Consider the following 114,114-nt stretch of genomic DNA (forward strand, 5'->3'; position numbering starts at 1 on the left):
TGCCCCCCAGCAAGTCCCAGGGAAGGGAGTGAACACCATTTTGGAAGTCCTTCTCTAGATTTTGAGAAAACAGTGCTCTTTTCTCACCTCCTCCCTCCCAAAATACAATCTTTTTACCTGAATTTCTACTGGAATGATTTGCCTCTGGTTTCAGCAGGTTCCTCCTGCTGGCTCCTCCACAGCTTCCCTGGAATGAGCCCTGCCACTCTGATTTATGGCCACAGCGCAGAAGGCATGGGGAGGTCTTCCCTTTGGGTGAAAAACTGGAAAATTTAAAACCCCAGTCCCCCATTGCATGCCCCTACAGAGGCCCCCCATGGTTTGTAATGAGTGGTAAACAGAGTTAACACAGAGCATTGCTGTGCCAGGGAGCAGGGCAGGAGCACTGGCTGTGAGCCAGGGCTGTAATTGCCCCCCGTCGCAGCTCTCCCGGCCCTCACACCAGGAAGCTCATCACAGCCTAGCGAGGGCCCTCAGCCCCATCATGCTGCACCTCCACCTTGGAACCCGCTCAGGAACCCGCTCCCTGATTGCAGCCTGCACACTCAGAATCCCTCACAGCCAGGGCCAGCAGTTGCATGGAGTCTCCCAGTGTGCCGGCTGGTGGCAGACAGTGACAGGAGCATCCCCGCTGGGCAGCAGTCGCAGCAGAGGCGCAGTTTGTGGGAGCCATGGCAAACCTCCCTGCTGGCACAGGCAAAGACGGGGGTGCTGCTGGAGGCTGCCGTGCTGGCCCCTCCCTGCAGTGCCAGGTTTGGGCTCCCACCACCAGTCCCAAGGCCAGAAAGAGTTGGAGAACTTCTTTTAGCAATGACCCAAAGTGGGTATTTCTTTGCATTCAGATCTCTGCTGCTCTCCTTGCCCTTCACAGCCCATCACACATTGCCCTGTGGAACAAGCCCATCCTAGATGAGCAGCATGGCTCTCCCAGGATGTTTTCACTTCTCTCCTGTGCCACGGCTGGGATTTCCAGCCTTCGGGAAATGCTATTACAGAGCCTGAGCTGGCTTCCCCACTCTAGGCACCATTCTTCAGCATCAAGTGCCCAACTCTTCCAGGGCTGGAAACCCATCACATCAAAGCTAGAACATGGTAGAAGACACTACCTCCTGCATCCTCACCAGCTGCTCCCTGGGCAGGGCTGCCAGAACGACTCCACAGTTCAGCTGGCAGGTTGGATGCTCTATGGAGCCAGACAGGACTTCTCTACGAGGCCATGCTCTGCTGCTGCAGGTGACCAGCAGTGGGTGACCAGCAACAGGTGAGCCAGTGCTATGTCAAAAAACAAAAGCAGAAGCTGAACAACAGGAGATTTTTAAGATGATGGCTTAAAATTCTAATTCCATTAGAGATTGTTATACTTGAAGGGTCTGAGCAATCAGTGGCAGGGTGCCTTTTAGCCCCTCCACTGCTGACCCATTCAATCACCAGGCACAAAAAACTCCCAATAGGCTTTTGCTGCTGGATGCTTTCTCATGTCAGTCAAGCTGCACTACACAAGTGCTCCTGGTGACCAATCTCCAAAGCTGGAATCAACAAGAAACCAGTAAACCCCTCTCTGTCATCCTTTTTTTCAGGTCTGCTTAGGCCTTTTATATTAAAATAAACACAAGGCATCACAAAGGGCTAAGACTCACTGTTGTTCTTTAATAAACAGTACAGCTGGGTATAAGAGGCACACAGACTAGTTCAGTTCTCTTGGGAGTTACACAAAATGTGGCACAGAAGAGCAGAAGACAAGGAGCTGGGAAGGCTAGAGGGAGCAGGGGTGGTTTGGGCAGTAACACCCACACCCCACCCATCACACAGCTGCGTACTTGTCACACGGAGCCAGAAGGTGTCCCACTCCCACAATGCTGAAGGCTGATGCCCCATAACAGGGTTGCAAAGATGACATCCCCATTCTCAAACCCTCCTGCCCCATATCATGCTGTCAAAGTTGTGTCTCACCCCACCCCCAGCTCCTCCATCCCTTACTGCCAGTTGCAAGGGAGGACCTCACCTGACCCAGCTGATGGAGAGAGCCATGGGCCAGGACACACACCACGACACTGCAGGGCTGCAGAGGCAGAACACAGTCCCATGGGGAGGACAAGGAACATGGGGATGTTCACTGCCTGTTTCACACCTATTAGCTTGCCTCCCAAACACAGCTGGAGGGCTCTTTGCGCCCATGTCTACCATCAGGCCTCATGGCAGGGAGCTAGAGATCCATCTCACAGGGCACCCCATCATCCCCTCCATGGCATGGGCCTAGAAGACCTGTTACATTGAGCAGAGAGCCTTCTCGTGCCCCAGAGTGAAGGACATCTGAGAATAGGAGGAATGTATCTCCAGAACAGGACCGTGTCAGACCTCAACACCAGGCTCCTCCTGTCCTGAAGAAGAAGCAACAAAAGAGGTGCTGCCTGTAACTGAATAATTGCTCCATGTCCTTGCTCTGGAGCTAGTGGTGGCTAGAAGCGTGGTTCTGCTTGTTCCACAGCGACTTCCCTATAAAGATGAACTCTTCCTCAAAGCACTCACATTCAACCCCCTCGCCAGAGCCCTCAGGTGCTGCCTCTCAGCAATTCTCTGGGATTTCTTCTAGCAGATGCTCTCTCCTCAGTCCTATGAGGGTGAGGAACTCTGCAGATGGGTACTGTGAGCAGCTGGGAAGTGCTCCAGATTCTGACAGCATCAGCAGAAAGATTCCAGCTATGCTTCCTCTGGCCAAGAGCCAGAATTTCTGGAAGTTGTTGCTATGGCACGATTGCAACCTTCATTTTTATTTTAAGACATCTTTTCCTTGGATTTACTTTATTTTCCTTAACATAAACAAGTAAACAGACACTGCTGCTGCTGCTGCTGCATTTCAGATGGCTCTAAGGTTAAGCCAACTGGCCAAATCAACACAAAGCCTTTCAGCTGGCAGCCCAGCCCTGCCAAATGTAGTCTCATCTTTGGATTAATGTGACACCACTGCCTGAAGTGTCCCTAGGAAACCTACTGGGTTGTGGCCAACCTGACAGGGGGAAAAGCCAGGGATCCCATCCAGATCAGAGGCAAGGCAGAAGAAAGCACTGGGATTAACCATCTGGTAGTAATGTGTTGGTGAAGGGAGAGAGGGAAAACTCTGCTGCCACAGCTGAACCAGGTACAGCAGTGCAGGAGGACTGAGGAGTGTCAGACCTGGCAGGTAAAGCACAGCAAACAGGGTTTCAGGCAAATAAGCCCAAGAGGCCTATGCCAGCTGTCACCTAACTAGGGTGGGTGCAAGAGGAGGGAAGATGAGCAAGCTGAAAACCAGAGTAGGTACATGGGTGGTGGTGCTCCCTAAGGAACTCGAGGCAGGGTGGCACCTGTGCTGTGGCACTGCCAGGCCTTGCTGCAGGGATACACCCTGCCAGCCCTTAGCAAAGGCAGAGACACGCTCGTGTTGAAGCAGGGTGAAATCACGGGAGAGCCCCGCAGCACGTGTGAGCGTGGAGACAGCCATGGGCTGGTGCACACAGGGAGACAGAGGTGGGAGGAGGCAGAGAGTGTGGCATGAGTGCTCCCGGTGCTCGGGACTGCTGCATGGTCACGGACAGGGATGGCTGGCAGGATCTAGTCCCCTTCTGGAAGGGTCTCCCAGCCACGTTGCATGGCTTTCACCACAGCATTGTAGAGTTTGCTCCAAGCTTCCTGCACCTCTGGGCTGAAGGCAGCACCAAGGCATTTTTCCAGCATGTACAGCAAGGACTCGCCGACAGTCTGCAAACCAAACAGGGTGATGTCAAGCTCAGCACCAGAGGATGATATGCAGTCTCTTGTCCCCCTTCGTCACCTTTTTTGACTTCTGCCAATGCAGGGCACCTGCTCCTCTTCCACCAGCAGTACCAGGCCCCTCCAGTCCCTGGCTGGTCAGAGGGGGCCCGGAACCAGCCCACGTCATCCCCTTCCCCTGCCCTATGCTGGCCCTCACCATGGATGAGTGGGGAGTGGAAGTGAGAGAGCAAAAGCTGACACTGCACATGTAACACTGGGGGAAAGGTACACATCCAATTTCTGTGGCTCCCAGGTGCAGGTAGCTGGCCCTATCCCTTGGCACAGCAGTGGAGCAGCAGAGCTGAGCAAGGCCCTGATGTCAGGAGAGTGGGTCAGACCCCACACTGCCTCAAGCCTCTCAGGCTTCTCCACTGGGCACTGCTCCTCACAGAGCAGCCCCATGCAGGAGCACCCCCACACTGCAGGGCTGGTGGGGATCACTACCCCGAACAAAAGGACCCTGCTCCCTCTGAAGTGAACAAAAGCCAGCAATATCGGGAATGATATTCCATGATAACTGTGATAACTGTGTGTTGGTTAGAAAGCTTTTCTTGAACCTGCTGCATTCCTGTCCATGCTTGATGGCAGGAGAGGAGTAATCAAGGGTTTAATATGGAAGATGCTCAGGTTTTATTGCCATCGAGGAAGCAGGGGCTGAGGTGCAGTAACCCCATCCCAGTGCAGACACAGAGAGGTGAATGCTCCCTTTTCCAGGTGGGGTGAGGTGTGCCCAGAGCATTAGATGCAAAGGATCCAGGGCAAAGGCTGAGCCTGCAACCCTGTGGCACGGAAGAGACTGCAGTGTCCTAAACCATTGTCCTCTTCAAACAGTGGAAATGCCTTGCTCCCATCTGTCCTTTCTGCCTGGGCTTACTGGGCAAGCGCAGAAAACAAGGGGAGCTCAAGGGTTCCCCTCATTGGTGCAGTGTCACTACATTGGTATCAGCACCTTGGACAGGCTGCCCTGAGCCACTAGCTTTCTCTCCAGACAGCTGGACCCAGAAGAAGGATGGGGACAGCTGAGGGTTGCAGGCAGGGGTGAAAACACAGCCATAGCGGGACAAGAGAGGACACCTCACCGAGAAAGACTCAACCTTCACACCAACTGCCTGGTGCTTCTTGCCAAGGTTGCACAGATACTCTTCCAGGCAGGACAAGTTCTCCAGGTGGCTCACAGCAGCATCAATCACCAGCATCACCTAGTGCAGGAGCAGAAAGGCAGAATGGCATTAACAGAAAGGTTCTGCTTCCCTTCCAGAGGAAACAAAGTGTCTGACCCTCTACTTCACCCTTGTCAGCCTGACCCCCTCCCAGCCTAGATGCCCTCTGAGCTTTCCCTTGCTCTACTGTGATGTGTGTGTTGTATCAGTGAGGCTGGCAGCAGCACACACCACAACCTTCCAACCAGAGTTGCATAGCAAGCAGCACTGCCGACCACCCTGTCCCAGAGGGGATAAACAGCCCTACAGCAGAGCAGTTGCAGGTTAAGACCTAATGCTGATGCAATCATTACAGCTCCTAGGACCGCAGGACAATTGCATGGGAACCCCAGAAGTTGCTAGGACTAGAGTTTCCAGTTAGAACTTGCCAAAATGGTGCAATTGTGAATAAGGCAACTCCAATTCTAAGATCAGCCAAGGTATTTTGAAGAGATGGGGTGGAAACTACAGCCAGATCTCTTGACGTGGTCTGGTAAAACACATACCATAATCTCCCAGGAGCATTAACAGCCACATGGAAACAGGACAGAAAAGATTTAATGAAGGATGAAGGGAACAGACACACCAGATTAGAAGAAGAGATTAAAGCCAGGGCATGGTTACCTTAGCAAAGCCAAGAGGTGATAGATTTGTGCTCTATAATTTCAACAGGCAATTTATCTCCAACAAGAGCAAAGACCTATTTCAGCTCAAGGCAATAATCTTAACTTTGCCAATAAAGAGAGGCTGGAAAATAACAAAAAGCTTGCAGCTATCAGAGGAGCTCAGTCCTGAAACAGCCTCTGCACAAGGAATAAAGACAGGCAAGCAAAGCACCGAACTGGTTTAAAGATGGAACCAGGCAGTTTGTGAAGGCATCTGCAAGCCAAGGCTGAGCTCTGCCCCAGCGTGACTGCACTTCAGGGTTCAGCAAAGGGTCTCTGCTGACCAGGTGTACTTCTATGCATGCCTGAGCCTCTCCTCACCATTGCTCCTTTCTCTGCTTTGGGGGGAGGTGAGTGTGTACTGCAGCACTCCCTCAGAGACTCTCTCACCAACAGCCTCTCCATAGCAGTGGGTCCAGGGTAGCCTGGCCCACTGCCCAGCTCTGTGCCACCTCCTGGTCAGCGAAGCAGAGGGCTTCAGTCATCATCTGGACAGAGGTGAGCTCTCTGGTAGGCACCTCCATGGTAGGGGAAGGACTCTTTCAGCTTTCACAGGAAGCAATCCACTCTCAGATGAGGGCATGGAAATCAGCATGGTGCCTCTTAGCCACCATAATCTGCATTCTCGTCCCTTCCCTGCTGTTGTAGGACACTTTGTCCTGGCCTTCTGCTAGCATGAGCAATGCCTGCAGTTACCATCTCAGAAGGAGACTTCCCATGCATTCCCTGGTCAGACACACCACAGTCCCAAATCATTGCCTAAGGGTTTCTTCCTCCATGAAGGCTGTGCTCCAGCCATGCCACAGCCCATCTCTCACCTTCCTGATATGATCCAAGAACTCAGGGGCAGAGAGGCACTCCTGAGGGCTGGCAAACTGCTTGCAGTTGTACTGGAAAAGGGGCAGCAGGTCAGGATCCAAGTCAAACAACCTGCAACAAGAAAGAATGCCCCATTTTCTCATTTCCTCAGGTTTACCTGAAGTCCCGTTCACCCCATCAGCAGCACACCCACAGCCCACTTCTGCCTCCCTTCCCACCTACTGATCCCTCCCCCCCTGTAAAAGATACAAAAGTTATGAAAAATTTTAGTTTGGGGCAATCCAGATTACCTATAGACAAAAACCTTTCTTTTTCTCTAGCCCATAGCCCCAGCTCTTGGATACATATTCATGGCACCTGAGAACTAGTCTCAGCCCTCTGGAGTTCCTCACAGCCTGGCCCTTCTCCCCAAAGTCTTGGTTGTTGTGTCAACTCCTCCCATTCCCACTTTTTGAACCCCAAAGGTGCCAAATCAGGGAAGGCCTCCAAGCTCCAGCAGCCATCTGGACAAAGGGGGGCATGTAAAAGCTCAGCTGATGCCCCACTCGACACCATCACCAGCTCCTATCTCCTCTCTCCCCGCCCCCTGCCCCTGTATGCCAGGCACATATGGGACTCAGTAGCAGCCACCCAGGTAGGTATAACAGGCCATCAGTAATTCAGGCAAGACGGTCTCTCTTCTTCTCATCCTGCATATTAAAACACTGCATCCCTCTCCCCCCACATTGTTGTCACTGCCCTGGTAGATCTGGATCCCACTCACTCCAGAAGCTGCTCATCAACTCTCCAACTGTCCTTTTCAAGCGACTTTTCATTGATTTTTCCTTTTTTCTCTTCACATAATTGGTACATTAATCTGCTTAGGAGAGGCAAGAAGCTGGGTATCAGCCATTGCACCCGGCACACCATTTCCTCTGCCCTGCGACTGAATCTTCCCTGTCGGCCAGGTCTGTGTCTGGGGCTGCACAGCACTTCCCTGATCAGGGAACTACCGAGCGGCCCCTTCCACACTCTCCCCAAAGCCAAGCGGACACACAGCCCTTCGAAGAGCAGAAGTCGCGGTGACAAGGCAGGGGATGGGTGGGCAGAAACGCACAAAACCTGCCCGCCGCTTTTCTCTCACTCTCCGTCTCCTTGTGGCAAAGTTCTCACTCGCGAAGGGTGGGAAAGGTAGGGCAGCAGCGAGGAGCGGAGCCCAGCCCTGCCCCACGCCGCTGCCCCACGGCACCTGCGGCTCGGCGGCGGAGGGGCTTCGGCTCCCCGCGGACCCCAGCCACGGGAAGGGAGAGAGGCCGGGGGAGGGGAGCCGGCCACGCGCCTTCGCCGAGCACAGGGAAGCGTTTCTCTCCAAGAAGCGGAGCCCGCCCGTCCATCCCTCCCGCACGGGTCGGGGCGGGCGGGCAGGAGGCCGGGACCGGGGTGCCGGTGGCCGCATCGCGCCGCTCACCTGGTGAAGAGGACGAGGCCGTGCTGCACCGGGCTGCCGCTCACCCGCTGCCAGCTCTCCCGGATCAGCGCTCGCTGCCCGCCCGACAGCGGCATCCCGCTCTCCATGGCGGGGGCCCTGCCCCTCGCCGCCCGAGGCGAGGCGAGGCGCTGGTGCCGCGGCTCCGCGGGCTCAGGGGCCGGCGAGCTGTGGCCGCCCGCCCCTCGCTCCGCCGGGGGGGTGCCGGCGCTGCCCCCGCGCCCCCCGGGGGTCCCGCCCCCGCCGTGGCCGCACCCGCGCTCCGCCCGCCGGCACCGCCGAGCCCCGTGGACACTCTGCCCCACCGCGGCTGCCCCGGCCGGGGAAGGAAGAGCTCACCGAGTATTTCCCACTCGGGAGAAGGAAGGAAGGAAGGATGGAAGGAAGAAAAAAGAAATTTAGAATGCCCAAAGTTCCCTATCCCGGGGCCGCGGGGCAGAGCAGAAAGTTCAGCTGGTTCACGGTTGACATTTCCTGTCGTCCTGATTTTACGATTGAAGCAACAGGGCAGAGCCCTGCCAGCGAGGAGACCACCGGGACCCGGCCACCTTCGCTCACCATCAGCACAGCTCCCTCTGAGTGTAACTTTGCTTGGGAGGGCCTCAGCGATGCTCCACAGCATCCTCTTGCTCTTGGCCACTTCCACTGAGACTCTGGATGCCACGCAGCCACCTGCTACCTCCACAGGAAGATGCAGCCTAGACACTGCAAGGTACGTGTCTAATTTAAGGCTAATTATGCCAGCTGAACCAGGCAAAGTTGTTAATAGCAGATGAGAAGACATGTCATCTTTGTCAAATGTGTTCAGGATGCACAGATTCTCTTTATCTTTACTGTTCAGACACTTCTTAATCTGGCGCCAGGATTTATTCAGCACAGAGGAGAAACAAAGCAAGAAAAGGCAAATGAGGTCTCAAGCAGCACAAGGGAAGTCAGGAAAGTTAAGGTTTCCAGAAGGATGAGAGCAATACAAAAGTGCAAATATTACTGAACCATCACAGTCTGCACCAAAATAACAATTGTTTGGATCTTATTACAAGTTCTGCTTCTGTACATCAGACTTATTTCTGGTAATCAGGAGAAATGACAGCAGCCTCCAACCCATCCCAGGAGTGCATTGACTCAATGTAGGCAGAAAGGAGACTCTTCTGAAAACATTCCCTGGGAGGAGACAAGTTCAAAGGCACAATGTTATGTTCTCAGCCCCAGCTTGTCTCCCAGGGGCCTTTCTCCTACAGAGCTGGAGTGACAGCACTGACTGCAGTGACAGCAGGAAGCCACCCGAGACGGCTCTGCAAGTGCCAGAATAAATTACCTGTTCTCTCAGGATTTTGAGACCTTGCATTCCCAGCACAAACCAGATAAGATGCTGCATAGGAAAAGCTCCACATGCAGTAAAGGAAGCTGAAGAACCCTGTTCTGAAGTTGGGTGCTTGAAGGAAGAGTGCAAGAAACTCAAAAAAAAAAAAAAAAAAAGGAACTGTCAGATGGGACTAAGGAGTCAAATAAAACAGCATCTTAACTGTGTGGTTTCAAAGGGCATTTTCACACTGATGATAAGTCACTGCGATGATAACCGCTGAAGCTGCAAGGAGCCTGAAAGGGCAGCTGGGAGAGCAGCGGGAAATACAGGGTTAATCCGAACAGGGCGGAGAAGACCAGCCCTGCAGAGCCAACGCAAACATTAACCTTTAGCTATCTTACGGCTGATCGAGCGAACCAGCAACAAGCAAGAAGTGTCATCATATGTCATCTGTGCAAGGTACTCTGACATTTCAGCCGATTGTCACAACCACACAGACGTGGAGCTTCACCAGAGCCTGGCTGGACAGTTCAGCCTGGCCCTGCTAACAATAAAGGGTACAACAGATAGGCAGTGGAGTGCTGCCAGGGCACTGGAAAGGAGCATGGAGAGTCATCCCAGGCCACGGGATACTGAGGAGCAGAGTTGAAGCACATATGTACAGTCAGAGCAGCAACCAAGGCTGATTATTTGCCTAGCAACATTTTCAATATATTCAGAGCTGGCTGATAGTGGAGGAAGAGAAAATCAACAAAAGCAAGTTGTAGTTAACAGAGATCAGTTCCTGAAGATTTGTTGGGATGTGGAACACCTTTTCTCCTGTCCACATAGGGCACCATATCAGCTACTCTATCCCAGGGTAACAAGAAAGTACAGGTTTAGCCATTGTTCCTGATGTAAAGGGTGTCTCAGACAATAGCAGTGAAGCCATGATGGCAAAAGAAAATGGTGGCTCTTGTCCAAAATGTTCCCCCCTGCACCTTCTCTCAGCAATGAGAGTGCTGAGCCTGATATGCCTTCCTTCCATGGAAAATATGGGTGGCCTCAGCTGATGAAAGGGGCAATGGTCTGGCCAAATTCCCACCCACCTCTTGGTACCCAAACCCCAAATAGATATGACACACAGCAGAGTCCAAGAACTCTTCCCTGCCCTCCAGCAACAGCTCTTTCTGGGCAGGATACATTCAGGAGCAGTTTCCCTATCTTCCCTGATCATCTGAGCAGTGAATCCATCCCTTTGCTGCCTTCTGGCATGGATGCATCTCCACTCTCTTAAATAAACCCAGCATTTTTCCCCCTGTGGCAGCACAGGTCTTCCTGCACAGGAAGAAGGATCTGCAAGGAGGGACTTGAGATGGCATACAGGGAGAGCTCAGGGATAAGAAACATCCAAACCACCAACCAAATGAATTAAAAGACCGAGGGTTTGGGAGAGACGGTGCTCTTGCCTGTGTGCAAAGCAGCTTCTCTCTTGCAGCTACAAGGCTGTCAAGAGTTCCTCCTGCTGTCACAGCACTGAGGTGCTGAGAGCACAAGTCAAGTCCAGAGAGGATTTAAGCACAAGGAAGCAAACAAGAAAACCTCTCTTCTTGTTCCAAATGTTTTGTGAGCCCTCAAGCACAAGAATCTCAGCAAGAGGTTGAGAACTGCAGATGTTTCCATGGTCTGAGGGTTTTCTGTGATGGTTCCCAGCTCCCTTGGCTCCACGTACCTAACCTGGCAGTTCAGCTCTTTTCTGAGCTGCTCTTGGATTTCTGCAAGACCGTCCCTGGAACTCTCATGAGTGAAGAACAAATAGGTCAGCAGCACAGACTGCTCCAAAATCATTGGTAGACCACTTGAAGAAAGGGGAGGGAGGTTTTCGGAGAAATTCGCTGACATGCAAAGAGGATAAGAATGCTCTTTTGTGCTTTGGGAGAACACAAATTTATAATCTTTTTAGTTTGCAGTGGGTTTCATTATTGTAATCTACAGCTGCTTCATGTTACAGCACCAACACTCAACTTCCCTTGCCAAGTGTCAGCTTTACTTGTTCAGTGCCTCAGTTTACCCACATGGAAAGAAAGTTGCCCAGTCTCGTGAAACAGTGTGGCAGAAGTAGGAACAAGCTTGCAAATGCCAGTCCCCAGCCCAGTACTCCGGGTTCACAGCACCTGGAGAACAATCCTCCCTCCCCAGGGAGGCCCTATCTGCCCGGCCCAGGGGTGACTGCTTTGCACATGCTGCTGTGGCACTGTCAATTTTCATCCCAGCTGCTGCACTAACAATCCCGTATCTCCCTTTGAAGTCCTGCTCATTTCCAATTCTACATCTGTGAGTCTTCATGAATAATGACTCTGATCTATCTGCCTCAGGCTCCCTGCTCACTTAGGATACAGACTCCTGGGCTTGGCTAATCCCCTTTGTTTCCCCTTGTCCCCAGTCTCAAACCCAGAGATTATGACAGGTTCTCTTTTTCCCAGATTCTCATCACCATCCTCAGGTGGGAGCAGAAATCATGCAACGTTTCCCAAAGTCTTCTCAAGCTACCCCCCTTAGGCCATGGTGCGGCACAGCTCAGTAGCAAAGGAAGTCACGAAATATGGTTGCATAACAAGAATCAAAAGCGATACAGGAGATAATAATCTTGTCCATAAAATGATTAAGATGAGCTGCAGAGCTTGCTTGCTGCCACCATGACTGTGGAGAGAGCAGGGCAGCACTACCACCCTCACTGGTGCGGATCTAGGCTAAAGGGAGAGGGATAGGCAGTGGGACAAGGAGCAGAGCGAGGATTCAACAGCAGATTAAAATGAAAACTTTTTTTGAATTCAGTTTGCTAGACATCCCCAGGTTTACCTTGAATATCCTGTGGCCAGCTAGGGAATATCTGTACAGGCAGGTGAAAACAGTCCTGGGATGATCGGACATGAAGTGGTGAGAAAGGTCAAAGGGGATTACACTGAGCTGTCGGACCAGGTCTGGTACTTGTAGATGCTTAGACCTTACCCTAGATGTTATTCACCTTGAGCTCCCTAGCACAATGATAACCCAACACCACCAGGCTGATCTTCCAAGAAGCAACCTCTGCCTTTTGTAAATCACTCTACCAAAGTGAGTTCAAAGAGTTCAAGACCATGTCAGTCTCGACACACAAGCTGAATTTGGTCATAAGACCATAACAGCTCTGGAGGTATGCGCACCCCAAGCTGGTGGAATGCAAGCAAAAAGCTCTCCAGCCTCATTAGCTCAACATGGTGCTCTAGCTAATATGCCTGGCAACTTGGCAAGCATTGTGTTAGCACAGTTACTGGGCTTCTGTCCTATATAGGGATGGTGCATATGGTTTTGGATCTCCTTCCGATTGTCCTTATGCATCTGGACTGGCTCATCCTTCAGCTGCTGAAACACCATGGCAAAAGCTTGTAAAAGGATGCTTTATTCATTGTGGAGTCTCCTCTGTAGCTTCCCCCTGGACTTGTTTCAGAAGCACTGCTGGTCTCTCAAGTGCTCATTGATCGTCTTTTCTCTGATCTCCACACTCTGTTCTCCTCCTTGCAATTTAAACTGACGCTATTGATTAGGCCATCTCTTACAAACATTTGACCTACAGTATTTGTCTCCAGGAATAGCATTTTTTATATGACCTATTAAAACAAAGATTTTGTATTTTACTGCACCCATTCCTTCATGTCAGGGCTGTTCCAGCATTCCCATATCTCAGCTTTGCACTCAGCCATCTCAAAGCAAACCCCATGTATTTTTCCTTCTATGTGTGGGACACTTCTGGCTTGAGACCTTTTCCTCCTCACCTATCTAAGCCATTCCAGTTTTGGGGCTTTGTCAAAAATAATTCTCCAGTACAATGAGGAAATTTTCACCTACAAACTGCACTGCTGGACTCACCACTAAACCATGTCCCCAGGTGTCACATCTATGTGGTTTTGGTACACTTTAATGTATGGTAGTTCCACCACTTCCCTGGGCAGGCTGTTCCAATGCCTGGCCACACTCTGAGTGAAGAAATTTTTCCTTATATTCAAACTAAACCTGGCCTGTACAACTTGAGGCCATTTCCTCTCATCCTGTCCCTTATTACCTGAGAGAAGAGGCCAACCCCCACCTGGCTACAGCCTCCTTTCAGGTAGTTGTAGAGAGAGATAAGGTCCTCCGAGCCTCTTTTTCTTCAGGCTAAACAACCCCAGCTCCCTCAGCTGCTCCTCATGAGATTTGTGCTCCAGACCCTTCACCAGCTCTGTTGCCCTTCTCTGGACACACTCCAGTACCTCAATGTCTTTCTTGACGTGAGGGACCCCAAAACTGAACACAGGATTTGAGGTGTTGCCTCACCAGTGCTGAGAAGGGGACAATCATTGCCTTGGTCCTGCTGGCCACACTGTTTCTGATACAAGCCAAGAATGTACGATCTTACGCATGTTCACATTCTCTTCTTAACTGATTCTCCCCACTTCTCAGCTACTTGCATTCTCCACCTAGTAACTGAACAGTTATTGTCCCTAAAGCACTGCAAGGCACCAGCACACTGCCAGGGTGTGACTCAGCTGATCCAACACTGATGCTTTCATAAGGACACATAATCTAAACTCCCATTCTGATCAATGGAGAAACCCAGGTACTTCAAGACCACCTCATCCTAAAATATATGGAGAAAAAAATAGGTCAGGTGAATGAAGACTTAAGACTACCTTTTGTCAGCTTCATGACAACAAGATGACGGGCTTTGGATGCAATATAGAGATAAAGCAATGACACAAGAATGATAAAAACGGAAAAGCAATTTACAACTATTATAATGCTTGCTAGACTTACACCCTTTCTCTAAAGCACAGACTTTCTATTTCCAGAGTACGCTTTACATGGGCCAGAGTTACAGTTAGCAGTGGTGTATTAGAAAACAACTCCAAGGTGTTCAGCCACAATCCTAGGACATAAACCAGGCAGCAGTGGTGGGTGTAGTGAAGACGAAATCCCTATGATTTCAGCATACGGGCCTGGGGAGACTGATGGAAGACATGGTGCAGTTTGGGAAACCTTATGGGTAAACCGAAAAAAATGAGAAGGGAGTCATGGGAGATTGAGGGCCAAAGGAAGCAACTTGCATTGGCAGATTCTATTTGGTTAGAAAATAGAAGATTAAGAGGCATCTTGAAGACAGAGCACAAAATCTGTGTTAAAACACCAGGTTGTAAAAAAGCCTCATTCTTGTTGAGAAACAGATAACGGGCTGATGGCTGGAATCTAGAAGCCTACAAATCCGGAAGGTTCAAATCAAGTGGAAATTGGAAGCAGTCACCCATGTTCACCCACGTGAGATCACTTACCTGCAGAAAGAAGCCATTCTTCCTTTAGAGGGCAGTGAGAAGTAAAATTTTACTTCAGATATTATCAGATATTATCAGCATTTTACGAACAACACTTCCTTCTTTTTTGGTCATTTCCCTACATTCTAGCACAGCTTCTGTATCAGCAGTCCTCCCTTCCAGAACAATAGCCCTGATCAGACAACATCCAAAGACCAGCTTGCACTGTGTGAAACAATACAAGAAGTCAATAGGCTTTTCAGTAACCATTTAATAGCCTATTGTATCACCCTGTACAGGCCACAGTCCAGTTCCTAGCTGTGCTGGCTGTACTTCAGTAGCCCTCGGAACATGTCCAAACAGACTGGCTGGCTCTCCTCCAGCACTCATCTGGGCATCAATGCATAGTCCCAGATAAGGTGGCTGTATTTTTGTTTTTCCCATCTAGTTCCACCCCAAGCAACTCCTTATTACACTGTACTCAAAAGCATACCCCAGCCCCTCACTGCAGCCTTGTACAAAGCCAGAATCTGATTTTCAGTGTTTCAGTTTTATTACAGATTCTCGCATTTAGTTCACAGCAAGGGCCTCATTTGTACAAAACTGTGCACCAGTCTGGTGTTATGGACACCATGGCCTGAACACGACTTACAGAAAAATGTTGGGTTCCTGTATGAAGTGCTTGACCTGTCAGATGAAGTGTTTATAGGTAACCCGTCAGAAGCTTGATGAAAATACCCATTAAACAGACCTATTATACCTATTGACAATTTACCACATCTTTAATAGGGAGAAATAAACCTGCTTCAACAGACAGTACTTATTCTTGTCCAAATGTACCAGTTTCACTTTCTATTGTGCTTACCAACACATTGCTTGGATTGCAGTAAAATCTGATCTCCTAGAATTGCAGTCCAGCAACACTTGTGTGCTAAAAGCTGATGTACATCATCACTATCCTAGAATAAATTCTCCAATGGGTCCATTTAAAGTTCATGTTGTTACTTCAAGCATGTATGTGAGGAAGAGATGAAAGGGGGAAAAAAACCCACCCCAAGACCTAGACAAAAAGAGATTGCTTTAAAGAAGAGATATTTATTACAAAATTAAGTTCCAAATTCTACCTCATTTTCCATTATCACCTGTACAAAACACATTTATAGCTCAAGGGAACATTCTGCCATCTACACCATACGGTACAGTAATTGCACTGCAGTTAGAAGAATTCAGTTCATGGACAGATGCACGCATGCACCCACCGGCTGCATTAGTAAGAAAGGTCAGGATATAGGACAGAAGTACAGAAGAACCCCTCTCACTGTTTCTCCAAACTCTTGCTTAGCCAGGGGCAAGTTCTTCAAGGATGGCTCTAAACAGTGCCTCTTGTAAAACACAGTAAGCTCACTTGGCAAAGTTTTAGGGTCAATTACAAATTCAGCAGGAGTGGTATCTATGGTAATATGTCACCACTTCAGATATTACTCATGATAACCACAGCCCTTGACATTCAAGTAAAGAGCATAAAAAAGTTTAAAAAGTGAAGCAACTTGCAACCAACAACACAACCAAGATCTTAGTACTTCAAAGACAGAGAATTTTCAGTCCTGACTGCTTGCAGCCCACAGCCCCACCCCAAAGCGAGTATGCTACAGAGGTGGTGTTCTTATCCTCAGCCTTCCTTTCCCAGCAGGGAAGAGCCTTATGTTGTTCTAACAGTCCACACATTTTTGATTTCATGACACACTTGCCCATGTGTGGGGTTATGGGGTCACTTGCTGTAAAGGAGGAAAAAAGCAACCTTACCTACATTCCTCAGCCGGCAGAGACACAGGGCACTGCTAAGGAGGTTTTCACGCTGCCAGCAGGATCCTGAGAGGAGGAAACAGTGCTTGTGCACAGAGTGCCAACCCAGAGGGTCACTCAGTCACAGCATGGAAGGGAAGCTGCTCAGCACAGCAATGGAGAATTTCAGGTAAATGCCTTGTGTTTCCATGCTAACAGTTGGTTGGCTCTCAAGCCCCTTAAAAACAATTCTCTGAGGGATTCAGGAGGGATGGGAGGCAACTATCAAGTAACACATGTTTACCTTTCCATAAGAAGGTTCTGGTTTTGCTCTCAGTACATGTGACAGGTATTCATCCACTCAAGCTACTACAAGATGTCCTGTCCTACCCCTTCTTCCGGCACCTGTACGAAATGGATGCATAGCCCAAAAATTGGGGAAAGAAAAGACATGTCCTGTACTTGGGCATACTTCAAGAACCAGAAGGAAGGAGGAAGACATAAAAAAGTATATCCTATCAATGCCCTTTGTGCATCAATCAGCCTTTCCTATCAAGATGCAAAAAGAAAACCCTATACAGACTAGAGAGCGGTGGTGGCTCCCAGGGCTGCAAACAATGACAGCAAACAGTGATGACACAAAGTCCTCCACCTGGACCAAGAGCAACCTTGGCACAGAAATCTCCATTCAAATCCTCCTCAGAGTCACATCTGTGTCTCATAGCATGAGTAGTCCAGTTCCTGGAAATAGACCAGTCCCTGCTGCTGGAATAGATGTGTGTGTATCAATGTCCTGAAGCGACTGTTAACAGAAACCTTTTAAGATGGATGGATTGCTTAGGATAAAGCTAGATGAGCCTAAAGGCCCTCTATCTATCCTTCAGAGACTCAAGAGTTGAAAATAGAGTTTACACACAAAAAGAATTTGAAGCTGGGAATGTGGCAGCCTGCAGCTTTTTGTGATTTGAATCCATGGATACAGTTTGATGAAATACATTGTCAGTGATAAAAGGAGCCCTGTCAAGCAAGGTTCAAAGAGAGCAGCTGCTCCAGAGAACAGCACCTTTTGGCTTTAGAAAGCACTGTCAGCTATTTTCCACACGACTGGAGAGGACAACTAATGAGCAGCTCTCAAAACGAACCTGCACTCATTCCATAAGCCCAACCGGAAAAACTGAACCGAGGCAGCCCAAATTCCATCCTGAAAGTGAAGAGTGCCTTGCACCCACTGCCTCATGTCTGTACCACTCAGAGATTTCAAGACAGAGTCAGGAAGGGAATCCAAATTATTGTATTTTATTGACCTTACAAAATATCAGTTACTATTATGTTTCAACAATGGCCTGACAGGTTTTGTTTTAAGAAGCAAATACTGAAGGTCAGATTCTAACTAGAATAATTTTTCAGTATTTCTCTCCTGAAAGAAGACAGAGCTGCATCAATTTACACTTACTTGAAAACTCAGCCCTTGGAATCCAGAAGGTGCAGAGGAAATGTCTGCTTTTAGTCTTCAATGTAGACCTTTCAATCCTTTTAACTCCAATCAAAAATAAAAATTCTGCTGGAAGTTGCTCCCCCTTGTGGAACAGCTAGATTTTTTTTTCACTGTATGCCTCCACCCCCTTACCGGCACACAAGACCTAAGAAATAGATTAGTCTCAATGCCAGTCAAATGCTCCCAAGAGAATTTCTGAAGTGACAGACCTAAAGAAAAATAAACCTTTTGTCTGTATTGAAACAGAAGCTGGACTTGTGCATAGGAAGGTGGGATGGGAGCATGACATTTGCTGCCTTCAGCACTCAGCTGCCAATCCACATCCAAAAGATTATTAATAATAAAGGATGGAGGGACCCTAGCCAAGGAACAGACTAGTTCATCTTCCTCAGGCAGCTCCTACAAAACTGACCCCTTCATAATAACTGAAAAAAAACAAAGTTACTAACACAATTTTTGCATTCCCAAGGTTTAATCTGATGAATAAAGAGTGTTAGAAACTGTAATTCCAAAACACTCACAAGTTTCCTAGATTTTTTTTGTTATTAATGCTAAGGGGATGTGCTGGAAAGAACTCTGCACTTTAAATCATGGCTTTTGCCAGCTCTTCTGGCAAATCCTCCCCATGACAATGGACTACCTTAGGAAAAGCTTGTATTGAGGACAGCAATGTATTATAAAGTCAATAATCTCACCAAGAGTAGAAGATGCTGGATCACATTGCTACAAGGCAGCACTGCACTATCTGCCTTCCACATTACTAACAGTTAATTTGCTGCTGCTGTCAGATCTGGCAGATTCTGAAGAAGTTTGCAGCCTTCCCCCACATCCTTCTTGCCCATGTATCACCTCTGTGAACTCCTGGCATGCAGGTAGAAGCACTTCCTGCAATAACAGGTGGAAAAGAATCATCAAACCCAGCAGCTAATTATTGCAATGACTTCCCACCATGTATAAGCAGCAGGTGATCAACTCAAAACCTTCAGAACCAAAAGCACAGGTCCATCCCATCTGAGCTAGTACCTATAGGAGTCATCTTCTGGAGAGATGTGACATACCAAGCCAGAGCCTTACAAAAGCAAGCAGCTGCCTTACTGAACAATGCTATGGATCTCTACCAAAGAAGAATGAAAGCAAGTCTGACTGGAGTCTAGTCACGTCCCTCCCCCCACCCCGCACAACTATGCTAATGCAGCCCTTCTGTGTGGTAGGAAATGTACTGGAATCCAAGATTTGGTAAGAGAAATAAATGCACAGTCCATGTTTAAAGGCAGACACACCCACCTGCTGCTCTTCCTCTACCTGTAATTTTGATGCAAGGCTGTGAAGCAAAGCAAGAACTCTGAAATAGAAGGCATGAGTTCATTGAAACATACACAGAAGAGTTTTTCAAGTATTACTTCTTGAGATAGGAACGCAGCTGGGATCTAAGTGTCATTCACGTTGGATGCTACAAGGTAGCAACTTGAACTTCGACAACAAACTGACACTGGATAAAGAACAGGAAATAGAAAAAAAGGGACATCAATAAAAATAGACCTAACACAGGACGAAGGCACCTGATAAATCAAATTCTTCTTTCTTTGAAGGGGTGGATTCAACATCCAATGGCTCCTGACACTTCACAAAGAATTTTTGCCTGGCCTCACATTTCCTTGTCATTTGATGTTCAGCAGTCTACAGAAGGAACTTGTTCAATATGGGAATACACTGAGCAGATACTTTGGCACCAGCAGCCAGTTTTGCAGATGCCACATTGATTGAGGTGAAGCTTTCCCTTAAAAGCACAGGCACTGGCACTGAAATAGCTGGGAACAAAAGCTGAATGACAGCTGTCTGTAAGATTTCCAAGCTATCATTACAGTCTCTAGTACACCACCATGCTGGTCTCCACCGCGTACTGGGGCTGAAAATAAATCACCCACCATTTCCACTGTAATTTCTTTGGCAGCTTCAGACAGAACTGGAAAGAAGCTACAAAGAGCTGAACTGGAGCAGTCTGGCTCTGGAAACAGGCCTGCTAGGTGAGTTGTTTAAATGATTAAAGGTGACCAGAAAGCAAGGCAGTATACAGGGATAAACAATTTCCATCTCTGCAGAGGGCCTGTGAGACAGGCAAGGCACGATGGCTCAGGAGATTTCAAACAGACCCTTTCAGTCAAATTTTTTAAAAATTCAGGGTCAGAACAAAAAAACCTACAGACAGCCAAGGCAGGTAGAATGAAGGTCCCCAGATACAGTAAAAAAAAAAACTTCACCATAAGAAAAGTTGTTAATCATGATAAAAGTCCTATAGTGCTTCAAACTGTAGTAGTGCTTAGATTACAAGAAGGAAGACACACAAACTAATGGAGTGTACATGCAACCGCAGACAGCCTCCAACTTGTACTGGTCTGGCTGCTGGAATGCCACTGCTGTTTGACTGACATATACTGCTTCAAAGAATTAGCATTTAGGCAACCAGTTGTCCATTAATATAACCTAAGGATTCAGGACATGAATCTTTTAATTTAAGGGGACCTTCTCATCTTCTGCATCTTCCAATGCAGGCAGTGCAAACAAATGCCAAAGCTACAGGGTTACTATACCCCGAGTTCTCCAGAGAGGGCATTTTATAGTCACACGTCTTCAAAGCACCAGAATGAGCCTGACATGCAGTAGACCTCCTGTTTCTGATCCGCTGCTCCCAGGCTTCCTTTGCTCTAGAACTCCCAGGAGTCCATCCACCGGAGCCCTGCCATGGGACTGCTAGGGTCAGAGGCCATGGGTCCTATCATCCCATAGGACAGCGGATGGAAGAGGTAGAAGCTGTGGAAAGAGACCAAATGCCCATCAAACACAGCACAGTTTTCTGTCTCAAGAAGTTCGCAGCCTATGGGACCTTTCTCCTTGGGCTGCTCTAAGCTCTACTGGGGACCTTCTAATCTCTGCTGAACCCAATATACACAGTTTTATCACATGTGGTATTTTCTCTTAGAACCTAATAAAACTTACAACAATGAAAAATTTGCCTGTATTTGAGGAATATATCACCATCACGGGGATTAGAACCACAAACCACTGAAGGGTGGGTTTGCAGGAGCATAGAGTGTTCACACTGTGTGCTGTGACAAAAGAAAGATTCCCTGCAATGGCAAGATGTTCTTTAATGCATTACCGGGACACAGATCTAATCTAATCAAATGAATCTAATCAAATTTGAGGGTTTGGGATTGGGCTTGAGGGTGTCTGACAAATTCAGCAGAGAAGAGAAAAGGAAACAAAGGCTAAGGATAATTAACAGGCAGCAAAGTTTCTATTGAGATGGCAACCGTCACACATTCCATTCATGCAAAGTTCAGCTTTCAGCACTCACCTGTACAGGATGAGCAGAACCAGTGCCAGGAACCCACCTCCATATACCTTTCTAGTGCTGGGTGACAGGAACCCAGCGCAGAACTTCAGTAGTGCATCCCAGGTGATTCCTAGGAGAAGGAAGAGGTAGAATTCAGAAGAACAGAGCTGCTATGTTCAGAGACTAGGCTGATGAAACTCTGTTAACACCAGAGGACCATGTCAATTTTTAAATTCATTTACCTTGGTAACCTTCAAAACCATAGAGATTGTTTTGTATTAGCAAAGGTTCTTTTTTCCTACCTTTCCATTTGAATAAATGCAAAAGAGATCTGGGCCCCCGATGCTAATGAAGTTGGTATAAAATCACAGGAAAAACTACCAAAGCCAAATTATAAACAGACATGACAGAAAAGTGGGGGCAGCAAACAAAGCGGGAAGTAATTTATACACAAGAATCTATAAGAACAGTGAAATAGCAGAGAGTAGGAATCCCATCTCTAAATTTAAATGCCCTAAGCACTAGACATGACTGCCTCTTCAGGGTGATAACAAAAAAACCCAACCAAACAAAAACAAACAAACAAACAAAACCACCAAAAACAAACAAACAAGAATTGGCACTGCAGCTGCTTTGTGAAAAACATTTTGAGTAAGTCAATGCTTTCAAGCACCTTGTATGAGCAAACATAAAGCCTATAAAAACAATAAACATTTTAGTCAGAAAAACATTCAATTTAACAGAATATCACCTTTCCCCCCTACCTTGTCTTCTCCAAGACTCTAGTATTTACCTGTCAACATGCTGGAAAAAAGCATGGCAGGAAAGTAGTGGTGGAAGTAGAGAACTCGTCCCATCATAAAAAAAGGGAGGTAATGAAGGAGCCAGCCCAGTGTGATCTGCCCTCCACCACGTAGCACAACTCGGGACAGTTCTGGAACACAAATAAACAGACTTCAGCAGAGAAAAACTCAGCTACAGTTCCTATTTGCAAACCTTAACACACTAAGTAAACTCAACAGGAATGATCTTTGCAGGAAGTCACGTATTGGTCTGGAATTGCTTCAAGCCTCTGCAACTTCCTATCTGCATTCTTTATAAATATACAAGCACTCTTCAGGAGGACAGTTATCAGAAAAGATACACAAAGAGATATACCTAAGCCTCAAGGCATGGCAGGAGGTTAACCACCCTCTATGTTAAGACCAAACACGCAGTTTCTCAGAATGTGCATCAGACTAATCAGGTGATTCTGGTTTCTGATTGTTTTCATTGTCTCTGCAACAAGAGCCATCCAGATGATCACTTTGTCAGCCCTTCCTGGAAAGAAGTGGTGCCTAGTTTTCAGAGCCTGGTGAAAGGACTAAGAGCTCTGGTGTCTGTATACAGCTTAGCCAATAGCTTATTTTATAATTGAGAAGTTTCCCATCACATTTTAGAATTGACTTCCCACAAGGAGATCTACAAAATGAAGCAACCACTGATGTAAACTGGAATGGTCAGAGTATGACTAACTAGGGCTTGTGAAAAGCTCCATAACCTTGGCAATGGACATAACACAGGATCATTTTATCTCTTGCATTTGTCATTTTCTTTGCATAAATATCAGAAAATATTTATTGTCATAAAACACTGTGCATACTACAGAGTACAGGGCACATGCAAAGCTTGAGAGCAGGACATTGATTAATTGGCCTGTACCCCTTGCGGCCAATATAAGTAGCTGTGCACTGCTTTTGTAGAAGATCTGTGGTGTTCACTATTAAACTACAGATATGAAGTTCCCACTCTTTTCCCTGTGGATACTGCTTGATAATCCAAACTCAGTGGTTTCCAACCCTTGACACAAGAAGTCCTCCCATCCACACACTTTTAAGGTGCCTGCAAAAGGCATTCATGAAAAGGAAGACTGACCTCACCTTTGAGTTCAGACGTCAGTTGGACACCTCTCTTCAGAGCCACTGCAGTGCAAAGTGTTATCAGAAGATATAATCCAATAGTGACCAGATTTAGCCACCAAATCACCTACACAAGAGAAAAAGAAAGATTTGGGACTTTATGCTGGACATGTACATGTGACATGCAAACATTAAGAGTACATTAAGAGAGATAGTCCAAAAGGAGAAGGAAAAGAAACACTGTCACTGGGAGAAGCAAGACTAAGCTAAAATTTGCTTGACATTGGCTTGGAACCTCCCACTCCAACTTACCGGGTTTCCAAGCAAATAAACCCGATAATCTGTCTCATTGACACCAGAAAAACGCAGCCCCTGAGGAAAGAGATCAGAAGGGAGAAAAACAGATACTCATCAGTCCAGTTTGTATTTTGCACAGTGTTTAAGGTGAGACAAATTCCCATCCATGCATCTCAGGTGCTACAAAAGAAAGCTGACAGCATCTTCAATGCAACTACAAGGTGGTGTGCTTCAAAAGGCACTGCAAAAGCACTTGAAAATAGAAAGGACAATGGATTGATCAATATACCTGGTAGTTGATGGGCCAGTGCCAAGGTTTGGATGTAACTTCATTGTCCTTTGGTTTGAGACCGCTGTTTCCCTGCAGATAAGTCAACATAAAATTTAAATAAGCAGGCAGTTATGCTGCGATGTCTGGCCAGAAATGTCCATGTACACAAACATACATCAATACTCCTCCTGAGTGAAAGTTCTTTTTTGACCTACATAAACACATCATCTTCCACAATGGTCACAATTAGGACTGTGAATGTTTTAATACTACTGTGCAAGTGAAAATGGTTTTTGGGTAGCATAAGGGGCAGTATTCTCTTATTTCTCTTCTCCAGCTTTTCTGTCACTGAGGATACATGTTGCATAAGCAAAACCTTTTTTTCATTAAGAGACTAGTGTGACAGGTTTTCCTCCACTATGAAAGAAAAGCCTCAAAGATTACTCCCATGGAAACTCATGCAGGTGCTTCCTTACCTGAGACAGGATTATCACTAATTGACATGGAAACACTTTACAAGTACTAACAATAATGTGCTTGACTACTTTTTTTCTCTTTAAAATCTGAGAAGAGCTTCACAAACAGTAGCAGAGAAAACCCTAGACTCCCTTCTCAAAATAGTAACTTCTTATTCTTCAGATGAAGAATTGAGGAGCTGGAAGCAGAAGAGCTGTGGCCAAGTGTACAAAGAACAATCATGGAAAAGGACTGCAAGAGCAGTCCACCTTGCAAATATTAAATCTGCTCTCTTTAAATATATATATATATTCAGAGATAAAAAGTAAACCAGAAATCACAGCTCCTTGATGAACTTGAAAAATATCAGAAGTTTTCCATTTTCAATATAAACACTTATTGTGCTTCTAAATTCTGTTTAAAAATTCTGTTTAGCTGATTTTTCTGATTTTGACCACAGTAATATCCTCCTGCCTCACAAATACTAATTTTACTTTAAAGCATTACAGGAAGGTAGGGAAAACATTAGTAGCTAGATCACACCAACAGCAGATCCAGGCATTAAGCCTAAGGCTTCCAAAGTTTGACTTGGAAAATTTAGCTCCAAGACCATCCTTTTTTCTAAGCATAAATTCAAGTAGGTTGCTTGGGCATGTAAATTCTGCCCTAGCTTGCAGCCATCACCCAGATCTCTCAGAAAGTGCTACTTTTTTTTTTTTTGAATGCAAGAGAGAAGAGGAAGAAAATTATAATTTAGAATCAATGATATCCTACCCGGATCATAACCATGTGGGATTCTAGCAGAATTTCTGCAAAAGAAGGCTTCAAAACATCCAGGCTGATATTGGGCACTTCAAAAAAAGAGAGAAAAATAGATTAGAAGTTTGTATGGTTTACTTTTATTTGCCCTTTTCATAATAAACTAAACTCTCTCCTCCTACAACAAATCTGCTTCCAGAACCTCTTTTAATTCTCTATGCAATTTATTCATATTCTAAACACAGTGGCTTGCAGTCAAAAGTATCCCCCAGTGAATTTTACAATTGTTGTACTCCTAAATTTCCTCCTTTACTTCCAGGAGCAATACAAAATAGATAAAAGTCCATGAAATAAATAGATTTGTATTTCTGGCAGAAATTAGAGACATACTCTTCATAGTCTGCTGTGTTTCTGTAAATGAGCCATAAGTATGGGAATGTAAAATACATTACAACAGAAGAGGAAATTATACCAAGTCAACAGCCCAGGATTTCTCTCCTTTGGTTGCTTTCACAGGAGGAAGAACAGGAAGAAGTAAATGTTTTAATAACTTGGAACTCAGCCCAAGTCACCTGAAATTCATGGGATGAAAATTGTGTTAAATAACCCAGGCCAGTTGAGCCTGTGAAACATATGTAACTCCTGGATGAGGCTGCAAGGCCCACCTGTGTAGTGGTTTGGTCCAAAATACTCATTACGGTTTACCTTCTGTGAGATAAGAATTAGGAGAAAAGCACAGCAGGCACAAAACTTGAAAGAATATAAAGAAGTTTATTAACAGACCTAAAAGAAGTAAGAGAGGAAAAAAAAATCATACCACACCTTCAGAACACTTCTCCTCCCACCACCTTTCTCCCTTCTCCCACTGACAATTGTAAAAAAACAACCCTTGAGATGTTCAGTCTGTTTACCACTTCCATAATAACCTTGTTCAGTCCATTTAGGAAGAGGAGTCTCTCTTGTCCATGCTATGAAAGCATTATCACAACGAGACAGCTGCCTGGGCTGGTTCTCTGCTCGCATGTGAGTCCCTTCCCCTGACTTGCAGCTTTTCCCACAACTGCTTTCGAGGGTCTACTCTTGAATTACTCCCATGGAAACTCATGCAGGTGCTTCCTTACCTGAGACAGGATTATCACTAATTGACATGGAAACACTTTACAAGTACTAAATTTAAATTTAAAAAAACAATTTTAAGGTTGAGCCCTTCAGAAACAAAAGTTCTCTTCACCCATCTCTGGGAGCATTTCATCTCTAAGAACAGAGGCACTCCTCCTTCCCTGGGAGCAAAGGGTCCTCCTCATCTTCATCTCTAGGACTATCTCTGGGAGCATCTCTAGGAACAGAGGTCTTGCCCTTTCCATGTAGAGTAAGAGTCCTCATCGCTTCCATCTCTCCCTGTTCAAACTTCTCATCAAATTACAGCTGCTTCAGCATCTGCCTATCTCAGCGCAGGTGCTTTTGCTCACAAGTACAGGTTGAACGCTCCACCCCCCATGCCTTCATGAAATTATAACGGGTACTCTGATGCATCATAGCTTTACAACAGAATTTCAGCTTTAAGCATCTCCTCTTTCTCCTCCCTCAGGTTTTCAGCTCTTCACAGCACTAAAAGGGTTAATCTCACCCAGGCCTTGCAGCTGGAATGTCGATTATCACTGTTGGTCACATGATCCTTTGCCAGTCTTGGCTGCACTGGAGAGGGGGAGCCGAGCTGCTCTGGCTGCCCACAGCAGGGCTGGGGGGGGGTTCTGCAGGTGGAACAGGGTCCATCGACTCCAGGATGGCCGTGGCCTGGCCCAGCCTGGCCCGAGCAGGGCCTGGGCTGGGCCCGCTGGCCCCCGCACGGGGCCCGTAGCCACCTGTCCCAGTGCCGGAAACGAGAGAGAGCTCTGCCCGGAGTTCGTCTATTCTTAAGTGTGGATCACAGAGGCAGTCAGAAGCAGTCAGAATTTAAGTGGCTTAAAAAATTGTCCATATTCAAACTGGCCAGCTGATAGGTTCTGCCAGGTCATAGAGGAGATGTAAGCACCCCTTTGCAAGAACATCACTTCTGGGACTATGCTTTGCTAACCCATGACAACCTGTCATTACAAGCAAACTTAGATCTCTGTCACACACAATTCATTTCTTGATGGTACTGCAAAGTCATTATTTAGCACACCCCCAGTAAGAGAAAGAAAAAAATACACCAGAACAGAGTGGATCCTAGCTTTTTAAAAAAATCTTTGGAATATATATGACATACTCATATCAATGACAACAATTCCCAATTAAACAATATTAGAAATAACAGCCTGTACTGGAGTGCTTTTGTAATACATTCAAATCTGAAAATCCTTTAAAAAGTCTTTATACTTCCACTACACTTCAAGCATTATCACCAGCTTCCAGTACAATCAGCGAAATAGAAAAGGGCTCTCCATCCCTGCACAGGCTCAAGTTGAGCGAGTTTGTACTTAAGCTGGGAAATTCACAGACAGTTCAAATGCAGAATGCCAGTTACTGCTATCTGATACCTCATCCCTTCCTTTAACAGCAAGCCAAGACGCACCCTCAAAGGAAAAGGAAATAAATTACTTACATTTAGGGTTAATATGATCTTCAAAGTTCCAGAGGGAATTGGGTGTCTCCTTCAGGTATGGTGTGCAGGTGACTTCCACTTGTTCCCAGCCCCTGAGGATCAGCAGAACAGTTCACCACCACCCCACAGAACACTCAAAACTTCCATTTCATGTCTAATTTTTCCCCATTTGGCTTTATACTTCTCTGTAACACTTCAGCAGTTGCATTCTTACATGCTATGAGAACCATGTAGAAACCAAAATAGATCTGCAAGGCAGTTGACATCAAAATCCCACAGAACAGTTGAACCACATTTCTCACTTTCTCACCTAAAAAACCCTAGGTCCATATATAAACAGTGGGATTTTTGAAAATTATGCACCTTGCCAACTAGAAACTACTTCCAATTCAACCCTTATAGTCCCTCCAAAGAAAATCACCATCATCAATTTAAGTAAACCCGTACCTACAACAACTGTATTACAGAAACCAAACAATTACCTTAGAAGATACCAATAACTGTTCTTTAGTCTGTCACCCTATGTCTAGTAGGTCACATCAAAGACTTTGGGAGAAAGTGCATCAAATCTGGCAGTAATATGACAGATTAATAAGGAATTTTCTATCAACCACCACTTAGCAAATTTCACTAATTAAGTAATCCATTAAATAATTACTATTAAATTCTCTGAAGGACACTGATTATTACCTTTTAAATATAAAAAATATAAAAATCCGATATACTCTAACCATCCTTATTTGCAGTTAACAAGCATTTTTTCCCCTCAGCTCTTACTATCATCAGTATTTTGTGGCAATAACTTCCATTCACATAGTAAGTTGTTAGGGGGGAAAAAAAACCCCAATTCACAACCTTTTTTGAATGCTCTTGATGTAAACTGTTTTTTTTTTTTTTTTAACTGAACACATTATTTACCCATGAGCCCAGTTTTATGGTGACGTCTAAGTGGCATTTGCACTCCTGGCCATGCAGGTGCCAGAGATACCTGCCTGCTCTCACTACGATCCAGCATCCACAGGATTCCTTAGAATGTGGTTTTACCCCAACACAGTGAAGGGAAACCTAGAGCAGCAGAAAGGGAGGCAGCTCTCAAAACAGCAGCAACATGACATGACTGCACAGCCTGTGCTTCAGGATCCATGTCAGCATCCCACACAGTGCAGCTTTACAGACAGGGCAGCTTCCTGGGCATGAGCCTGGATGTCTCTGCATATACCTCATTTTAATGATGAAGATATATAATTCAAGGACAAACAAAACCCCAACCCCTGCTAATAGCAGCTTGTAACCACTGCCTTGCTTCAGATGATGCATGCAAAAATGGCAGAAGGTCTCTAATCACAAGGTAAATTAATACCAATAGAAGGCAATTTTGAAGATTATGAACTGGGGTATGAACTGCCCCAGTTTCCAGTGATATTTGCAAACCCCAAGTAAAAAATGGGAATTAAAGAACATGTCTGTCATCCTGACCTGGCCTTACCAGAGGACAAGATCTATGTCCATGCCACTCTTGGATCTCTCAGTAAGGGATAATATTTTTCAGAGCCATATACCTTCACTGTAACAGACTGCATAATCCTAACCCAGATCTTCCCCTCTGGGCATATTTTCAGCACTTCCTAGCTACATTTTTATTCTTTTAGAGAAATAGAGGAAATGAGGTTATTGCTTAGTCTAAAAGTACCATTGAGTAAAGGAACATGTCAGCTCAAGGCCTTGCATCCCCTTGGATGGGGTTTACAAACTATTTACCATTTTGGCAGAGTCTTTCCAGAAGAGCCCAATATACACCCTGTGGCCACATGGGTTAGCCGGACCTGACTCCGCAGGACTTTGATGAGCTTCCCAGTCTTTCTGCCTACCACTTCAATCCGCCAGAAGTCATTGGAGTCTCCTGTTCCATTCTGTCATGCAAACATACCATTGGAGAAAAAAAAATTACAAAAATAGGAAAAAGAAATGAAAGAATGCCCAAACTAGAAGACATACAGAACTGAAGCACTGCAAACAGGAAATTCTGAAACTCTACTGGGGGCAAAGCTAAACAAAGTAGCCCAGACCACCCTCACTCACAGTTCAGAGGAGAGATTCCCCATCAGGAAGACATCATTCTAGACATAAGCAACCACTCAAAAATATATCTCTATCTTTCCAATCTTAATTTTGTTTGCTTTCAATTCATTCTTGACTGTAGCTCAGAGCTACAGCATAAACAGGGGTAACTTGGCTGCTTCACAAAAGGGGTTTAGGCAACAGATCTTTGTGTTTAGGAATTCAGCCCTCAAAGCAGATTTAATCTTCGTGATTCAAAATTCTGTCATCATTCTGTCAAAAAAACACTTGTCGATGTGACAAGGCCAAATATATAAAATAATACTTGTCAGAGCAACTTCAAGGTTGCTCAGTTTGTCATTTCTGGAGCTGAATGCTGCCAAAGCTAGACTGACAGTAAAAGTTTAAATTTTTTTTTAATCTGTGTTCACATTAAATAGACCTTAAATATGAGATAACTACATCATATAATCATACTACACCTGGTTTTTCCTTCAGGATGGCAGATGTCCATCTATCAACCTGGCTAACAAACTAAAAAAAGCAACAATAAATTGCCTTGGCATTATATGAACTCTCCCAAAAAGAAGCAGCTTTTGTTTTATCTTGCCTTCACTTACTATTCCGTAGCCAGTGACTTGAAAATGCTTCCTTGTCAGGGGAGCCTCATGCTGGTGACTGTGCAGATTTCTAGAAGTTCTGAAATGAAATTAAAAGTCAAACCTTTGAACCTTGTCAATTTGTGATAAGAACATTGGTTTGAGCCACTCAGAGATCTGCCAGTACTCTAACCACTGAATTGCAGCTGAGGGCACAGCACGATGCAGCCTTAACAGGATGGGGGACATGAAGTGAAACTGTCAATTCCCAGCATGTGACTCTGAGCTTATGCCACACTGGGCAGTGACAGAAAAGGATGACAGCATGAATAAATCCAACCCTCAAACTACAATCTACCACCTCTAAAAGGAAAAGAGGTTTGTTTCGTTTTGCTCTGTTATTTTGTTTTTTTTTTAAATTAACAGTAAAAGTGTGACAAACAGACCAGTCTTGTAAGAAGAAAAGCAAGATCCTGACCTTTTGTGATTATCAGTTTTGCTTTTGAGGGGAAAGATTGTGCCATTTAGGGGGAAATCAGTGGCCACCATTTAGCACCAGCACAGTGCAAAGAGCCTCCTACCGTGGCAGGGTCTGCCAACTGCGGCAACCAGAGAAACGTGGCCATGGCCCGCCAGTCCTTGCCAAAGCCGCTGGCAGTGCCCAGCGCGCTGCCGGCGCCCGGCCGCATCCGCACGGACGTCTCTGTCCCGCGGGCTGCGCCACAGCCCGGCCCCGCCGGATCCTGCCACAGTGCCGCCGAGTCACTCCTGTGCTGGAGACCTCATCGGGACTCAACCCATTTTGCCTAATCAAGATTTTATCATCCTCATTACCGTATATTTGATAGTAAACTCCCAAATTAAAAATTTTTTTTAAATAGTCTTATAATCATTTTGGAAACCTAAGCAATGATTTGTGCATATGTCATACTGAATACAGCACAACATGATTTCCAGACTCACAAGTTTAGAGGTTCTGTTAAGAAATCAAAGCTGTGAAAGCACAGAGCATTTTGGCATAGTGACGTTAGACTAGACAAAGACCAAATATCAAGTCATTAGGGTTTCCCTGCTTCCTCTTAAGGTATTGCCTGCAGAGAGGGAAGTGTCCAGCTTCCATTTTCATCCAAAGTGCTATGATCTCAGTGCTCTCGAGAATTTCAGTGGGTGGGTACTACCTATGAATATAGGAATAGGATACTTGCAGTACACTGACAAAAAAAACCATACTCTATTTGCCTAGCAAATTCAGCATGGAGACAGGGAACAGAATGAGGGTTTTGAAATTGTTTCTCTGGAAGAGTTACCCTGATTATCACACCTCACACACCTGAACAAATCTCTGTGCTGCTTAGGTAGGTATTTCTAATAAATTGTGTGGTTATCTTGAAAGTTTCTCATTTAATACACACTTTTCAAAACATTAACCATAAAAGAAAAACTCTACAAACCTCACACTGGAAATTCAGATATACAGATACCTCTGTCACACAGCCTGATTGTGCTCATCTAACCATAATCTCCAGCAGGACAAGTCTCCCACCAGTTCTATTCAATCACACAATCTCTTTGAATCCCAGAAATCATCCTTACTCTTTATGTTCCAGACGAATAATATCTCCATGCCTCACAAACTCCACAGGGCTTGAGGGGTCAGACAGATCTGCTGAAGGAAGATGAACTGATCATATCAATGCACTTACAAACTTACCAGGGTCTTAGAAAGTTTCTTGCTGATACTCATGCCTCAAGCAGATAATAAAGCAAAAATAAAGTGTTGTGTTGACTCTAAGCCTGGTGTAAAACTTTGTTCTAGACTCTAACCGTGGGAGCTACTCCAAAGAATGTGAATTATAAATGACTCTTGCAACACTGATTATAATTTTTCTTAGATATCTATGTTATTTACATTTTTTGCTGTTTAGACAATTCTTGTTAATTTTTATAAACACATGTGGCAGGTAAAAAAAGGAAACTGCCAGACCAAGCATGCCTCAGCTACACACACTACATAATCTAAATCAACAGCTTTCCATACAAACCACAGATCATCACATTCAGTACTCTTATCTTGTCCCAAGCAATCATCCACAAAAATCTATCAAACAAGATGCACCAGACTGTAACAGAACCCAACTTCCCCAAGACTCTTAGCCACAATAACAGACTGCAAAAAATATTAACTCAGATCACACTAATTTCCTCTCTGCTGTTATTTGCAGCCCTACACAGCTGAAAAATTGTCAATGCAACCTTCAGCTAAGAAAAGCTTATTTACTTCAGCTGTACAATCTGGAGAAGAACCAAAAACACAGCAGACACACACAATGTAAATCAAGATGGAGACAGCTTCCCCTTGTTCTTCCTCTTCTCCCTCTCATACCCATGAAGGATACTCTGCCCTGGAAAGAACTCAGAATATTTATGTGAAAAACAGAAGCAGCAGTTATAAAAGGCACTTTACTGGTATTTGTTACCTGTATCTGAATCATGTTTCTTTATAATCCACAGGTTATTCAAATCTTTATGTAAGTAGGCAGTGACCTGAAATGACAGGATTAATTATTTTACCTAACAAGAAAAAAGTTGTTGATAGCAGTCACACATTCACCAACAAATCAAAGCCCCAAATGCACCAACAACACAGAAATCCTGGGATTACTTTTCTGACAGTGGCCCCTAGGAAACGAGTTATCTGCTTAACCCAGATGACACCTCTCAGCCAGCATATAGCCATCCTCAGAAGCACTACACTTCATGGCAGTTCACATGCACCATGGGGAACAGTCTCCAAACACAGTCTGACCTCCTCTCACCCTATTTCAGAGGCTCCTTCTACAACAACAGGATATCCAGACCAGAACTCTTGAATAATCACTGACCACTCTCTGAACCAGGAGATGGAAGCAGCACTGGTTTTACAGACAGTAGAGATTTGACAACAGGATTCAGGGATCACCCGTTACAGCCACGCATGCTACACAGCTAACCCTTGCCAGCCTGCTCAGCCTCACACAGAGTAACTACATCTACTGCTCCCATGGACATGGGAGACCATCTTATTCCAGGGTGCTGCTCCCCAGAGCATGTGGAACTGTACTTCCTTCACCCACCCTACTCTTACAGAACAGCAAGCCATGCTCTGTGCGACGCTAGCCCAGTGCCACACCTGTGCCTCCCACTCAGGTGGGAGCAGACGGCCCAGTGGGTGCGTGAGAGGCAGAACACAGAGGAGCGTCTGAGGGTGGGGAAAAAGGGAGAGCTGGAGATAGAACCTCATACCTTGAGGTCAAGCCATCAGGAGAGGAGGGAAAAGTGGAAGCAGAGAAATCACTTTTTCCTCCCTAAACCTCCTCTAAGTCCTAAATTCCCTTCTCCAGAGCCCTGAAACTACCCTAGAACCCTACTGTTGTCCTACCATCAGGGCAGGGAGCACAGGGGGAAAATCGCCATCCCTTCCCACTTTCCACAGGGAACTCCCATTAGTGTCCTCTCCAAATCGCCTTTCCCTGCTTTTAGTGTCATAAAGCATGATCTGTACTCAAATTTTGCCTGTGATTAAGCCAGTTTGGCATGACATCTCCATATACTGTCATGAACATTACTGTCATGCTAGAGTATTAGAAATTCTGATTGTGACAAGCAGCAGGAAAAAAAGATTGAGACAAAGTTTTCACTTCTGAAAACTTCCTTCTCACCACAGAGACAGCAGGGAGTTAAAAAGCAAACACTTGTGTTTCTCTGGTAACTTTCTTTCAAGGACCTCAGAACAATTTTTAGACACTAATAATCAAGCTGCAGAATACATCTTGGTAAAAGCGCAGAAGCGGCAAAGATTTGTGAAGCTTGATGATGATGGACAAAAATAAGTAATCCACTCAATGTTTGTACTTCTTAATTAGAGATAGTTACATGATTTCTGATTTCTACTTTCACTTATTGCTTAATCATTTAATGAGAAGCCCTTAGTTCAGATGGTTTCCATATGGCTACATTAGCTTACAAATGTACAGTATCTAATTTAATGAGCAAAGCATTACAAATTCTTCGGTGACAGATGAAAGAAAGCAGCAAGGCACAAAGGAGAGGAATTCACGTGAGGTCACAGAGGCCAGTGGCTGGAGTAAAAACAATACACAGCAGTCCTATTCCCTTGCTTTTCATCTACAGCCAGAAGACCTGCAAGATAATGTACTTGCTTTAAACACAGTTTTACAGCCTTCCTTGAGGTAACTTTCATTATGGAAGACTATTCTGAAGTCCTCTTGCACTCCATTTATGGACAGTGGTCTTGCTATTATAGCAAAGCCTTGTTACTGTAGGTCACCCCTCTGGTGTAACATGGTAGGATCACTTCAAGCCTCCTTTTTAGTCGGAGTTCCAAGCCAAGTGCACAACTGTGGCACTGAGAGGGTAACAGATGCTGAGTAAACACATAGCTCCCATCACATCACCCCTAATGCTAAATGCAAAGGGAGTCAGTCAGTGATTGTAGTCACAGGCCATACTACCACAGCACACCAACCTGCTGCTGGCGAGCCCCAATGCCTTCCGGGTACAGGTGCCAGTGGGAGTGAAGGTATCCCCCTGCCATCCGAAGGTTCTTCATTGTGACCACAGACCCATAAGCCAAATCTGCATGAGAAAGGAGGAGGAAAAAAGACATAAGGCAACTCTCCTGTATCTCCCCCAGCTAGTCTACAGTTCTCGATTAGGCATGCATTCTCCATTGTTTTGATGCAAGTTTGTTTCCTGTTTGGCAAGTTACTCCACAGGGCTCATTGCAAGCTTATCTCCCATCCCTAACCCGGATTCAGTGAAACAGTTATGTAACACTTGGCTGAAACACTTAAAACTCTCCCACTGAGTTTTAACAGAAACAGAAGTGCTAAGGCACTCTTTGGTATGTAATTTCATAATGAGAGTTTTGAGATAGCTTTCCCTAAGAGTATACAGTCAAATTAAAACACTGCTGACCCCTACAGCAATACAAGAGGGAAGGGAGGCAAGCTCAGCTACCAGATAGCAGAGCTGATACCCTGGCTTAAGACATCTTCCCTCCCAGCACATGTGGGAGAACTCAAGCCTTGGAAGACCTGATGCTGTTCCAGTGGCAGCTCTGGAGCAGGGAACAGCCAGAAAAAAGCTCAATTAATACCAAAGCTAAACCATATTAAAGGCTCAGTAGTCCCTAGCCAACCTGAGGACTAGGGAACAACCACAGAGCCTTCTTTTCTCTAAATTCAGATCCATTCTGAATACAACACAGCGGGACCAGTGGCACACTGTATTACACAAGTTGATAGTTTCCATTTACACATATTTTGGAAACAAAACCCACATCTGAACACCTACAAATCTAAGGTGAGCAGGACAATAATTTTTTTGTTGTCTCAAGCAATATAGAACCAAAGAATAACAAAATGCATGCACACAAGTCAAATCTCTCAAAATGGCACCTTTCCCTCCAGATGGAATATGATGAAACAGCTAGTGACCATGCACTGAACACAGTGGCATTTTCAGCCTTTTTCCTTCTCTCAGTACATAAAGCTGCACAGAGGAACAGCACGGATCTGACCTCGACCACGGAAGGCATAATCCACACTGCCCTGCACTGAGTCATGGGAGACACCATTTCTATTTAAGCTCTCATGTACACTCACAACATTCAGAGCGCTTTATTCACTCGGACACTCACGCTCTGGAATGGAGACATTATGAAGATTGTTCCCAATCAGCTGGGACTGAAATGCTGAACTGAAGAAACCATCTCCAGGACCGCTACAAGAGAGAGCAAAGAATGTCACAATTCGAAGTCTCACTGAACATGCATACAAACCTCTGCCATGCATTACCAAGTAGTTTTTACAGAAGAAAAATGATAAAACCAGACTGGGCATCAGAAGAAGAGTGGGTGCAGTTCCCTTAGAGGCACACTTCTCTAACGTATATAATCACAGCAGATAGACACAGTCTTGCAGGAAATTGTCCAGAGCTACAAGGGCTTGAGGTCACAAAAATGTACGTGCTGGCACTGCACAAAGCACCAGAACTGTCTTTGGAAGTGTTCTTACAACAAATAAATTGACCTGCTGTCAGGACAGATATAACAAAGCCTTTCTCTGTGGCTCCTGTAGTCTTATTTCTGCTAAGAGGTTAGTGGTAAGACCACTCGACTTTAACTGGAAAATAACATTTACTTTTCTATTCTTTTTCTACAGTGAAATGCTTATTCACCTCATTTTTTAATGCTGGCATATGGAAAACATTATTTGGCCATTTTACTAGCTCTTTCCTTGTAAAAGCATCCCTTGGTTGGAGGCATTCAGAAAAGAGCCCTCCCTTCAGGCACACTCAGACTTTTTTAATCACTGCCATTTTTCAGGAATGCAATGACTTTAATTACAAAAAGACAAAGAATGGAGTTGAGACATTTTCAGGTCCCAGAAAGAAAGGAGGAAAAAAAAATGAGATGGAAAGTTTTGTTAGGTTACTTGCTTGGCATTTCAGTAAGTCTCAAACTCTAATTTCACTGCCAGCTTGGCCAGAGAGTTGGGGAAGGGAATTAAACAAACACACAGCTTGTGGCTGTGCTTCTGACACTGAAAGTGGAGTACTATATAACCAAAAGCATTTAATTCAAAGCAAAGACAATTAATTCTTCTTCTGGAGAAAACATTGTGAAATACCTTCTATTTAACACTGCAAAATGAACAGCAAACATAGCCATGTAGAGGGCAAGCGGGAGCACGATGAGGCAGAGTACACGAGCCAGTAAATGCTTCCCAAACACGACCTGTAACAAACACAGCCTGGATCAAACAGTGCAGCTGCAGGAACAACTTCACTCCTTATTTCACAAGACTCTGAGCAGCAGTCCTATGGCTGGAGCTTGCTGTGCAAGAAAGCTTACCAGGCTGCAGAATTACCTCAGAAAGGCCCAGAGACAGGTAAAAACTGAGGCAGACCTTGCTGTGTATCTCCAAAAGCTGGAGCTATGGTACCTTGAAATTTTAGGGTCATGGGAAAAAGGACAAAAACAGGCAATAGAACAGTTTAGCATTCTGAAGTGCTGAGCATCCCCATCTTTGGCAAAGGAGGTTGGGCAGCTCCCATTGAAAACACTTCGAGATCAAGGACCTTAACTTGTTTATCAGTAGTACATATCTTGACCCAAAATCCTAGCAAAGAAATGGCTTCCAAAATAGTAACTACCAAAGCTGAGCAAGACAGCAAATGAAAATTTGCTTCCCCAGTAAGTCTATGCAAATGTGAATGTAATCAGGACTTCTTGGGGACCTAGATCTGTTTCACTCACAGAAATCACCTTGCTTAGCAAGAATGCTCTCACACTGCAACTTCTAGCCAGAAGCTACAGAAAAGTCAGCAGCAAAACCTGTTCTTCAGCTGTCTCAACAGGAAAGCAAAATATTTTATTTCAACCAATTGAAAACATGGTTTGCAAACAGATGCCCAAGAAGCTATTACATTTTCACATCCTACTGACACTGCTGGTAGTAGAGTAAATAATGTAAAATAGAGAGTGGATAATTAATAGCTGTGGAAGAAGAAAAAATATTAAATAGCAAAAACTGCATGCTAAATGCCCACACTAACTTCAAAGTGGATGAAAGCAGATGCACTTGCTATTCTCCATATTTTTTTAACATGATACCTATCATATCATTAAGCTCATAATCATCACAATCATTAAACTAATCATTCTCCATCCCTTAGTACCAGAATCAATTAATTCAGAAGTAATGGAAAAAGCTGAACACACTGCAAAATGCGCTGAAGGTAACAAAGGAAAGAGCTGTTCAGCTCAAGTATTTCAGCAGAACACTTAATAACCACTGGACACTTGGAACAATGCTGATTGGTGGTACGTAACCAAATATAGGCAGTGGAGAGGCACATGAACTAACCTCCAGTTCCCTACTTAAAAAGGCCTCAATATGCTTCAATTTTCATGACAAGGTTTTCTTTAACTAAAGATTTCAATGCAAAGTCAAAAAAAAAGAAACTGCATGTGAAAGACAGCAGTGAGCAAACCAGAACAGTGGACCAACACAAGCTGAGAATTCCAGAAATCAAGTTAGTCCCCAAAAAATTGCATGTAAATAATCATAAGTAGCTTCCTAACAAATGCAGAGATAAGTTATTCAGGCTTTCAGGAGATTAATCCTCACCTTTTTTTTTTCCCTCTCCTCAAGCACCAAGGTTGCCAAATAGCTATTCAGAAAGCAACTACCTTCTGGAGTAAATTTCTTTACATATTCTAACACTCAAGGGTTTGTTGCCTTTGCTGCCAGCAGCACAAATGAAATCACTGTGCAGCCGTCTGCTGGCAGAAAACTTAGACATGATGGATCTGTTCTATTTCAAATGCAATTAACTGACTTTGCTCAAGAAGTGTTTCTCTGGAGTTGGAACATTGAATCTTTGCAGTCTGTATTGATTCATATTAATCAAAGAAAACAAATCACACAGCAGGAATACATAAAGTCCCCCCATGCCTCCACTGTTTATAAGACAAATGAAACAAAAACAGTAAGTGAAAGAAACAGAATTTTCAAGATTCAGAAGAGGCTGAGACAAGAGGAGAGCTGAACAGCTTTTAAAAGATGTGACTGAAGAATTTGTCTTCCTGCCGGCTGCAAGACAGAAAATGGTACATCAAGGTATTTCTCCAAATAGCAGATTTCATAGTCCACAAACATAAAATGCAACATATTAGACCAGGACACTCAAACCCACTACCAAATTTTTTAGGGCTTAGAAGAACTAAATGTGTGTGAATTCAAGGCTATGGCTGCCTTCTTCTTCTGGACTGGCTATGGATACTGCAAGTTGTAGAGCATTTCTATGGCTCATGATGCTCTGCATGTGCCTGCTATGCAGCCCATGCCCCCTTACTCTCATGAAGCAGAGCCTGAGCTCACGCTGCTCATGCAAACTAAGTGCTGCAAGACATGCCTGTCTGCCAGGCAGCACATACTCCTTGGAAGGTCATGTAACAGTGTTGGACAACATCTTGCTTTGGGCCACTGCAAAGCCATTCCCAATGAGCATTTTTAGCTTAGACTAAAAATTCATCCACCTGGAATGGTAACAGTTTCTCTCAGGAAAAAGTAACAATCTTTCTGCTGTGCTGGTATACATTATGTCCTGCTAATATAAGTGTGTTTGGTTTTTTCCAGAAGTCTGGCAATAGTTTCTTCATTATAACCTTAATCTCTGTTTTTCATCACCCATATCAGATGCCCCTCTTTGCTGCAGACAGAGTATCTCTGTTAGGGTTGTCAAAGACTAGGAGAATTACAAAGCAAACAAAATAAAGAAACCCTTAAAGTAAAGAAAAGTCTTTGAAACTCACCAGTGACAGGCTCAGGTTCCCCAGCAAGTCCCATAGGTCATAGATTGTGTTCAAGCCAACCAAAAGGACTACAAAAAGGCCAACAAATTTTACTCCCATTGCTCCAGCAAGGTTCACACCAGTCAGACTCAGCCAGAACCACCAGGAGGCAGAAAATGGCCTGTAGGACCAGTAGAGCAAGTCAGTAAATAAAATGATGGCTACATGAATGGGCAGCCTGCGGTCACAAAAATAAATAACAAATCAGTTACCCCACAAAATTCCAGTCCATCTTCTCAGGAGCTCATAAGGAGTGGAAAAACAAGTTTTTCATTTAGTTTAGAATCATGCAAGGATACTGGTTTCAGATACAGGCTTGTGAAGCCTTGATACAGGCTTCAGGTACACTTAAGGGGTAACCATAGATCTCCCATTCAAGGATGGAAACACAGACACCAGGTATAAGCTGAAATAGTAGTGTGAAAAAAGTCTGACTAGATGGAAGTTCGGAGAACAGAAACAAGAATTTTGCTCCATAAAGTGCAAACTTACTTCTCTCAGAAATTTAAGAACATGGGGAAGAACAAGAGACAAAGAGCAGCCTCCCCTACTAAAGCAAGAAAGCCTTAGTGGAAAATATCTATCCAAAACACAAACAAAAGCAGCAGCAAAAGGCAAACAAATTATAAACTGACATAAAACTGAACCACAGAAGAGATATGAGAAAAAATGACAGCAGAATTTAAAACCCTTTTCCTACTGATTCCTAATGTCTTGACACTTATTTTGACTAGACAAAATCCCCATGACCTGCTAAGCAACACAATACCTATAGAGTTGGCTTTTAATTTGCAGAATATCAACTACTTTGACAACAGGATTAGTTCTAAGATACGAACAATAAATTCAGGTCAAGGCACACAGAGCTGATCAAGCACTGCCCCGTAATTCAGTGCTTGCACTCCCTGGGGAATGTGACGTAGATAAGGATGGCCTTGGATAACAGTACATGATGCTGCAGGCTGCATTTCAGCCACATGAACTGTAGACACAATAAGATTGATATGATCAGTTCTTGAATGTTTAATGAAATAAAAAACTGCTCACATATAACACAGAATTTTGAGGTTTTATGTCTTTGAATTTGGAATGCATTTCAAGGAAACTACTCTCTGCAGCCCAGCCACAAAGAAGCCTTTTGACATATCCCAATACCTATAAATCACCACCCTCTCTGGATGGGTCTACAGCAAAAATCCTTAGCAACTTGACTACTTTATTCAGGATCATCCTGGCTGTATTTCCCTCTAAGTTTTTGTAGCAATTTCTCCAAATCAAGCAAATTACACTATTTACCTCAGATGGCAGGATTTTTATAGGTGCTTACAGCCACAGATAAGTTGTGTTTCTCCAGCCTGGAAACAAAGTAACTGGTTCAAGATAACAATAATTTTGCCATTAAGAACCAAGGCCTTGAATATGCTACAACCATCCTTCATTCCTCCTTCTCTGACCCATCATGTCCTTTATTAACTTTTTCCCCTGGGAAGTTTTAAAAAGCTTTAACCTTCTTGTTCCAGATTTGTGGTTCCATAAACTGCGTAAACTATTTCTGCTGACATTTCCTTTCATGCTAAAGTAATCTATTTAATACTCTCTCGGTGTACCCCAGTCACAATACTTTCTCCCTAACTACACAAACCCTCACAGGAAAAATTTCTCTACCCTACCAACAGTCATTTTCACCTTCAAATTTCCTGAAATAATCTCATTTCAGCCATTCACACATCACCAATGGCAGACATTACTTCAACTGTGTGCAAGTTGAATACCTATAGTTTAACAAAATTATCATCTGTATCTTACCTGTCTGCACAGTTGTTACATTTCACCATACTCAGAACAGCTCCCATGAGAAAGAACATTAGAATGGGATCCAGCAGAATATATTGGGACAAAGTAATACAGCCTGTATCTGCAAAGAGACACACAGCAATGTCAAAAAGACTTGCAGTTCTGAAGTGAATCTAAGATTGTGGGAATTCAGTTTCCTCAATGTAGTCAAGACAAGAAGAAGGAGGGAAATTTCAGAAACAGGAGATCACAACATTTCAACTTCTACCTGGGTAACAAAAAAAAATAAAACAACAACCAAAACCAAACCAAAACAAAACCAAAAACCAACCAACCAACCAAAAAACCCAAAAAACAAAAACAAACCCCTCAAAAATCAAAAAAATCCACCAAAAAACCCCCAAAAAACAAAAACCTAAAACAAACAAAAAAAACCCCAGGCAGTACAGCAGTATCTGTGAAACACCACTTGGAAAGTGCTGGTAACATATTCAGATGGAGATTACAGCCAGCAATGATCTACCTATGGCACCACCATGGTGCCAGAGGATGCCAGAGGAGGAATCATCTTTCATATGGTACCTATAAAAAATTAATATGGTTTTGATATTTTAAGTCTCCATGCCTCAATACCTGTGTGTCCTCACAAAATCCCTATTTGGGTAACTCCATTTGCAAGGTCAATTTCTCCACTTGGCTCAATTCAACACGGAACTTTATTAATTTATTATTGTGAACTCTTCTAAAGTAATGTAGTGGATGTTAAACATCTCTATAATTCATATGGGAAACATCAATATTTCACTGGTAGGCAAAATTATTCCTGACCATCCACCTTATAAAAATTTTTAAAATTAAGGTGAAACCTAATCCAATACTGTGGTTATGCAAATAACAGAAGTATCTATGAACTAAACAAGACTGTAAAGTTCTCAAGGGGACCACCAATTAAAAAGCCTCATATATATATATATATATATAAAGTGGAATTACTTTGCTTCTTTGTTTTGAGAGACTTCAGAAAGTCTCTCATTAACCCAAATATCCCCTGGTTAGGTAACACATGATAATCCAGAAATTAAATTATCTGAACAGTTAAGATACTCAATTTTGCTGTAGCAGGAACACCTACCAAAAATAAGGATGAAAGCTGCGAGTAAGGCTGCTGGCAGTGACTTTGACAGTTCCAATACTGTGAGGTAGGCAAAGGGAACCAGGCAAGAGCCAAGGAATGCACAAAACTGCAGGAAAAGATCATGGGAGAAGTTATAACCCCACCCAATGTGAACAAGAGCTCACACCCTCTCCTTTCCTTCATCTTCCATACCTACAACAACAGGAGGTGTTGCAGCAGCTGAACTGAGTCACAAAGAACATCAGACAAAAGCCAACTGAACAAAGACCCTGTTCAGAGGACAGAGGCTTACTCTGTTCTGCAGAGGTGTTAGTAACAAGTCGGTCACACTCTTGCTAGACTACACCAGATATTCATAAAAGGATGTATCAAGTAGATGCACTACACACCCACTACACACAACTTTTTTATAACAAGATACTAGATTATGAAATCTAAGAAAAAATACACCTGCACCTTATATCTTTAGCAGACCAGATTCCCCTCTCCTACATAAATAAGACCAAGGATAGCTGGAGGAGAAAGAGCAGAAATCAAAACAAAAGAAAGCAAGACCACAGTAGAATTTCTTCTCTTTAATGTCTGGTTCCAGCACCTCTTCCACCTTTGGCTCAGGGAAATCTAAAGCCAGGAACCTCTGGAAACTAAACTAAGAAAACATGCCTTCCCAGTTTTCAGTTTTCTTTCTAGGTGGTAGTAATTGGCCACTGTTTCTCCTTTTGACTTATCTGCTGCCAGTTATAAGGCTCTTGGTCTTCCTAAATACAGTACAGCCAGGGTTTCAGATAGAATACAACTCTGAATTCTGCCCTGCTGTCCCAGGCTCCATCAGCATACTCAGCTCTGTGTCACTGGTGGTGGCAAACTGCAGGTGCCAGTGGATGATCCTGGCTTTTTGATATCCTTGGCTCCTCAGCAGATTAGCCAGGCACAATGGAGTGAGAGAAGCTCAAACTCAGCAATATTTGCTTTGCAGAACAGGCAAGCTATCTATCCCATGCAGCAGTGTAGTCTCACTAATTAGCAGAAAGAGTTGGCCTCAGTTTTCACCTTAATTTCTTATCTGGCCTCTCACAGCCAGACATTAAGACTTATTCACAATAGAACCACTAATACTTTTCAAAGGAGCTTAAAGACAAGGCACCAGGCTAAACAGGCCTCTGACCTGATCAAGAAGAGCTGTTCTTATGATGTAACACTCTGTATTGGAAGGCACAGGAAAGCTAACCAGCTTGATGCTAGCCACAGAGCCTTACCCCTCTCATTCCTATGTAGTTGTGCTGCTCATATCGATCCCCTGGTTTTTGGAAAGGAAATGTACCATCATATCCACTAAGGTAGCCAGCAAGTCCAATCAGCATCTGAAAAGGAAAGGTGAAAAAACTGGTCACGAAAAATCACACCAGAGGAAGAAGTATCCAAGCTAGCAGCACATAAGATTTTTATAGAAGCCACATTGATCCAGAGGACAAATAATTCAGACACATCATCCAAAAAAGAGTTTATTTACAGGAATCACATGCATACATATTGCCCTTTGTCTAAGGCAAAATCAGAATTATTTTGGCTACAGTCTATAAGGATGACTGCAAACTCAAGAAAAATACCAAGTGTGGAATTGAGCAGAGAGAATTCTGTAGTCTCCCATAGCTCCCTATCCCTTTAGTTTCAGGAGACTCAGTCAGAAGGGAAGATAACCTTGACGAGGCAGGAGGATGTACCTTCATCCACACTACACACTGTTGCGAAAACAAGTTCATTTACAGAACAGGAAATCAGTGCCCTCAGGATACTTTGAGGAAGGCATCTCATCTGCTCACAAGTTATCAGGAACTGTTTGCTTCCTTTAAAATGTAGGCTTCTATTACATATGCCCTCCAAGTGTCACATTGATTTTTTCATGTCAAGCCTTTCAAAAACCCAACATGCAATATTGTTTGGTTTTCTTATATTAGAAGCATTTTTGTGAAGACAAAACGTTGCAAGTTGAGGCTCTGGACACAGAATGCAAATTGTTATGATGTTAACAACAGTTAGGAAAGACTTTGTTGTTCACACCCTTTGGCCAGAAGGCAGCCAGACTTTTATTGGCCTACTCCTGTGGCTTCTAAAACATGTAACAGAAAAGCAGTTTACCTTCCCCAAAGGAGGATGGACATCAAAGAAGAAGGTTCGATTAATGTAGTAACTTCCCATCTTCCCAAAATGAGTTTCATCCCAACTGCAAAAAACACACCAACAAAACACAAACCACGCTGAAGACAGTAAAAGAAAAAAAAAAAAACCCCAGGAATGTGTTTTTACTTATGCTTTTTATACTACAGGGGGTTACTGCCATACATTCCATATGAAACAATGTTATACTCAGTGGGAAATCATGGACAGCATTTCAGCCATTCTAGGAAACGTCCTTTTTTAAAAGAGTTTGATATTATCACTCCAAAACCTCTGGTTTGCCCTTTTGATTCCAAATTGACCTTAGGTTAAAAAGCCAGCCTGCTACACACAGATCCCCAAAATCTCCCCGGGACCCGGTGCCCTCTCTGCAGCACATCCCGAGAGCAGCGGGGAGCGGCGCAGGACCCGGGCCGGGCCGGCCTGAGAGCGCAGCGCTTCCTCGTGGCCCTCACTGCCACGGTCCCGTCCCTCCACCTGCCTGGGATAAACAGGGATCCCTCCCACGCCGGACATGGCCGGGGCGGGGAAGGGGCGCGGGCCGGGCGTCAGGGCGCAGTCCCGGCCGCTGTGGCCGAGAGGAGGCGGACACGCACCCACCCGCACCCCGGGGCTCGGGCAGTGCCCGGCCGGGGGGGCGAACGCCCCGCCCCGGCCCGTACCAGACGTGCGGCGGTTCCCGCAGGCGGTGGAAGCGGGAGGCGAAGCTGAGGAGGGTGACGAGGGCCAGCGCGGCCGGGCGGGTCGCGGCGGGCGGGGCGGCGGGACGCGCCGGCCCCCCCGGCCCCCGGCGGGGCTCCCGCTGGCGCGGCGGCATCCGCGGGGATCCGCCGCGCGCTGCACCGCGCCGGGCGCGGCGCATCCTGGGCACGGAGCGCGGGGCATGCCGGGGGATGCAGTCCCGGGGATGCGGTGCCGGGCGGCCGCCGAGCCCTGAGCGGAGGCCGGGATGGCAGTGAGCGCTGCCGCCGCCAAGGTACGCGGCGCTGGCTCCGCGCTCTCCCCGCGGGGCGGGAGGGGAGCGGGGGGCGATGCCGGCGCCACAGCCGGAGGGACTGGGGCTTGGGGCGGCGGCTCTACGCCTTCGGCCTGAGCGGGCCTCGCTCGGTTCGGTCTTGTTGCCGGCCGTGGCGGCTGACAGGGATCGCGGCCACGATCGGCTTCTGGTGCCCCAGCATCCCGGGAAGCCCGGGATGGCGGTTCCCAGGAGGAGTCCACCCCCGCGCACAGCGCCTCTGCTGCCCCGGTCTGCACCCGGGTCTCTGTCGCAGTGGAAAGCAAGGAATTAACCCCGTGCTAAATAAAATGCTTTAGCGTGCTAATGCTTTTAGCGGTGGCGCTTACTAACCATATTTTATTCGCGTGCACTGTTCACACCAAGTCCTGCTGCAGAGATACTGAGAATTTAGGAGTAAATCTGTTATTTCTGCTTTACATTTGAACCCAGCAGAGTCCAAGCAGTGCCTTTCAGACACCGAGGTGTCCCCTACACCAGTCCCCAAGGAGCAGTCTATGTGTGCAGGCTGCTAGGCTTGATGGCTCTCAGGAAAGGTGAGAGATTTGGCCTTTCCAAGTGCATCCCGTATATCACCTGGAAAGAGGTGGTATCCAGAGAAGACCATACTGAAGAAGACAGGAAACCTGAGAGTTCAACACAAAGTTTGGGGTGTTTCTTCTATCTTTCACAACAGTGCAATGCATTTCCCAGACCTTTACTCTGGACTGGTATTTAAGCCCAAACTTTCCTCACTGATTGCCAGAAATGAAAACAGAACCAAACCAGAAATTGTAGTAGACACCAAGAAAATGCTGTCCTCCTGCTATCATCCCAGCTCCAACCAGTCTGAACTGCAGGATTTGGGGATTTTATCCCCCAGGGTTGTAAATGCAGGAAGTTCGTTGCTGATACTTCTCTGGCCCATGCTCAGCATTTCCTCTGAGGAAGATACAGTGTCACTCTGGGACCTGCCTACTGAGGACAAAACATTTCTGCTGTCTCTAGTCTTGACTTAGCTGATTATTTTTGCCTGTGGTCTGCCCTGCTGCTGGGAGCAAAACAGCATGAACTCAAGAGATCACTCCAGGCCCACAGCCTCTGGAGACAGTTCCCAGCTGAATGATGGGTTGGTTTCCATGTTCTTTTTGGTGAAATCCCCCAGGCCCTTGAAATTATAGAGCAAGGCAATTAGCTTAGCACAGTTTATTCCAGATGATAGCACAGGCTGTAAAAACAAAAAAAGAACTACAGAGAGGATCAGGAGAAATGTCTCTGCCTGCTGAGAGGCCAGAGTCCAAAACATGTAGTGAAGGACATAAATTTCTGAGCCAAAAAAACATTAGCAAGGTCCTCAGGAAAAGCTAGTAAGATCAGTGTCTCATGAATGCTCTGTTTCTCTTTTGAAGCCATCGTTTCTGTTTCTTTCCCTGCAACTCCGCAGGCTAGACATTTGAAAAACGAACATAGCTGATACTTCTCATGCCCGGATCCCAGGAGCAGAGAATTTAAGAAAATCAGTAAATACTTTGCCCACTTAAGTGTTACCAGTACTGCCATCACTTTCCTCTCAGTTATAAGTAATTTTCCAGTAAATCTGATTAATTTAGTCAAAGACATACCTCATTTAAAGTTATTTGAACCAATCTAAACTATAAGAGAAGCATCAAGTTTACAAAGAGGACTGGAGCTCAAAGATCCTCTCTGTCTCTCTGGTTTTCTGTTGACAGACTATCATTGGGCTTTCTTTTTCCCTGCTTTCTTTTGTCTTGCTGCCAGTCTCTGGAAATTTTTTTATGCATTTTGAGAGGGTAGAGACACAGAGAGATTCATGGCACGCCCTAGGATCTGTGTAAGCAAGGAGACACATGATTACAGGTTTATTTTGAGACATACATGACTACCAATCTCCTGTGTGGAAAGAAAAGACCAGGACACATAAAAAAGAAATATTTTTATTTTGCACAGAGTTGGTCTAGGAGCAGAGTAGCAACTTCTCCCACATCTGCAATGTAAAAAATCCACTGCAGTGGCGAGTACTGGTGGGAGGAGGGCTAAAGGAGCACACTAAGGAACCTCCCTGCAAAGGTAGCCCATTCCAGGAGCTAGCAGTCATTCCCTAGTGAAACAGAAATTCTGCATGCAGCTTTGGTTTTCTTGCTTTGTTCTCCATGGTTAGATTTCTGCATTGGCAACTGGTGACAGCCTGGGAGGCTCTCTAGATACCTTATTTGTTTCTGGATGAAAAGCTACAGAAATAAGAATGGTTCCCAAATGTGCTTCCAAGCTTAAATCTTGTTAATGGTTTTGACATCAGGGCTGGGAGAGGGTGACTGCAGTGACTGCAGGATTGAATCTGACTGGCTGGCTTTTGTGTCCTGGGCACAGCCTGGGGGGGGGCACAGTCCTTTCCTGATTGGTTTTAGGAGAGAAGCCTTCCCCCATTCCAGCTGAGTTAAAAGGGAAAACACAGAGGTGGTTTTTATTTTGTGGAGGTGACTGCACACACTTACCATGGCATCTGAAAAGGTGAGAGTTTGGCCAGGGTGGAAGCATCTGGGAAAGCTGCCTCAGTGTTATAGCTCAGGTAGAGATGAATTATCTGTCTTTGTGGCTTTCATCTCAAACAGCAGAGAAGCTCTTCTTATTTGGAAAGAGTTCTGGCTTTTCCCTGCATGGCTGGAAAAGCTAGTTCATGCCATGCAAATACCCAGTGCAGGTGCTTGGCACAATCAGTGCAGAAATATTTTCAGAAATCTAAGATGGGATAGAAGTTAGCAATATTGGATAGGGACAAAGAAGGAAGCTTTATAGGGAATAATTTCAAGGTCAGTTGTGTACTGCTGGAAACATCAGGTGCAACTGAATAGCCTTCTGGTTATTATGAGAGTGATGCTACCTGTATGCCCAAATCAGGAACAGTTACTTTCAGAAAGGAGCCCTCTCTCCTCCAAACATTGCTCTTCCCTGTCTTAGAGTTCCTGAAATGACTTCTGCTCATGCATTCTTCTCCTTACATACAATACTCTGGTGCTCCCAGCATATAACCCTTTCATCTTTCTCTTCTCAGCCGATACTTTACAGCTATTTCCGAAGTTCCTGTTCTTGGAGAGTGCGAATCGGTAAGATTCAGTGTTGATCTCCCTTTTTTTGTCCCAGTATTGCAGTATCCTGCCCTTCACTAACCCAATTAATCAATCACTTATTAACAGAGAGGTCAGCAAACACGAACCTGGAACAGTGAGGCATCTCCCCACAGGGAGGGAGGGGAACACTGCAGCTTACCTGGGGCAAGAGGAATAGAGGGGAACAGATAAGAGGGCTTCATGATACCACCTCAGACTCTGGCCTACCCAGGTCTTGAGAGCTAAGCAGGGCAGGGAATGGTCCCTACTGGTACTGAGACAGAAAGGTTTTACACATGAGCACATGGCCCCCTGCCCTCTATAAGCTGAATCAGGAAGGGCTGTGCTGGAAAGAGCTGCAACGGTTATTTTGAAAAAAGCAGTGGTTTTGCCAGGACTGATCTTTAGTACTTTGGTCCTTCATTTGCCAGAGCACTGTCTTCTCAGTGGACTTAGGCCACCCTCCTTGAGGGATAGGGTCTCTTTTCAAATGTAGATGCTAACATTTCCCTGAGCCCATTACCAGTGAAACTGGTCCCAGTGTACCTGTCTGAAGCTGTACACTCTGCTCTCCCTAGCACTGGCTCTGAAAGCAATTTCTTATGACCTGGTCCCAGTGAACCTCATTAAGGATGGAGGACAGCAGGTAAGGATAAAGACACCACTGCTCTCTCCAGGGGTATTGAACTTGGGGATCATTAGGAGACTTGGAATTAGCACTAGAAAGCTCACAGGCAAAGTTACTGAATTCCTCACCACTTCTCTGTAATTAATAGTTGCTTTCAGCCAGTATTCCTTGGCATGTGAAACAGAAGGAGAATATGACTGCAGGAGACTAGAGGCTTTTTTCCTCCCTCAAACATTTGTGACTGAATCTGTAAGGCCAAAGATCTTTTGCTCTTGCTTACTGATACAACTGAATATATCTGGAGCACAGACTTCAGAGAAGCTGCACTGCACTTTTAACAGACTCGGCCTCATTCAATTAGCACCAGAAAGTGCATGGAGGCAGGGGTAGGGGCTGTCCAAAGGATGCTAAATGATATTGCAGAGGGCTGCAAAGGGCCTGGCAAAAGGAAGAGGTGGGTTGCTGAAAGAGACCTTCATTGAGACCTTACTTGGGGGTCCATAGGAGGGAGTTGTGCACCTCATAGTACCACCAGCTCAATGGGCTGGTATGGAGTTGGAGAGAACTAGGACAGTAATGGTGGTACTGACACAGGACCACCCATTCTGGGCATTGCAGTGATGCTTTGTCAAGAAATAAGGCAGTCTGGCCCTGGATGCAGTGATCCCTGAGCCCCAGTGACAGCTTGCTGTAGGCTAATAGTACATAATAGTGCATAATTTCCTGCAAAGATTAGTATTAAGGCAGAGAGAAAAAAAGAGTTAGAAAAAAGATTTGGTAACAGGGTTCTGGGAGAAGAAAACAAGGAAGAATAATTTCTTATTGCTGTAGAGTAATCTCAGGTTTGTTTCCACAGTTTTCTGCTGAATTCAAGGCACTGAATCCAATGCAGCAAGTCCCAGCCTTGAAAATTGATGGCATCACCATTTCTCAGTCAGTGAGTTATCAGCCACATCCCTGTTAACCTTTCACTCCAGCCTGCTGCGCAATCTGGATGGGATGGCTTTGCCCCGTCTTTCTCCCCAGAGCTCACATCTATACATTGGAAAAGAGATGGTATTTATGATCCCTCTTGGGAACAGAAATAGCACGTAGTCCCTGACGGGAAACTACTGTCAAGGATTTAAGTTCAGTTCTGCTTTGGTTCATAACTCCTTCTTTCAGTGAGCAGTTTGTAGTCTGACTTCAATGGCTCTTTCATGGTTTGCCAGAAATTACAGCTGGACCAAATGACAACAAGGTCACAAGCAGATGTCAGAGGGGTTATTCTGTTCCTTGGATTGGTAACAAACTGCATTCAAAACCTGTTGTATTCTCTTGGATCAGCTCCCCTTTCCCAGGTGTCCAGGATGTGAAGTTTTCCTTGGCTCTCCAATAACCTTCCATTATCTCTTTGTTCATTACAGCTAGCTATAATTAATTACCTAGAAGAGACATGTCCTAACCCCAGGCTCCTGCCCCAAGATCCAAAGAAGAGAGCCCAAGTCAGAATGATCGCTGATCACATTGCCTCTGGTATTCAACCACTCCAGGTACTGCTTTGTTAGATCCATGCAAATGAGAAAATTAGAAAGGATTTGTGTCTCTGACATGCTCAGTCTCCTTAAATTGTTGCCAGCCAACTGGGTGGCAGAACTTCAGACTGCTGTGCTAGCAGATAAAATCTGCCTAACCTCTGCCTCATCTGCCAATGGCAACAATACAGTATTTCCAACACAGCAAATCCTATAGCACCCAGGGTTCTTTCCAGAAAGAGCTGAATCCATATGGTTTTACTGCTGGGTCTAGGACATTTTAGGAAAAAGAGAATTGAGCAACCTAGAAGGAAGAGGCAAAGGGATACCCTGGCAACTGTTACAGAACGGTAATGCCAACAGAAAGATACAGCAGGGTGCATGATTAGGTGAAGGTGAGGTCAGGGCTGACCCAACCAACTGAACTCAGGCCAGTGATTCAGCCTTGGCAACTCCTCATCTCCCCTCTCCTCCACAGGATTACACAGTGGGCAAGATCCAGCCAGCAGTAGTCATCTAACTTGGAGATTGCTTTGCCTTCACAGAACCTGAGTGTCCTGAAACAAATGGGGGAGAAAAAAATGGAATGGGCTCAGAACTGTATCGCGTCTGGCTTTCAAGGTACATCCCACATCCAAAATGATCAGCATTTTGGCTGACCTTACAAAATGCTGCACCACTGGCATTCTACTTGCCTCTTCAAGTAGAACCACAGATCTTCCTAGGCTGGTGTGCTGGGGTCCTGCCTTGGTGGCACAGACAGTGCTCTTCCTGCCCAGAGTCCCTTGTCCAGGACTGGTAGCTCCCCAGGATCTCAGAGGAAAGATGTCCACAGAACACTTCATTTGCTGTACATGGAAGAGGGGAAGCCTGGGGCCATCCTGCACACTGCAGCAGTTGATTCATTCTGAAGCGTAAGGGCTCACAGCACTTCTAAAGTGCTACTTACATATATATACATATATATACACTTTTGTAATCTGACATCTAATGGCAAACTCCCACAGAGTCTAGCAAGTAGTAGAGTATTTCTTGGCCTCTTTGAGAGAAATGGTGCTTTTTGTTTCCTCAAAACCCTTTCCCCCATGTGCTGCAATGACAGGTCCACCTTCAGTTTGCACAGACACAAACTGACTGAACCTTTGCATTTTTTCCCATCCCCAATCACATATTTCTACATTATCCTCGTAGTATTTCAGGTGCATTGTCTGAAGCAGCTGAAATCACCCTGGGCCCAAAAAAGCTGAAGTACTTTTTCAGTCCTAAAAGACTTCCATAACTATACTAAGATTTATGTTTCTTCTAGTTTCTGTCCCAAATTGCTCATTTTTCATACTCTGCTCAGGGTTAAGATGCCCTCGTTCATATTCCCAGTCTAGAAAGTGTTTGGTGTCCCTTTCAATTGAGTTTCCAATGCCTCACTCCAGGTTACCACCTCTCTTGACAGCACTGGAGCAGATTCTGCAGCATACTGCTGGACGCTATTGTGTGGGGGATGAAGTAAGTATCTGAGAGAGCCCTGTGTGCCACTGCAGAACTGAAAACCCCAGTATCTTCCCCTAAAATAGGAAAGAAAAATAGTTGAGGAGACAAGAACACAACCCCATCCAGTGTCTAGAATTACATGCAGTGCCTTCACCATAACAAAAAACAGCTGCATGGATCCTACTTAGGCCATTACTGACTGGCAGAGAGTTATGGAGATGTTTACTTGTCCCTGCCTATAACCTGCTGATGGCCAGATTATGCAGCTGTATCTAGGATCTGGCTGGTACTAGAGGGTGTGGGAAAAGATGATCATTTCATCCTTATGGGATTTGGACTTCAAAGTGACCTGTCATAGGGGCAAAGCTTGGCTCAAGAAACATAGGTTCAGTTCTTAGCTCTGTTCTATGGAACCTCTAACCAACTTGTATTTTTATGTTCTGATTATCTAGTTTTAATATGGATGGGTTCCACAGAGCTCACATAAAAGCTGTACTGACCCTTACCAAATTAGATGCAGCTCAGGCCTCTTCCATTTATTAGTTCTGCTGCCAGGCAAAAGATCTTTCCTATAAAAGCCTCAGAAGAAAGGAAGGCTCCTGCAATATCCTGGGATGCAGAGGATGGTCTAGTAGCAGCCTTGGTAGGCAAAGGCTACTTACAAGATCTAGTGCTGGAGAATAACATGTGCTCTGAGAGGCACTCAAGGGCTTTGTGACCTTGGGAGCAGGGTAGGGGCAGCTGCCTCTGTCTGTGCAGATAGGCAGCCAGCAGGAAGACTGTCCTTGAGTCTTCCTTTCAGACTGCAAGTCTCTGAGCCTGTGTGCAGAGGCCCTATCACATATCAAGTCTTGACATTGGCAGGACCTGCTCAATATTCCTGCAGTGCAAACAAGCAAAATTTACTTATCTTTTCCCAGCCATGCAAACACCCCCTCTCCCTACATCACCTCCCTCTGCAGCTTGCCAGCAGACCTGTTTGCTCAGAGGCAGTTGCCATAGAAGCACAGTGTCCTTGAGGTCATAATGATCAGCTGGTAAATATAAAGCTCCCTAAAAGCTGATGGCTTCTACTAGTGACTGTTACGAAGTTCTTTTACTTGTACTGTTGCTGTATTATTAATGCTGAATTAAAGAATTAGATCATCATGACAACTCCTCTGTACTGGCTGATAAAATAATTTCTATCCTGGTCTCAAAGCGTGCCACCACTGGGAAGTGTGATGGGACAGCCTCTGAGTTACTCTAACCCCTTTTCTCTTCTACGTTTGCAGGTTTCCGTGGCTGATCTGTGTTTAGTGCCTCAAGTTGCCAATGCTGAAAGGTAATTAGGGCTAAGCTTGAGGTGTTCTTCAACACACCTACTTAGGCTGGGCTGTCAGAGCTTACCTTCTGCTGCTCCTTGTGCCCATTAGAAAGTATCCCTTCTGCCTGCCCTATCCACTTACATTTCTTCTCTCCATGAATTTTCCTATTTCATAAATACTGGCTCTTTTGGAAATAAGGCTCTGTGGTCTCCTCTTAGAGGCCCCTGGGGAAACCTGATCTATGTCCTTAGAAAAGCTGAGGTTGCCCACACTCCACATTCTCTGTCCCTGTTTGCTCTATTCTTACACTGCACACAGGAGGAAAAGATGAATCAGACTTTATTTGTTTAAAGCCTTAAACCCATACCAGTGGCTGCATGATTCCCAGGAAAAGCAGTGTCTTCTTACCTTGTGCTGCACACTACATAAAAGCCTGCTGAAGATCACATAATCACAGAACCACTGGGGTTGGAAGGGAATTCTGGAGGGCATCCAGTCCAATTTCCCTGCTAGAGGAAGTGGCACAGGATTGCATCCAGCTGGGTTTTGAGTATTTGTAGAGAAGGAGACTTTACAACCTCTCCAGACGCTGATTAATCTTTCTAGCATTCGTTTTTAAACCTACAAGGATGAACCTTTTCTGTTAGTGTAAATGCCTGTGAGACTCTCCCACACTAGGCAGGCCTATCACACTGCTCTGCACTTCTGCTCACTGCTGCACTGGCTCTCCAACTCATAGTACTTCACAAATTCTTTTCCTTTTGCAGATTCAAAGTGGACATGGGTCCATACCCCACAATAACCAGAATAAATAAAGCTCTCTTGGAGTTAGAGGCCTTCAAAACAAGCCACCCTTCCCGGCAGCCAGATACTCCTGCAGAGCTGCGAGCTTGAAGCCTTTCTACTCATTAAATCTAGAAAGCTGATGTGATAAAGAAGACAACACCTACAGTTTGAGTAGGACTTCGGTGCCAGTAGGAATACCTAGTACTATTGTCTCACTTTCATCTGGATGGTAAGAAGGACAGAGGACCTGGAAATAGCGTGGATGACTTAGAGGAGCTATGCCTGTGCTGGGACACCTGCAGCTACTAGTTTTTTATATCTAGTCTATCTCCATGAAGCAGATTAAAGCAGAAGTTCCCTCTGTATGGCTTTGGGTTGGGGAATGTGGCCACAAACAACTGTGAGGCATTGAGCCAATTCTCTATTCCCCACAGGGGCTACTTCTTCCTACCATCTACATAAAGAGCATCAGGCAATCAGTGTACACAGTGTGCTTATCCTTGCAGCTGCCTCAGAGCCACAGCACAGTCATCAGTTCCATGGATACAAACAATGAGATCTAGTCTCTGATAGAAGATAGCTTAACCCTTGCTGGGGTCTTGAAGGAGCCAAGTCAGCAACTCTGTTACCCCTTGCAAGAACAAGAGCAGTCGCATGGAATTTATAAAAGGTCTGCCTAGAGCAAAGCTAGGTGATTGTGCAATAGACAGCAAGGCACACCCAGCTCTCTCTCCCCTACACTGAAAATTGTGTTCTCTTCTTTTGCCCATCCTCAGATACTGCTCTAGGTGTTTTCCTAGTTTTCAGCTGCAGACTGTTGTCCAAGGGAATCCCACCCCAGATTCCCTCCAAACCAGAATCATGCCTGTACTTTTACTATAAGGACTTTCCAAATAGCAGGAGTATTTAACTCATTTGGGATGAGTATTTCCACTCATCCCAAATGAAACCAAATACCTGAATCACCTTCAAAGCTGAAAGCACCCTGGGAATTCCAGCTTAAAACCTGTAGGACAAGAAGGGAACCCATAACCTTGTATCTGTGTTCTTGTGCAGACTCAGCTCATATCCCACTGAATGTTTTGACACCTGAGCCCAGATACTGTATATCAGGTACCCTAAGAGAACAATACTCATGGCCTTCAGACTTTGCAAACCCACAATCTCTTGTACCAAGGTGGCATTCACCTACATACAGATACCTGGACTGCCATGTTGCTTGGATTCATTTATTGCCATCTATATCTGTATTTAGGCTGGTAAAGAGCCTTGCTGTTCAGGGTCATTCTGAATATCATGCATTATCCTAGGTCGAGCTGGATCTTGACTGTGCTGTTATAAAAGGTCCCAGCACAGTTGGAGCCCCCAAAGACTAACACCGTGTGCAGGTTCTGCTCCTCTTTGTTCTCCTTGTCCATATCCATCAAGTGGGCAGGAGTCAGGTCAAGCAATGTGTGGCCAGCTCGGGGAACAGAGCAGAGGTCATGGTGGATCACTGTGCTCCATGAGAGAGTATCTGAAATAGAAAGGGGCTATCAGTACTGACAACCCCATTCCTAGTGCAAGGGATGAGATAAATGGACTAGACCAGGTGTTCAGAAACACCACTGTAGCCCCAGAGTCACCTTCAGCTATCAAAACAGGGCAGGAGAGTCACTCACCTAGATGGAAAACAAAGACATCATGCAAGGCTCCTTTGGCATTGCAGCCTCCACTGATCAGAACCTTCTGGTCCGACACAGCCAGAGCTGCATGAAAACTGTGACCAAAGCAAAGTCAAATGGTGACTACAACAAAACCTGCTGGGATGGCCTCAGTCAGCAATGGGCAGGGATGGGCAGACTTGATCTGGAGATTGGGAGCTTAAGCTGCAGGAAGAAAGTTGACTTCTGCTTCTCTCTACCCTGACTTGCAGAATAACCCTGGAAGAGATGTTTGTCTGCCTCCGCAGATCAGGCCTGACGAGCAACTCATTATCTCAGAAGGAGCTATCAAAACTCCTATGCTTTGCTCTGTGGGGTGAGATAGCAGGCTAGCTGGGCTCTGCACTGCTTTAGATCGTTGTTCTAGTGAGCAATTTTGTCCCTTTAGGAACAGCATAGTCCTGGTACAGGAGTTTCTTCCTCTGTGTGGCACAGTACCTCTCCAGGCACTGTGAAGACCAAACAGCAAGCAATACAGTTTACTAGGACACAGCAGTAAACTTACCCTAGCCTGAAAGGCAGATTTCCAGGGAGACTAAGGAATATCCCCCCACACCATACAGGCACCAACAAGGACAGCACAGGAATTCCTGGCCCCATAGCAAAGATCCACTGTATTTTGACTAGTGGGACAGAGATATGCAGCTGGGTCTGATCACAGGCACTGTTTAAACCTGGCTCCAAAGAGAAATGATAGAAGAAGATAGCTCCTGGGTCTGCAACAGAATCTTACCAACGTGCAGAAGGCTGTCCTGCGAGGAGAGGGACTGGTGTGTACTCCATGAAACCTGAAAGCCAGAGAAAAGGCAGGTGAAATGTCCAAAAACCTCCACCTCATAACTAGACAAAAACTTACATACTCTGCTGCATCAACAACCTGCCTTCTCTATTACCCAACCTCTTCCAAAAAAGCCATTGTTTTTTCTTCATCCCCCCCCCCTTACTGCCTCAGAAAGGATTTTTTTTAACCCATAGTTTTTCATCTCCATTGCTTAGTCAGGAGTTTGTATAATGTTATTGCTCTTTTCCCATTGAGCACACCTCACTCCCAAGCCCCTGTCTTGGAACAGACCTTCCCAAGGCAGCCAAATGGCACAGACTTTCTTACCCAGATCCAGAATGTGCATGTCACTGAGGTAGAGAGAAGTACTCCGACCCCCAAAAATCAGCAGCTTGTTTTTCAATAGAGTAGCTGAATGCCTGGGCAGAGAGAAAGCAAATGAATAAAACATCTTCAGCAAGTTCCCAAAACTTCCATTTTAGCCTTGGCCTCTTCTACTGGGCTGCCATAGCTTCAGTCTACACCTGCCTCTACCCACAGCCGGTGCAGCCCAGGGACAGAATTCCATCAGGATTCATAACAGGAGGTACTAAGTCACATTGCTCTAAACGCAGCCCTATCTTAAGGAGTAAATGGTGGAGAACAATCACCTAATATTTAGGAAATCACACTGGTGTGGGAGGGAAGGTGAGCAGAGGTTTCCTGCATTGTTTTGGATAGCTGGAATTAGAGCACTCTCACCCAAGCCTAGGCAGAGGCTTCTCCCCTTCTGAAATGGGCTGATACCAAATTTCATGCTCTGGATTGAAGACATAAAGCATATTGCTGCAGGGTGCAACTGCCAGTGATGCCTTTCTGGGGAAAGTTCCTCCAAAAACAAAGAGCTCCTTGTGGTAGATAGTTGCACTGTGGTAGGTGAGCACTGGTATCCTCCCTTTAGCCTAGAAAAAGTTCAATATATAGTTGTTACAAGAAGTGCATTATTTGCTGCATGACCCATAGGAAAGGGACCCACATCATGCAGTGAGTTTGACAAGTCTCAATTTTCACTTTATTGGCTCCCCAGCCTGATCTTTGCTGCACAGGCAGACAGTATATTCTCTGCATGCTCCACACCACCAGAATGCTCTGATAAGAAAAGGAAGTCAACCTCCCACACCTTCCTCAGAAGATGTCAGGGAACAGAAAGATCTCATCCAGGTTTACTCTGTAAAAGCCATTTTGTGCTTTAGCAAGGAATGAGAGAGATAGTCCCATGCTGACAGGGCTCAGAATTTTGCTGTCCTCAGAGCGGTCCCCAATTTGAGAAGATCTTCACATCAGCATCTGGTGCTGCATCAATGCATCTGGTGCTTCACCAGCTCTTCACGTCAGCATCTGGTGCTGCTCTCAAATGGCACCATATAAAATGAGAAGCTATTTCCCTCTGCTGCTTGTAGAGTACCTCCCACCCCTGGGCTTGGTCAGACACAGCCCTCTACAGCACCACCCATTTTTTCACATTGCTTCATTCATTGTAGGTGCAGCTCCTGGTTTCTGTTCATGTGGCTTTTCAACACAGCCTCCCAATACATGTCAAACCCAACTATGCATCTCAGACAACCTGCAGCAACAGTGGACCAAGACTACTGGACTAAGGACATGGGCACATCGACTGCCACATTCAGGCAGAAACTGCCACCCCTCCTGCGCTTTTGTCTTGGAAGAGATGCAGTACTCACAGCCACAAAGAGCCATTTCCAGGTGACTGTGTCCAGAATGTAGATCCTGCCGTAGTCTTTGTCCTCCCTTATGCCCCCAAAGATGTAGATATGCTTGGTGTCAGGGTCGTAGGTAGCTGTGTGACCATGCAAGCCCGATGGCACGGCATTTTGTAGCTGGAAACCCACTGGAAGCCATAAATCATTGTCTGTGGGAGCAACATTGGACACATGGTATGGGAGTTCAAAAATGCTCTTATTTCTCTAGATTTAAAGAATATGCCATAAAATCTTTACTCAAAACCTTGCTCCCTTCATCTCCTCCTCTCCTTTGATTCAGGGCTAGAGGGAGCTCATACAGAATATTGTTTCTGTAAGGAATGAAGGGGAATAGCACAGTGAAAGAAAAGACCAGTGAGGTGCAGAAAGACACAAGGCATTGGAATTATATCTCACACTTTCCCACCAGTGACCATGCACAGACTGCAAACTGCACTGTTGCTTTTACCCCCTAAAATCCCTCCAACTCTTTCCAGAACTTGTAGCTTAGCTCCTAGAGGACTCTCAAGTACAATCCCAGAGCCTCTCAAGGCCCTCTGTGCTGTCAGCTCAGCCTGCTGACATGCTAGATGTGATGCCTTTGCTGTCCCCTCCATATGCACAGATGCCCAAGTATCCCCTCCCATCTGCATGAGCTATCCTCGAGTCCCACTGTCCCCACTGCCTTTGACAGCCCTGAAGTCCCCACCAATTTCCAGCTTCCAGAGAGCATCCCTGCAGGACTGTTGATTGACACCTTCTCCACCAATGAGAACAGCTGTCCCCAGGTCACTGAGGCACATGGCGTGGCACCACCGAGGGCTGGGACTGCCTGGGGAGGGAAGAGCACAGGCCTGTGAGCAGTCAGACAAGACACCCTCAGTGCCCTTCCCTGCTGGGAAGAACAAGCCACCTGAATGCTCAGAGAGAGGAAATAGTAAGGCAAGGGCCCCTGGTCCCTTCCCTCTGCAGGGGAAAAAGACTTACCTTCCTGAGAAGTATTTTCAGTTGGCTCAGGGGAGTAATTGCTGTACTTAGGGAGACCTCAGGAGCAAGGAGTAGCTGGATGTAGGATGCATTCAGGCTGCCACTTCAGACAGGCTTGAATGTCCCCCATTTACTACCCCATCTCCAGAAGTGATTTCCCAGTTGGGCTACCTGCCCCACGCCACTCCTTGTGAGGGAGGGCTACCCAGGGACAGCTTGTCAGTGCCGAAGATGGAACAATCAGAAGCCTGGAGCTGTTTCCAGAGGTATTCTTTGTGCTGCTCTGTTCCTCCTCCTTTCCCCTCCCAGGCCCCTACAGTTGGCTGAGCAAACTAAAAAGATACTTTTAAATCAAAGTCTATTTCATACCTTACCTTTTTTCCTCAAAGAGCTATGTACCCAGAGGTGTGCCTGAGATTCAGAGGGGCTAAAGAAACATATTTGAGAGCCTGACAGTACTGGAAGCACCTGTACTGATGGCAACTGCATGAAGAGGAAGTGTATACGCACAACCTACTTGTTATTCTTGATCACTGGGGAGATACAGGGTGCAGCATGAGAGGCTTCTGACGTTGAAGGGAAGGAATATCATCACTGAGCGACTGAAAAGACAAATCAGGGTCTAGGAACCAAATCTCACCTTGCAACTCTTTCACCGCCAGATCTGCAAAGGGAACACAGATATGGCCCCATAAAGCAGCCAGCAGACATATTGTGGAAAGTGCTCAGCTCCACTTGTAGGAGCCCTTTGACCTTCCTTCCTCCAACCTCCAGCACAAAGCTACCTCACTGCAACAAACAAGGTGCAAGACCAAGAATCATGAACTAAGTCTCATCAAAAGAAATGCAGAAGATAGGTAAGAGCAGGGCACATTTCCTTTGACTGCCAAATGCTGTCACCATTGCATTTTACCCTTCTGATCGAAGTTCATTTCCCCCCTTTTCACACTGCCTGCAGCAGAAACAACTTTATGATGGAGCTGTATTTGCATTTATGACAAGCAAGCCAAGTCCCAATAAGTCATTTCTTATGGGGACCACTAAGTTATTGCCAAACTTACACATAAACTTAGTCACACTCCGGAGCTGACTTGGAATTCTCACTCCAGAAGCCTAAGGTTTTGTTTCCAAACCCCTTGGCAGTTACGTTCTCACTACTCAAAAGTCAGTACAATTATACTAATTACATATATTATTATATACATGTATTCCTTTTTGTATTCTCTATACTGTAATAATAACCAATGTCTTCTATGAACCAAGTGGTATGCTGTTAAGTAGGGGTGCAAACAGACTAATGCAGAGGTTACAGAACGTCACAGTAGGTAACTTTCTTGTGCCTCAGTTTACTGTTCTGTAAAACAAGGTTAATGATACTTGCCTATTTATAAAACACTTTTACTTGTATGAAAAGATAGGCATTATGTCACAGTACAAAGTGTTGGCACTAAGAATATCCCATGTTCTATTTCTGGCCTTTTCCCAACAGGCAAAAACTCATCAAGCAGCTGATCCAGTAATAAAGAGCATTCTCAGTATTTCAAAGCCAAACATACAAGCCCATCATGCCTTGGAGGTATATAGAGAAATGGACTGGGAAGTTGTGGCCTAGCAGCATTGACAGATCATTCAGACAAGACCTGTAAAATAAAGTTGGAAGCTACCAAAGTTACCTTCTTCATCGAGATCTCTCTCAGATGCTGTGGGTTCAAACAAAACTTTCCTGGGCTTTTTGGAGTGGACTCTTGGTGGTCCTTGGTCAGGACTCTTCCTCCAGGCCTCACTGGATTCCACCTTGCCAGCTGGTGACTTCAGAGCACAGGGTACCACCAGGGTCCTCAGTGGTGGCTGGATGTCCTTCTTCACAGGCACAGATGCTCTGGCAGCCACCTCTGAGCTCTGACTCTTAACCTGTGACATGAGTCCCAGTCAAATCAGCCCTGAAGAAAGATACCTGAGGCTACTGTGAATTGCATCTTACTGGGCCAGAGATGTGGTAACAGGTGCTGAGCAATGCAGCTATCTGCTGCTATGTGCTGTGGTCGGCTTTCAGACTGCTGGGTGCTGGGCACAGCTAGAACATGGAAGGGCAAAAACCTATCTGTACTAGGAATGAAGCTGATCATCCCACCAAGGACTACTAAATTCAACCTTTCAAAAGGTTTCAAACCATTTCAATGGAGAATGTATCTTTCTTCAGCACAAGAGAAACTTTGGCTCCAGAACTTGCTTAGCCGTATCGCCACTGAAAAAATGGCAGCAAATGTTTCAGCTAGACATTAACTGAATGGCTACTGGTGAGGGAGAAGATACTAAGAAAGGAGGCAGCTCCAAAATACACACACCGCAGTAGGATCTTCCAGGTCCTGGCCAAGGACCCTATCATCTGCTGGGAGCACTGGTGACTGGGTGGTCTCTGGTACAAGGAAGGGATGGGCAGGCGTACTGCTGGAGACACCTCGGAGCAGCTGCAGCAAAAACAGTGACAGAATAAAAGGACCTAAGTGTGCTAGCCTCCATCCACAAAAAGGATGAGCAAAAACATGTCTTGCAAGGGACAGATTCCCTGCAATGGAATAACCTGCCTCCATCTCCCACACCAACAAAGTAAACAAGGAAAAGGAAAGCCAGGTGCTGCAACATGCTAAATCCATTGGCTTCAGCTCAAGGTAAAACAACTATGTAAGTACCAAAGACTCAGGAGAGAGTGCAACTGGAAGCGAACAGCTGTCTGCTGTCCATCTCCTGTGACACACAAGGTGTTCTGGCAAAACCGTGTTCAGAGGATAGGCCTGGAGCATCACAGTGGTTTCAGGCTCACCACAGACGTGCATTAACAGATCCATGATTGTCAGCTCTACCTTGGAGTAGCAGAGAAGGAAAAAAAGAGCAGGGAGAGGAGGTTCTGGGGCTCAGATGTGACAACATTTGGGACCCTGGGCAGGAAGAAAGGAGAGCGTCAATTCTTTTACCTGTCCATTGACAGTCAGGACAAGCCTCACAGGGTTGCCTTTGTCCATCTCTTTCAACGAGGCCATGAAAATATCTGTTCTCCAGTCATCCTCCCACACCAGAGACCTGCACAAGGGACCACGGCTTTTCAGCCCACAAGTGACACTGACCAGGGCAAAATTCCTGCTCCCATAGTAGATTATAACAGCCCAAAGCCAAAAGAGATCCAACCCTGAAAGCAGTCAAAAGGAAGCTGGAGTCATCACTAGAGAGAAACACCATGGTGGAGGACCAGCAGGCCTGAGCAGCTTTTGCATAACACCAGCAGAATCAGGTAGCACCAGAGATCAGAAAGCTTTTCCAGGATGCCCCTCCTGACACCCTGGCAGCTCCTGTTGTAACCTGCGGGTGGGCTCCAGCGTGCCGACCCGCTGTGGTGCGACGCCTGGGGACACCAGCACATCCACTGCGATGCTCGTGTCCGGAGAGTAACAGCTCCAGTCTCCCAGCCCGAACACCACCAGCTGCTTTGGCAATGGCAGGGGCAGCCAAGCCTGGAAACCCATCTGGCTGGACTGGCTGTAAGGGGAGGGAAGAAGAATGAGAGATAGTAATCAAGGAGTAAAAGAAAAGGTGAGAAAGTATATGAAAACACCTAAAAATACGTTTACGCCTGGGAAGAGTGAGGAGAGGGATTGTGCCGTTTAAAGATGAAACCATGCAAGGACGCAGTGAAGGAAACCACCCGTGGGAAGGGAGAGCCGCCAAGGGCTGGGGCATTTCCAGAAACGAGGGCCAGGGCATAGCGTGCAGGTGCCCGGCCCGCGGGGGAGCCCATCCCGGACAGGGACCAGCCGCGCCCGCGCAGCCGCGGGGCAGGGTCGAGCCAGGCCGGGCCGGGCCGCACCTGCCGAGCCGCCGTGGCGGCTCCCGCAGAGCCCACAGCACGTAGAAGGCGAGGCCGCCCTGCCGGGCGCTGCCCGCGGGCCCCGGCCGGCCCCGGCGGCGGCGGGCGTGCAGCATCGCGGAGAGCAGGGCCGGGGCCGCCGGGGCCGACACTAACTCGCCGCGGCGCAGCGGGGGCGGCGCCGGCATCCCCCGCCCCGGCCCTGCAGCTGCGGCGGGGCGCGGCCTGGCCCGGCCGGCCCGTGCTGGGAGCGCCCGGGGGCGCGGCCATCCCCGTTAGCGGCGGGGCTGGCGGCAGCATTGCCTTGCAGGGAGGAGGTTGGGGCAGCAGGGCTGGCTGTTCATTCCTTCGGAGTTCGGGACCAGCCTTGCCTTCGTACCAAATTAGCCTCTATAGAATTAAAGAATCGATTAGGTTGGAAAAGACCTCTGAGATAATCGAGCACAGCAAATGACCAAACTCCACCCTGTCAACTAGACATGGGCACTACACATCCAGTCTTTCCCTAAACACTTCTAGTGGTGGTGCCTCCATCACCTTCCCGGGCAGTCCATTCCAGTATCTAATCACCCTTTCTGTGAAGAAATTCCTTCTAATGCCCAACCTCAACCTGCCCTGGCACATCTTGAGATTATGTCCTCTTACCCTGTCACTGGCTGCCTGGGAGAAGAGGCCAATTCCCACCTGGCTCCAACCTTCTTTCAGGTAGTTGTAGGGAGCAATGAAGTCTCCCCTGAGCCTCCTTTTCTCCAGCCTAAACAACCCCAGTTCCCTCAGCCACTTCTCAAAGAACTTGCGCTCCAGACATTCACCATTTCTAGAGCCCAAGACACATGTCCCTTTCCCGAGAGGGATAATTTGCTTGCCAATTCCTAAATGATTGTAGCTATACACATTTCTTGTAGCCTTCATGAAAAAGAGAAGGTGTGAACCTTGCTTCTCTTACTCTGCAGTCGGGGCTTGTATCAAAGAAAGGCAGGATGGTGGCAGATACTCCTTAATAATTGTATGTGTGTGTTACTACAGAGGTTCCACTGGGTAACTGATACCACCTGTATAACAATGGGTAGCTCTGCTAAGCTTAAAGGTTATTCACCTGAAACAGGGAAGAACCACTTCCCTGGCAGAGGCAACAAAGCCTGCTGCAAGGCCTTCGCAGAGCACCTCATGATCAGTGTTTCTGCTCCAGCCCATCCACAACAGTTACAGCAGGGAGAAGGGGAGTGGCAGAGTGGGGGTGGATGGGAGAACTAATGTGAAATGTTGCATCACTTCCCTGCATCCCGATGTTTTCCTTAGTTTTCCTCTTGGCCATGGGCCTGAGCCAAGCACAAGGATGCATAGTGAGTGCATAGTAATGAAGTAGCTGTAGCACTGTTTCTCTTTGGTGTTCTTAAAATGCAACTTTAACTTGGCAGAATCATCTGTCCTTTGGATCAACTTGGTTTATGATTGCTCCTGCCCATCAATTAGTTTATAAAAGTGCTCTAAGGGAACATTGGACTAGAACAGAGAATTGAACCTCTGCAGCACTTGTCCTACCAAACTTAAAATGAGATAGGTGAGAAAGGATGACTCCAGCTGCAGGCATCATTCCTCATTTTGACCAGCAGGTGCTTCTTTCAGAACATGTAAATAGAGCCTTTGTAGTATGATAAAGCTGATGGGCAAAGCAGCTGTGAGGAGCTGTGAAGGGCAAACACTTTTCTCTAGACAATTTAATGAGTATCTGGTAACTGAAGAGATGTTTTTTGATCCTCCAGATGGAAAGCTGAAGTAATAAAGGAGCTAGGGGATCTCTGCAAATGGAGGTGACAAGTACCAGTATGAAGAACTGGAGGGGTAAGTATTCAAACTTTACCTGTGTTCATTATATGGGCTTAGATACTTGCTTGTTCCTCTCCAATTCCTCAAGCATTCAGTACAATCTCAAGAAAAACATTCCAGCAAGTCATTTTAACAGACAAAAAATTTCCTGGCTGGAACCCTCATCACGAGCTGACAACAGAGCATTTTCCTATCCATTTGTAATCAGAATCTCCTGTACACTGCAAAGTACATTTTGAGTATTTGCCTCTGCTTTGCTCCTAAAACTAACTGCATTCTTTTGCTGGAAGGTCTGTAGTTGAATTTTTCATATCAAGATATTCACTTGTTTTAAACAGAAGACAGAGTTCTTGGTTGCATAGTGAAAAGTTTATTTAAAGAGAATAAGTTCCAATATATTATTACAAATCAACCACAACACATCAAATATAAACAATACAAACCAGTTGTAGAAGGAATGCAAGCACACCATAAAGATAGCCTTCATAAGTGCCCTTCAGAAAGAGCCCAGTGCCACATTTTGTTAAAATATCCTCTTCTCTATTTAAAACTCACCTCTTGGTGAGCACATGAAAAGCAAATAGTTGGTGCTGAGAACTCAACTTTGAAATCACAGGACATCAAAAATATTCACATCACATAGATAAGGACTGACAAACAACCATCACAATTCACAAGAACATAGGTCTGAAAAAGGTATGACCAGCTACAAGGTGCTCCCCATCGAAAGCTTGTGCTAATGGCTTGGAGCTGTGAGTGGAAAGGAGCCTGCTTCCCTCTGAGGAGAGCAGTTCCCAGGGCATCCTGGAGGTTGCAGGGAGACCATCTCCATCTATTTATCATTTCCAAACACAGCTCCTAAACATCAAGGTCATTACTTGGCAAGGTCTCCTTAGCTCTGAGCTTTGTGGCTGGCATCCTGCTTCTTGCCCAAGGGACTTGACTCACCAGTCCAGACAGATTTAAAACAGATAACCCTCACTGATGGATCAGAAAATTCTTCCTCTCTCCCTTCCCAATAAAGGCTACATTTAATGTATGATGATTCTGAGAAAGCAACATGCTAAATCCAGAATGGAACCTAGAAAAGCCAAGGGGACTCAGATCCACCATCCACCTGGCCTGATGAACCTTCAGCTGCAACAGCACCACAGTTTCAGAATAAGCAGCCAGAGACTCTCTCCAGACAAATGTGGAATATCCCCACAGAAAACTCTCCTCATTGCAATATACATTTGAACTCTGCTGTTTATGTACCTTCTAAAACTTTATTTAATTGGTATTTACTGCAAGTCAACTTCTTTAGATAAATGCCTTAGCACTCTGACTCCTGGCTTCTTTGACAGTCTAATTAGCAATGTACTTAACACAATCAGTTCCCAGCTTTTCATTCTGCCAGTTGTGAAGTTCTCGTTCATCTACATGACATTGTCACAACCAATAATTTCCCAGATATGAGAAAAGGAGAAATAGCCTTTTACACTTGTAGAAATAAAAAAAAAAATGCAAACAAAAAACTGTTGCTTTGGTCTCTCATCCAGCCTCAATATGCATAAGCACACACCACTCACAACTCTGGATTTTGACCCTCTTTTTAGAGAAAATTACAAATGCCCATAAGAAACACTCCTCTATCTAGTGTTCCTCTGGTCCTTGGGTATAGTGTCAGCATATCAAAAGGAGTACTCCTCTGGTGTTCCTAGACATCTGACAGCAGCATATGAAGGCAAAGAACATATGGCACCAGGAAACTCAAACACCATTGTATAACTCATCTTACAGTAACAAGGCGGTCTATGAACAGATTAGATCTCCAGGAACAGCCTAGAGGGGCTCTCCATGCCGGACCTTAGCAAGTACCAGCCCCTACCCAAAAGGGCAGAGAAATAAGAAGAAATCTCTTGTATTAATGACACCTATGGTTCTTATTTCAGACATGCTCTTTGTTCCTAAGGCACCTTGTGATAAATCCTCTGTAGAGTGGCTTTAATAGGGGTAAGTGAGACATGAAGGAAGAGTATAAGCAGTGGGGATGAAAGTGAACTCATTTAGGGATTCATTCTCTACCCTAATTCCCCACAAGAACGACAAAATCTTTCAGCAACTAGACCTGTAATAAGGTTTATCTCAAACCCACCTCACTAGGTCTAGCACAATAACTGACCCACTGCAGGCCACAGATGGAGGTTACATGCACACACAGGTACAAGGAGACAAGCTGACAGCGTAGAGCCACAAAGAAAGGCACGTGGCTGCCTTCTAGACTCAGTGCATAGTAACTCAACTTTCTTAGCACCTGAAGTCAGGCAACTAAGCTCTTCTTCTTAACACATTCTTATCTTACCTGTTCATGCATATTAAATGGATCTCAAGCATTAATTTGCTACAAGCCTGTGTCTGACCCCAGTAACCTTTCCTGAGAACATGTATTACAGGCCTTCAAAGAGTCTGAGCAAATGTAATCAGTACCAGTGGTGGTCCCTGATTTAAGCAATTTTAACTCTTCTCAGTAAACCATATACATTTTAAACTCCTGCTGCTACATTACACCTAAAGCAAAAAAGAGAAAACAATTGAGAGTTTATTACCTTCTCTGACATAAAAAATGTCCAACAAATTAGTACCATTATTATAACTAAACACTTATACAAGTCCTTTGCTACAGGATATATCTCTGTCTGAACATATAAACTTTATTTAGATCTAAATTATATTCAAAACAAAATGGAAAAAATTTTGTGCTTTCACAAAAGCAAACCAAAAATGCAAAAGAAGCTTCTTCTGTGATTTAGCTTTCTGAATTTCTAGACACAATTTAGAGGGAAAAGAAACACATATTAAAAACCTATTTGAAATCTTCCTTCCGCAGAAACAAAGAAGAAATTTTTGTTTCCCAAGGATTAATTTCCCTCTCTGAAGTGCAACTGCATTTTAAATTTATTTTTCTTTCTTGACTCAAGGTCTAATTCCAAAGATCTCTATTTAAATAAGAAGGGTTTCTTTACCAGCTAGCAGGATTGAATACAAATCCAGGAAATACACCAAACTGAAAAAATTACGCATGCAAAATAAGATTATTTCATTGAAACAACTGTGGGTTTGATATTGAATGGGAACGGCTGCTGTTAATCACTAGCCACACAGCCAAGCTATTGGACTTATCAGAAAATTAATAAAAACTGTGTATCCTTCCAAAAAGAAGTTGTCATTTGGATAATGAATGCTATTTAAATAGCTGAGAAACAACTTACTTGTATAATGTGGAAATATAAGAAAATAAACAAAAATAGGAATTATCCTGTGCAACTATGAAGCTTTCCTGCAGATTAAATGTTCCTAAAACTATCTTGTGTTCATAACAGATATCAGATATTTCTGGGAAACTTAAGCAGTGGAACAATACACACCAAATGCTTTCAGTTCCACTGCAGCAGGCCTGTCTGTGGGCAGGCTGCATTTGCAGACTGGGCACATACTCATTCAGATGAGATTCCACATTCAGTGCTGCTTTTGGGCTTAAGTCAATGAGACCAGGTAGACAGGCACAGTTCCAAAAGAGTGACCTGAGCCTTACTAAAGATTGGTCCACACTTCAGAAAGCAAGAACTGAACAACAGGTTTGCCATCTACAGTGCAATTTATCTTAACAAAAACCATTAACTAATTGCTTGAAAACTGGCACATACTATTTATATGTCAGCAAGTGATCAAAACTGGTTGTAAGGCAGGCCTTATTAATTTTTTAAAACATGACAAAATGAATTTCAAACCTTATTATGAGCAACAGACAGAAGGGGGAAGTAGCTGCAAGCTAGCAACAGGGAGGCTACAGTATAGAGTTTTAAATAGAGATAACCCTCTAGCCTGCAACAAGCTGTGCAGCTGAGGATCAGTAATTCAGCAATATCTCATGTACACACAAGTCAGAGTTCACTTCAACATAAATAAAAACTAATTAGAAAATGGACTAGGTGCCAAATAGTGCATCATATGTTAACCAGCACATACACACAGGGTTCTGCAGATCTCACAGCCAAGGACCAACAGCAACCATTGAGTGGGGCAATGCTGACATTGTGATCAGACCAAAGAATCTATTCCATCTTGTGTTTTGTGCCTAGGGTGACAGTGTGCTCTCCCCTTTCTCTTCTGCTTGAGCAATAGCCAGCCACCAGTGGTGGTCAGGAGGACTGTATCTGGCTTAAGTTGGACTCTGAGAAGGCAGATAAGAACACAATAGTTAAGGGCCATAAGTCTTGCTCAACAGTTAAGGGCCAGTTGGGCACAAGGAAACCCAAAATACAGCCTGTAAGGAAATATGACTGTAAGTCAGTGATCTTACTCTAAATAGTGGACAGCCTAGGGCCTGTTACCCTCTCCTGCATGGCAGCAGGCTGTGCACCAGCATCTCCACTTGACTAGGGATGCCTCTTAGGGTTAACTTCTTGAGGCTGAAAGATTCCTTGCTAAGGAATTCTCACTAAGTGCTTAATATCATGCAAAAATTTGAAATCTTAGCTAAGTGAGATACACAATTGACTGTGCACAATATCCTTTAGACGTAAACTGCTGACCAAGTCTAGGACCAAGTCTGGATCCAGCCACACATAAATTCCCCTCCAGAAAGGAGTTTAAAAAGTAAAAGGGTCCTTTCTGAACCTCATGACTCAGTAGACGGTCTCCCTAACAGTTTTTGTCTAACCCTGCTCTCTATGCAGTAAACAATTAAGTATACCTTGCCATCAAATCTTGTTAAACTATTGTCACATTTACTAATAGAATGGTTTGGATTGGAAGAAGACCTTGAATATCATTTAGTTCCAACTGCTCTCCCATGGGCAGGGACACCTTCAACTAGACCAGGCTGCTGTACCTGCAGGGCTGTGTGGGAGACAGGTTACATGTGCTGGGGTGCTGTACCTGTGGGGCTGAGTGTGCAGGAGATGGGTTACATCTGGTTCACAGCACTGACCTGAGTGCAGGATACCTGGTGAGGAGGGAGAGAGGATGGGTCTGGAAGCCATGAGAACAGCCTCTAGAACATCTGGGGAGAACTGGGCATGTTCCAGTTACTGCTGCATGTAGTGCTTCATGAGGCACATATGTACTGTAGTCCATAGGCAGCGGAGGAGCTGCACGTTGCAGCCATGTCACAGTCAGTTCTGATGTTCCTGCCACAGCCCTACCTTACAGACCTTGTCTGTCCAAGTATTTTGTACTGTATGTGTGTGAGCTGACTGACATGACTGATGCCTGCTGTCTGATGCCTGCTGTCTGAATGATGCTTCATGAATCTTTGTCCCATTTTTAATCAGTAACTTTCATTATTCACAAACCAATACTTTAGAAAGGGTGGGGGAGTAAAATCCCCAAACATACTTGCTTGTGATTTGCTTTTCTAATTCAACTCTCCTTTAAACCAGAAGCTGTTATGAAAGGATACTGTCAATTGCAGAATATGATGTGTAACTCAGGTGGCCTGAGCTGCAAATTGCCCTCATAACACTCAACTTCTACTGCTGGGTTTAGCTATCAGCTTGTTAAGGAATTATTTTACTATATTGGTATGAATAGCAAAATAGAATGAACCTGTTACTGTGCTTCTTGAGTGTTTCTAGAGGTTTCAGTAATTCAGATTTTATTAGCAATGACAGTTTCAATAAATTTTTAATGAAATGTTTACTTCTTTTATAAAACTGCCCATAAAAAAAATCTCATTTCTTAAAACCAGTTACTTAAAAACTTTTCTCAGTCTAAAGACCTAAAGAGCCTGGTTTTTTTTTAGAATTTTTGAAATTTCTGTCTGGATGGGAATTATTGCACTTCCTTAGATTTTCTTGCTTCACATCAGCTGTTACAGTGTGTATCTGATGGATAGAGACCATAATTTTTAAGAATGCAGACCTTTTTCCCTCTTTCTCCTAAGACCCTCTGAAGCTGAAAAAGAAGTATAGTCCCAGCTCCTGACAATTTGGGACAGTTAATTCCAGCACTGACCTTATTTTCAGAGGCTGGCTTGTGTTATTAAAGCATTTACTAAATAAACTTGCCATTTTCCTGTCGTTGGTATCTTTTACTTCCTACATCATCTGTTTGAAGAAAATTATTAGTCTGATCCTCTACTGTAAGATTCTACCTGATGCAGTCTTTTAGGTAATGGAACTAAGTGAAATTCCATAAACTTGTGACAGTTGGGAGTTTACAGATTGACTTAAGCTTGTACCCACTTTTACAAAAGCACTTCCACGACAAGCATTGAGTGATGAACAAAGCTATTTTTTACAAATTAACAACATAAAAAATAATGTAAGGAACAACCTAGTGAAACCTCTAAGAATGTAATTGCTCTTTTTTATTTCCTCTAACAGTCCTGCAGAGCTTCACCACTGAGTTTCAACAACACCAAGTTTTCCCAGAGCCTGCAGAACAGATTGAAGAATGCTGGCAGTATTGACCACACATGTATGTGGCTGATCTTATTGCTCTGGGACATGACCAACTGCTGTATTTTATGTGCAACCTCTCTTCTGGCATTGGTCCATAGTGTTTTCTGTGTGATCATAAATAGTTTTAAGGTGTTTTCCAGTGACTCGGTACAAAAGATTCATAGAATCACAGAGTATGTTGAGTTGGAAGGGACCCATCATGATCACCAAGTCCAACTCCTGTCTCAGGACACCCCAACAATCAGAACATGTGCCTGAGAGTTTTGTCTAAACACTCCTTGAACTCTGGCTTGGTGCTGTGACCACTTCCCTGGGGAGCCTGTTCCAGTGCTCAACCACCATCTGGGTGAAAAACCTTTTCCTAATATCCAACCTAAACCTCCCCTGACTCAGCTTCATGCCATTTCCTCAAGTCCTGTCACTGGTCACAAGACTGAAGTGATCAGTGCCTGCCCCTCACAAGGAAGTTGTAACTGCAATGAGGTTTCCCCTCAGTCTCCTCTTCTCCAGGCTGAACAGACCAACTGACCCCAGCCACTCCTCACATGGCTTCCCCTCCAGACCCTTCACTATCCTTGTGGTCCTCTTTTGGATGGTCTTTAATGGCTTCATGTCTTTTTTATATTGTGGTGCCCAAAACTGCACACAGAACCTGAGGTGAGGCCGCCCCAGTGCAGAGCAGAGCAGGACAATCCCCTCCCTTGCCCGGCTGGCAATGCTGGGCGTGATGTCCCCCAGGACAGGGTTGGCCCTTCTGGCTGCCAGGGTACTGCTGGCTGATATTCAACTTGCCATCAACCAGGACCCCCAGGTCCTTCTGCAGTGCTGCTCTCCAGCCTCTCATTCCCTAGTCTATACACAACACACCAACTACGAAATGTTGTTAAATTGATGTTTTATGTCAGCAAACATACTACTACTTCTTTGTTAGGAGTGAAGTGTGTCACTCCATCAGCAATATCTAAGAACTTGATAGACAAAGGATGAAAAAAAACCCAAACAAACACCTTACCTAAATTGCTCAGGCCTGATTCAAATGCTGTAGAAAGGCCGCAGGATGGTTCTTCATTTCATCCAAGAGAGGTTAAAGGAAGGAACAGCCCTCTCCAAGCTGCTAAATGAAAGAGCATCTTGCTCTGACAGATACCAAGCCCTACTGCACTGTCTCCCTGTGCTTGACCTGCTTGAATAAGGCAGCTGTGCAGTTCCCCCCGCCCCCGGTGAACACACTCTCTCTTTTGAGGAAGGTGGTTGTTTTCTCCCCATCTCAGGGCCCAAAGCAGCAACAACTCTGCTCCTTGCCCACTCCCCCAGAAAGCCACTGTGCTCCAAGAGCGCTCTTGCAATTTTCACTCCTCCTGCTCCCAGCTTGGGCTGCTCTGCTGTACTGACTGCTCCCTCTCTTACTATTTTGACCTACTAAGTGCTCTGGGGCAGTGAATCAGTAAGCAGAGATAGTTAAAAGTAAGAGCTTGAATATGGAGCAAATTGCACAGCATTACAATATATCCTTAATAGGAAACATGCAGCCCTCCGACGAGAGCAAAATCTTTGGCTTTAACTACCCCAAATAATTTTGTCCATCATGTCCTCTCAACAGAAGGAATGGACCAAGTAGAGGTGCTTTACCTGGATGATTTAAAAATAAAACTCAGAACTTTTCTAGTATTACCATGGAAAGTCATTTTGTGTCTCTGCAAAGAGGTATCAAAATGTAAATACAGCAGAATTCTTAGAAAAGAGAACAATTTCAAGTTAAAAGTATTAAAATAAACAACAGTTACAAATAAACATGTTTTAAAATTCATCTCTGATGGATTAACTTCTTGTTCAACTCAGTCACTACTTAAGCAGAAGGTGATAACTAATACCATCACTAGTCACCAAAACATGCCAGGGAACTTCCTAACAATACCTTTGCAACAGCAATAGCAGCTGACAAACTGCATTTCTCTGGGAGCCTTTTCCTTGCTAAATATGTTTGCAATACCAGTGAACGAACATGCTGCTACTAAGAAACATTTCCTGTATATTTATTGGTTGTATTCCAACCGTTTTGTATTCATTCAGCATGGCAGTAAGTAATGTTTTCTGCTTCACATCTGGATTACAGGAAAAACTTTTGGTAGTCACTGAGGTTTTAATTATCTACATATGCCTACAATCAACAGATATAACATCCAATTCTTAATCTGTAGGAAAGCCTTCTTATGGACTATGAGGTGTGCACCCTGCTCCCACCCCATTCAAACATGAGCTGTGACTGCATTTTGGGGCCCACCTGTTGTAGCACTGCCAAGCCACTGCAGCACGGGCTGCTGCTGGCCAGCCGCACTACCACCCACTTGCGTGAGTGAAGGAAGCACAGACTGCTGGTGCCTGTAGTGATGGTAGGTGATGGGGTTGCCCTGGCTAAGAGACAAGCCAGCTGTGCTTCTGGCTCACTGAAGCTAACAGCTGCCCTCTAGTGACGCAGATGCAGCAGGAGAGTTGGAGAAGTTCTTCACAAAATAGTTAACAGATTATTTTCACTTCATTTTGTACCAGCACAATAGATCAGAACCACAACCACCTGAACCTGGCTTCTGGGCAATTGCCAGCTGTGATGTGAAGGTCCAGCCCACTGCCTGCATGGAGCAGACCTCCCAAAGTTTTAGAGAAAGAGCAGCTGCCTGGGAACAACCAGGCAGTCACAACTACTTTTCTCCCTGGGACAGTGGGGAAGGAAGGTGTGGGAAGGAACAAGTTCATGTCCGAAGAAGAGCTAGCAGAATTGCGCCTTCGTTCTGTCACACAGCAGTACCCATCAGGCGGTACCAGGGCTGGGTGGCAGCCTGCTACACTCACCATCACCTGCCTGCCATCCTTGCCCTTTCCCTCTTCTTCAGCTGGTGTAGTAGACGTGAAAAAACAGAGTCTTATTGCGGAGCAGAGAGTACGAGTTATCAAATTTCAGCAGGTAGATGCCCTCGCCCGGGTACTCGTGGCTGCCTGCCTGTACCTCCCGATGGCTGTTCCTGCGGTACACAGGCATGATCTCTCCGTAGCGGTTCCGCAGATAGCTTTTGGAACCCCGCTCTACATCACCTACAGGGGACAGTCCTGAATGGGAGAGAGGAGACAAGTAAGTAGGCCAGAACCCGTTAAGCCAGAAAAAGACTAAAACCAGAATGCAACACAGACGTGAAGCTATACAGAAGGCTAACTGTGATAGCATTACCCAGAGCATCTCCTCTGACCTTTCTGCAAGTAATTCCCACAAAGTCCAGTCTTCCTTATCATAACAAAGGTCATACCAAGAACCTGTTCTTTTGGGAATACTGATGGGACAGTATTTACTAGACTGCCAGCCCAGTCTCCTCTCTTACCTTTTAGACACCTCACTGCTTTTATACACACAACAGCAGTCCTGTGATATAGACTTGAAGCAAAGAGAGGCAGGAAAGCTCTTAGCTGTTACCTCACAGTGTCTACATCCTCAATTCCCTTCTCCAAGAGGATTCCTCATACAGGAACCTACCCCTGTTTACAGGGCCTGCTAAACTCAGATGCCAGCCTCCCAGCTACACTGGTCACACATACACTGAAGCAACAGAACAGGCAACATTGCTGTGTATTTCCCAAGTACAGTGACACAGGTAGAGGACATTTCAAATACGGTCAGAAGGAGCTACTGATGTACTGGGGAAAAAAAGAAAACAAGAAAAAAACAAAAAACAAGCAAAAAAAACCCCAAAACAAGTGACAACCAAAAAAACCCACCAACCCCCCCAAAAAACAAAACCCAAAAACAAACAAAAAACCAACCAAACAAAAAACAAAACAAGAACCAACCAACAAACTAAAAAAACAAACACCCCAAAACAAAATCTTTTTGCCTCCACTCACCACCAAAAATTTCTCAGTCTGAGAGTCTAAGAAAACCAGTCAGGTTAAAATTTCAGACTTTAATCTTTTCATCAGGTAGAAGTTGACTGAGCAAATTCTGATTTTATTTTTCAACATGTTCAATTTTAAAAATGCTCTTAAATGCTCTTTCTGATCTTCCAGAGAGAACACCCACTGAGATATACTGAAGCAGGAAGGGCCAAATGCTTTTTTATCACTCTAACCAAGAACCCAAAAGGCTGCAGAGATAGCAAATGGGCTGACTAAACAAAGTAGATGGAAATTATAGCATTTGACAGATATTCTCAGCAGCATGGCAACAAGCACCACAAATGAACCTTTATAAGATCTGCACTAACCTTCAATTTCCTCGTCTTCTTCTTCATCCTCTTCATCACTGGATTCACTGACCTGAACAGTAATGGCAGTGCTAGTAACTGTGGTCCAGTCAAAATAGACTCCAAACCCAATGTCGTAGTCATCCGTAGCAAACTCCCAGCAAATGCATTTCCCATCAGGATGGGTTGGCACACGGACTGTCACCACCTCGCCTCGCTTCACCACCATCCGGCCATTCTTCTCCTTTCCCATCTTGGCTTTGAATTCCTTCATCTTCTCAGTGGTCCACATGGTGGGTGCAGCCAGAGGGGGAGGCTGAGCTGAGACAAGGGAATCACAGGCTTACATGACTTTTCACTACTGAAAAACGGTTACCTGGAAACAGTGAAGCTATTTCTGAAAAGGGGCCTGCTCCCAGAAGCTCCAGATGTGAAGTTTTTTCACTCACTAGCCAGGAGCCCAAATTTCCAGCAGGAATTAGTGTCTCCAGGACAGTCTCTGCTCTTCTAGCCAGGACAGGCACTTAAAAAATTACCCAGAGTTCTGCCTTCAGGACTCACCTTTCCTCTGGTCCCCAAGGAGGTCTGCAGTCTCCAGCTCAGCTGAAAGGATATCCACAGCACCAGTGTGATCAGACTGAATCATGACTATATCCCCCACTCCCTGAGGTACATGGTAGTTGGTTACCCGAACAGCAGCTTCCTGCACAAAGCACAAAAGAAACATTGTCACAAAGACCATCCTGGTTAAAAAGTCTCTGCCTGGATTTGAAACAATCCATTAGTAATTCAGGCATCTTTATGAAACGAAGTCAGACTTGCAGAAGCTTCTATTATTAGTGTTGGCCAGCTCTGAGACACCTCTCAGCTTTGTTTCCCCCACTGCACCAAAGTAATGAACTTTGAAGTAAACCACTGCATTAGTGTCACAAATTACACCCCCCTTGGCTGCCCCAGGAATCCCTGAGCAGGCGCATTTTTGCACTTGCATAAGAGTTAATTGTCACCCCTCAACAAAGCAACAGCCTCATAGATTTAGCTGACTATTCTTGGAAAGAATTCCCAACACACAATCTCTCTAGGGAGAGCCTTTCAGCTCTGTGTGCATCCAGACTACAGCCACAATCAAACTGTCATTGCTGCATCCTAGTTAGAAGGTCATCTAGTTCACTAGGGCCTCTCTCCTCATATATGCAAACTCACAGGTCCTGAACTGGGTGTCACTTGCACAGGTTTTCCTGGCTATCTGTAAGGCAAACAAATTGGCTGCTCACAAGACGAAACAAGGGACTTTCAGCTCCCTCTTCCATTAATCTGCAAGAATGGAATTTCCAGAAGCACCAGGTAAGAGCAGAAGGTGAGAATTACCTTGAAGCCTTAGTGAGCTAGGAAGCAAGGACTAACTGAAGACACAAGAGGGATTTTGCAAATTAGACTGATACCATTTATCTCCCATGGATGTATAGGACAAAATGTAACTGAATCTATGTTAATACTACTTTTTTCTTAACACAACCCTTAGAGCCTCAGTCCCATTGTGGTAAGCACATAAGTAGGGTGGGAGAACTGTTGCTGCACTTCTTGGTTCTCAGACATAAGAAACATACATTTACCTTTTTGAGGGACTGGATTTGGTCAGACAGCTTCTCTTCTAGTTCAGCCACTTTCTGATCTTCCAGAATGCCAACTTCTTCCTTTGAATGCTCTGTTGTGCCCGTACTCAGGTGCGCCCCAATCTGTGACCTTTTGGAGGAAGACAGTGTACAATTCAGCACTTGCACCCAGGGCACAGCCAGCACAGGAATCACTGCTCTGGAATTCAAATTCAAATGAACTGAAGGAACAAGCTTCTGTGGTCAGCACCTGCCAACTGGACAAAGAACCCCTCCCCACCCCAGTCCTGCCATCTCTGCATGACTACCTTCCATGTGAGCCAGGGGGAACAACTTCAGTGGGATTTACCATCCTTTAGATGGCAGAAATTCACTGCACTCACCCCACAGCATGCTGGCTCACCAACACTATACTAAGGACAGACATCAGCAGCAACTTTTCTGCCCAAGAAAGGACAACTACTTTTATGCCAGCTACTGCATGGCATCTGCATACTCCATCAGAGGTCAACTGGATCAGTGAAAGAATTCAGAACAATTTTGACAGCCATCCTGAGAATGCCCTCTATTTAAGACACCCATTATGCCTTTCCTTCTAGCAACCTCAGCAGAGACAGAGAGCACCCATGTGTCTCTCTGCCATATTCAAATACAATCCACAGATAAGCAAGCAGTAAGAAATACAAAGGGCAGCACAATAACATAAGCAAAGAGGTCCAAGTACAGGACTGTAACAAAAGAAAACGGACATGCTAAAACAATAAGAGTGGTACATAGCAGGAAAAGAATGGGCAAGAAAGGAAACATCTTTGGCATTTATTCTCTGTTGAGGATTTTCTTCTAAATTATATTGAAAAAAAAATTGCTGCATGTTGTCCATAGCTGGACTTATCATCCCAAATGAACTCAGATGCCAGAAGAGTGTCCTCTGTAATGATCTCATTACGTATGTGAAAATTCTATGAGAAGCAAGCCAGTATTAAGTAAGAATAGAAACATTTCCGCTTTTGAAAATCAAAACCTTCTCACAGCACTATAAAACCAACGTCAACTACCTTGGTCTAAAGGATCAGAAACATGAGAACACAGCATGAATGGAAGAAACATGCATTTCTTCAAATGTCTCCTTTCAGAAATGAGAAATACTCTCATTAGCAAGGAAGCAGATCGTAAGTATAGTTTGGAATAATTAAAAATAAAATAAAATATACACAGCTCAATTAAGACAAATTCTGCATCCACAGAGAAGACTTGAACAGGGCAAATGTGGCTTTTGTTTTCAAATTGTTACTCGTATGGCACTACAGAATCCATCCAGAAACAAAGCCATTTTTTACTTACATTCTCTCAACAGTGATTTCCTTTCCTAGAATTGGCACAATAGACCAGAACATCTGTAAGAACAACTAAAATGAGATGAATAACAGGTTCACAAAATGGCAGCAGATGGACAAGATAGGAAGGGACACTTGGTGGAAACAATTTTTTAAAGGAAGAATTCTTGGACTTCCATGCTGTTGTTTTCCAGCCCATTTGCATTTTAGTTTAGCAGTTGCATGAACACACCTAGATGGGCTATTTGGTCAGTTGCTACCATAGGTGCACACCTCTGCTCAAAAAGCTCTCCATCAACACAGGAGCTTACAGCTTGGGAATTTTTTCCTCTAGATACCACTGATACCCAAGAGTCTCACTGAAAGATTAGGAAGAGTTACACAAGCTTTACAAGCAGACTTACAAGGACAGATTCAGCTGATTCCTCCTCACACAAACCTTTTGGACCATCTCCACCCCTTTCAAAGAAGATCGAAATTAAGACAAATTTAATAGGTAATGTCCACAAGTATCCATTATCTACATTGGCCATTTTGCTCACAGTCTGTATTAATCTCTTCAAAGAAAATGAGAGAATATAATAAAAAGGTGGAAGAACTCATTTATAGTCAGGAAGGCTGATAGAAATGTCAGCAGCATCAAACCAAGATGGCATCAAACTGCTGTTTTAGTAAGAAGGGTAGTTTGATGGGGGGTTTTTCCTGTATTTTTGCATCTTTTTGATGAAGTTGTGGTTTACCTCCTGTAACTAACTTACACATTTCTGAAATTGTATCCTGTGCAAAAAATGTGTAACGCCAAATGAAGCTTCACTGCACAGTACTACTGCTTCTAACCAATGAAATTACTTAGCTACAAACACCACATGCCCAGCAGATACCAACAAATCAAACATCTGATAACAGGGTTGATCAGCAGCATTAATGGAGAGACACAGAAAACAAATGATGAAGAAAAAAGCCAAAATTTTGTCAAGAAAACAGCTTCCCCCAGATTTATAGACAGTGGGCATGCTCAATTACTGAAGTATCCCTCAGATAGGACATAGAAAATTTTCCCCTGAAAATGTACTAGCTCTTATAATGGGTTATAAAACCTTGCAGGGTTCCTTTCAAGCTGTATGACTCTGTGATTTGAATAGCTGAGCCATGAAGTATGCTTCACAAGCTTTAAAACAACCTTAAAGCCTGTAAGAACAGGCCCTCCCATACTGATTCTGGTATATACTGTCCCAAAGCGGACAATCCAGTCTCCAGCCCCTTCTTTTTACCTGCACAGAACAAACTGCCACACAGGAAAGGTCATGGGGAGTGAAACAGACTGTCATGCATGTGGGCCACAACACACAATAAGGTTTTCCTACCCGCTCTGCGAAGTACTGGACTCCAAAGAATCAACTAGCTGATCTGCAGGCTCTGTCTTTCGGGCTGAGTCTTCATTTTCTAACAAAAAACAGAATATACGAAGAGAAGGTGAAATAAATGTTGCTGTTTATAATACACTGACAGGAAGAAAAACTGCAGCCAGCACTCAAACGTTGACAAGGTCACACGGCTGTGAAACAAAGAGCTGTGCCAACCAGTTTTTCATGTTATGAGCTGTATCTAGAACCTTGCAGAACAAAGATTTTTAAGGGACTCAACCCTAGGAAAGGGAGAACAAAAATCTATGCATGTTTTTGGTGCAAAGCCATTCTCAGAAGCAGGGTTCATTCAGGAACTACTAATCCTAGCTTTAGAAGGACAGAACAAGGCCAAATTTCATCATGTAAAGCTGAGCCGACAAAGCCCTGGAAAAAGCAATCATGCAGCAGTTCACAAAGGGCACTGACGAGATGGAAATTCCTAGGTCCGTGCTAAAAGGACTGTCTATAAAGATGGCTCCTGGTCTTCCCCGAGTCTGCTGAACTCGGGGAAAGCTCTGTCCCCATACGACTGCGGGACGGGCTCCACAGCGCTGCTCTCCGATCGCATGAAGGCAGGGAACAGGGCACGGACAAGTTCCAGCTTTTGCAGGTCGCTGACGCCCCTTGGAGCCGCTGGCCATTCTCAAGAGTCGGTGCGAGAAGGAGGCAGCTCCAGCCCAGGGGCACGCAGCGCATGGCACAGTCCAGCTCCCGGCTAGACGGGGCCTCCCTCACCGGGGAAAGCACAAACCTCCATCAATCCTCGCTCTTCCCACCGCACCGGGAGGAACTCTTGCTGCAGTTCCAGGCGCCCGAGCTGCCGAGTCGCGCAGAGAGCACAGCCCGGCCCTCTCCGCACAGCCGGCACCGCGAGCGGCACCCGCGGCGCTGCTCTCCGCAGCGGGCACCGCACTGCCTCCGCAGGGAGCTGCCACCGCGGAAACGGCTTCTCCGGCGGAAACGAGCAAATACATCACGTAAAGGAAACTCTCCCCGTAAGGCCAACGCTAAACTCGCGCCCCCGGGCTGCCCCCGGGCTGCCCCCTGCCCTACCCTGCCCGTACCTGCGGGGCCCCGGAGCACGGTGTCGCCGCCCGGGGGCTCGGAGCGGGAGCCGGCGGCGGCGGACAGCGCGTCCGACATGGGCACGGCTCGGCGGACGGCCGGAAACACCCGAGCGCGGCTGGAGCGGGGCGGCCGGAAACACCCGAGCGGGGGGGACGGAAACACCCGAGCGAGTGCGTGTCAGCCGAGCCGCAGGGAGCCGGTGGCGCCTCGGTGCTCATCCCTCAGCCTCCCCCCTCGACAACGCAGCCAATCGGCATTTAGTTCTGCAGAGCCGCGGGGCGCGGGCGGGGTTGCAGGCTGACAGCAGGGAGGGAGTGGCGGAAGGGAGAACGGGGCGCACCTCCAGGAAGTGATGGTTGCCAAGGTAACGGGGTCCCGGAAGGACGCGTTGCCGTGGTGGCCTGGGGATGGAGCCGATGGAACCGCGCCCGGGTCCCGCGGGGCCTGGGGTGGCTGAAGGGCCGCGGCCTGAGCCCGAGGGCGCGGGGGGACCGGGGCCCGTCTGCCCCTTCTTGTCCTGGAGTGCCGACGAGGTGGCTGAGTGGGTGGTGCAGCTCGGCTTCCCCCAGTACGAGGTGCGGGGCTGCCGGCCCGGGCGAGAAACCCCCGCCCTCGGCACGGCCTGGACCGCTGGCCCTGAACTCAGTGTGTGTATGAGTGTGTGCGTGTGTGAGCGCAGGGGGGCCGGCACTGGCAGGGTGCGACCCGCCTTTCCCTCCGCTTCCCTGCCCAGGAATGCTTCAGGGCCAACGGCATCACCGGCCGCCGCCTCATCCTCGCGAACTGCTCCAACCTCCCCGCCATGGGCGTCACCGACTTCGGCCACATGCAGGTGCGCCCGGCTGCGGCTCCCGGAGCTCCCTCGTCAGCCCCTCGGCGCCCAGCGCTGACCCTGCTGGCAGGCGGGCTGGCTATGGCCTGTCTGCAGAGCGCTGATTCAGACAGCGAGCCTCAAACTGGACAACCGAATTTATACAAACAGTCACGCTTTTAGAGCATAGGTCTATTCAGGTATAGGTCTTTAGCTGGCTGCAGATCGGGGGCTGCTTCTCTGGGGTACCATAAGTGTTAAGCCTTTCGTTAAGTTACGCTGCCCCTCTGGCCCCATAAAATTGCTTAGCAAGATGCATGCACCCTCAGAATTTCTTTTAAGTCATTTTCCACTTACTGATTTGTAGAACTTCTGAAAATCTAGTTAGATTTAACCTGCAGCAATTGAGCCACTGATCTCAAGCAGCAAAAAGGCCACTTGTTATTTCCTTGTTTTACGCTTTGCTGGACAAAAACACGAGCTCTGTATCTTCCTCATTTTATGAACATGTAATTGGTCTTTTTCTGTTCAAACCTACATATTTTCTTTAGCAAACACGGATAGTTACGGCTGAATTTCGGGGCTACAGCCTGGCCCTCCAAAACTTCCTGAAAGTTCAGAAAATCAACAAGTTGAATTAAATTTCATTACCCTCTTTCCCTTCCCTAGTGGAAACCACTGAGGGACTTGGGCTGCATTTATAGAGCCAAATCATCTGTTTTGCATCACAAACAAAGTTGCTTTCACCAGAAAACACAGGTAGAAGTTCACTCCAGGAAGAGAGAAGAAGCTTTATGCTCCAGTGACTAGACTATTAACGCAATTTGTTTTATTCTACAGTACCAAAATGCAATTTCACCACAGTTCTGTCTGGTTGCACAATCTTAACTCTTTGTTTGAAACTAAATATGCCACCAAAAACATTAACTAGTGCCATGATTTTGCCTGTTGTTTTTGAGAGAAAGGCATCAATTTATACCAAGTTTTTCAGATCACAACCCTTCATTAATATTTCTGGTACAAGCAGATAGAGACTCTATAGTCATTTGTGCTTTCCAAAAGTGGCAAGAATTTTATAGCCTTTGGAAGCCTTACCCTCATTTTGGGGGTATAGGGATTATGTATGGTGTTAGTTCAACTGCTGAGTAACCCACTAGGCCATGGGTTAGAGATATCAACTGTAACCCATTCTTCCTCTTGTGGGAACTGAAATTCCTTTAGATAAGCAATAGACAGCCAGGACACTGCCGCAAGCTTGGCAATGAGACTGTCTTGGTAATGTTTTCCAAAGCTTGCAAGTAAATTGGGAACATCTCACAGACTTCAGTGGAACCTAGATGTTCCCAAAGGTCATGCCCTATCCTGCCAGTTATTTGTATTTTAAAGAACTTTAATCTGATAGAATCCAAGCATGCAGAGCTCTGCAGGATGTGGCCCTTTGGGTGTTTCAGGAAGTGTGTATTAGAGCAGGTGAAAAGTTAAAGCTGCAATTTCCCAACAAGAAATATAAATGAAAGGCTGTGAGCAGTCGAAACTGATACAGTTACTATAGAAATAAGAGTGATAGCATCAGCTCAGTGAGACAGAAACTGTTTGCAGTTTAGGGCAAACGGCAGTTTGGTAGAGAACTACGCAGCTAATTATGTGGAAGCTATGCAGCGTGGACAAGTGACATTACTGCTGATTTTAATCCCACTGTACTGGTATTTTAAATATTAAAACCACTCAAGATACAAGTCTGGTGTTCTTTTGCTATAAAAAAATGTAGGGTGCTACTCTTCAGAGTCAAGCTAAAGTTGAGGGAAGGTTTTGAGCAAATACTGTGAAAGGTCAGTAAAACCTTGCAAATTGTATTTTGAAGCTTCAGTCAAATTAGATGGTTAAATTCTCAGAAGCTGCTTCAAAAACAATGACAAGGGACTGCTCATTCACAGTTCCAGGTCCAGCTGGCTCAGACAACCATACTCTCATCATTTTCTAAATGAATAATATGACTTTTTGCTAATAATTTTTTACACCTTTGTGTAGATTTTCATTCACATTATAATTTAACAAACATCCATGATTTTGTATTAAGCAGAAGAGACTGCAGTTCATTCACCCATAACTTGTTGTCCTTGAAGTACAAGGAGGAAAGCAGAGCTATATTTACGCCACTAAGAGACCAGATGTGATACCATCCCTGATAGTAAATCTGGAGAGAAAGTGATCTGCACTGCTTTTACATTGTCACATGGGGCTTTTGGGTTCAGATCCCCCATGTGTTGCAACTTCAAGCATGAAACTGTACCAAAATTCAGAATATCACTTATTTTTCCTGCTGCTATAACATGGAATGGATGGTTTTAGCTGTTGCCCTGTTGTCTTGGTTTGAGAAATGAGAATTTCTGGTGTTTTGTCTTATATTTCAGGAAATTTCACGACACGTGAGAGAGTTGCTGGGGATTGAGGAGCCTCTCTTCAGCAGATCCATCACACTCCCATACAGAGACAATATGGGTCTCTTCCTAGAGAGAAAGGCACCGACAGGAAAGAAAGCAGATGCCCTCACTTTCTCACAGTTTATCCAAAAAGCAGGACTGGAGCCCTATACTACAGTTCCTTCTTTGCAAGGATCCCAGACCATGGTGGGAGTGGATGCTCTCCCTGCATCGCAGGACATGCAGAGGCAGAATTAGAGACTCATGCTGCACTTTTGCCTTTGCAAGAAGCCCAGCAGCCACAGCAGATGGTACCCTCATTACCTTGCAGATTGTTCAAGGAGGTACAGTTCCACTTTTTCACCATTCCAAAAACTGTGCACTGCACTGCCACTGCAGCTCTTAGACATTTGATTACACCTAAACCCATTCCCACATTGTATCTTTTCTGCAATCCTTCATTTGCTTACAGGAACCAAGTGAAGTGGAGGTTGTAGAATAGACTGTAGCACTGTCTGTCTTTCACTTCTGCTTCACAGTTGATTAAAAGAGACCAAAAAACAATCATAGACATATTTTAAGCACAAGCAATTGATAAGAACTTCCCAGATGCTCAAGTGAATAGATTTCTCCCAGGCTTCAGTGTCTGCAGACCAGGCTTGCTCCGAAGCCCAGATGTAAGATAAATGGCATATACAATAACTGGTGTACAGGTGTGCCAACAGCTGCTGTCAACAATCATAATTAAGCAAGGGGGTCTAAGTGCAACATGCAAAACTAATCCTTGGCCTCACCACACAAATGATTTCCTGTGAGGCAAAACCAGGCAAGCAGTATTTTATCATGGTAAACACTACTGAAACACATGATAGATGGTGGCAGAAAGTATAAAAGAATACTGAATTAGAGAATTTAGGGAGTAAAAATTGCTTTGTCCCAGGTGGATTTGGACAGACTATCCAGTTACTTCCTTTTTCCTTGAAGGACATATCATATAGTCTGTGGTGGTGATGATGGGATGAATTCTCACCAGCAAGGAAGTAGAAGTGCTGATGAAAGCCTAGCTCAACAGAAAGAGTGCACCTGACAAAATCGTTAGTATGTTGTCAGAATTCAATGGCTTTCTTGAGATCCCCCATGGGATACAGCAAAAAAAGACTGGGCCTGATCCTGTTTAGTTTGTTACACTGAAGCTGTAGCCACTACAAAATAACTCTAATTTGGTTTTGTAGTTCAGTTTTGTATTGAAGTTGCAATAGAAACACTGTAAAACTGAAGCAGTTCACAGGCCAAGCAGACTATGTAATAAGCAAATTCAGACCAAAAAAAATAGAAAAGCTCAGGCAACCAGGGATAAGCAAGTTTGCTGAGCAGTGTAGAGAGTGAAACTCATAGAAGAAAATGTGTACATTTTTGGCTGGAATAGTTTAAAAAGTCTGAGAGTTAACAGTGCCGGTTCTTGTACTGCTTAGTCCCATGAGGGATGAGATCTCAGCAAAGCATTCCTCATGGGCTTCAGTATGGTTTATGAGAATTTAGAATCATACTCAGCAGTTTCCTCTGGAATTTTGAGAAACTGTTGGAAGCAGCTGTGGAGAATGGAGACTTGTCATCCAGTATCACACTAGGTTCCACTACGGCTGAAGTGAGAGATGTCTTGGTGCTGACCAGCCCACATTGCTTTGTAGGCCAGTCTCCAGAGGGTGCCTGGTGCAGTAAGACCACCAGGCATCAGGTAGCACCAGACAAGCCCTCTCTTTTTTAACAGCTGGCTAAAGAGATACGTTCTCAGTGGCACAGCTGTCAGGTCAAACCAGTGGAAGGTTCTGGCAAGGGAAAACAAGTGGAAACATTTATGGGCAACAACAGTCCAAAGCAGCTTCCTAATAATGTAACTGTGGTTTTCTTCAGTGTCTGACTACAAAACTCTTTCTTGAGCCTTTGAGAAACAGACTCAGAGACTTGAATATAAAATGTTCCAGGCATCACTCTGCCAAGTGAAGTATAACTGAGACTAATGGCTCTAGAACAGTCCTGCAAAAGCAGGAATCCTTTCCCTCAAGCAGTGTTCTCCTGACTTAACATCCTCAATAGTCTAGTTCATGAACTGTCATAAGATCATTACCCCCAAGAACTGTCCTCTCTAGATATTCCCAGAGGATTTTTTTTTTTTTAGCATCCTGTGCCCTAGTATTGATCAGTGGCTTCAGACAAGCATGATAAGTAGCCAAACAGGAACTAGGGGCAAAATAACTCAGTCCAGGTCTTCTATTGTGAATACATCATCTAAGGCAATTCCCCTGGCAGAGATGCGTCCTAAGGACAACACAGAGTTCAGCACCTTCCAACCCAAGAAGGCAGCCCATGCTTTATGTGAGATGAGGCAAGTTGCAGAGCAAAGAGACAAGCAGTACCTCAGCATTCAACCCTCTACTCTCTCCTCTTGAGGAATTGAAGAGGCAAAATCTTTGCTGACAAAACTCTTGCACACAAACTTGGGCAGGAAGGTTTTTGCTCTGCACAGATGAGGCAGCATGCAGGAAAGCTGAGGTCATTGCGTAGTTTCAGTGCCTTCTGGTGAGGCAAATTCTGCCACATGATGCTGTTCAGGCCTGCATAAAAAATGACCACCAGCTATTCATGGAATTTTCCTTGCAGGATGAACAAAATCAAGTATCAGTTACTAGTGTGCACACAGATGTGAAGAGATATTCTTATCTCACACTGCTGTGAGGAATCACCCTGACAATCAGACCTGTTTGGTTTGAAACCTCTGACCTAGGACCATTTTAGGTGAGGGATGCTAAAACTAACAGTAACAAGTCTAATATAGCTTGTCTTTTATGTAGCTCAGTCTACTGAGTAAAGAGAAGTCCTTTACAGGCTGCATATAAAGTCATATAACCATTGGGCCATGATGGCATGGTGAGCACCATGGTGCTTCAGGCACACTCAGCAATGCAGTAATTACAGGGTGGTTGTTCCGATGTTTCTGGTCCCCTTTTGTAGAAACAATGGGTTCGAGTCCCATCCAGTGGTAAAACCCAGAAATTGCAGGTTTGAGTCCTGCAGTAAAGCCTGTAGTGAAACTGTGTGGTGAAAGGTGCACTATGAAGTGTTTTTAGGCCACATGTAAGTTAGTAGCTGTTATGGTGAATTTGCCCAGATGCTTTGAGTTCTTTTAACTCTAAAGGAGGCATCAATGCAGTATGTAAAATAATTTGTGTGTATGTGTTAAGAAGAATGAGGTGCGTGTTGATTTGAGTCTGCCAGCATAAAAAAAATTGACTGGGGACACTCATGACATAGAGCTTGTTCGCTCAAAGATTGTTTTCTATAAATGTAAAAATATGTGAAAAGTCTTGCATGGGACGTGCAACTGGAATGATTTTCACTGCACATCCTGGCCAGAATAAAGTGATGCAACTCACTGACATCTCAAAGATAGTGTCAGAGAGTTTAATTTCTTCCCAAGTTTGGTGACAGTTCCAGGCTCTGAAATGACATGGTCCATTTTTCTTACAGGGAGGGATGGAGGTGTTAAGGCTGTACACAGTGACAGGACAAATGACAGTAGACAGCCAGCATGTGTGACAGGAGGCAGCAGAGGAACACAATGTCCTCCTAGGCCAGCAGCTGAGCATTGTTATAAAAGCATATAAAGCTCTGCTTCTGCAGGGCTACTGCACTAAGCAACGAGAAAGGGACTCAAAAGCCCAGAGAGACAGCAGAGGTGACCAACCAGCACCTCTGGGCCCTGGAACACAATTACCTGTGCTCTGCCACATGCAGGTGAAACAAACCACTGCTACCAGACTAGTAGCACCGTCTGCCTGCCCAAAGTGGCAGACAGGGACTTTGGCAGCTGCCCATCACTGTTCTTACATGGCAAAGGGCAGCAGCAGAGTGACACAAAGGAATAACATACAGAGAGCTCAGCTGCCTGGCCCAGTCCTTGCAGGCTGATTTAAAGTCTTTAGCTGAACCAGCTGAGACTTGGAACCTGGCTAGTTTTCAAGATCTGTAAAAAGCTATTTAATAATCCCTGTTTCCTCTCTTCCCTGAGATGACAAGGGGAACTGGGCACAAATTGCAATGTGATGTTCCATCTGAAGATACAAAACCACCTTTGTACTGTGAGTGTCGCCAAATTCAGGAACAGGTTTCCTGGAGAAGCTGAGTCATCTCCAGCTGTGATACTGAAAACCCAAATAGCCACAGTCCTGGTCTGCCTGTTCCAGGTGACCCTGCTAAAGCAAGAGTAGACTAGATGATCTAGAGGTCCCTTCCAACCCAAATGATTCTGTAAGAAAAAATAAAAACACCAACAGAAAAAAAAGTGAGAGCTTACAGTGCAACAGGAAGGCTGGAATCCAAATTTTACACTGATGTTTTTGTGTGACCCCCTGTGGCAGCAAACTCTCCTATGTTAAAATTAATTAATCTGTGCTGATGGCATTGAAGGTGTGAAATTAGGTACTGCTGCAAGCAATGTCACTCCACGGTGACATGCACTGTGCTTTTCAAAACATTAAAAAACACCCTGCAACTCATTTTGTGGGAGGTGATAAATTGCTCAAGATTAGCACTCAAGAGTGACAATGTACTTAGTGGGGAAAGGAAACAAACAGCCCAAGGAGAAAGAGACAGCTTTATTTACAGAGTTGAAGTGCTGAAAGGATGAAGCCAACAGTTGCCTGAGGAGTTGTGTTTCTGAGAAAGTGCATTTCAATCCCTCCTGGCGTAACACTTTCTGAGAAAAGAGCTGCTGGGGCCAGCAGGTTTGTTCCAACGGAGAGAGGTCCCTACTTGCTCTCCATCCAACCCATCAGGACTTTGACCACCTCCACACTAGTCTTTCCCTGATAAAGGGATCTTCCAAATGCTGCAGAGTGCTAGCAGAAGGATACTGGCAGAGGTTGTTGTCCTGGCTCTCTGCAGGAGTTCACACACCTCTTTTCCTAGGGTGAGCCAGAACAAACCAAAAAAAAAAAAAATTAAGGTGCAGCTGGTCCTTTCCCCCAACACTTTCACACGGGGAGAACACAGTCCAGGTAGGTTTTACTCCAGCCACAGCCATGATTAGTGATGCCCAAGCCAGCTTGACTGTTACAGGGACTGGTCAGCACTGTCTAGTGGAGAGGCTCACAAGTGTGACTGACACATTCCTCTTGCAAGAATAAGCTCAGGCAGCACCAAGAGCAAACATTAATCTTGCTGTGCCCAGCAACTTTCCTCCACACACACAAGTGATGCCTGGCTTACAGCCACACCAAAGACAATCAGATTCCAAAAAGAATCAACCCTGATGGATCAGTACCACGGTTTCGCCAGCTACATTTTAGTAGCTGTCTTCAACCAGCCTGAATGCCACGCTCCCACAAGCCACAGGCACCCACTGTCACCAACGAACGTTGATCAGGCAATGAGTAGGAACAGAGCTGCTCTGTTGACACTGGACTGGGTTTTGCAGTTCCCTCTTTCAGTGACGAGGCTACGGCCAAACAGGCTGTTTCACAAGTGCTCAGTTCTTCCACCGGATTTGCTAAAAGAGAGAACAAGACATGACTAACAGCCATGCTGAGCATAGAGCCTTAGGGGCCAACTTAGTGACTCCCAATCCCTGACAAGGACAGCTATAGCCAGAGTGTGCCATTTTTATCAGTATAACCATTCATTCCTACCCTGAATGCAACCCCAAACAAAACATTAGCTTCCCAGCAGGGATAGAAAGTATGTAGGACAGCCATGCCCTTACAACTAATCTATATCTGTTTCTGATGAGTGTCTGGAAGAAAAAGTAAGCATCTCTTACCATGTTGTTGAGAATGCTGTTTATCTTCTCTTCTTCTGCAGAGCCCCGCTCCACCTTGCACTTATATGCTGTGAGCTGGATACGATCCTTTAGATCCCTGTAGGTCTAGATAAAGAGCAAAACCAGCACCCAGCTGAGGGAAAGGGACACTTCCACCGTTAGGTGGTGCCCTGCAGATGAGCAGGGCAACTCTACAATCCCCCATCCAGTTCCCAACACAGAACAATTTCACAGCACAAATGCTAGGAGCCACTCTCCTGGCTCATGGACTCCTACTTGGGAACCTTATCACTCTTTCCAGGCCACAGGGACAAACAAACATCACCAGGCACATGGCAGAGAACAGAAAAGCTAGAGAGAAAAAGCAGGCCCATGTCCCATCTCTTCACACAGCAGGAATCTACCTCTATGACAACATCATGGCACTTGTATTTGGTAGCGAGGTTCAGCCGCGTCTCCACATCCTCCACCAGGCGCACATATTCCTGCAGCACCTGCGAGATACGGAAGAATGTCTCAGCTCTCTTCCACAGGTTTCTCCTGCCTCATTCCCTCACCTCAGTCCCAAAACCTTTCAAAGTTGCTGGTCACACAGACTTGGCCCCTTCCTTAGGGAACATGTGACCTTGACAAGACTGCTTAAGATCCCAGAGGCTTTGCCTGCAAAGCTCAGAATCACAAAATAAGCTGAGTTGGAAGGGACCCACAAGGATCACTGAGTCCAACTCCTGTTCCTGCACAGCACCATCCCCAAGGGTCATACCATGTGCCTGAGAGCATTGCCCAAATATTTCTTGAATTCTGTCAGGCTTCATGCTGTAACCACTTCCCTGGGGAGCCTGTTCCAGTGTCCAACCACCCTCTGGGTGAAGAACCTCTTTCCAACATCAAACCTAAACCTCCCCTGACACAATTTCAGGCTACTCCCTTGGGTCCTGGCACTGGTCACCCTTCCTCTTCCCCTCACAAGGACATTATAGACTGCAGTGAGGTTTCCCCTCAGGCTCTTCTTCTCCAGGCTGAACAGACCAAGTGACTTCAGCCACTCCTCATATGGCTTCCTCTCAAGGCCCTTCACCATCTTCATTGTCCTCCTTTGGACACTCTCTAATAGCTTTATGTCCTTCTTATATTGTGGTGCCCAAAACTGCCCCAGGACTTGAGATGAGGCCGCCCCAGTGCAGAGCAGAGCAGGACAATCCCCTCCCTTGCCCAGCTGGTGATGCTTTGCCTGATGCCCCTCAGGACACAGGTGGCCCTCCTGGCTGCCAGGGCACTGCTGGCTCATGCTCAACTTGCCAGTGACCAGGATCCATGGTGCTGCTCTCCAGCCTCTCATTCCCCAGTCTGTCCATACATCCAGGGTTGCCCCATCCCACATGCAGAATCCATCACCTTGCTGAACTCCACACGGTTTTGGTGACTGCCCAGCCCTCTAATTTGTTGGGGCCTCTCTGCAGAGCCTCCCTGTCATCTAGGGAGTCAACAGCTCCTCCCAGTTTTGTATCATCTGTGACTTGCTTAGTACTTCTTCCAGTCGTACATCCAAGTCATTTATGAAGATGTTGAAGAGCACAGGGCCGAGGATGGAGCCCTGTGAAACCCCACTAGTGACCAGTCAACAGTCTGATGTCACCCCATTCACTGTAACGCTTTATGCCCAACCCATGAACCAGATGCTCACCCATCTCATCACCTGTTTATCCAGCAGTGTGCTGGACATTTTGTCCAGAAGGATACTGTGAGAGACAGTATCAAAATCCTCACTGAAATCCAAAAACATTACATGGAGTGGCTTCCCTTGATCAACCAGGTGGGTTACCTTGTCATAAAAGGAAATCAGATTTGACAAGCAGGACTTTCCTCTCATGAAGCCATACTGGCTGTGACCAGTGACTGTGCTGTGCTCCAGGTTTTTCAACACCTGCCAGAATAATCTTCTCCATAACTTTACCATGCACTGAAATGAGACTAGCAGGCCTACAGTCTCCAGGGTCCTCCTTCTTGCCTTCTTGAAAACTGGGACAACATTAACTAGACTCCAGACATCTGGGATCTCTCCAGATTCCCAAGACTACTCAAAAAATCATTGAGAGAGGTTTTGTGATGACATCAGCTGGCTCTTTGAGGATTCTTTGATGAATCCCATCATGCCCCATAGATTTGTAGGGATCCAGCTGGAGCAGCAGATCCTGCACAAATTCAGGGTTGACTAGGAGTGATCATTCTCGCAGTCATGGTCCTCCTGCTCAGGACACTGAGACCTGCTTGGTCCATCATCTGTTTGTGAGGTGACCATCCTCATCCTGTAATGGGCCAATGTTATTTCTACACTGCCTATTGCTATTGAAATATTTCTAAGAACTCTGTTTATTGTCCCCCACAGTTCTGGCCAGCTTCAACTCCAGTAGAGCTTTGATTGCACGAAATTTTCTCCCTACAGTGGCATGCAGCATCTCTGTATTCTTCCCATTTCATTTGGCCTTACTTCTACACCTTCTTTTTTTGCCTTATTTCCAGGAGAAGATTCCTATTCAGTCAAGGTGGCCTTCTGCTTTGCCTGCCTGACTTCCAACATTCGGGAATTTCCTGCTCCTGTACCCTTAGAAGGTAATGTTTAGAAAGTGACCAATAGACCCCACTGCCTGCAAAAACATTTTCCCAGGGGATCTCACCAATTCCCTGAGCAGCCTGAACTCTGTTCTCCTCATGTCCAGAGTTGAGGTTTTGCTGGCACTTTTCCTCCTATCAACAGTCTTAGGCTACCTTGTTCCTATGGATCAGGTTAACATTGCCAGCCAGATTAAGCAAGAGAAAACTTAATGTAGCAAAGAAAGGTGGCAATGCACATGGGAAGAGAGTTCCCAGCAAACTCTGGGCCAGCTGTCCCTCTTGCAGTCAGAGCTAGGACCCAGCCCTCAATAGCACTCACGTTTCCTGTTGATGAATGGGTTGCTCACCTGAGTGCTGTGTCCACCTGGCAGAGCCAGAAGATCAGCAAGCTTCTCCCACTTCCAGCTAGGAAGCAGCTCACCTGAGGAGTCATTCACACACCAAACCCCAACACAGAGCAGGACATAAGCAGGGGTTCCTGGCTCACCTGCACAGGAGCACTGTTCCTCTGCAAGATCTCCACCACCCGGTGGAAGCCAATAGGTGCCTTCTTCTTGGTGTAACCCAGCCAGTTCTGAAATGAGAACCAAACCTATGTTAACCCAAAAGGGCAATCCCTCCAGCCACAAGAAAATGTGGGTTTTTTCTCCCAGTGCCAGGAACATACTCCACAGCCACCATGTGCACCCCGTGGCAGAGCCCTTCACACACTGGCTGGATACAGGCTGGCTGCAATCCCTTTGGTAACAGAGCTCAGGGGCAGACCCCTTCTCTGAGCCTATTGCTGCAGCCAAGCCAGGCCCAGCAGAGGTCTTGGGCAGGGAAAGGAGGAAAGTATTGCAACACCCTGCAGCAGAGGCCCTGCTGAAATAAAACCAGTCTGTCCAGTAACTCCAGAACAAGCCAGCTATCAGTAGCAGATACCAGTTATTGAGACTGTGTCCCCAGCAAGGCTTTCTGCAGCTCACCTTGGTGGTCAGGAGGGCATCCACATCACCCCAGGCTCGCAGCTTGGCACGGGCAGCCAGGGCAGTCAGCACATACTGCTTATCAGGAATCTGCAAGGCAGAAAGCTGCAGTCAGAGCAGTAGCACAGCTCAGAAGGCCTGTGTGGGCTGGACATGAATGGCATCTGCCCCAGCCCTGCCAGGATCCACACCAACAGCCAGGCAAACAGCCAAGATGCTGCCTGATGCCATGGACAGCACTGCAGACAGCAGGAAGTGGGGATTTACAAGTGCTGCTACAGACAGGGTACATCCATTGAAAGTCTCCACACGGCTCCCATGTGCCTTTCTGAGACTCCAGAAGGGTCCTGCTCAAAAAGAATGCCATGGCCCCCTCTCTAGCCCAGTGCTGAGCCCCTCAAATTCCTCCTAATGAGCCCCTCCATTACATACAGTTTGTCTGTGCATGTTTTCAGCTAGTGCTGCCACAACAGGGGAGACTCACACACCTTAAATGTTTTCTTCAGGTTGGTGGGGCTGCTGAACATTCCCTAGAGAAAGCAGACAAGTCAGTGCAAACTCAGCAGGGCAGACCACGGGCGGGATTCAGACACCTTTTATAAGACATCTGCCTTTCACAGGGGCAATCTTCTCAAGATTTTACTGCTTTTTGCTCATGTCAGTGCCACAACTGGCAGAACAGAGCAACTATACTACCCCATTAGCTCTCTGGTTTGGTTTCCCTACATCCTCAACTGGTGCACCTCCAGCATTTCCAAGACCAGTACCATGCATCTCAGCCTCATGGGATTTATAGGGGTTTCTAGGAGGCAATTCCCTGACAAACTGTGCTGGGTTGAATGTCTTGAAGCACAAAGGAAAACTCCAAACTGGTCCCAGGGGATGAAATATGACCTCTCTTTCCCTTTCTTTCCTTAACATGCCACAGCTTGACCACCCCACATCTTGAGGGCTACAAGGATGAGATGCAACCCTTGTCTTCTGCCACATCATCCTCACCTCAGCCTCTGTGTAGTGGTAGAAACAGGAATAGAAGAGGGTGGTCACTAGTGGCATGTTGAGAATTGAAGCCTTGCGAGGATATTTCCGAAATAGCTCTGACTGCCCAGCCATCTCCAAGTGCCGATCATTAGCCTGTGGAATCAGGAAGACAGTCAGGGTGACCATGAGCCAGGACAGCTCCTTGTGTAGCTGTGGGATAGAGACCTAGAGAGAGTGTCATGACAGCAATGTGCAAGCACAGCTCTAACATGCTGTCAAATCTCAGATCTAGTATTTCACAAGTGCCTGGCACAGCAGCCTGAAAAGCAAATACAACTACACTAGCCAGGGCAGGCTGGTTAGATCCAAAGTGGTGTAAGTTAGGGACAGCAAGAGATCTCACAGGTAGTCCCAGTCATCTCCTGACCAGCAGAGAAGATTTCATACCTCAATGATGATCTGTCGCTCCAACAGGGTATAATGGTCTTGGATGTGGGAGGTATCCTCAGCTGAAAATGGCAGCCTGGCCAGACATGAAGGAAAGAGACACTGTGACCAACTCTTAAGTACAGAATCCTTCATTTACTTCTAACTGCACTTCGAAGGATTTTTTTTCCGTACCAAACAAGCTCCCATTCTCCCCAGCTTGAATGGCTAGTGGGTACTCAAGTTCCTGACCTGCTGCCCTCTCCAACTGGCTCTGTCCTAGACAGGCTCCAAAGAAATGTTATGTGGCACCTCTCACAGAGCAACCTAAAGTGGATGCTATCAACTTCCTCAAGTGCCTAAACTTTCACCTATTGCAATCTGAAGGGTCAATGATCAGAAAGTCCCTTGCAGCATCTTTCCCCCTGAATAAGCAGCAAAAGCTGCTAGACTAGTGATCACCACATCCTCTCTGGTCTACATTGTGTCCACAACATCCCACTCCCGCTAAGGGAAAACCGACATCAGCTCTCAAACCATGTAAGCCATGGCACTGGGACAGAGGTCTAATTTTCTTTACTACCACCATCTGTGAAGAATCCACATCCCTCCCAAGCATTTGCATTTTTTCTTACCCAATGCAACCTTTCAGAAATTCCCTCCTTTTTTCTACATCCTGGATGTTCAAATGCTCCCGGTACTGAGACAGCTGGAGGAAGAGGGGAAAGAAGCAGTCTGTTCTCATGGATTTGGGAGATACAGTATTCCAGAGGGTGAAATGGGGATGAAAAGCTTTTGCCTGACTACCAGACACTCTGCAACCAGCCTCCCCCTGCACTAAGGGAGCTTATGCTCCTGGGAATACTCACAGCAACTTCCTCAGTCCTGTCTAAGAACCTGCAAAAGGGAATTAGCAAGCATTAACTAGGAGGCAGGTTCCTAGCAGTGTGCTCAGCCCTGCCACAAGATGCATCAACAGCCTCACCTGAGCAGATCCAGAAGGAACTTCTGCTCACCCGTCTCTCTGAGGAAATGGATCAGATGGCACAAGGCCACCTGCCGCACCTCCAGCTCCCGAAACAAGATCTCTACAGGAGAGAGAGTTTATGTGCAGGTGGGTAAAGTAAGAAAGCAGTATCAAGCAGAGGGGACTTAGCAGGGTGCATGGAGTTGAAAGTGACTGGCAGGATTCAACAGCCTTATCCCATCTCAAATCACAGTCTTGGAGGCTGGAGCACAGAAGAGCCCAGTCACTGGGCTGACAGCTGAATTCACAGCCACGTGCTGCCGCTACAGATTCATTTTCATTCATCCCATCACCACCACCTACCACTGCTTAAAGATCCTCTCTGGAGCCTTTGTGGGCATCACCATCCTCCCTGCCTCCCACATTACACTTGCTACAAAAATATTTCATGCTTAGTGAAACAGCAATACCCCAGATGCTCCCTTTCTAACGCACCCAGTGAAAGAATTATCCCCTCTGTCCTTAACTGAAACACAGTATAGAAACTCCAGCCCCAGTCACGCTCACCTCTCCTTAGCGTCCGTTTCAGGAATATCAGGACCTGTGAGCACAGAGAGACAGCTCAGAATTAAGACAGATAGACAAACAAACAAGTCAAGGCTTAGAGAAGGCTTTTGCAAAGGGCTCTGAAAACACAGCTCTTACAGCACTGAACTTAATTCTGGTACCCACTACACTCAAGCCAAGCAATGAGCCTGGGCCACAGCCACCTAGATTGCTTGCCTTAGCTCCTACTCTGGAGTTTAGATGAGTGAGACCAAAATTTACAAAGGAAAACCTTTCCATGCAAAATCCAAGGAATTAAAAGACCTGGATGAAGGAAGCTCTGACACAATCCAATTTCCTGTTTGATACTTTAAAAGCCAGAAAAACTGGTGAGGCCCCAGATCCCAAATCCCAGGTCCCATATCTTCTGTGCTGCAATGAGCAGATTAAACCTTGACCTTCAAGAAATAGTGGCAAAAATCTGTAAGGCTGATGGATCAGGTTCCTTGTTATTAACATCAATTAACATTAATTCTGCAGAGTGGCAGGAAAGACAGCAGGAATAGGGAATTTCCCAGTCTTAAGATTTGGCACTTTTTAGTAACTGTTTGGTTTGAACTAAAGAACACCCCCTAGTCTTGCAAGACTGGGTGGCCAGCTGACTGCGTTCTCACAAGCATTCTCTGTGGGGCCACCCAGAAGTCCCAGCCCTGTATTGCCCCAGCCGGACTCACAGCTGTAATGACATTCCCATCGTGCCCTGCCACAGCTTCATCCAAGAGCACCAGCTTGTCCTGCAGGGAGCGAAATCTCTCTAGAGAGCAGACCTAGAGATAGAAGAGGAAGAAGTAGGCATGTGGGACATGAGACAGTCCTCAGGCTGAACCAATCCCCAAGGATCTATTCCTCTCCCATAAACCCTTCAGCAACATGAATAACCGCCCTCCCAATGAGTGGAAAAGTTTAGCTGAAACCACATGCTGCATAATCCCTGGAAATTTGTCCAGAGGGGTTGCAGTGAACCCTAATTACTGCCCAGTCTAGGACAGCAGACAACGTATATTCAGCACAAACACCCTTGTAACAAGACAAAACTTTCCTGTACACCACAAACCACTAGCCCTGACAAGAGGAGGGAACTCTGCAGGCCCCTTTCCACAAAGGAGACCAGAAAAGTAGAGTCATAACTCTCCACCTTCTTCTTACCCCACATCTGTGGCCTCTCTCAACCTTTAGTTCATCTCAGCCTTTAAGGAGACACATGCAGAGTAAAACCACAATCTCCCTATGTGTTCACTGCACACTGAGGTGGCTGAGACTATGATTACAGCTCCAGTGAAACCAAGACCATTTCAGTCTTCCTCCCTCCATTTGCCACCAACTCAGAATGGAGATAAAGGCCCACCCGCTCAGATTTTTAAAATAAACCCAGCCCCAGGGAGCAGAAAGGGTAGAAAGGACACAGCAGTACAGATACCTACTGTCAGAGCCTTGCTGAGGGGACAACTCAAGTAAACAAAGCAACAAAACCCTGAAGTTCTCCTGCTGCTCCTGAGCTAGTGTGATCCCATCACTGCCACCTGGCAAAGTAACAGACAGGCAGACCACCATCCCTGCTAGGTGTTCCAAGCAACACAGATCCCCTCCTTGCTCCCAGAACAGCCAGGAGCATAGGAAAGTGTAAAGCAGTTTAGGACCACCCACCCTCCATCTCTTACAAGCAGGTGGGAGAGTAAAGTCCTTACCTTGCCCCTCTGCATTCGCCTGACTGTATCTTTGGGGCTCCAATCACTGCTGTAATCCTGCCACAAGAAAAATAAAGCACTCTTAAGCCTCAGATCATGTCAGCAGTCTCCAAGCTGCTTTCCACTTCTGCTGCATTAGTGATGGCCCACATGTAGCTACTCACACTTACCCAGCCGCTCCACAGAAGGTGTTAGTAGGATGTGTACGTACGTTGTTCAGGTGCAAATGCTGAGCCCTCAGACTCTGCACATGCTGGTGTGGAGGGAAACTAAAGGCTCATATGTTAACACAGCCTTTCTATTGCCTCAGTAAGGTCTGTCATCATATCCTTTATAAGAAGTGCATTGCAGCAGGTTGTCCTCCTTGAAAACTATGTATTTTGTTGCTTTCAGGACAAACAAAATACATGCAAAACAGACTAACCCAAAACTGAGGGGTAAGGAGTCAGTCTCTTCTTACAATTCAGACAGACTTCTGCTGGTGAGCCTTCCACAGCAGCATGGAGAGCGCAGGGACAACAGCCTCAGGCAAGCACCTGAGGAGTTGCACAACACAAGGACAATGTGACAAGGGCATTGAAGCCTGTAGGAGGACCATCTTAAGGTAATATGCTACCACTGCTGCAACGACCAGAATTTTCCCCCTGCAGACATTACGATAAAAGCTGGACAAAAAGCAATAGTGGCCCGAGCCACTCCTGAACTCAGATACCATAAAGTCATCTAGGTCTCCATGAGGCACTCAAGCCAGTGGTTGCAATTCAGCTTTCTCCCTCAAAAGGCCCAGAGAAAGGGAGCAACAAGAACCAGCTCTGAGGACTTCTAAAATCCATTGAAGATTTACTGAAAGCCCAAATCTAGGGATAAAAGGTCTGACCCAGTCCTATTAGGGGACCTCTGCACATGAGTCTCTCAAATCAATGTACAGCTAAGTGTCAAATATCCTGAGCACCAGGGTTCCCTCCAGCACCTCTGGACAGAGGCAGCTTCTCAGCCTGTCACTATCAGGACACTTATCAAAAGCTGCCACTAACTTTCCCTTCTTTGTTCCATCCCACTTACAACACCCCGTCTGCATTTAAGGGGCTGTATAATCCTTCTCCTTCCTGTTTTGCTGCTTCTGCAGGCCCAGAATAGAACACAACAGGGCACACTTGTTTCTCCTGCTGAGCTTTGAGGAAGTGCTGCCTGTTAAGTTATGTCACTAATGGCTAATTGACATAAATACACCAACCGGGGGAGCATCAGATGGCCAAGGATAGGCAGACCATGAACCCTAGCAGCTCAAGGATGCAAGTGCCAGCTACTGGAGGAGACTGGGGTCTGGGATTCAGCTACAAAACAAATCAGATGTCTAAGACCAGCTACTGGACGGACCCATAGAGTGTGTGTATGTTCTACTAGTGGAACTGGTCAGACAGAAAGAAAGCTCAGGATCAAGCTTGAGTGGTTTCTGTATGTGTCTGTTCATAAAGGCATTAGTTTCTGTCGGTGTTAATCCATGCAGGCAGCTGTGTTAGTATTGTACATGTCTGTATCTGTAGGGAATATGTGCTCAGTCCTGTTACTGCCTGGACCTAGGGACATGGAACTACAGCCTCACACCTAGTAAGAGGAATCCACCCAGTCCCAAAATCCTCTATATTCTCCAACACCTATCACAGCACATCTAGTAGATAAACATTCCTGCCAATTGTAACACTGCCTCTGCACAACACCCTCGATGCTGTCCCAGTGATTCATGAACAGGAAATTTCAAAGCTTTCGTATTTAAAAAAATGTAAAAACCACATGTGATGCCAGTTTATCTGACCCAGCATGAAGCACCTTACAGACAAAGCACTATTTAAAAATCCTTTCCACAAAGACTGCTGGGCTATTCACTAAAAGGAGTAACCAAGAACCCCAGGAAAGCTCCCTACTTCTGAGCAAAAGCAGAGAACACCTAAATTACTGCAAGGCTGCATTTTGCAGTTCCCTGTCCTATTCCCTGCATTGTCCTCTTCTGTCTGAAACAGCAATTATTCACTTCCCATGAAACCAGTGGAGTAGCAAGTCCACTAATCTCGACATACAACACGCACAAGCTGCTCACCTTGTACTCAGCTCTCGGTCTGCGCAGCTCTGGGGCGTAGTTTTTAACTCCTGTGTCAGTGAGGGCTGAGAGGGAAAGGCACAGCTGAGCAGCACATAAAAATTCTGATTCACATCCATTTCCAAACCCATCCCGTTCTTGGTTTTCATGGTAGAAGACCCAAACTTAAGCACCTAATGGCAATACAGCATTGCTCTAACATAAACAGCTGCCAGTTGTACATAAGTAATTACCCCAGATCACCATGCCAATTCTTTAATTTCTTTGAGGAAAGAACCACCCATAATTGAACTTTTAGATAGCACATGATACAGTTTCCCTTTTTGCACTGTAAGGCAGATGACACTTCCCCTTTTTTTGGAAATGCTTTGTTTCATGTAAATCTGCACCCCTCCCAAAATGAGGCGAGGACCCGAAACTTACCATCTGAAAGGGACTGAAAACTTGGAAGTTTGTTTCGTCCTGAAATAAAAACACTGATGAGAGACTGTCCCTTCACCAGCAACATCTCTTGCACAGGGAATATAAGTCTAGACTGCAAGCCAGTTTACTGCAGCTATGCCACTGTAGAACAAGCCACTCCATACAGTGATTAATACTGCACCAGCACAGCTGGGGCTCACCTGCTTACACTCTAAGGTGTTGAAGTTGTCTGTGGCATCGCAAACCACCTCACGCTCCATCCCTATCTGCTCTCTTGGTGCGGAGGCCAGGAGAGGTCAGAGCCTGAATTCACTCATCTACCTGCAGAGCAGAGGCTCAAGCACATAGCACTGCAACATAGGCCACAGCAACATGGACAGCTCCGTCCATCAGAGCTGCGATTTGGATGCCTTTCTACATCACTTTATTGTCAAAGTTGAGAGTAAAAAAACACCCCAGGGAAAGAGAGACAAAGTAAAAGCTGCTTTGTTGTCCGGCTGTGAGAGAACAGAGCTGAACTCCTGCAAGCTGTGTATGTTTGCCCAAGGCCTGCTGTACAGTTCCCCCTGTAACCGGCTACGCTGCCACTGCCACTATCATGTGTTTGCTGAACCAACACCAACAGCAGCTCCAAATAAAGGATAATCAATCTGTCTTCTCTACAGAACTGAAAACCAAATGAGGGCTACATAGGTCAAGCCAGTCCCTTTGCAGCCTGCTCTTTTCCACCAACCAAACAGATTACCACACAGTGCTGTGCTCTACCTTGCTCTTCTGTGGAACCTGGATTTTAAGAAGCCGTAATCTCCAAAGCCCCTTCCCACTCCACAAAAGCATGCAATCTACTGCACAAGACAGTCTTCAATTTCTGACCAGTGAGCAATACACTTCCACCCTGAGAAAAGATTGGTGTTTCCCTGTTTTGCAATACATTTCAGATAAAACCATTTACATAAGATAGCACAACTGCCCCTTGACAGTCTTAAGGGAAAACACATTTGTCAGTATGGTATATAATGACCCTCACCTTTGAACAGGCTGCTTAGGGAGTAGGAAGAACCTTGTTTGGGAAGAGCAGCATAGGAGGAAGACCCCTTCTGTAGGCTGGAGTCTCGGCCATCCAGGGAGCTAGTGCTGCTGGAGGCTGTCTCTTTGATTGACCAGGAGATACCTGTGTGCAGACAGAGGTCATTTTTAACCGATAAAGAGTCTGTAAAGAATGATCTTCTGGCATGGCAGAAACATTACCAAATGTGTGCTAGTCAGTTCTGCACATGCACATCTTGCCAAGTCTGACCCTCAGCACTAAGCAGACGCAGTGCATCTCTCCAGGCGGAATCCCAGTCTCATGTAATGCTGCTTGTTAAGCAGTGGCATGTTGTGCTCCAGAAATGGCTGGTTTCAGCAACATTGTACAGCTGGTTACAGCTTGTGTAAAAAGAATACATAGACACCCCCACCATTTATATATTATTGCATGGGGCAAAGCATAGTCCTTGTTCTGAAAGTACAAAGCAAGACAGAGAGTCCCTGGCCTACCTCAAATTGCAGAAGCCTAAGACCATGCATTCCTGAACACTGGAAGACTAAGACAGCTTTCCTTCTCACACAGACAAAACAGCTCTCAGTGTGCACATGCTGCTGGCAACAATGCATATGTCTCCCTCCTGCCTGTTCAAGACACAGTTTCTCCTTGTTTTCACACATCTGCACAACACACATATTTTACGATCGGGATGACAGACAAAAAACCACCATAGGTAGAGAGACCCTGGGTGGGAAAAGAAACCAGAGGGAGGAGCTACAGCAAAGGACAAGAAGATCAGTCTTTGAAGATCGTTTGGGTGATCCATATATAAATTTTCATTGTTTGACACTGGTTAGCAAGTGTCACACATTCTGTGGGTCATGAACTCAAAAGCACAGCACACAGCATTGTGTGTGGGCCATGAGCTTGCTCCCATTATCACTAGAAACACATCTGCTTAATGTTAACAGCTTCCTTTCAAATTTCAAGTGTAAGACTCATTCTATAAACACACATTAAACCTTGAATTATCTGCTTAAAGTGCTGTGGGGTCAAAACACAGAAACTTTAAATAGTGCCATTTCAGGCAGCAGTGTGAAGGAAATGATCACCTAGAATATTGCAGGCCACCTGAGCACGATGAATATCAATCCATAACCTTCAAAATACCTTCTCGGAGCTTGGCTACATATTAGAAAAAACACAGTGAATTCCCTCCATTTGTCTGCACTCCTCTTTTCTACACAATTTGGGCTTCTGCTCACTCTCTTTTCAGTGGATCTGGTAAATCAAGTAGCTCACAATGTGACCTCGGAGACTGGAAACAGATTAGACATGCAGGATTAGATAGCAAATAATACCACTGACCTAAGTGACTTGACTTAAACACCAATTTTAAACTCCCTCTGTCTCAAGGATAATTTGCAGTACTTCTACACTTACTTCCCACAGGTTCTCCGCTCCAGCTGACCCTCTCGAGGTCATCATCATCATCATCAACAATATCCCGAAGGCTGTTCACTGCCCGTTTGGATTCCTTTAGCTACACACAAAAGAACGAGTTTGCATAAGGACCGTCAGAATTGCAGAATGCATTTCGTTTCCTATTACCATCAAACGATCTCCCAAAGAACTTTGAATACAGCTTCTTCAGCTTTCATTGCTTCTTCTCAGGGTGTTATTCTAGTCCTGTAGCTGTTCAGCAGACAAAGCAGCCCTTCCTCACCACTGGGAACCCCAAGGACATCTACACAGACACTAACAGCTCAACCAGCGGGAGATGCAGTTTGCTGCGTAGGCGAGGAACCACATGAAATTTCGGACTGGCTAGTGTGGGGGGAGAGACGGGAGCCCTTGGTACGCTCCGCAGTGGGCAGGAGGTGACAATCCACCCACAGAGCATCAACCCGCCGCGATCCGCAGGGCCCAGTCCTGGGCTGGGACGGCCACGGAGGCCCTCCCGGCGAGGGTGTCTCACCGCCAGTCCCGGGGTCAGACCCTCCCTACCTGCGAGAGCTCGTCATCCTCATCGTCGAAGGTGAAGGCCCGGAACTTGGAGCTATGCCAGTACTCCTCCTCATCCGCCCGCACCCTGCTCATCTGCAACGGCACCGCGCGACTGCCTCAGCAGAGGGAGGAGCGGCTGCCTCGGGGGCAGCACCACCCCCGCCTCTGGTCCTGGTCCTGGTCTTGGTCCCGGTCCCGGCCCCGCCGCCCCCGGCCCTTCTCTCACCTCGCCGCCCCTCCCGCGCCAGCAGCGCCCCCGTCCTCACGGCAGCGCAGGGCAGAGCGGGGCGGGGAGCTGCGCGCGGGGCACGTCGGGACTTCTAGTTCTCCCGCTGAGCGCGTCGCGGCCGCTCCTCGTTCACGCACTACGAGTCCCGGCGTGCCCCGCGGGCCACATGACGTGCCTTCGGACTACCAGTCCCAGCGGGCGGTATACGCGGCGGTGCGGTGTCTGGGCTGGCAGCTGGGATCGCGGCTCTGGGAGCTGTGGACCGATTCCGAGAGCTGTGGGCTCCGGGAGCTGTGGGCTGGCGAGAACAGGACGGGAGCACGAGCACCAGCCCCAGCCCTAGCTGCTGGCGGCGGAACTAGTTGGCCCGGCGGAACCAATAAGCCGGGGTTGCGCCGCGGGGGCGTGCCGGAAGGGCCCGCGCCGGGCGGAAAGCGGGAGGCGGCGCGGCGGTTCTAGCAGCTTCCACGGGTGCTCGGAGCGGAGGCGGCAATCCCGGTCCCGATGGCCAAGTGGGGGGAGGGAGACCCGCGCTGGATCGTGGAGCAGCGGGCGGACGCCACCAACGTCAACAACTGGCACTGGTGAGCGGGGCGGCTGCTCCCAGATCCGCCCGGGAGGCCCCGGGGCGGAGGGGGGCTGCACGGCCGGAGTCGCGCGCAGAGGGGACGCCTCCCGTCCCCTCCTTGCGGACTGGTGCTGAGGCGGGGGTGTCCGGGCTGATCCTCTGGGGCGGCCCCCGGCTCCGTGCGTGTGCAGGGGGCTGAGCCGATGTTGCCGGGGGAATGTGTGGAGGTGGCCTGGAGAAGAAATGTCTTGTGTGCTTGTGTTGAAGCGGGGCAGGGAAACAAGAATCGGGGAATACTGGATAGTCCCAATATATGCTGGCAGCGTGGCCTGTCTCAGATTCACACCCCGCTCGGTTTTCCTGCAGGACGGAGAGGGATGCCTCCAACTGGTCCACGGAGCGGCTGAAAGCTCTCCTCCTGCCTGTCAGGGTGGAGGGTGAGGAAGGGGTGTGTGAGGTGACAGAAGTGAGCAAACTGGATGGAGAGGCCTCCATTAACAACCGCAAAGGGAAACTTATCTTCTTCTATGAGTGGGCTATCAAGCTGGCATGGACTGGTGAGTGAGGTGCACTCCTCCTGTTTCAAGGTCAGATTCATGTATAATATGAAGGGTAAGGATACTTATCTAACTTGGGAAATAAAAATAAAGGGAAGTATTGTATTTTGATACAATACAAGTTTGCTTTTACAAGAACCAGAGTAAGAAAGGTTGATCTGAACAATATAATTATAATTGCAGGCACCTCAAAGACAGGAGTGAAGTACAAAGGTTATGTGGAGATTCCTAACCTCTCGGATGAAAATGACATCGATGAAGTTGAGGTAAGCACAGCTAGATGTATGGAGTATGCTAACAGGAATACTCACAGCATTAATATTTCCTTCCCAGTTACCTTTCTTAGAACATTTGTGTAGGATTTTTTACTCCTAGAAACTGTTTCAGTTAATAGAATCAAAGAATGGTTTGGGTTGGATGAGATCTTTAAAGGTCATACATTATCAACCTCTCAGCCATGAGCAGGGACATCTGTCGCTAGACCAGGTTACTCAGAGCTTCATCCAACCTGGTCTTGAACACCTCCAGGGATGGAGCATCCACAGATTCTCTGGGCAACCTGTTCCAGTGCCTCACCACCTTCAGAGTAAAGAATGATCTAATCTAAATCTATCCTCTTTCAACTTAAAACCATTCTCTTTCATTCTGTCACTACTCTCCCTGACAGAGAGGCGCTCCCCCACCATGTATCTTTATCAAATTAATTCCTGTCTTCTGGATACGAGGGCTCTATAGCACAAGAAGGTATTTAGGCACACACGTACAATACTGTAGGCTGAGAGATGAAGTGAAAGATGAGTAAAACTTCAGGGCTGTTTATGAAAGTTTAGCCAAAGTCTGTGATGTTGAATTGACTAATAAAAGAAGCGTGCACATTTGTCCTTGTTAATCCATGCTTGTCTTTGTTGTTCAGATCCTTGTCAGCCTTGCTAAAGATGAGCCTGACACTAACTTGAAGACCCTGATGAAGCAAGAGGGCGCAGAGAAAATTAGAGATGCAATGAAAACTTACATCAGCACTCTCAAAACGGGTATGTAACTGGGAGAGAGAAGTGTTATGGGAACCCATATGGACTAATTCTAAAGAAGGGATGGGGCTAAAGAGAGGAGTTGCTCACTCCATCACAACAGAAAGGTGTCAGAGCAATAACAGTAACTTTTCTGTATTTTTGGAAATCGTTAGGATTTGGTAAGAAACATTTCTGGTTCTAGGCAGTATAGCACAGCCCAGAAAGATTGACTTTGTGATAACCCAGTAATAAACAGTATTTTTGGATTTATATTTTAAAACTGAGAATGCCCTTCATGTGCTGAAGCTCAGCTGTAGAGAAAATGAAAGCCAGTAAAATGTGTTTGTTACCCAGTGACACAGTCACTGCCTGTGGGCACAATCTGCCCTTCAGTTTGCTTCTCCCTTTGAAAGTGATATCTTCTCCAGTTTGTGGTTTGTTTTTTTTCCTCTTGCCACACTAGTAAAGACATCTAGTGTTACTTGGAGTTTAGAATAACTGATGTCTGGAAATTGCCCTGCAGGTTTTGTTGCTGTCTTTTGATGAGCTGTTTCAGCATCTGCATCAAATACATATTTTTTTCAAGTTAAATATGAGTCCAGCAGTTGGAATTAAATCAATGTGCTTTGGTTGAGTTTGGCTTTCCTCTCAAATACAGGCTGGGAATGCTACAGTTGCTTTTTATATCTATTTACCTATATTACACTACATCTTCTAGATATGGTGGGTACAAACCACCACTGATTGCCGTTTTTCCAGGATCAAATTTCTGTAATTTTGGGTTTTTTTCAGGCACTATAGTGTTCAGGCTGGGAGATGCAGTCACCCACTCAAAAATAAGAATGCTAATCAGGAAAAACTGTATGATCTTGTGGGCTACAATAAATGAGAACAGGTGGGAACCAAGTATTGCAGGATACAGGTTTATGCACATATGATAAAATTCTGCTTTATAATGGAATTTTGCCAGTCTGAACAGATGAAGAGGAAGAAAAAATCAAAATGTTGTATAATTGGTAAAAGCAGAAGTGACTGAGCTGGAGAAAAAGCAAATGTAATTCTGAAAGAGGCTGAAGGTTCTGACTGAATTACAAAAGTGTTAGTGCTGCTGGACAAGGCACTGGTGAGGTCTTGCCTGGGTTTCCATGTGTAGTTTTGGCATGTGGCGTTGTTAAAGATAAATCAAGGAGGGAGTTAGAAGTTACTATTGTTTACTCCAGTGATACAAGAAACGAAGAGCCAGTATGAAAAGAAATGGAAAAGCTTGGTTTGGTGTGTCTAGGCCAGCAAGGCAAAAGTTCTTGAGACATGATTGCAATTTTTATTAGAGAGTGAGAGAGGAAAAAAGTCTAAAGCTAACCAACATTAATGCGAGAGCAGTGTGTGGAAGATGTTATGTCCAGGCTACAAAGAGGAGGTAAATTCCAGGTTCTGACAGGGCCTTCGGTGGACAGTAGTGAGGGAAAGAATTAGTTGCTTGTAAAAAGAGGTCTGTTTACTTTTTCTAAAAGCTGTTTCAAGTCATGGATGCTAGCAAGAGCAAGGGGGAAACCAGGAAGCCCTTTTTGATGGTGTATTTCAAAGTACAGTCAGAAGGTTTACTTGATCTTTTATTGGTTTCATGGGCACATTCCTGTCTTTCCAGAATTCACCCAGGGCATGATTTTGCCCACAGTGAATGGTGAACATATGGAAACAGCACCTCAGGTGGCTCCTAAAGCAGAAGACCGCAAGGTAAACAAAACTGTGCAAACATGCTTTGGGATCAGTGAAGAAAGGTACACTGTATTAGATTCTGGGGCTTGCAGGAGCAACCTATGTTGTGTATAGGATATATACATCCAGGAACTGACAATCTGTGGCATTGGTGTGACTTGTTTCCATTGGCAGCACATGATGTTTCATCCAAACAAAATGATAAATCTGCTTTTTACATCTAAGTACTTTTGTATCTAACTGCATCTTTAGCAAGAGGTTTTGTTTTTCCCCTTGGATATGTGAACCATTTGTTGATTTTTGGTTTGGTTGTTGGTTTTTTTTGTGAAAAAAAGTGTGTATGTGTTTGTTTTCCTTGTTTTGTTAGACGGCTGCCAGGAGCAGTACTGCCCCATCACAGTCCAAATCCATTGGAGTCAAGATCCCTACCTGTAAGATCAGCTTGAAGGACACCTTCTTAACATCTCCTGAGGAGCTCTACCGGGTATTCATTACTCAGGAGGTAATGCCTGGCTTGTTCTGAGAGCTGTCCTTTGTGTATAGGAGGCTCTTCCTAATAAGCTTTTTAAGATGTTCTGTAGGCCACTCAAAATCCATGAGAATGGACTAAGAAAGCTGTTCTGCAGAGTAGTTGCTTAAAGCTTGTGTGTGCATCTTTTCACACAGCTGACAAGAGGGGATTAATGCCAACCAGAAGCAAGTTCCAGACTGCTGTCAGCATCTATCTGTAGGTGTATCCCTTACTGCATGTGGCCAGATCACTTGGGATTTACAGTTGTGTGCTTCTGGTTTGTTTTTGTTTTTTCCTTTTAAGGTTAGGTGGTATCAAAGAGTACTTTGGGAACAGCTTCCACTTTTCTGCACACTATTACATAGTTTAGGAGGAGAGAGCAGCATTGTATCATATTTAAACATGGTCCTAGTCTTTGTTCCTCCTATTTTGATAAGAAAAATGAAAAAGCAAAGAATATTTTTCCTTAGAATTAGGTTTCATTAAGAAATCAACAAAGTAAATCAATGTGTTACTCAGAACACCAAGCATTAGAAAGCTGGGAGTTCTTTTACTTGGGCAGGCGAAATGTTGCTGCAGTGGCTAAAACCTTGCTTTTCTGGCCAGGGCAGGGGTTTTGTCTTTTGCTGAAGACCTTCCACTATTGACTTACCTCCTCTTCCAGAACTTTTGTAGCTGGGCGGGAGGCAATAAGTTTGCAGGAAGATAATGTCAAGTAATACAGGTCTGCTCCTGAATTCTTTTCAGATGGTTCAAGCTTTCACCCACGCACAAGCCACCTTGGAGGCTGATAAAGGAGGCAAGTTTCAGTTGCTGGATGGCAGTGTCACAGGAGAGTTTGTTGACCTAGTAAGTACTAACTAGTTCAGGTGTATGTTGCTCAGAGGCAGCACTTTTATCAGGCTGTAACTTCCTATCAGTTCTGTAACAATGCTTCTGTTAGCTAACTGTGGGGTTCTACCTGGTGCCCAATAGTTATCTATAATTTCTGTGGCGATTGAAGCATTCCTAGCAGTATGGATTAACACACGGGATTTCAGTCTGGGGAGAAAATGTGGCTTCCGTAGATCTCCCCTGGTTTTGTGTGATTTTACTTATCAGGGATGGGAGGAGTGTTAAAGATAGTAACTGACTCTTTTTCTCTTTAGCCAATTGCCACAAAAGCCTTCTGGACAGGGACTCCGTCTCAGTGTTCAGGGCTGTACTGTTGCATACCTTTCTAGAAGGGGATTGAAAAGAAAAGGACACTTAAAATCTCTCCCTCTTGTGTGTGTGTTTCTCAAGGGATCTCTAAGGATTCATTCATATCAACACAATTCTAGATGTTTTCCATTATATTGTAGGATTTACAAGAAATTACCACTCAGTCTTTGTCTCCCTTTTCAAGGTTCCTGAGAAGCAACTTGTTATGAAATGGAGATTTAAATCTTGGCCAGCTGGTAAGTAGTCCAGAAATGTACTATGGTATTACTGTCCTTGCCTGTCTTTGAAGGATTCCAGTCCCGTTTGCTACACTGTATTGTGGCTCATGATCGGGGAGCACACTGTGTTCTGGGAGCTGCTCCAGTGTTACCCCAGCTTCTTATCCCACGTTATCATGTCTGCATCTTCAGCCACTGTGTGATTGAAGTGACCAGGTAGGAAGGATGAAGGTAGTAGCTGCTTGTGCAGCTGTAGCTGCAACTGCTTCAAACCCCAGGAAGAGGGAGCCCTCTCCTACCTGTGCTACAGCTGCCATAAGTAGATCCTCTGCGAAGGACCTCGAAGAGTCTTTTAAGTGGTGCCCTGTGAAAGGAGGGGCAGAGCAGCCCCTGAGGGCTCTATGTACTGTACTACACATTGCTGACAGATTTGCTTTGGTTCCTCTAGGGCACTTTGCAACCATTACCTTGAACTTCAATGACAAAGGTGGCGAGACAGAGGTGTGCTTGGAAGGCAAGGGCATTCCTGCCAGTGAGGAAGAAAGAACAAAGCAAGGCTGGCAGCGCTACTACTTTGAGGGCATTAAACAGACATTTGGTTATGGGGCCCGCTTGTTTTAATACCGGTTACTGGGAGGCTCTGCCTGAAGATTCTGCCACATGGACTGATAAATTTCTCGCCTGTTCCTTTCTAATCTTGGCCCTGCTGCTGAGTAAAGTAGGATGACAGGTGATGAGGAAGGCCATGGAGCAGCACCACTTTCAGTCCCTCACTGCTTTGTGCATGTCTTGTGCTGCAGGGGATTCTCTTACATGTACATACTTCTATTGCTAAATAAACCTAACTTAAAAAAACACTGTGGAATTTGTGTCCTCAAATCGGCTTGAGTTCAAAGGGTTGGGTGATAGGCTGAGGGAGGGATCTGTCTGGAAAAACACTGATCAATGAGGAGTGCTGATGCCAATGTGATTTACTCCTCACTTCTGGGGCAGTAGAGAGCATGAGCTTGATGCAGTTTTTAGTCTGAGCAGCTGCTCATTTTCTCTGCTTTTGATCTGCCGCTAGTAAATGTTTCATACATTTTTGAAGGGGTCTGTGATCCTGTTCAAGCTGTTCCTTTCCTTTGCACATCCCCTTCTTCAACACATTCATTTCTTACACTTCCACTAGTCTGCTCTACAAGAATGACGATCGTGCAAACCAGTGCTAGGGAAACTCCCACCTACAGAATGGTTCTAGAAGGTTGTGGGGCCCAGGGCCAGCTACCTCCAAGAGCTTCAGGCCAAAGCAAACTGGGTTTTTTCAGAAATAAATCCCACCTCAATTTAGAGTCTACAGCGTGCAGTACTTTCCACTCATCATACTTCAGCTATTGCTTTAACTGGTGAGGAAGAAAAAAATTGCTTTTTCTCACCTGCTAATACAGTTTAGTTCCTGGAGCTGTCTTCAAAAGCAATAAACTTGTTTATAGGAGGGGTCAAAATCTGACTTATCAGAAGTGTCCATCTGTTTAACCTCAAGGGTGAGAGAAGTGCTTGGTTTTCTTTCCAAGGCATGAGCTTCTCTTGCATACTCTGTTTTCTGCTAGTGTTTCCTGCAGAGCTCCCCTAGTAAGCTAGAAGAGAGTAATGTTACTGGGTGAAATTTACTGGTTTGGGGATTTTTGTTGGGTTTTTTTTCATTTTTTAAATCTGAATGGTATGTAGTAACTGTTCCCTGCAATAGAAGAGGCAGGAAAAAATAGCTTGAGTGCCTGTTTAAAAAAAAACAAAACTGAATGGAGTTGTTTGAGTCTCCTTTTAAAGAGCATTTTCCCCTGTTATCACTATTCCAAAGTGCTGAAGTATGAAAAAATCATGATAAAGTGTGTACAGACAGACATCAAGAATGCAGCATGAAACTCAATTCTGTAGTGTGTGCTCATCCTTGAGCTGACCTGCGAGAGCTAAGGAAGTTGTACAAAGAGGCAGCTGTAGATACGGTAGAGCTTCCCTGTGTCATGCAGGGTTGTCTTCCCTAAAGCACTCTCTGGCTGGGAAAATGGATGCAGGTGTTTTGCCAGGATTTTTGTGCACAGATGAACTACTATATGTACCTGTAGGCTGCAGGGGGCTGGGTAACATGATGGAGGCACACTGATGTCACTATATAGCATGCATGCTTTTCTGTTTGGGAAATCTTGGACAGAAACATGGGAAACCTTAAACAACAGGGCTAGCAAGTGAATTTACAGTCAAAAATTTAGTAAAAGAAAAGCGAAATTATTTAAAAACTGAAGTCTAATTCTAAGTCAATGAGGCAAACGTGACAGCTGAATTGCAGTGTCCTTGCCGTGCTTCGGCAGCTATGCTGTGGTAGCAGTGCTCGCCTGCTGCAGGCTCTGCTGGCACAGCTGGGCCAGGGCAGCAGAAGGCAGGCCGTGCTAATCACCTGCTGCTGGAAGGTTAGGAAGTGGGACAGGAAGGCAACTGAAGTGGAATTTTAATTGCCTTCCTTTCATCACAAGCAGGGTTTACTTCAGGCATCCTGCTGCTACTCTAATAGGACACGCTTTGGCCTCAGCCAGCAACCCACATGCATGGGGCTCATGGACTCATGGCTTTGCTCAGAGGCCATCTGAGGGCTCTTCCAGCAAAACTGACTACCCCGAGTTATGCTGGTGCTTCCCCAGCTGGCTCCCTGCCCCGCAGGCTGGAAATCACCATCCCCACAGCAGCAGAACAGGCTGTGTAATGTAGCCGTGCCTTGGCTGCTGTTCACACGTGAACCTCTTGGACTAACCCGGTGGTGAAGGAAAGCTTGTGCTAAAAGGCCAGGCTGTGCACTCAGGCAGAGCATGCCAGGCTGTGCCAGCTCTAATGGGGCACAGCAATGGTAATTAAGGCCTCAATCATTTACTTGGGGATGGAGATCTGAGCCTTAAGTCATGCTAGAGAAGGTCGCTGCACTACATCTGTCTGCTGCCAGCAGACACACACTCCTTCAGCTACAGCTGACCTCTGGTGCAGCTACACGATGCTAATGAGAAACTCCAGACCTTTGCTTTACTTGGAAGTGTGGGGAGACAGGCACAGTTTGCAGTCCTTCAGCTATTTGGGGAAGGGAGGGATGTATAAGATTAGGGAGAAAAGCAAGGCTCAGCATACTCTGGCCCAAAGGCTCTTTAAGAACCTGACATAGGATAAGAGGGAAAGTCTTGTGAATTAAAGAAAACAAAGGTTAAAAAAACAGAAAACAGAAGTGAATTTTTCACAGTGATGAAAGTCAGAGGTGGATCCTCAATATGCTATTATAGGCACATGGAGATGAGTAAGGAGCAACCATCAAACAATAAACCAAAGGGGTCTTTGAACTTCTTTAAGACTATAGGCAATGCTCTGTATAATCGTTTTATTAGTAAATAAGGGAAGGCCTAATAAAGCTGTAATGAATCCATTACATTTCGGTATAGAAGATAATATAATTGGTAACTTAACATAAAAAAAACCCCAAAAAACATTACCACTGGTGCTGTAAAAGACAAGTTTAGGGTCGAAAATTATCTTGACCAAGTGGAAAAGTGAGGTCAGGAGGACTAGAGCCGAAAACCTGTAATGTGCTGGGGTTTGGTTTTTTTCCAATCTTCTGCTCCAGAGGTGTGCCACCAGCACAGAAGACTAATGTGGCCACACAGCAGGGTGTGTCCCTTCACAGACCAGAACAGGGGTGTCTGAAAGGTTTGCTTCTCCTCTAGAACTACAGTTTTTATTCAAGATCTACAGACCCCAACCACATCTTGCTCCTTCCTAGGCTAGTACCAGGCATTGCAGTTCAGGCCTGCTGCACAGGCTT

At 45.7% G+C, this 114,114-nt stretch overlaps 8 protein-coding genes and 2 long non-coding RNA genes across 20 annotated transcripts; 4 read left to right on the forward strand and 6 right to left on the reverse strand.

The window, feature by feature from the left end:
* Positions 1 to 1,627: 1,627 nt before the first annotated feature.
* NGB (neuroglobin) lies at positions 1,628 to 8,105 on the reverse strand. 2 transcript variants are annotated; one of them, XM_069016012.1, is made up of 5 exons: positions 7,920 to 8,105; positions 7,236 to 7,328; positions 6,472 to 6,583; positions 4,869 to 4,988; positions 1,628 to 3,735 (listed from the first exon to the last, which is right to left on the reverse strand). In XM_069016012.1, the coding sequence occupies exons 1-5, from the start codon at positions 8,024 to 8,026 to the stop codon at positions 3,589 to 3,591; spliced, it is 579 nt and encodes a 192-aa protein (XP_068872113.1). In that variant the 5' UTR covers positions 8,027 to 8,105; the 3' UTR covers positions 1,628 to 3,588. The 2 variants fall into 2 exon arrangements, with proteins under 2 accessions (XP_068872113.1, XP_068872114.1); XM_069016013.1 differs by lacking the exon at positions 7,236 to 7,328 and having other exon boundaries at positions 7,920 to 8,104.
* A 9,232-nt stretch (positions 8,106 to 17,337) lies between these two features.
* POMT2 (protein O-mannosyltransferase 2) lies at positions 17,338 to 45,462 on the reverse strand. Of its 3 annotated transcripts, none has more exons than XM_069017960.1 (21): positions 45,261 to 45,462; positions 44,560 to 44,644; positions 43,680 to 43,784; positions 42,421 to 42,529; positions 41,301 to 41,409; positions 39,456 to 39,615; positions 36,766 to 36,872; positions 35,775 to 35,857; positions 34,599 to 34,708; positions 32,551 to 32,617; positions 31,667 to 31,736; positions 30,095 to 30,173; positions 29,175 to 29,326; positions 27,417 to 27,508; positions 24,848 to 24,924; positions 23,636 to 23,707; positions 23,362 to 23,421; positions 23,071 to 23,176; positions 21,945 to 22,085; positions 21,173 to 21,281; positions 17,338 to 20,625 (listed from the first exon to the last, which is right to left on the reverse strand). In XM_069017960.1, the coding sequence occupies exons 1-21, from the start codon at positions 45,458 to 45,460 to the stop codon at positions 20,520 to 20,522; spliced, it is 2,199 nt and encodes a 732-aa protein (XP_068874061.1). In that variant the 5' UTR covers positions 45,461 to 45,462; the 3' UTR covers positions 17,338 to 20,519. The 3 variants fall into 3 exon arrangements, 2 of the variants coding, with proteins under 2 accessions (XP_068874061.1, XP_068874062.1); XM_069017961.1 differs by having other exon boundaries at positions 31,667 to 31,739; XR_011151424.1 differs by lacking the exon at positions 17,338 to 20,625 and having other exon boundaries at positions 21,197 to 21,281; positions 23,066 to 23,176; positions 31,667 to 31,739.
* Positions 45,463 to 45,483: 21 nt separating this feature from the next.
* Positions 45,484 to 54,802, forward strand: GSTZ1 (glutathione S-transferase zeta 1). Of its 2 annotated transcripts, none has more exons than XM_069017967.1 (9): positions 45,484 to 45,574; positions 48,663 to 48,714; positions 49,296 to 49,363; positions 50,202 to 50,282; positions 50,752 to 50,877; positions 51,405 to 51,480; positions 52,307 to 52,359; positions 53,619 to 53,668; positions 54,419 to 54,802. In XM_069017967.1, exons 1-9 carry the CDS (start codon positions 45,548 to 45,550, stop codon positions 54,543 to 54,545), a joined length of 660 nt encoding a protein of 219 aa, XP_068874068.1. In that variant the 5' UTR covers positions 45,484 to 45,547; the 3' UTR covers positions 54,546 to 54,802. The 2 variants fall into 2 exon arrangements, with proteins under 2 accessions (XP_068874068.1, XP_068874069.1); XM_069017968.1 differs by lacking the exon at positions 45,484 to 45,574 and adding an exon at positions 48,022 to 48,121.
* A 377-nt stretch (positions 54,803 to 55,179) lies between these two features.
* On the reverse strand, positions 55,180 to 63,667 carry LOC138111723 (rab9 effector protein with kelch motifs-like). 4 transcript variants are annotated; one of them, XM_069017962.1, is made up of 14 exons: positions 63,507 to 63,667; positions 63,002 to 63,178; positions 62,620 to 62,725; positions 62,338 to 62,508; positions 61,993 to 62,115; positions 61,321 to 61,558; positions 60,288 to 60,311; positions 59,370 to 59,492; positions 58,643 to 58,830; positions 57,663 to 57,862; positions 57,249 to 57,340; positions 56,874 to 56,928; positions 56,099 to 56,196; positions 55,180 to 55,953 (listed from the first exon to the last, which is right to left on the reverse strand). In XM_069017962.1, exons 1-14 carry the CDS (start codon positions 63,620 to 63,622, stop codon positions 55,739 to 55,741), a joined length of 1,926 nt encoding a protein of 641 aa, XP_068874063.1. In that variant the 5' UTR covers positions 63,623 to 63,667; the 3' UTR covers positions 55,180 to 55,738. The 4 variants fall into 4 exon arrangements, with proteins under 4 accessions (XP_068874063.1, XP_068874066.1, XP_068874065.1 ...); XM_069017965.1 differs by lacking the exon at positions 63,002 to 63,178 and having other exon boundaries at positions 63,507 to 63,666; XM_069017964.1 differs by lacking the exon at positions 62,338 to 62,508 and having other exon boundaries at positions 63,507 to 63,665.
* LOC138111725 (uncharacterized) lies at positions 60,319 to 61,319 on the forward strand. Its single transcript, XR_011151425.1, has 2 exons — positions 60,319 to 60,504; positions 61,137 to 61,319. It is a non-coding gene; the product is annotated as an uncharacterized lncRNA (long non-coding RNA).
* A 1,094-nt stretch (positions 63,668 to 64,761) lies between the features above and the next one.
* LOC138111727 (uncharacterized) lies at positions 64,762 to 71,788 on the forward strand. The gene is made up of 3 exons (XR_011151426.1): positions 64,762 to 64,849; positions 65,270 to 65,348; positions 71,702 to 71,788. It is a non-coding gene; the product is annotated as an uncharacterized lncRNA (long non-coding RNA).
* Positions 71,789 to 74,663: 2,875 nt separating this feature from the next.
* Positions 74,664 to 81,771, reverse strand: TMED8 (transmembrane p24 trafficking protein family member 8). Of its 3 annotated transcripts, none has more exons than XM_069017970.1 (6): positions 81,423 to 81,771; positions 80,317 to 80,395; positions 77,619 to 77,748; positions 76,567 to 76,708; positions 76,027 to 76,326; positions 74,664 to 74,881 (listed from the first exon to the last, which is right to left on the reverse strand). In XM_069017970.1, exons 1-6 carry the CDS (start codon positions 81,499 to 81,501, stop codon positions 74,664 to 74,666), a joined length of 948 nt encoding a protein of 315 aa, XP_068874071.1. In that variant the 5' UTR covers positions 81,502 to 81,771. The 3 variants fall into 3 exon arrangements, with proteins under 3 accessions (XP_068874071.1, XP_068874070.1, XP_068874072.1); XM_069017969.1 differs by lacking the exon at positions 81,423 to 81,771 and adding an exon at positions 81,110 to 81,332; XM_069017971.1 differs by lacking the exon at positions 81,423 to 81,771 and adding an exon at positions 78,960 to 79,024 and having other exon boundaries at positions 80,317 to 80,388.
* A 2,756-nt stretch (positions 81,772 to 84,527) lies between these two features.
* On the reverse strand, positions 84,528 to 89,477 carry NOXRED1 (NADP dependent oxidoreductase domain containing 1). The gene is given in 7 exon segments (XM_069018753.1): positions 84,528 to 86,226; positions 86,229 to 86,379; positions 86,381 to 86,575; positions 87,092 to 87,153; positions 87,156 to 87,291; positions 88,210 to 88,345; positions 89,467 to 89,477. Coding segments are annotated over 7 exon segments (735 nt in total). The 3' UTR covers positions 84,528 to 86,182.
* On the reverse strand, positions 89,291 to 104,793 carry VIPAS39 (VPS33B interacting protein, apical-basolateral polarity regulator, spe-39 homolog). 2 transcript variants are annotated; one of them, XM_069017973.1, is made up of 20 exons: positions 104,497 to 104,793; positions 104,271 to 104,363; positions 103,707 to 103,806; positions 102,264 to 102,407; positions 101,237 to 101,275; positions 100,814 to 100,878; positions 98,719 to 98,775; positions 97,708 to 97,800; positions 96,995 to 97,028; positions 96,446 to 96,548; positions 96,330 to 96,357; positions 96,096 to 96,169; positions 95,482 to 95,557; positions 95,053 to 95,187; positions 94,542 to 94,583; positions 94,054 to 94,143; positions 93,573 to 93,659; positions 90,877 to 90,966; positions 90,473 to 90,577; positions 89,291 to 90,202 (listed from the first exon to the last, which is right to left on the reverse strand). In XM_069017973.1, the coding sequence occupies exons 2-20, from the start codon at positions 104,361 to 104,363 to the stop codon at positions 90,182 to 90,184; spliced, it is 1,476 nt and encodes a 491-aa protein (XP_068874074.1). In that variant the 5' UTR covers positions 104,497 to 104,793; the 3' UTR covers positions 89,291 to 90,181. The 2 variants fall into 2 exon arrangements, with proteins under 2 accessions (XP_068874074.1, XP_068874075.1); XM_069017974.1 differs by lacking the exon at positions 94,542 to 94,583.
* A 126-nt stretch (positions 104,794 to 104,919) lies between these two features.
* Positions 104,920 to 111,137, forward strand: AHSA1 (activator of HSP90 ATPase activity 1). Its single transcript, XM_069017975.1, has 9 exons — positions 104,920 to 105,083; positions 105,434 to 105,624; positions 105,808 to 105,890; positions 106,538 to 106,655; positions 108,280 to 108,368; positions 108,718 to 108,852; positions 109,609 to 109,710; positions 110,249 to 110,300; positions 110,731 to 111,137. The coding sequence occupies exons 1-9, from the start codon at positions 105,004 to 105,006 to the stop codon at positions 110,901 to 110,903; spliced, it is 1,023 nt and encodes a 340-aa protein (XP_068874076.1). The 5' UTR covers positions 104,920 to 105,003; the 3' UTR covers positions 110,904 to 111,137.
* The last annotated feature ends 2,977 nt before the right edge of the window (positions 111,138 to 114,114 follow it).

Source organism: Aphelocoma coerulescens, chromosome 5 (assembly GCF_041296385.1).
Source record: "Aphelocoma coerulescens isolate FSJ_1873_10779 chromosome 5, UR_Acoe_1.0, whole genome shotgun sequence".
Lineage (NCBI taxonomy): Eukaryota > Metazoa > Chordata > Aves > Passeriformes > Corvidae > Aphelocoma > Aphelocoma coerulescens.

Bases quoted from the DNA above. Each gene is read 5' to 3' on its own strand.
- VIPAS39 (XM_069017973.1), bottom strand. From the start codon at position 104,363: ATGAGCAGGGTGCGGGCGGATGAGGAGGAGTACTGGCATAGCTCCAAG. The intron at 100,879-101,236 runs GTAAGTTTCGGG...TTTCCCTCTCAG, and splicing joins TTTTCAGTCCCTTTCAGATG to CCCTCACTGACACAGGAGTT. The intron at 98,776-100,813 runs GTGAGCAGCTTG...TTCTTGTGGCAG, and splicing joins GACCGAGAGCTGAGTACAAG to GATTACAGCAGTGATTGGAG.
- GSTZ1 (XM_069017967.1), top strand. From the start codon at position 45,548: ATGGCAGTGAGCGCTGCCGCCGCCAAG. The intron at 45,575-48,662 runs GTACGCGGCGCT...TTCTCTTCTCAG, and splicing joins TGAGCGCTGCCGCCGCCAAG to CCGATACTTTACAGCTATTT. The intron at 49,364-50,201 runs GTAAGGATAAAG...TTGTTTCCACAG, and splicing joins TTAAGGATGGAGGACAGCAG to TTTTCTGCTGAATTCAAGGC.
- LOC138111723 (XM_069017962.1), bottom strand. From the start codon at position 63,622: ATGCTGCACGCCCGCCGCCGCCGGGGCCGGCCGGGGCCCGCGGGCAGC. The intron at 63,179-63,506 runs GTGCGGCCCGGC...CTCCCCTTACAG, and splicing joins CCGCCACGGCGGCTCGGCAG to CCAGTCCAGCCAGATGGGTT. The intron at 56,929-57,248 runs GTAAGAAAGTCT...TCTGGCTTTCAG, and splicing joins CATGCACATTCTGGATCTGG to GTTTCATGGAGTACACACCA.
- AHSA1 (XM_069017975.1), top strand. From the start codon at position 105,004: ATGGCCAAGTGGGGGGAGGGAGACCCGCGCTGGATCGTGGAGCAGCGG. The intron at 105,084-105,433 runs GTGAGCGGGGCG...GTTTTCCTGCAG, and splicing joins AACGTCAACAACTGGCACTG to GACGGAGAGGGATGCCTCCA. The intron at 106,656-108,279 runs GTATGTAACTGG...CTGTCTTTCCAG, and splicing joins CATCAGCACTCTCAAAACGG to AATTCACCCAGGGCATGATT.
- NGB (XM_069016012.1), bottom strand. From the start codon at position 8,026: ATGGAGAGCGGGATGCCGCTGTCGGGCGGGCAGCGAGCGCTGATCCGG. The intron at 6,584-7,235 runs GTGAGTGGGATC...TTCTTGTTGCAG, and splicing joins GTTGATGAGCAGCTTCTGGA to GTTGTTTGACTTGGATCCTG. The intron at 3,736-4,868 runs GTGAGGTGTCCT...TTTGGTTTGCAG, and splicing joins TGAAGGTTGAGTCTTTCTCG to ACTGTCGGCGAGTCCTTGCT.
- TMED8 (XM_069017969.1), bottom strand. From the start codon at position 81,332: ATGTATTTGCTCGTTTCCGCCGGAGAAGCCGTTTCCGCGGTGGCAGCT. The intron at 80,396-81,109 runs GTTTGTGCTTTC...GTTTTTTGTTAG, and splicing joins AAGAGCGAGGATTGATGGAG to AAAATGAAGACTCAGCCCGA. The intron at 74,882-76,026 runs GTTAGTGCAGAT...TCTCCCATTCAG, and splicing joins AGAAGACGAGGAAATTGAAG to GACTGTCCCCTGTAGGTGAT.
- POMT2 (XM_069017961.1), bottom strand. From the start codon at position 45,460: ATGCGCCGCGCCCGGCGCGGTGCAGCGCGCGGCGGATCCCCGCGGATG. The intron at 23,708-24,847 runs GTAGGATATCAT...ACTTATCTGCAG, and splicing joins CCCACATGGTTATGATCCGG to GGAAACAGCGGTCTCAAACC. The intron at 22,086-23,070 runs GTGAGGTCAGTC...TTTGTGTTCCAG, and splicing joins ACTGACGTCTGAACTCAAAG to AACTGTCCCGAGTTGTGCTA.